The sequence below is a fragment of the Pongo abelii genome, chromosome 10, assembly GCF_028885655.2.
Source record: "Pongo abelii isolate AG06213 chromosome 10, NHGRI_mPonAbe1-v2.0_pri, whole genome shotgun sequence".
NCBI classification, from domain to species: Eukaryota; Metazoa; Chordata; class Mammalia; order Primates; family Hominidae; genus Pongo; species Pongo abelii.
Genome location: NC_071995.2, coordinates 5,132,038 through 5,253,933, shown reverse-complemented (window position 1 = coordinate 5,253,933; position 121,896 = coordinate 5,132,038). Strand labels below are relative to the sequence as shown.

General features: G+C 42.5%; 1 long non-coding RNA gene across 2 annotated transcripts; it reads right to left on the bottom strand.

Moving 5' to 3' along the window:
* Nucleotides 1–17,820: 17,820 nt before the first annotated feature.
* LOC129049033 (uncharacterized) lies at nt 17,821–80,053 on the bottom strand. 2 transcript variants are annotated; one of them, XR_008511790.2, is made up of 3 exons: nt 79,934–80,053; nt 40,614–40,694; nt 17,821–20,734 (listed from the first exon to the last, which is right to left on the bottom strand). It is a non-coding gene; the product is annotated as an uncharacterized LOC129049033 (long non-coding RNA). The 2 variants fall into 2 exon arrangements; XR_010135701.1 differs by lacking the exon at nt 79,934–80,053 and adding an exon at nt 75,574–75,781.
* Nucleotides 80,054–121,896: the final 41,843 nt, after the last annotated feature.

Genomic DNA, 121,896 nt, shown 5'->3' with positions numbered 1-121,896 from the left:
TGGTCTGGACAGCTGGCATAGTACTTATTGTAATGAATTGGCTATTGATCCACCTCCCCTTCTAGATTGGGAATCCTCCAAGGGCATGTTTTATCCACTTTTGTGTTTCCAGTTCTAATGCAGTGTCTAAAACATGATTGATGTTCAATAGGGTCTGGTGTAATTTATTATGTCCAACATTTACTTCCTTCCCCAAAAGACCTCATGGTATTGTTAGGGAAGACAGAATGGTGTTAATTCCCAAAGAACTAAGACCTTGATGAGAAAAAAGGGTAAAAAGCTGTGGGGTTTCCAAATAGAAAATCCTATCAGTTGCTCTACATTTATCAACTTAGCCCATTCATTCATTCATTCATTTTTGAACAAAATCTATTGAATACTCTAGCAGTCAGGATCATTTAAATCATCCTGCAGTAACAAGTAACTCCAAAGTGGCAAACATTCAGAACAACAAATGCTTCTTTGTCACTTAGGCTACATTTCCAGCATGAGTTAGTGGGAGGGCAACACTCCATACCCCATCTCACAACTTCACAGGCCTGGAGCACACAACCTTCTGGTGTGCAAGTGAATGCTGGTGGTGGAGGGTCTCTCATCAGCTCTGCTAGGCTTCAACCTAGAAGTGACACTCATCCCTTCTGCTCCCCAGCTGGTTGATCGGATTAGTCACATGGCGCCACCTAACAACATGGAGGCTGGGAAACGTGGGCAGCTAAGAGCAAATGTTTGGTAAGTAGCACTCGCCCTGCCTTGAGCTTCTACCATGTTCAAGATGTTGAGCTAAGCACTGAGGACAAAATAAACAGACATGTCCTCCATTTTCTCCCTCAAGGAGTTCATAGTCAACTGGGTGATCAAAAGTTTAAGCATGGACTTAAAAATTATCAGGCAGATGTTCTGCCAGGCTTCTCAACACCTTCTCAGTAATAAGCCGACCCCAGTGAGCCAAGTTTCAGAACCAAGCCCATGAGAGTCCCATGCATTCAATTCAGCCTCTTCAGTACAACACCCAGATTTTCACATTAGCCCTTAAGGTGCATTATGACTGTGAATTGTCAGCCTAGATCCTGAGAAGTATCAGGCTCTTTATTTTTTCTTTTTCTTTCTTTTTTTTTTGTCAGACTCTTCGCCCCCCCTCCCCCCGCCCACTTTAGATGCAGGATTCTGCTGTGATTCCTCATCTTCTCATCTCTTCCCTTCTTCTCTGAGCAAGCTATAATCTTTTTTTTTTTTAAACAGGAATGTATTTCTTGCCTATTTCTCTGCGCGAGGCAGGTGACAGCCTAATATAAAATCAAAGTTTTGTATTATCTTGAGAGGCTGAGAATAAAACCAAATCCTCCTCTCATGTCAGGAAACTTCCAGCTTTGAGGACTCAAGAATATCATGACAGAAAGTCAAAAGTGCCCTAAAAATGTATAAATAGACATTTCTAAGTTTGAATCCTAGTATCCATATTGAGGCACATCCCAATGAATTGCTTACCATCTTTCTCCTCTTGTATTTTCCCTGCAGCCTCCCACCCTCACCCTCTGTCAATTGCCAGGTGACCTTCTGCTATCGCAAGTGATTCAGGTCGTCCATCAATGCCTGACCTTCCAGACAGTCTCTTGTTTCATATCCAGTCTAACCCCCCCTTTCCTCCCCCTGAAAAAACTACCTGTCCTGAGTCCCCTTTCTCCTCAGATGACCTGTGCATAAAAGGAACGAGGAGCACCGGCCTGGCCAACTGGTCGAACACCGAGAGGTAAAAGATTATGTGTGGGGATCCAGGGCCCAGAGCATCTCTAGGTAAGGAAAGGGAGGTCTGGCCAAGCCAAGCAGCCAGCTGGCTCTCTTGGCCACACATTCCCATCAGCTCTTCATCATGTACTGGTCTGGGAGATGAATGTGCTTGGAAGTCATGGGGTAAAGAAAATAAAGACCACAGAGGGGCTGCCTTGTGTTTCTCATATATCAGCAGCAGACACAAAGATGGCTGTGGGATGAAGAGCCACAGATAGAGATTTTTTTCTCCACTGTCAACCTCCTCTTTAAACATTCCCACTTTCCTATATATGCACTGAATGTATGCCCTGTCAATGGGCAATTATGTTTTCAGAAAGAGCTGCTCAGAAAGGACCTTGGGTAATACAAAGGAACTAATGCTGGTGGCTGAATTTCGGGTATCTGTGATTTTGTTGGTGAGAAATATATTTTCATGAGTGGGGACCTCCCAGCAAGTCTAAAAGCATACTGCATAGGCTTAGACAGCTGGCCTTACCCTGTCAGGTAGCATATCTGAGGTTGCCACTGAATGCAAAACCATGAAACTAGTATTTTGATACAGTATATAGGGAAAAGACAGCTCATGATGAGCTTATGATTTACATGGGGAAAAAAGGAAGTTGCAGCCAGTTATTGGGGATGTTTAAAGAGCAAGCGTAAGAGCTGATAAGTGTGTAAAGCTCACTGCTCAAGTGAATAGTGATGTGAAATGAAAATAATTCACATAGCCTTTAAGAAGTTACTCAACTTTCTGGCTCACGCCTGTAATCCCAGCACTTTGGGAGGCCGAGACGGGCAGACCACGAGGTCAGGAGATCGAGACCATCCTGGCTAACATGGTGAAACCCCGTCTCCACTAAAAATACAAAAAATTAGCCGGGTGTGGTGGTGGGCGCCTGTAGTCCCAGCTACTCAAGAGGCTGAGGCAGGAGAATGGCGTGAACCCGGGAGGCGCAGCTTGCAGTGAGCTGAGATCGCGCCACTGCACTCCAGCCTGGGTGACAGAGCAAGACTCCGTCTCAAAAAAAAAAAAAAAAAAAAAAAAAAGAAGTTACTCAACTTTTCTGACTCAAATGTTCTGGAGATTATTCAAGTTGATACGACTTTAGAAATTATTCTTTTTATTTTTTAAGATGGAGTCTCACTCTGTTGCCAGGCTGGAGTGCAGTGGCATGATTTCGGCTCACTGCAACCTCTGCCTGCCCAGTCAACATAGGGATCATCCACAAGAAGTGGTCGTGCAACCTCTCTTGAGCACACTCAGAGATGGGCGTTCGTTGCGTTGTAAGCCACCTGTTCCACTGGAGAATTATTACAATCGATTATCACACTGTTACTTTACCAACACCTATGCCTCTAACTTGGTCATCTTCATCCTTTTGAGACATTCAGGTAAACACGGAAGATCTAATAACCTAAAAGCATTGTAGGAGACGGCATGGTCGTCAGGTAAGGCCTGGCAGAAGTGGGCAGCAGTCTCAATATTTCCCCAGCACCCTCCAGCAGCTGCCGTCTCATCAATTGTCCTCCATGTTACCAGCTCATTTTCTCTTATTCTCTCTGTTTTTTAGTGTCATCCACAGACACTAAACTATGTGTCACTACATTAAAATTCCTTTTCGTAAGTGCTCAGTTTTTCCTCTTCCTCTTCTCTTCTTTACAGATCATAGCCCTCTGTGCTACAATAAAGAGATACTAAAATACAATTAACTTAAATATGATGGTTTCTTTCTCATGGAGCAGTCTAGTGCCAGTCTTGGCTAGCAGAGCAGCTCTTTTGCTCCACAAGCTCACTCAGGGACCCAGGTTTCTTTCCTTTCATACTTCTTGGTGGCCCAAGCTGAGCTAACACAGTCAGCATTCCAGAAAACAAGGAGCCCGAGGAGAGACTCCAAAGGCACTGGTTTTGATTTGGGCAGGCAAAGCTGGAACTGCACATGTCAATTCCACTCACCTCCATTGGTGAGAGTTGAGTCACAAGGCCCTGCCTCACCACCAGAAAGGCTCGGAAATGTAGTTTCCAGTGGGATGGATGCGTGTCCAGGAAGAAAGGGCAAAGAGATGTTGGAGCTTTGGAGGAACAGTTACCAGTATGCCACACCACAACTTCTATATACTTTTTCCTTCTTTTTCTTTCCTTTCTCACTTCTTTATTTTCCTTATCCCTTTCTCTTCTTTCTCTCTGGACTAGCCATAATATGGAAAGTGTATGTATGTGTATATATCTACATAAACACACACAGTATGTATAGAGAGAGCATATATATATATTTATGTATATATACAGTCATATAGATATATGTATATGGTTTTCTGTATACACATGCACATACATACACACACACACACACACACACACACACACACGCTGAATTGGAAGAGCCTGAGAGGCACCTGCAGCCTGCGGAGAGGAAATGCCACCCACACAGTACTTCCCTGAGTCCATCCTTTCTCTGCTCCTCGGCCTGTGGTTTTGTCTTTCAGGCAGGCCTCCCTTCCCCACAGATCCCAGGTGCAAAGAAGGTGGGGCTTCTGTCAGCTCTAAGCTGTGTGCTCAGCTTGTGAGTGAATGGGCTCAAGACTCACACTGTGACAGGAGGGAAGGAGCACAAAGGGAAGAATCGTCCCTCCCTCTGCACTCACTCTCTGCATTGTCACTGGCGGGCTTGATCCCCTGCCATTCATCCCAACAGCAGCCAGACTCAACCATCTGACAGAATCTGCTCATGCTCTTATGAGCCTAATCCCTTGGGTCAAAGAGGCAGTTCCTATCACTGAAATATCAGAAAAGAAATAGACCAGGAATTGCCAAAGAGAGGGATTATAGAATCCAACTTGGAAATTCAGGCGGTGGGAAAGAAGTTAGTCACGTTCCAGCTATTATGCATGCAACAAATGTCTGATATTTTTTAAAATTTGTTTTGGAGGGTGGTGGGGAATGGAGTACAAAGATGACTTCTTTTTAAATTCTTCAAAATGTTACCTTCATAAAGAATGAACAAATGTCAGGGACAGGCACATCTTGGACTGAACTTCAAGTGAACTGATGGCAGGCCTCACCGTTCTGAAAATATAAAAATTGAAAGCTGCCAGGGCTCAGAGCAGACCATGCATTTGCATCCTATTTAAATAATGTGCAAGAATCTTTGGTTGAATGAGGAGTTTTTAGCCTTGTCAGAGAACTTTGGAAGTACTTAGAATGGAACTGCCAAGGATACCCATGGGCCATGTCACGCGACAGCTTGAAACCAGCCCAAATGCCCTCAAGGAGACATTCCCAAACCTGCGAGAGAAGAGCCTTCTGCATTTCCACAGCAAGCAAGGTACACCTGTCAGAAACTTTCTCTAGGTGCATCTGGTCTAAAGAGTAGTACTTTCTGGTGCCTGAATTATGAGACAGAATCTCCTCTTGCCATCTGCCAGGGTAGTTCAGCTGCTGAGATTCACATTTTTGTCAAACACCTCCTACAGTCTAGGGCCCAGGGTTCTGCCCTGGTGTGTTCTCTACCTGCACTGATATCCTGGGTTCACCTGCAGTGAACCAAGGGTCACTCAAAGCCCTGAAAGATAACAGAATAAGTGTGTGTAAAGAAAATCACACACCATAACCATCATGTAATGTATGCTCAGTCAACATTCACGGAGAGAGTTAAAAGGAAAACCAGAGAATCCTGTCTTTGAAAAAGACTGATCCTCTTGGGTCAGTGGCCAGGCCATATGGAACTCTCCAAAGGGGAATTAATTCTACATACTAGATATAAAAAGCAAACACTTATTATTACCAAATGCAATTTGTAACCTGAGATAAGGTCATCTGGATGACCCAGGTAGGGGAAAAACATAGAAGAATTACTGTTAATTCTGATGTGTATTAAAGGCAGTATTGTTTTGTTTTGTGTATACCCTGATCACTGCATAACCCACACCTCCTCAAACAGTTTGGAAAACTTCCTGATGAATTGGCCCCCATGCATCAGGAATGAAGAAAGAAGGTTTCTGTTAAGAGTGTTAGGAGTGTGCCTGGAAGAAAAAGAACACCCGTTGTCTATAGAGATAAATCATTTCCATCCATAAGTGGACTTTGGTGGCAGATTAAAGATGGCTTCAAATTATGTGACTCTCCCGCTATTGAGCAATGGCCTCTATTTCCTCTCCTCTGAGTTGAGGTGGCCTGTGGCTACTTTGACCAACAGAGTGTGGTGGAATGATGCTATGCTACTTTGGGGACTGGCAGGTCCTGCCGTGGTCTCTAGGCCCTGAGCTGCCTTGTGAAAGATCTAACTACATTGCTAGAGAGACATTTTGGGGCTCAAAGAGAGGCAAAAGGACCAGGTGAGCCCAGCAGTCCAGCTGTCCCACCAAGGCACCAGGTGAATGAGTGAAGTCGTCAGATGCTCCAGGCCAGTCCAGCTGCCAGCTGAATGCCACTGAATGACCCCAGCCAATGCCACATGGAGCAGAATAATTGACCAGCCAAATCCTGCTCAATCTCTTCACCCACAAAGGACTCATAGAGACTGGCTATAGTTTTAAATCCATTAAGTTTTAAAGTAGTTTTTCACACAGCCATAGATAACCTGAAAACCATATGTATGATTATAAAATTGAATTAGCATGAAGTGATAAATTATGAATCTCCTACAGCCATAGGGACCATCTTTTTTCTATTTTCAGAGCAGGGGATGATCTGGTGAGTTTGAGAGAGGCAGAGACAAACTGTTCTAGAAAGTTGGAGATACTGGATCACCAAAACTAAAATAAATAGCATTGAGTTCAGGTGCCCAGTGAGGAAGTACTGCTCCAGGAGCAGATCTAGGTCCTGCTGTGTCCCTCTGTGACTGCAGCAGGCTCCGCCTCCCTCCACACTCCCTCGGGCTTGCAGTTTCTCCTGGCTCCCTGGAATATCAGCATCTGCAGTCCTTCTTTAAGAGGCAGCTAGCAGGAACGCCTCGCTTGCTTCTGCACCTCCCTTGATGGGGAGGAGCCATCAGGGCTACCCGCTGCTGGCCTCCTGAGTGACAAAACCAGCAGCCATATTAGAGTGAAGAGGCCTGGTTGTGGAGGGCTGTGTGCTCAGAGTGGGATTATAGCAGTTCATTTTCTAAAGTGCCACGAGACCTGGGGATGAACCTTCCGAGAGAAGTGAAAACCACAATAGCAGTCCACTCGTAGAGATGCAATTCATCATGGGCATGACGGCTGGGTCTGTCAACAGGAAGGGCTGTTTTCCCTGTGACGCACAAAAGCAATCCCATGGGCTCTGTGTTGCAGCAAGAGGACCCTGAACTCCCTCAGACACCCTGGCTGTGTGCAGGGAGCCTCCGAATTCCAGAGATGGGTGCATTGCCATGTGGGCACCGAGCGGAGGCATAACCGGGACTCCAGTTCCTATGCCCCCACCATATTTCCTCTCTCTAATTAAAAGTGGGGATAGTTTGTGGTGAGGGTAGTTTGCAGTGGGAGTGAGACCCATTTATTTTGTTTCTTGTTATTTTATCATTGAGATGTAACTTAGAAGTAGTCTCAGGAATAAGAGGGACACTTTTGCTTCCTGGTAAACAGAGGCTAGCAGTCTGCTAATAACCTGGGTAAGAGACCAGGCAAGGTAGCAGCTGCCATCCTGAACACCACAGCATCAGCTCAGCCACCTCCCAGGAGTGAGTCTAGCCAGGAGTGAGTCCTTGTGACCCCACAGAGCCCACAATACCCCACAATGGAGCAGGGAGCACCAGCCAAAACTCACCCCTGCTGCCATTCCTCCTCCTACCAGCAAGCCTCTAGCGACATCTCTGAACATAGTCTGTCCCTGCTCACACTCAGCTATGCCGAGTGGGAAAAGGTACAACCTTCAGAACGCTCTGCTTAGCTACTACGCTCTAACCCGGTGGATAAAGGATAACCAGCATCCCCTGTCAGGACACAGGGAGCTGTCCTGCAGAGCTGGCTCTGCATCAGATCTGATCTGAATGCACTTGTTCTAAAACACTTCATCAAAAGATTAACTGCATGCTCTTCCTTCAGCGTTTCCTGTCCAAAACATGCACTGAGGATTCTGGGAAACCTCTGAGGAGCACCCTGCCTTTACTTGCAGTTCTTCCAGAGGTATCTGAGTTTCCATATTGTCTTTCTTTCCCACGTTCCCTTCCCATCCCTGGGCATAAACACAGAGTTTAAGGTTTGTTATATCTTGTGTTCAGAAAGCCTTTGATAGAGCAACACTTCAGTGCAGCCCAGTGCGACCCTTCCTGTCACCTAGCGGCTGTCCTCCTCCCCGCCCCCAACCCCGCGGTCTGTGACAGGTGGAGGCAGCGCCCCCTCTAGTGGTCAGTGCCTTCCGCCTCCCTCCTCTTGCTGAACAAGGCTTGTGGGAAGAACAAAGTAAATTGTTCTGGGGTTTAACGCAGACCGCAGAATCTAAAGAAAAAAAAAAACAGTTTTTTTTTTTTGGAACAGGAATTATATTTCTGTCCAATGCAAAGGATGCCGTGGGGTCACTCTAGCCAATGAGCTTCTGTCTCCCTTGCTCCACACCCTCACTCCCACATACTGGGCCAACACAAGGAGTGAAAGCCTGGCTAGTCATTGCCTTCTCTGAGCTTCAGTGTCTTCATTTTTCATATCAGAAAAAAATAATTCTTTCTGCTGCCGTGATCCGGAATCTCTCACCCACAGGGAACGATGTTCTATGTCCTTCTAATTCCTCGTTTGTTTCCGACAGTTCCCTTTGGCCCCTTTCGGTACTGACATCAGAATGGTCTTTAGAATGTAAATCTCATTCTCTACTTACAACTCTTCTGTGACAGGGACAAAATTATGACATAGCAGATACCCAGCCCTTCAGAATGAGTTGAATTTGGGGAGAAAAAGTCTTCAGAGGATTGTAAGAGAGTTTTCTGGGTGCTGTACGGCAAAAATCAGACCTTGCATCCTCCCCCAGCCACCCACCCAGCTCCTAGGTTCTAACCAGGTGGGGAGAGTGACCAGAATTCCCTGCTGGGTGTGGGAGGTCATGCGCAGGCCCAGGTTTATTTGAGTTTGCTCTTGGGGGTTTCCCACAGTCCCTAGAGTAGAGCTAGTGGCTTCAGCGTGGGCTCCAGTCCTGCGCCGCCGGCACCAGCTCACTGTCCAGCCTCCTGTCTCTCCACCTGCCTTCATTTCCCCAGGCCCTGCCACGTGGAGCTGCAAGAATATTGCTGAGGAAGGGAGATGCTCTCTTGTCCCCTTGATTGCACATCTGTGACTTCCCCTGCTCTTCCCCATGCTCTCTGCTACATCTTACTGAGTACTCCAAGGGAGCCATTCACCTCCAAATCTCCCATACCCTCAGGCTGGCTGAGGGCCTCTCACAGTCATGGGCAGGAGCTACCATTACTCCCCACCACTGTTGTAATGGCCTGATTACCTGTCTGTCCATCGAGGCACATATGGAAAATATCACAGGGCAGATAGGAGCCGTGCAGCTCACTTGGTCCCAACCCAGTCATTTCCACTGTAGAGATTCATTCATTTTCTTTCATGAACTTAACAGAGAAACCAAATCTACGACTTCCTACCAAAATACTGTATGCCTTCTAATGTTCCAGCCCCCAGCCTCTTGAATGTTCAGCCTTCATTGCCAAAGAAGACCATTATTTGGGAACAAAGGTATTTTGTAGTGTTGAAGATCATGTTTCAGTTCTAATCTTTCTACCCCCAGGCCTTCTGTTATCCAGACAAAATAATCTAAATTCTTTGAAATTTTCTTTTTGGAGATATGAAAGTTGGAGACATCTTATGTGGAGTTTTAAAATTTGGGATTCTTGCCTAAGAAATTCTCCTTCCCCCATTTCTTTTCTTTTGGCATTTTCCCCCAAGAATCATCTGGAGAATATAATTGTTTTGTAACTGTGAGCAATAAGGCTAGTCCTCAGGCCTGGTGCTCTGGTGTGAACAGTGAGACCCACACCAGTTAGGGTGTGGATGGGGGTAAAGTGAGATCCTCTTTTCTTGGTGAGCACAGGAAAGAAATGTCCGTTAGATAAAGGAAATGGTTGACACATTCCTGGAAGCAGTCTACACCTCTTTGCGCTGGCTTTTTTGATCCAACTTACTCCAATCTTCAATTGTTAAAGGAAGGAATGAATTTTTCACTGGATCATGATAACCAGAAAATGAGTCCATCGTAGCCAGTGTTTACCCCAAACTTGGGAGTTGAACCATAGGAGGTTACTAGCAAGCTCCTGAATGTTCTATCTTTGTAGTTTCTTTGAGCTAATATGACCTCCACCTAGGTGGAGGGACCCCTGCTTGGATAGCATTCAGTTCTCCTCCACACAGTGATACAACTAGCAAGCCAAGGGTCCCATTGAAAGCAGCAATGTTAAGTCACTCACTAGAATCATCAATAGCTGCTTCCTGATTGAAAAAGTCACAAACCTGGGTCATGGTCCTGGCGAAGTCCTTCCCACAACAGGCAGTCTCAGGGAGGACTCTGAGTGCAGATCTTACAACAGGTCTCTCTTCAGCAGCTTTGAGATGCTGTGAGGAGATGATAGATATTAATGGAAGCCACTTGATCTCCATCTCTGGAAAAAACCTCCTTGAATGCTCTCGTCACAGCGCCTAGTAAATATATTCAGACTTCAGGGTTTGTGGTTGAGAAAGTTAAGAAGTCAAGATTCCCCCTTCTGGCCCATTGAAGAATAAGTAATGTATGAAATAGAGGGGAGCCTTACCACGTGTGCTTTTCATAACAGAGATGTTGGAGCTGACAACCGGAGACAATATGGCTTGGTGTCAACATCATAAAAGGTATGCCAATGAAATGTATCTATGTCTCCTCAGCTTATGCGTGCATGTGCACACACACAAGGCTAGAATGAGTCAAAGCCTCTGTTGTCAAAATCAAGGAAGTGCATTGTGCATGGTAGAACCAGGCAAATACAAATCAGAGGGGACGCTATCCTGAGGGTAACCCTGGCAGTGAAGGATGGCAGGAGTGGGGTCTGGAGATGGGGAGCCTGCCCCTTAGGAAGCAGAAGACAAGCCTCAGAGCCTGCTGTTTGGGGGTTCCCATGCTATTTGCCTGCAGTAAGACTCACATTCCTGTGGCATGTGCTTTCTTGCATCTTCCCTTGCTCAGGCAGTCCCTTCTGCCTAGAGGGAGGGATAAGACTACGCTGGAGGAGACTCTGACAATTCCAAGGGGTCCTGCAAGCAGATTCCTTGCATGGGGCAGTAGGGAGTCGGAATCTCCCAGCTAACGGGAGTATTTTTGTCTGACTCTTTGTCTTTATTCAGGCAGATGTTTAAACCAGTCATTACAGATAGCAAATATTTTTCTAGACTTTTGTTTCTTAGTACAATGACACAGTCTCCTTTGTTAGTTATTCTAAGATTTTACACAGTGTTTTCCCCACTAGAGAAAAATCAATTTCACATACGCAAATGAAAAACTCATTTTCTCTCTCTCTCTCCTTCTCTCTCTCTCTCTCTCTCACACACACACAGACACACACACACTCAGACACACAGCAAATGGGGGTGCTGGGTTTTGATTCATTTTGGCCAACCAAGTAAACTGCAGTGTGCATTCTTCTGTGGACATCCCAACTGACCTACAATGGAGTGGATTGCTTACTCGGCAATATTTCATTAGGGTTGATTTGGCCATTAATTGCTTTGTGGTTTCTGACTAATTCCTTCTTTCCCTTTGGTGCAGCACATCCTTTCAAGGAGAGAGAGCTTTGAGGGTTACTTGGCAGCTTCACAACTTCCATTTGCTTAAAAATGTGGAGATACCACCTAGATTTCTTATATTCAGAAAGAGAGAGAGAGAGATACAAATTCTGTCACTCCAGGGAAGTACAATCATGCAAGCTCACACATTCCATCCAGGAGTGCCCCTGGCTGAGCCAATCCTCCAAGTCAGATCCAGGAACAAAGCCCCTCATTTGGGCACCCAGGTGCTTCATTTAAAGGACCTCTGAGTTCTCCCCAGAGTGAGAACAAAGGAGGACTACAGAAATGATGATGACTGAGTACCTAATCTTGAGCTTTACTTTTAATTGTGTTGGGATATCCTATGGAAGTATGGGTTCTGAATAAATTCAGAGTCAAACCTAAGATAGATGTTCAGCTGTGGTTATGGCAGCCATATTCCTGCTAATTTCCAGCATGGGACAGATGATCACACCTGTATTTGGTTGGCTAATAGCAACATTAGCTGCTATTAGGTTGGTGCAACAGTAATTGCCATTAAAACGAACGACAAGAACCACAATTACTTTTGCACCAAACTAATAATAGCTGACTCTATAGATTTACAAGTCCTAATCAGTCATTTGGATTACCATGAAAATTCATTTACTACTAATAATATTTATTGAGTATACGTAGCATTGTAAGACTATGTATTTTGCTTGCATTGTCTCATTTAGTTCTCACAATATCTTTATAAGGTAGGCACTAATATCATGTCTGTTTCCTAACTGAGGCTCTAAAGGGTTAAGTAATTTGCCAGGGACAGACACAGTTGGTTTCAAAGCCAGGCAGTCTGATTCCAGAGCAGAGCCTGATTCCTAAACTTTAAGCTACAATGAATTTTGTCATTAGAAAATATATCAACAATTCTTTTTTTTTTCTTTTTCCTTTTTTTTTTTTTTTTTTTTTTTTTTTGAGATGGAGTTTCGCTCTGTCGCTCAGGCTGGAAGGCAGTGGTGCAATCTCGGCTCACTGCAAGCTCTGCCTCCCGGGTTTGCACCATTCTCCTGCCTCAGCCTCCCAAGTAGCTGGGACTACAGGCGCCCACCACCACGCCTGGCTAATTTTTTTGTATTTTTAGTAGAGACAGGGTTTCACTGTGTTAGCCAGGATGGTCTCGATCTCCTGACCTCATGATCCACCAGCCTCGGCCTCCCAAAGTGCTAGGATTACAGCCATGAGCCACCGCGCCCGGCCCCGATATCAACAATTTTTGAAGTAATTATGCTGCTTCTTCTACGGCTCTGGTTAGGCTGTTAAGTTTCCTAAGGGTAGAAGTCAGCTTCTCATTTTCTTTCATTTCCCTGAAAATGCTCGATACAGAATTGTGCACAGAATGAGCTCAATAATGTTGACTCGTTCATTCAGTTGGGGAATTTGGCCAACAGTTAACTCTTATCTCCTGCCATCTTGCTAACTGTTGGCAGTTCTGCTTCACCCTCAATTGCTGCTTATGTCTGTGAAAATGTTAAAGAGAGATTGGAAGCAGGATTGTGTGTTGATAATTATTTTTCCAGGATTGATGATAATATTGAAGAGGAAGGAGCTAGGAGTGAGTTGCTAAGTGACAGAAAAAGAGCAAGTGGAAGTTTCTTAGAAGTAGAGAAGGAAACGAGAAAGCAGAAAGTGAGAAGGTAGGAGAATTGAAGCAAAGCATTGCTAGAGAAGGATGGTTCAGAGAGAACTGTCTAATTATAGTATGTTTATATTGATGACAATTTAAGCATTTGAAGCACAGCCTTATGACATTTTATTTGGATAAGTTGAGCTTACAACAACTTGGCTCTGAATCTAGGCAAAGGAATAATAACTTAGCAAACAAATTTAACTGTAATAAATCTGGGAGAAGAATGATGGCGTCAGTGAGTGGTTCACATATGCTTATAGTAGAGACTAGTGAGATGCATTTAACACCCAGCCTATTTCCTTTCTTATATAAGGAACTCCTTTACTCCATGGGGACAGAATAGTTTGGCAAAGCACTGTGCTGTCACTCTGCTGGGCCATATTCTCTTGAAGACATTAAATGACAGTGCTCACCAACATCTAAATGTCAAGTAGACAGTCAATACATATTTACTGAGTACCTGCTTGTACTTAACATACAAAGATCCAAAAGATACGTGTTATGTACTATCCATGTAATTTTATTGTAAAGACCAAAACACAAAGATGGCAAATACATGGTACATGTATGCCCTTGCCCCTACCTGTCCTTGAAGCAGATACAGTAAATCAGTCATGACGGACATTCTCACTGAGCTAGGATGCTGCCTCAGAAAACTTCTCATCACAGCATTGCATGCAATCCCTGCTGATCGTTCAGAATTGCCCCAAGAAGAGAAGCCTATTTACTGTCCTTGCCCCCACCATCATGAGTACAACGCCAGTCTAATATAGTGAATTATTCCATGGAAGACTATAGGGTATAATAAGGAATTCAGAGGACATGGAGATTACTCAGGGCCACAGTTACATGGTCTTGAGCTACATGTCAGATGGGTGTGATTGAGGTTGGCATAGGAAAAGGAGGACTTATCCAGTGACGACAACAAGGGCAAAGGCATGGTGGTACCTGACCAGGCCCAACAGCCACAAAAAGCAGCTAAATCTTGAGGCATAACTTCCTAATTCACAACCATCTGACAAGGGACTAAGGGGTCCAGCCTTGGTGGGTGCTGAAAAGGGAGATTGCCGACTGCCTAGCAACCATTGCTAAATTCTGTAAACCAAGGATGAGCTGGAGAAGAGGCCAGGGGCCAGGAAATGCAGTCAGATTTCAAAGCAGAGCTCATGTCACAAACCCAGAGGAGTGTTAGGAGCACTGAATAGAAATGTGAGCTTCCAAAAAGAGTATATGGAAAACTTCAAAGTGCTGAATCTTCCATAGAAAACATGCTGAGAAGTGTAAGAGATAACAAGAAAATTAAAATGCCATGTGGCTTTCCATCGCAGGGTAGATAAAGCAGCTGAAGGTTGAGTGAAAAGTATTTCCTGCTGTCTTCAGAAGGTAGATTGTTTTCATTTCCACTGAAGGCAAAATAGAAGGGGATATCTTGTAGCAAGAGATATTTAGGAAAGACATCAGAAGCACCTTCTTTTTTTAAGAGATGGTATCTTGCTGTGCCACCCAGGTTGGAGTACAGTGGCGTGATCATAGCTCACCACAGCCTCAAACTCTTAGGCTCAAGGATCTCCCCATCTCAGCCTCCCAAGCAGCTGGGATTACAGGTATGCACCAAGGTGCCTGGCTCAAAAGTACTTTATAATAGAGTTGTTGGAAACTGCTCAGGATCAGCAAGTGTGATATGGCATCTCCTTCACAGGGTGTCTTTAAAAAAGAGAAATGTCCACGAATTTGGGCTGTATTACATGCATTTCCACCTGGAGCCAGAGACTAAACTAAAGAGCCCCTAAATGTCCATTTCAAGCAGGAGGCTAAGGCTGTAAACAGCATGCAGTCCTAGACTAGCTAAGCAGGCAGCATGCAGAGAAACTCTTTCTGTCCACTCTCAGATGCCTTACACTCTGTCCCTCCTGCCTCTCTCGCCCCAGCTGTAACCCCACTACTACTCATATAACCCAATAAGAACAGAATGTAATCAATTCACTGGTGTTGGGTACCTCCTAAACAACTTCATATTATAGGCATTGCCATTCCCTGGTGTGAGTCAAGTTCTTTGGCTGGTGTCAGATCTAAATATTTTAGGCAGAATTATATTTAACAAAGACTTTTTACCCTAGTGTTCCTAGCAGAAGATATCAATGAGGAGTGTAACAGCTAGAGCTCAAATTCCTGAAATTCTATCCCTGATTTTCATTAAATGATCTTAAACAAGTAATTTTTGCTTCCTTGGGCTTTCATTTCCATTCTTTAAAGTGGATATGAGGCCAAATATCTACTTAATTACCAAAACAGAATATTTTGGGAAGAAAGAGACAGTAGCCTTAATGATGCAAGAAGCAAACCAGATACATCTCTTGCTGGCCTAGCATTACGCACTAGAAAAAAAAAAAGCAAAAAGCAAAAGACAAAATAGTAGAGGTCAGGCTACTCAAAGTCTGTGCATATTGTCTAAGTGTGGAGAGCAGGCACCCCCAGCAAATTTAAGGCAGAGACAGAAACCAGGAGCAGCAGGAGAACCACAAAACATACAGACAAAAATATTTCAGCATTAAACAATTGCACTCGAGAAAGAAACAATTGTAAGATGATAAGGAGACTCATTCTCTAGGAAGACACTCAAGGGCCTAGGGTGCTATATTTCTCCACAAATTCTGATTGCTTTCTTTCCTGGACAAGGGACATGAAAGACTGCCATTTACAGGATGGAAAGACCAAGGGGTATATATGTATAGATATGACGCAATCCAGTTGACCTGGCAAGATTCCTGGATAGTTTTTGAGGAAAGAGAGAGAAAAGTCTTGGAATTAGCTGAGGAATCCTTTCCACTGTTGAGATATAGAAAAGGACGTGTTTTCAAAAAGAATATAATAAAGAAGCAGGAGATACAACAATGTATTTAAAATGTTGATCTTGAAGATTCAAGAAATTCATAGACAGACATCCAGTGTATTGTGCTTAAAAACTTACAGTGACTACATAGCATGCTTCAGATGAATGAATGAGCAAATGGTCAGCCCAAAAGATCAACCTGTTTATCTTCCACCTTGAGTTGGCAGTTTGGTCTTCGTACTGCCCCCAAGGACCCCCAGACTTATTTCCTTTGAGGTGGGAAGTAGAATTCCTTCTTCCATGTCCACCTTTCCTTCCACCCTGGCCTCTTACCAACCCCCTGCTATAGGAGCCGTCCAAAGTTCCAATAACGCCATCTGTGATTCCCTCTTTAATCCATTCATGCTAGACTTCAGGAGATTCCATTCATTCTTCTGATAGCTACACACAGTTTATGGTGGGTGTTTCCCTCAGCCTCTTCCTCTGTGGAGGGACCATGTATATCTGACTAACCCTGTTTATCCTGTTGCTGGTGTTTGGTCCTGGGAACAAATTCTCTCAGGGCTAGGTAGGAGTATGCTTGGCATCTGGGGCAGTCCTCGTATTCAAGCTTCCTCTGATGTTCATTTTTCTCTTCTAACCTTCTCTCTTTAAAGGCATGAGGCCCCTTGCAGTCCACTAACTGTGTTTGGAAGTTAATCTCTGAGTTTACAGCAGCCATGACATTCTGGGGGTAAAATATAAAAGAAAGGGAAGACAGTAGTGAGGATTAAGGGGCTTCAAAGCCTCTTCCTTATTTCTGGGAAGTTTTCCTATCGCTCTGTTTTTATTAGGTGCCTTTGTTTCTTGAGGCTGCTGTAAAATTGCCACAAACTTGGTGACTTAAAACAACAGAAACTTGTTCTCTCTGTTTGGGAGGTGAGACGTCTGAAATCTGGCAGGGTTGAGCTCCCTCCAGGTGCTCTAGGGAGAATCTTTCTTTGCCTCTTCTGGCTTTGGTGGCTTCCCCAGCCTTCCTGGCTTGTGACGGCATCATCCAGTCTGTGTTCCAGTCTTCACATCGCCTCCTCCTCCATGTGTTTGTCTTCACTGAGTATGTATCTTGCAAGAATACATGTGATTGCACTGAGGGCCTACCCAGGTAATCCAGGCTAGCCTCTTTCTTTCAAGATCTGTAACTTTTTGGGGGAAAATAAAGATCCTTAACTTAAATCACATCTGCAAAAACCCTTTTTCCAAATAGGTAACATTCACAGCTTCTAGGAATTGGATGCATATATCTTCTGGGGGTGGAAAGGGGCATTTTTTTTCAGCCCACACAGTGGGGACAAAAAACTAATATTAATTTTGTAAGGCACACAGTATCTCATATTAATTCTACGGCAGTCTGTCAGCAAAGTATTCTTATTCACCTTCTGCAGATAAAGAACTTTAAACCCAGGGAGGCTTGCTTAGGATCACCAAACTGATAAGCAGGGGACTTGGGTTCTGTCTGGCTCCACAATCACTGTGTTCTACAGGCCATGGCAAGTTAGGGAACTCCATGCTGTTTCTGACTGCCTGCCAGTGGGCAAACCACCTCACTTCCAGGGCTCGGTTTACCCACAGGATGATGAGGTGGCCATCTCAGTGTCCTTTTCATCCCTATGAGTCTGGTACCAAGGGACGCCTAATGATCAAATGAAATTACAGTATAATTTGCATAGTGTTATTGTTGGATAGAAAAATTGTTTTTGACCTTGCCACCAAGAAATACTTCATAGAAAAGACGAAGCTTCTTGGCCATAGGTTCTATCTTGTTCATGCCCTACTTAGATCCTCTAGCAAGCTCCAAAGTTATTCATTCAGTCAGTAATTTTTTCATCACATGTTTATTAAGTATATTTGATTTTCTCAGAAAATTTAATGGACATTAAGAAAACAGTGAAGTTTGGAAAACCCAGACATGGTTCCTGATGGAATTTAGAATAATCAGACTGAAGAAATCAGCCTGATGTCTCTGCAGCAACATGAATCAGTTAATTCTAGAAACCTTTAGAGTGGCAGTTCTCAAGCTTTGTCTTGCATCAATATTATCTGGAGAAGCCAGGTGCGGTGGCTTATGCCTGTAGTCCCAGCACTTTGGGAGGCTGAGGCAGTAGATCACTTGAGGTCAGGAGTTTGAGACCAGCCTGGTCTCGAACCAGTAGTGAAACCTCATCTCTACGAAAAATACAAAGTTAGCTGAGCATGGTAGTGCATGTCTGTAATCCCAGCTACTGGGGAGACTGAGGCAGAATAATCATTAGAACCTGGCAGGTTGCAGTGAGCCAAGATCACGCCTCTGCACTCCAGCCTGGGCAACAGAACGAGACTCTGTCTCAAAAAAACAAACAAAAAAAATATGTGGAGGGCTTGTTATAACACAGTTTCTTATTCAGTGGGTCTGGGATGGGGCCTGAGAATTTGCATTGCTAACTAGTTCCCAGGTGATTCTAATGCTGCTGCTCCAGGGACCACACTTTGAGAATCGAAGCACTAGAACAATTCCCAGCTGGAGGTCCTTGGACCACTAGGCAACTATGGCATTTTATGAGAAATAAATATAGTCTATTGGCTGAATAAATAAAAGTAAAACTACCATTATGTGGGCTTGTTTAAATATTTTGATGTTAAAAAGAAATCTTCACTCTTAAAAAATTTCTATAACCCTTGAACAAAAGCCAGAAAGTCAATCAGGTTTTATCTCTTTTTGCCAAAGCTGATTCTATTGGCAGAGGTTCCTGTAGTGTTGTGCTGAGAATGATTCAAATCCTGCATGTTGGCCCAGTAGGAAAGAGAGCTATAATGCATTAGAAATATTTGTCTAGATGAAGGAGAGAGAGTGAAAGTAACTGTACCATGTATTTGCCATTTTAATTTAAATATTGAAGTTATTACAATTTAGACTTATATCTTCTTCTCTTCTAAGTCCACACTCTTTGGGAGCCATCTCATCCAACCCATGGCTTTAAGTATCATCTGTATGCTGATAATGCCTTTCACACCTCCTGCCCAGTTCCCCCCTCTGACTTCCAGAGCTATTTTTTCCAACTGTCTTCTTGACATCTCCACTTAGATACTGCATATGCATCTCATAGTCAACTTTCACATGTTCAACAGTGAATTGTTGATTTTCCTCCTCAAACTGCTCTATTCTCATCTTAATAAATGATATCATCAACTATCCATTTAGTTTGGGAAAAGCTCTTGATGTCTCTTTCTTGCTCCCCTATCATATCCAATTCTTGCCCAAATTCTATTGATTCTACATCCAGAGAATGGCTTCAGTGCCTTTACTTCTTCCCATACTCAGGCTCCCTCACAAGTCGCCATCATCTCTCACCTATATTGTGCCAACAGCTCCACTTCCCTTTGTCCTTCCCTGTAATGCAAAGTGGGAGTGATTTCTCAGCACCTTACAACCTCCAACTGCTCCCTATTTTGCTCAGGGTAAAATCCTAACGTTAATGCCTCATCCCACAAGGTATTGCATAATCCAACGCCAGACTGCCCCTCCAACCTCAGTACCATTGTGCTCCAGCCACACTGGTCTTTCTTCACTTTCTCAAATACCTCAAGCACTTCCCCACCTCAGGGCCTTCCATGTTCCCTGCCTCTGCCTGGAATGTGCCATCCCCACTCTGCAAAGATGCACCTACCTCCCGGTCGCAATTTAGAAGACCACTTCCTCAAGGAGGCCTTCCTTGATCCTCTCAAGCTAAATCAGGTCTTGCAAATACTCTCATGTGGGATTTTTCACTCCACTTTACCCAGCTTGTAAAACTTCTTTATTTTTTATTTATTTTTTTTTAAGTATCTGTGTTTCCACTAGACTGAGAGCTTCCTGAGGGCAAGGAATGTGTCCCTATGGACTCACCACTGTTCCCCAGCATCTGGTTCAATGCTCGTAGGTGCTCAATTAATACATGTTACATGAAGAAATGAGTAAAACCATAAAGGGTAGAAAAGGTAGAAACATTTTGCTCTTCATTTCAGGCCCCTCTCTCTTCTGTCTATCTGTCCAATTTCTCCAGTTCTCTGCCTCCTCTCTTATGGAGCCTTGGTTTTCCACAGACGATGGAATGTTTGTCTGATGCTGGGCAAAGAAGATTAATGACAAGGTAGTGAGAGTTTCTATTTATGCCATCTCCTTTGTCTGAGTTCCCAGCCTGGGAACTCTAAACCATCCAGCCACCCGCCAGGCCTCAGGAGACAGTTCTTCAGGCAGTGTTGGTGAGCTCTGTGGTGTCATAGCAAGATCGCTTTGTCTTTCACTCCTGACCACAATGTGCATTTTGTAAGAAGGAAGCTTGCTTGAGGCACAAGATTCGGGACTGGCTCCACTCGCTAAGTTGGTTTTGGTTTTGCACAGAGAAAGTTTTTTAACTTGCTAGGCATTTTCAACATCATCCACAGTTTGACTCCAGATTCCACAGCTAAGCCTTGAGAGTCTAAAGCGCCTCTTATTTTGAAGACCAGCATTGAAGAAAGAGCAGATGGGATGTGGTAAGGGGCACAGTCATGATGGCAGAGCTGGAGGAGAAGAAGGTGTGACCAGGACCTTCCCTGTACCGGATGGAGAGCTGAGCTGCGGCTGAGTATCCCATGGTGAAGCTGGCTTCATGTTCTTCCCCTGCCCAGGTCTCTCAGCAAGGAAGCCCTCTAGGCCTCACTGCTTGCAGCAATACCATCTGGAGTCAATGCTCCAGTTCTGGAAATTCTCTTCATTCACAGGGCATGTAGAGGAGCTAGGACACACAGGCAAGAAAATCAGGCATTAGGCCTAAAATCTTACATATCAAATGTTCCTTGTTTTCTCATTTTTTGTTTGATTTCCAAGGGCATCAGTGACTGAAGAAGTTAAACTTCCTAGACAAAATTGAAAATTTAAAAATGTCTACACTCCTGCTGTCTCTCCCTTTGTGAGAAATGCTTTATGCTGGTCATCAAAATGCCTAGAGTCCGGGGTGCTTTGGGCTGAACATTTGCATCCCCCCAAAATCTATATGCTGAAGCCTCAACCCCACGTGTAGCTATACTTGGAAACGAGGCATCTAAGAAAGTAATTAAGGTTAAATGAGGTCCTAAGGGTGGGGTCCTGACCCCATAGGATTAATGTCTTTATAAGAGACACCAGAGACGGTTGTCTCTCTCCCCAGGTACGCACCATGGAAAGGCACAATGAGAAGGCAGCCATCTGTAAAGAAGAGTGCCTATACTGGGATCTGATCCTGCTGACTCCCTAATCTTGGACTTCCAGCCTCCAGAACTACTGTTTAAGCCACCTAGTCTCTGATATTGTGTTATGAAAGCTCAAGTAGACAAATGCAAAGAGCCCATATATCATCCTCTAGCCTTCCTTCCCAAACTCACCTGTCTTAGATTCTATTCCATTAGTTCCAGTGTAACAAACTGATTTATACTGATCTAATAATCAGGAACAAATTTCATCACCCCCTCAGAGACATGGTGGGAAATGAGGCTTTTGATGCCCAGCCAATAAAACAACCTAGCAGCCACTTACTTGTCCCTGCATTTCTTTGCGGCATTGGCTGATGTTCAGGCTGGCTTGAATTACCAAATAAGGAGAGGAAATGGAAGAGGAGACAATGGGAAATGAAGGGCAGTAGACAGATTTTGAAAATGTTCACTTCTATGCAGGTATTTTGAGCCTATACTTTGCCGCTAGTAGGGAAATAAAAATGAGTAAGATATTTCTTCTACCCCTAAGCCCAACGTTTAAAGCAATCAAACCTAGTGAAAGTGAAAAAGGCTAAGTCATTGTCATATTTTATTTTTTTCTAGTATCTAAAAAACTGGGCTTGCAACAATCTGGTTTTATAATTTTCTTATTTAAAAATTATTTTGTTCAATTTTTTTAAGTGTTCAGGGACAAAGTGGGGTGGATTTCCTTAAAAAATACTACTTGGCTAAAAGCCAGAATTAGCTAACAAGAAATCTTCAGAATTCTGAATAGCATACACTACATATAGGCAATAATAGACATAAGCTGAGAGAATAGTTTTAAGAGCTCAGCCACCAGGGAAATGGATTTCTGATTGGCGGGACATTGTTCTAGGATTTAGACTCTGGAAGTTGGTCTATTGTGGAGATTTTATTTCTTCCTTTTTCCCCTTTTTCTTTCTTTCTCTCCTTCTTTCCTATTATCCTCTCTTTTTTCTCCCTTCTTATTTTTTGGACATTTAAAATAGCAAATCCTAGAATGATTTTCTTTTATTAATGACTTGGCCCCGTTCTGCAAAAAGAAGAAAGTGCAGATACGTTAGCTTCCTGGAAGCAGCAAGAGAAATAAAATAGTAGTGTTAACTAGTGTAATCAGAGCAAGGATGTTTGACACCTAGAGGAGAGGGAAGAAGGCTGGAAAAGAGCTTCTCTCTCCATAACCTTCTGCTCCAAGGCACTCTCAAGGCCTGGGGAGAGACTGAAGCTTGTTCCAGAGCTCCAGGGAAGCTGGTTCCTGACTCAGGTTCAGTGTTCCACGAGGGTTACTTTGTTTCTGATCCCTTGTTAGGAAGCCACCAGTCAGAAGGATACTTGGATGTAACTGGATGTTTGTATTTCTTTATATATTGTGATTTATTGCAAGTTGATGTAAATATTTTATGCAATTATTAGTAACCAAAGACGAATTGCTATTTATGCTTTATGTTAACAAAAACATTATTGTTTCTAGGAATAGTATGAGGGGCTGGATCTTGTATGTGTGAATCTGGGAAAACCTTAAGAATTGAGACATCTTAGTCTTATCCCTAAGCATCACCACAAAATGAGATTGAGCTTGGTAGGAAATCACCGTCCTTAATAAGGAAGGCAAGATCTGTCCCTTGAGCTCAAATTGGTGACTATGAAATGATAACTGCATAACTGCCAGGCAGGGAGGGGACGGCCTCCGCATGCAGGGCCCGAAAGAGTTAACTGCATCCCCACATGCCCCTCCATTGCTTCCCCAGCTCAGGGATCTTACTGGATAGGGCTGGACTTGTCAGGAGAACAAGAACTTGCGTTCAACTAGGAACTTGGACTTCCTGCACAGAAAAAATTAAAAAGACTTGCAGGAACGGGGAAACCTGAAAATAAAAAGAACAAAACAAAACAAAACAAAACAAAGCAGGGTTTGTACTAGTTCATTAGATGCCTACGTACGTGTTTGCCTGGAGATAAAGGGGATTTGAAGACATAGGGAAAGGCAAACAGAAAATGAAAATAAAGCCAATGGGCTGGGCTTATTGTCATACGTTTCCAGGGCACCTGAAGAGGGGAACGTCTGCGGACAAACTTTTGTTTGGGGGGCCTGGGAGGCACTGAGGGCAGCAGCCTCCACCAGACCCCTATAGGTGTTCTGTGTCCAAGGAGATGCTTCCTCTGGGGCCCTCAGGAGAAACTCCTTTGGGTTTTTTTTTTTTTTTTTTTTTTACAAAACCTCAGGCACGACCCTGCAAAGGGAAGGAATGATGGAGGTGGCAGAACATGATTGCTTTCTGTTGAGAAGCGTGTGTGCCCCCAGGCACAGGTGGATCTACTTTAGCCTCCTTAGACCACAAAATAATATTTCTCCAGACTGGATGAATGCAGGGGCTATCCAAAAGATTGAACACTCAGCATTCACATGTTGCTCATTCATTCAATACCCGTGAGCCACAGCTCCAAGTCCGTGGCACCTGATCCCTTGACTCATGGGACGTCCCTTGCAACACACAAATTAAAAGATAAAATGAAGAATTTCAAGCTGGTGGCTGCAGAGTATTAAACCCAAAGCCACTGAGCAAGGGGCTTTGTGTGATGTTCTGGTGTTCTGCAACAAGTCTTTCTAAAAACGTTATAATATTTAAGTACACTTAGTTTTTGCTATTTGTAAACAAAACTCTAAGTAATACAGAAATTAGTACCAGTCAGTGCTACCCAGAGCATAGGCAAACTGGGGAATTAGGCCCAGTTGGGACAAAAAGCAATAAAAATATTAAATAGTGATAATTTACCAATTCATGGCTTGTAGCACAGAAACAACGAATTGAAATATTGCCTGTGGTTACTTAGAACGCGGTGCTCATTGCAGCAAGGTTTTGGGAAACTGAGTGGACACTGTTTTGCTAAAGAATAAATGACGGGAGGAAATCAAGGAAGACACAGGGTAGTGGCTGCTTCTGGATAGCATAAGGAAAGATGATGGTCAGATCCAATTCCTACATTCTTTGCTCAAGGCACATAAGGAAGCTCAAGCACTTTCTGTGACCTTGTTAAAAGAATCTCTCATGTCTTGCAGGCACAGGGCTCCGATAAAAACAATTTCACAGTTTGATCCTATGGGCTGCCAATTTACAACAGTTGAATTCACAACCTCGTGAGGTGTCGTATGTGAGAGTGAGGGCATGGTTAGGAGTGGCTGGGAAGCTGAGAATTGGATGAGGCTGTATAGGAGCGCTAACAACATTTGGAGTCATTCCTGTTACCGTCAGCAGAGGCAGACTCTCCTTCTCCCTTACTTGATAAGTCTGTTAAGCTTTGCCTGAAAGCCCTATAACTCCTTTGATGAGTCAATTCTTTTCATGTCTCATCCCAATTACCCACAAGTATCTCCTGACCTATAGCTATAAACAGATCCCAGCATACTCCAAAGAGTGAATAACAAATCAAAGCCAGAAGTCTTACACACCCTTCCTAATTTGCATTAGGTGCGTCTGAATGCCAGGCAAAAGAATAGCTTCTGAGTGTCTTAGATTAAGAAGAAAAGAATAAATTTTTAAGATTAGGATAAATATATGAATATAGGCTCACTTACCATTTATTCTGAATTCAATATGCAGGACTTAATACCTGAGCTTGATTTCAATTATGTTTTGGGTTGATATATTGAGATCTGGACTAAATGGTGCCTCAAGTAAAATAAAGTTCATATGCCAACAATTCTTTGGTCTACTGCAGAAGTAAAGAATCTGAATAATTTGAGAGATGAAAATGGTGGAGTAGATTTATTACTGTGTGATGCCTATGAATTTCTTAATTCTGTAATCTAAAACCGTTCCATTTACCGAGACATTAATCAGTCCATTAGTGAAGAAAAGGCCAGAATCTTTAATCAAAGCTTTAGAGGTTGTTTTCTTTAGGCAGGGTACTGATGAGACACACTGCTATGGAAGTGTGCTTCCCAATTTCAATGGATTTGGGAAGATCCTGGCATGGAAAAGGTCAAATAGTAGCTCTTACTCATCACACGGATAATGTTGATCACCAAGGAAGATGTGGTTATCACAATAGACAGCATGGGCTGCATAGTTATTAGAATGGTCTCAAGTACAGCTTTTTTTTTTTTTTTTTTTTTTTTTTTTTTTTTTTTTTCTGAGAAGGAGTCTCCCTCTGTCGCCCAGGCTGGAGTGCAGTGGTGCGATCTCGGCTCACTGCAAGCTCTGCCTCCCGGGTTCACGCCATTCTCCTGCCTCAGCCTCCCGAGTAGCTGGAACTACAGGCACCCATCACCACACCTGGCTAATTTTTTGTATTTTTAGTAGAGATGGGGTTTCACTGTGTTAGCCAGGATGGTCTCGATCTCCTGACCTCATGATCCACCCGCCTCGGCCTCCCAAAGTGCTGGGATTACAGGCGTGAGCCACCGTGCCCGGCCAACTACAGGGATTTTAAGTGATGGCTAACTCATCATGATGTAACCAGTGCCAAAAGAGCTAGGTAGCCCATCTAAGTACAACTGGGCTTCAGTAACTTACAAACAGCAGCTCTGCAGACAGAGGCTGGGCTTGGACTCCACAATGAAAGTCATGATCCCTTACTCAAGTTCCAGACATGAAACAGTTGACCAGCACAGAGCCTCTTGAATGAAGAAGTTGATTGCCCTGAAAGAAGGACCTTATGATAATACGATACAATATATACTCTGAGTCTTCTTAGCCTTCACCAAAGAAGATTGCATCCATGAAGCAGGGTAAAAGTGTCCAGGGAAATGCAAATACCCAGATGTGTGGGTAATTTGTCTCCATGCCTAAATCAAACTGCTTCCTGCAAGCCTGCTGCTGGAGCTGCTCGGGCCATAGGAATGGTCCATGGGGTTCCTCTGTGCTCTCCCTCCGTCTCTACCATGGTCTAACAGACCCAACCCACACAGGTTTACTCTCACTCTCCCCTAGTAATGGCCCCCTATGAGATGACATCCCCATTACAAGGCAAGGGAACAAGTCAGCCTCTCTCTCTCTCTAATCCTTGAATTGGCAGCAAAGCCTCCTCAAAGTAACTACAGAAAGCAAAACAGAGGGAGATTGTTGCCCATGGCACCTCCCAGATCCCTTCCTTGCATCTCTAGAGAACCTTAAAGCTATCTTCTTTCAGATGACCAAATTAGATTTCATGGAATTGTGTCATAGGAGCCACTGGTCCCAAAATCCCTTGGAATATTAGAAATTGTGTTATGGCTACGAGTTATGGTCACCACTGATATTTTCAATGTGGTCACCTGTCAGTAGACAGAGACAGCTAATAGTGAATCTACTGATTGGACCCAGTTCATAGTTCTGAAATAAAAGATGACTGATGATTAAAACAAATATTTAACATAATAATACTTATGTTAAAACATAGTAGCAGGCCTGGTGTGGTGGCTCACACCTATAATCCCAGCACTTTGGAAGGCCAAGGTGGGTGGATCACCTGAGGTCAGGAGTTCTAGTCCAGCCTGGCCAACATGGCGAAACCCCAGCTCTACTAAAAATACAAAATTAGCCGAGCATGGTGGCGCACACCTGTAATGCCAGCAACTCAGGAGGCTGAGGCAGGAGAATCGCTTGAATCCAGGAGGTGGAGGTTGCAGTGAGCTGAGATGGCACCACTGCACGCCAGCCTGGGCAACAAAGCAAGACACCATCTCAAAAACAACAACAACAACAACAACAACAAACAACAAAAACTAGCAGACTGGGCCCCTGCTGGAATATACAGGCTTGCATATGGTTTTCTCCTTCATAACTGTAAAGATCAAAACAATAGCAATCATAATAAACTAAGGAGACCTTGGGTTAAACAAATCATTACAGTTGACAATAGAGGTGTAAACATGATCCTAATTAATGGATCTATAATCTGTCTTCCAAGTTTCTGGCCATTAGCCATGCTTCTAATTAAACTGAGTGTGGGAGCAGCATTCCATCTCCTGAGGGGCTGGCGCAGCAATATTCTGAATTCCTGACCACCCCAGGCTTGACTTTGCAGCCTCTGTTTTGTTACCTGTTGAAATTCAAATAAGGCTTCACTTGTTAACAAGACTCTCCTTTAAAACATCTCTAGCCTTTGGTCAATCTTTCTTTTTATTCTGCAGGAATCTAAAGAAGTTGGAATGGAAAGCAAAAGAACGTTGCCATATTTTTACCAGGGGGCCCCACCATGGGCTACACAGACCGAGAGAGTGAACATGTCCTTGTTCTTAAAGAGCTCACAAATGAATATCTTTTTTTTTCCCTGAGACTGAGTCTTGCTCTGTCACCCAAGCTAGAGTGCAGTGGCGCGATCTCGGCTCACTGCAATCTCCACCTCCCGGGTTCAAGCAATTCTCCTGCCTTGGCCTCCCAAGTAGCTGGGATGACAGTTGTGAGCCACCATGCCCGGCTATTTTTGTTTTTGTTGTTGTTTTGTATTTTTAGTAGAGATGGGATTTCACCATGTTGTCCTGGCTGGTCTTGAACTCCTGACCTCGTGATCTCCCCACCGCAACCTCCCAAGGTGCTGGGATTACAGGCGTGAGCCGCCATGCCCGGCCTGAATATTCTTAAAATAGGAGTGAAACAGAAATAGTATGTTCCTGTATTTCAGAATGACAAAGGAAACCAGGAACACTTGCAGGTTAATAAGTCCATCCCCCTGTCTCAGAGCAGAATTCTCTGCTGAAAGGGCTACAGACTGACACCTTTGTTTGAGGTCCACCCTAATCGAAGTCCATCTCTGGACTTTCAACCTGAAGTTCCTGTGCTGTTTCAGGCTCCATGAACAATGTGTGATCAAAACACTCTAAGGAATTAGTGGTTTTCTCACATGTACTCCTTGACGTCTGTTCTTTAGCCTGCCAGCCGTATTTGATGCTAAGGGAGAAAGAGAGAGCTGTCTCCCAAACAGAATCCTTTGCCATACATCTATCGTGTAGTGTTGACAGTCCTTCTTGCAGTGTGGTGCGGGGCAATGATATCTCTGGAAAAATTCTCACTAGGATCCAATGATTTATTTAGCTAACAGCTAAGTTAATTATGTCAGTTTGACAATTTCAAGAGGGAAGGAAAAACACACATGGGCTGGATGAGGAGATTGTCTCAGTAATATTTTAAACCAGGACATGGTTAGGAAACCCAATGATTTCTTGGTACAAATCTCTAAGCGATCAAGCATTCCCCTATAATCAAGACCATCACTAAGTTTTAAAAGAAATATATTTTCCCCCACAACTGAAAAGAGTGAAGTAAGGCAAAAACACCAAGCAAAAAATAAGCATTCAGTTTTCAAGTAATGGAATGTTTCCTCTGGAAGGAGAAGGGAATCTGGATGTCTGGATCCCGGTTGCTGCTCTACTTCTTAGTGGCCCTCTGTTCACCTTAGCTTTCTCATCTGTACAGCAAAGGATTGGCAAAGCAGGCATCTGAGCCCTTACAGTTATTGCCTGCCAGGATGCCATATGATCATGGATGTTCGGTTTTCAGGACTCTGGGACAAGGAGTGGAGTCAGGTGAACACTGGGACTAAGCAGACATCACAGGTTCTCTGCCTCAGAGCCAAAGCCAGATTCCCCGCCCTGGTCAGAGAAGGCCTTCCTTGTTTCTTATAGCATTAATCTCAACACCTCTATGCTACTCAAAGGCTCAACTATTGCATTTTCTTTACACAAAATTCTTACTGATCTCTTTCTCCCATAGGCCTTGAAGCTAAGTACAGATTTATTCATCCTTTCTATGCATATTTTTGAGCACCTGCTATAGGAAAGATGCTGTTTCCAGTACTAGGGATATAGGGCAAAAAAACCAATCTCTGCTGTCATAGAGATACCTGCTGGAGCTTTGATAGCTTTCTGCATGAGAAACGGGCTAGGTATGATTCTCACATTAGGGATGAGAAAAGGAGGAACCGTGGGCTGACAATTTCAGCACTCTGGAGATGCAAGACAAAAACAAAGTCTGCAAACAGACTAGAATAGAATAGCTTATAAAAGGACATTGTGAGCTGGGAGTGGTGGCTCACACCTGTAATCCCAGCACTTTGGGAGGCTGAAGTGGGCAGATTACTCAAGGCCAGGAGTTTGAGACCAGCCTGGCCAACATGACAAAACCCTATCTCTACTAAAAAAAAAATACAAAAATTAGCCAGGTGGCACACGCCTGTAATCCCAGCCACTGGGTAGGCTGAGAGACAAGAATCGCTTGAACCCAGGAGGTGGAGGTTGTAGTGAGCTGAGATCACAGCAATCACTGCAGCCTAAGGGAAAGAGTGAAACTCTGTGTCAAAAAAAAAAAAAAGAAGAAAGAAAAAAGAAAAAAAGGACACTGTGACAGAACAGTGTTTGCATAACACCTTATTTTCTTCTGCAACTAACAACACTGAAAATAACTAAGAAGTAACATTTACAAGACACTCTAGGATGGAGAAATCCCTTCTACAAATTTTCTATCATTTTCTTTAACAAAAACCTGTCAAGGTATTATTATTGCCTTTTTAATCAATGAAGTTGATGAATACTCTGAAAGTTTTACGTGATCAGCCTGAGATAACTATTAAATGGCAGTGCTGAGACTGACTCTGGTGTTTACTTCAAATCTCACTCTTTCCATCATGATAAAACTGCTCTGAACATTTCTTATTCCATTTTTGTTTCTGAAAGATGGTTTTAGTGAACTGAAGCTTGCCAAAACCTCATTCTGACTACAAATCATGGAGCCTCCCCCATGAACTTACCAACTGCTTCCAGAGTTACTTCTTAAATCTTGTTTTAGCCATTAAATTTTGGTCTGATAAATAAGGCAGTCATTTTAACTATGTAAGAAGAACGAAAATAGGGGGAAAATGACTAACCCCTCCTACATTTTGCTTGTCAACGGGGAAAGAACAATTCAGGACTGAATTTAAACATACATCCATGGTTTAAGGATGAGGAGTTTGGGGAATCGTCTATATGTTCATAAAAGATGCCTCATTTCACTTTCACTAAGAGAATGAAAGAAGATGGGAGTGTTGAGCTTGTAACACAAGGAATTTAAATTAAAGGCATAACAGAAGTTCAAAACAGTAAGAGACATCATTCACTGGAATGGAAGGATGCTTCAGAAACATGTGGATTCCGCTTCTCTTGCCATGTGATTCTCCTAGGAGGCTTTGAGTGGAGGATAGGGGTGATGACTGAAATGATTTCGGAAGGTTCCATCCAGTCTTCACTGTGTAGTTTCAGCTGGTACAGCAGAAAGAGTAATGGACAAGGATGCAGGTGATCTGGGTTCTCCAGGGCTCTGCCACTATCTAGCTGGGCACCCTCCGACAGAACATTTAACTCCTCTGAGCCTTAGTTTTGTTACCTTAATCATAAAATGGGACTAATGGATCTTGGTCTAACTTCCCTGACAGATGATAATGAAAAGCCTTTGAGATAACCTTTACTATAGGTAAGTTCATGAAGGCAGACTTCTTTATTTTTATTACTATGATATTCCAAGAGTGTGCTTGGGAATATGTACTCTACCTGGTACATGGCAAGCATTCAATAAGTGTTTGGTGAATAGATGTATAAACAACCGATGTAAAAATACTTTGCAATGTGGAAAGAATGGAAATGGAAAGTATCACAGGTATATCAACTGCCTGTGGTGACTATTCCAGTGTGTGACCCCATTACCTCTTTCACCTTCATACCATCCCGTGCCTATCCCCTATGAGTCAGGGTGAGCTCAGAAGGGACAAACCAATAATGTTGATCTCTATCAAATAAAATCAAGCTGGTGGCTACAGGAAGCATATCATGATACTTGGCGGAAATTGTGGTTACAGATGCTATTAGTGGCTTCTTTTTTGGAACTTTCTATTTTCCTTGGGCCTTTTTGAAGGGAGTATAGAGAACCTACCTGTTGTTTTATCTGAACTCAACAGGGATGTGGGCATACTGACCAGGAGGAAGGCTCTCCAAGTCCATCTTCTTTGATGAAAGCCTTTCTGACAGATTATCTGTAATTCCTTGACAGGGCAGTGAGTTGCTGTCCCAACTGACTGCAGGCAGTTATGATCAGATAATTGAATTGGCGCATGCCCTTGTGTAATTGAAAAAACTGGTACCCACCTCTCAACTTGATATTAACTTAGCATTTTTCCAGACAACCACCCTGCCCCATCACAGAGTTGCCTCTCAAATATAAATGTCAAGTAAGGCAGCAGAAATTAATTTTATATGCCTTATGGGCACTAGGTAATACTCAGAAGGCTAACAATGGAAGAATAGAATTATAAAAGAATTGGGAATGAATATGCTTTATAGACCCTGGCACATTGCCCAGGGTAGTAGAGTAAGTGGGAGAAGAAAACACTGGTGATTGAGGTCAGTAGTCAGCTTTCTTTTCAGCATGAGTGGTTTTTAGAACAACCAGAACGTTCCCTTTTAAAGAGAGCATACAGGCTTCTTGTTCCTAGGCCTACCTCCAAGACACCAGGACGCTCAAATCTTCTGATGTCCGGGTACCCAGTTGATGGTGGTAGCAATAGATTTTGTTCTGGCAATTGTAGAGTTCTCTATATGAGGAATAAAGATGGGAGCACCTAATTGGTATTCTACCTGCATTGAACATTTTAGCATGTAGTTCAGTGGGTTGCTCTGAAATTACATTGCCTATCTCTGAGTTCCACATTTGCCATTTACCGGCCGTGCAACCTTAGGCAGCTTATTTAACTTCCATGTGCCTTAGTGTTCATATCTATAAACTACAGATAATACTAGTACCTATTTCATAGAGTGGTTGAAAGGGTTCAGCCAGCTGACTCATGAAAAGCACGTAGAAAATTGTCTGGCACATGATAAGTACTCAGCTAACATTGGTTGTACAAATTATATTGTCAATTAAAAATGTATGCAATTTGAACTTTCCAACTTCAGATTAGGGATAGCTATCTTTCCCAACTTTTTTCTTTCTCCATTAGTGTTGAGAGATTTTAATGCTTCTGTGATTCTATAACCCTATCCCTACGTTTAGATCTCAACTTCCATCAATAAGAGGTAGAGTTAGAAAAGTACCTGGGACTGAAAGTTCTGAGTTTGTGTGCCAGCTCAGCCAGTAACTAGCTGGATGACTCTAGGGTAAGGTCACTTTCCCTCCTGCAGTCTCACTTGTTTATTTTCAAATGAGGGGATTGGACCACTTGACCCCTAGAGATGCTTCTAGTCCCAACATTCAAGAAAACTGCTACTCCCATGGAAGCTCAGGGACCCTCATACCTAAATCCTTAGGTGACCTAGTTTGGCTTCTACTCTGTGTTGAATACCGGCGGTACATCACCAATCCTCCTTTCCCAAGTACATTTTCACCATACTTTCTGCCTCCCACTCCTCCTACCTCTCCTCTGTCACTTAGCAACTTGGGGTCCCAGCATGAGTAAGTGGGAGGAACTGGAATTTCCAGAGTCCACCTAGCCTGCAAACTTCCCCTTTTACTTCCCCAGGCCACCCTCACATTTCTTGCAGCTTCTCAAGGTCCCTGGTCTTTTTACTTCCAGAAAATCTTGTCAACGGAAGACGCTCTACAGAATGAGCAGTCACATGTGAATGGGTCTGTCTCATGTAGTCATGGAGCTATCATTTTCACCTTAGTTTATCATCAAGTCAGCTGGAAGTTGAAGTACCAATATTATGGGCAACCAGCATGTGCTTCTACCCTGTACATGATCTTAAAAGTCAGGATTTATATGAAATTGTGATATGATATAATTCCTAACTTAAGACCCTGATGTAGAGGAATAATACATGGCCATGATGATTCCTCAAGGATCTAGAACCAGAAATACCATTTGACCCAGCAATCCCATTACTGGGTACACGCTCAAAGGATTATAAATCATTCTACTATAAATACACATGCCCAGGTATGTTTATTGCAGCACTATTCACAATAGCAAAGTCTCGGAACCAACCCAAATGCCCATCAATGATAGACTGGATAAAGAAAATGTGGCACATATACACCATGGAATACTATGCAGCCATTAAAAAGGATGAGTTCATGTCCTTTGCAGGGACATGGATGAAGCTGGAAACCATCATCCTCAGCAAACTAATACAAGAACAGAAAACCAAACACCACATCTTCTCACTCATAAGTGGGAGTTGAACAATGAGAACACATGGACACAGGGAGGGGACCATCACACACTGGGGCCTGTCAGGCAGTGGGGGGCTAGGGGAGGGATAGCATTAGGAGAAATATCTAATGTAGATGACAGGTTGATGGGTGCAGCAAACCACCACAGCACATGTATACCTACGTAACGAACCTGCACGTTCTGCACATGTATCCCAGAACTTAAAGTATAATTAAAAAAAAAAGAATGAATTATAGGAGGTCCTCAAATAATGTCATTTCATTTAAAATTGTTTAGCTATAAAATTGTTAAGCAAAAAAATCTGGTTTCATTATACATCATTTTTCTTATTGTTGTTGTTTCCAAGAACCTATTGAAGACATTAAATGAGAATTTACTGCACTTCACATTTATATTGCTTTTCACTGTTCATTTGTAATTTATTTACACACTGTATGTATGAAATCCATTTAGGCAGATTATATGTGAAGATCCATGTCACTGGTCCTCAAGTTTGAGTTAGATTGAAATCGCCCAGGGAGTTTACAAGTGCTAATGCCTGGGTCTCATTACCAGAGATTCTGATTTACTTAGACCTGTGTGGGCATGAGAATATTAAAAAGCATCAGAGAGAGTTCAGATGGTGAAGTTCCCAAAGGGATTAAGCTAAAAAATGTAAGTTACAAAAGAGTTTATTGTACCACCAGGCAATGTGATTTCTTCAAATATCTTCTTCAAATGCATTGCTTTCAACACTGTACCTATTGTCATTATGCTGGGTTATTTTCACCACTTAGAATTTTCATTTTATCTTACTGCAACTGTAGATTTATATGCGTATAAATTTTTTCATATTTCCTTCTTGTGCATACATAAAAAGAGAAATAGGAAAGAACAACATCCCTAAACTGCCCATTCAGAGACTGGTTCTTTAAAAACGGTGTTATTTTACTTTCTAATAAAGGAAATGTGGTGTATGCATATACAATGAGATTTGATTCAGCTGTAAAACAAATGGCATCTTGTCATTTGCAACAACTTCAATGGGACTGTAGGTCATTACGTTAAGTGAAATAGGGAAGGCACAAAAATACAAATATTGCTTGCTTTCATTCATACATAGGAGCTGAAAAGTTAATCTCATGAAGGCATAGAGTAGAATGGTGGCTACCAGAACTGGGAAAAATGGGTAGGGGGATGAAGAGAAGTTGGTATATGGGTCCAAAAGTCCAAGCTGACAAATTAAGTTAGAGTATTTAATAGTAAAGTAAAGAAATTTTTGTTAACAATAATATGGAATATTTCAAAATAGCAAGGAGATAAGATTTGTATTGTTCTCATTATGCTCATTCTTAACCTATAGTATTTCTGTTTCAATCTCATTATTTTATACTCATCTTTTGCCAGGTTGGGACTCTCAAAACCATGTTCTATTTCCCATGTAGGTTTTTTGATGTTGTTGCTGTTGTTGTCATTGTTTGCTTGTGTTTGAGATGGAGTCTCACTCTGTTGCCCAGGCTGGAGTGCAGTGGCATGATCTCAGCTCACTGCAACCTCTGCCACCCAAGTTTAAGCAATTCTCCTGTCTCAGCCTCCCAAGGAGCTAGGATAACAGGCACAGGCCACCATGCTCAGCTAATTTTTTTTTTTTTTTTTTTTTTTTGTAGAAATGGGATTTAATCATGTTGGTCGGACTGGTCTCAAACTCTTGACCTCCAGTCATCCACCCACCTTGGGCTCCCAAAGTGTTGGGATTGCAGGCGTAAGCCATCACACCTGGCCCATGTAGTTTTCCTATTACGTAATTTCACTCCTTGTTACTAAGATTCATCATACTGAAAGTTCAATGTACTTCACTAACACCTTCATTGCCCAAAGCCTCAGAGTTTAGAGGCTGTTTTCAGTTACTGTTTCTGTTACTACATTCCTTCCTTTTGCCTATGTCCTGCAGTAACAATTGAACCAACTCCCTGTATTCAATTCTCTTCATTAAAATAACTAGATTGACTTTTATTCCTGAACTTTGATTTGAGAACAAAGGTATGTTGTAGTTGTCTACAATTGGAATAATTTTAAACGTGCTCAAGAAATAAAGCTGGTTTTAAAACATAAAAAAATATATATATGGCCAGGAAATGGTCCACCAGTGCTCTTTCCTATCGGCATTTGTGTGTCTATTTGATTGTGTCTGGTTCCCCTGCCAAACTATAAGTTCCATGAAGGTGGGAACTATACCTTTACTTACATAGCATTGAACAGAATGTCTGATACATAAGTGGTTGTCAATAAGTATTTGTTGAATAAATGATTGAATGAGTATAGGTTAGTCTATTAGGTTCCTTATTTAGAACTTAAAATCATATGAAGTCCCTGTCTTGGGAATGAGATGCAGGGAAGAAATTCCACCAGGAGGGAATGGGAATACTGTGGTACAGGAGTCATAAAATGGCCAAGATCTTCTGGTCTTTCATTGAGAAGAGTCCTGTTATGCTACAGGAAGCTCTTGACTTGGCCATATGCACATCGCACTGTCTATACCCTCTAAAAAGGGACCTCAGAGAACTCTCAGTTCAGTCGTCTCTGGGACTCATGCCTAGGAAGGCCATTGATACTTTTAAGAGCCAAACTTTGGGTAGATCACAGAAAGTATAGCTGCCAAAATAAGATGTAAAAAGAGCACAGGTATGAAAAGAACAATTCGCTATGACAAAATGGGGCTTATCCCAGGAATGAAATATTCAAAATCAATTAGTATAATTCATTACATTAAAAATCTAAAGAATAAAAACACAAGATAGTGTCAAGTGATGCAGAAAAAGCATTTGTAGAAATCCAACATCCATTCATAATATAAACTCTCGGCAAGTTAAGAATAGAAGGGAACTTCTTCACCTGATAAAAGATGTCTACAAAAAGCCTACAGCTACCATTATGGACAATGTTGAAAGATGAAATTCTTCCCCCGTAAGATCAGGAACAAGACAAGGGTGTCCATTCTCATCACTCCTATTCAACATTGTACTAGAATTCTTAGTCAGCGCAATGAAGTAAGAAAAAGAAATAAAAGTTATCCAGATTAGAAAGTTATTCCTCTTTACAGACAACATGATTGTCTGCATAGAAAATGCTAAGGAATCTACAAGAAATTCCTAGAACTGACAATTGAACTTAACAAAGCCAAAAGACATTAGGTTAAGACACAAAAATCATTCATATTTCAGCAGTGAACAATTGAAAGCTGAAATTTTAAAGAAATAATATTACTTGTGACAGCTCTGAAAGAAATATGAAAAGTTACATTCACACAAAAAAATCACACATGAATATTTATAGCAGCTCAATTTATAATAACCCCAAATTAGAAAAAACCCAACAAGTCTTTCAACAGATGAATGGATACATACATTGTGGTAAATCCATACAATGGAATACTACTTAATAATAGCACAACCATTATGGAAAACAGTGTGGAAATTCCTTAAAGAACTAAAAGAAGATCTACCATTCGATCCAGCAATCCCACTACTGGGTATTTACCTGTGATGGTTAATATTGAGCGTCAACTTGATTGGATTGAAGGATACAAAGTATTGTTCCTGGGTGTGTCTGTGAGGGTGTTACCAAAGGAGATTAACATTTGAGTCAGTGGACTGGGAGAGGCAGACCCATCCTCAATCTGGGTGGGCACCATCTAATCAGCAGCCAGTGCAGCTAGGATAAGGAGGCAGGAGAAGGCGGAATAGCAGACTTGCTGGGTCTTCTAGGCTCCATCTTTCTCCCGTGCTGGATGCCTCCTGCCCTCAAACATCAGACTCCAGGTTTTTCAGCTTTTGGATTCTTGGACTTACACCAGTGATTTGCCAGGGGCTCTTGGGCCTTTGGCCAAAGACTGAAGGCTGCACTGTCAGCTTCCCTACTTTTGAGGGTTTGGGACTTGGACTGATTTCCTTGCTCCTCAGCTTGTAGATGGCCTATGTTGGGACTTCACGTTGTGATCATGTGAGTCAATTCTTCTAATAAACTCTCCTTCCTATATACATATATCCTATTAATTCTGTTCCTTCAGAGAGCCCTGACTAATACACTACCCAAAGGAAAAGAAGTCATTTTATGAAAAAGGCACCTGCACACACGTTTATGGCAGCCCAATTCACAATTGCAAAGATACAGAAGTAACCTAAGTCCGCATCGATCAGTGAGTGGATAAAGAAAATGTGGTATATATCCACCATGGAACACTACTCAGCCATAAAAAAGAAGAAAGTAATGTCTTTTGCAGCAACTTGGATGGAGCTGGAGGCCAATATTCTAAGTAAAGTAACCAAGGAATGGAAACCCAAATACTGTATGTTCTTACTTATAAGTGGGAACTAAGCTATAGGGATGCAAAAACATATAGAGTGATATAAAGGACTGTGGGAACTTGGCGGGGAGGTTGGGAGGACAGTGAGAGATAAAAGACTACATATTAGGTACAGCGTACACTGCTTGGGTGATGGGTGCACTAAAATCTCAGAATTCGCCAGTAAAGAACTCATCCACCCCAAAAACTATTGAAATAAAAAATAATAATATAAAGAAAAATAAAATAAATAATAATAAACTATTGCTACAACAGCTCGAGTGAATCTCAAATGCATAATGCTGAGTGAAAGAAGCTAGTTTCAGAAAATTACATGCTGTATAAATTCATTCATATGACATCCTCAAAAAGATAAAAATATAATAGTAGAGAAAAGATCATTGGTTGCCAGGGTTAGAAACATGGAGAGAGTATGACTACAAAGGGGGTAGTAGCATGAAGCAGTTATTTGGGGTCATGGAAATGTACCGTATTCTGATAATAGTAGTGGTTACATGATCCTACATGTAAGTTAAAGCTCATAGAGCTATAAAACCCCCGAAAGTCAATTTTGCTATATTTTAATTTTTAAAGAAAGGAACATAGAGCTATGTTGACAGAAATGAAGACATGAAAGGATAGCCCAAGAGAATCCAGTAGAAGAAGCAAAGGCAAAGTTTTCCTTGGCTCTTGGTTATGGGCTGTCTGCTGAATATGAGTCTTGGATCTTTTTCAGCATCAACTTGCAGAAGCTATGCCTTTCCACCCTTGCCCTTGTTGCTTCTCTGAGTCCAGGTCTCCCCACTCCCATGCCAATGGACCCTTCATAATGGGGAAGGCATCACAGCAAGACGCAGTCTTGGGGCTTTCCCAATGACCAGGTTCTCATTAAGTGCCATCTCACCATCAACCAGTGACAGCAATGTCCCTCTTGCCCAAGCTCCTCCCTCCCCTGCACTCTGGTTGCCCTCTAAATGGCACCAGCCCAAACCAGGGACAGTCACTCATCCATTCACTTCCCAAATATTTACAGAGTGCCTGTTGGGTACCAGGTTCCTCCAGGGGCCCTGGTGCCAGGCCAAAGCCCACGGCGGCATATTCTGGAGAGCCCGGCTGTTGGAGCAGCTGTCCTCTCGAGAGCCAGCACTGGCATGTCCTGTCCCAGAGGACCCAGGTCATTATCTCATTTCCCATCTTTGCAGACTTTAAATGCTTTCCAACACTTCACCCCTTTCTCAGATGAAGATTTAAACATAGGCAGGTGGACATCCAATATGGTAATATTTTTCTGTTGATTCACCAACCTCCACAGGCACTTGCTTCCTTGATTCTCTGACCTTATTCAGTTGGTACTTTCAGTGTGACAACTTTTCTCAACTTACTGGCAGAAAAAATCATTCTCGTCCTGTTTCCAGAGGTGCAACAGGAGGTTGGCAAGAGTTAAGTCTTAAAGAACAGCAGTGACGCCTGCTAGGGCCCTGACAGATTGGCAATAGAACTGGGGCTAGAGTTTATACCACAAGAGCTGCAGTGTGTTTCCATAGTCAAACAACCCGGAATGCTGAAAATCTTACAATCCGAAGAATTTGTCCAAAAACCAGACAGAAATGGAGGAAGCTCTCTCCCAAGTATCTGCATAAGCAACGTAGGGCAGAAACACTTTCAAAAGTCTGTCGTGTCCTGGGGGCAAGAGATGTTTTTGATAGAAGTTGCGATGACAGCAGTTCACAACAGCCCCACATTCAGGGAACTGCTCCAGCACGCCAGAGGTTGGGAGGCTTTTAACTCTCTTCATTCATCCTCACACACACCAGCTAAGCGAAAGCAAGGTGAAGGAGCTGACAAACCACAACGAGCAGGAAATGCAGAGTAAATGCTGATCGGAAGAGCAGTGGAAGGTAAATGGGTATCAAAATATAATCTGGGAGTGCGGGCTGGCCTTAGAATGCTTGAAAGCTGTTCTGATGACTTCCCAGCACACGCGGAGGAGACCAGCCCGCAGGTGCCAGGAACGGGAAGGGAAGCAAATGCACACCCTTGTGCACTCGCCCAGTGCACACCGCGAATGTGCCGTTCCTGGTGCGGTGTGCAGCGAGGCTGGCCTAATGCTAAACTTAGGTCAGAGCTTTGCTGAGTGAGAACGCCAGTTCCAACCCTCAATGTGACACTTTATTAATTAAGTGAGGGATTTACAACAATAACTGATAATCAAATAGAACAACTATAACAATATACTGTAACACAAGTTTTGTGATTGTGGTCTCTATCTTGTTGTACTGTGCTCACCTATTTTTGAAATTCAGCTGACCTCATGTAACTGAAACTGCAGAAAGTAAAAATCATGGAAAACGGGTATTATTGCATGTCTCTTGACCTTGGCAGTCTCAGGTGGTTGGGAGAGCACTTGACAGATCCTAGCAGGCTGACCTCAGTGCTAGTCCCAGCTGTAACTAGCTGAGTCACTGAATAAGCCATTTGCCCTCTAAGGCTCTGCCACAGATGCAGCTGTGTGCCCTCCAGGTGCCCAAATAGATGAGAGAAGAGCACAGCAAAATTTCCCATCCAGACAGCCCCCTCTCTGCAACCCTTGACTCTCAAATCTTGCACCTCTCAGGCATCGGGGCACAAAAACTCTGGTAGGTTCACAAACACTGAGGACCTGAGCCCTCTGATGCCTTTGGCAGGTCCATGTTCTTGGTGGGACCGTGTTCTTGGACCACCGTGGGCACACGTCATTCTGAAGACACTTGTTCTCCAGTGTAGAGGCCACCCTTTGCCCATTCCCACTCCTCTAGTGAATCTGAATGGCAGAGACTAAGGCAATTCTCTGGATTTCTGAATCTGCCCTTCCTTAAAGGCTGCTGGAAAGGATTATACGGCCAAAGGGAAGAAATCTCAGGGAGATGCTGCCCCCTTCTGGGAAGCATGCAAAAGTAAAACCCCAAAGACAAGGAATTTCCTACCTGTTCTGGAATTCTCGCTGTGGAGATGCACTGCTCCGTGTTCTGGGGATAACCAATACATTATATGCTAGACGCAATTGCCTGAAAGAAGAGGAAATGTGGATTAGACTCATCATCGACTCACCATTGAGACCTTCCTTCAAAGACAGGAAAAATCCCTGAGAGGGAGGGACCGGATTTAAGAGGTTATTGCTGCCATCCCCAGCCTCTGAGCAAGAGCTGAAGCATGGCTCAGTCTCCTAGCACCCTCATCATCAAAAAGAAAATCTCCTTCTGTCTAATAAATCCCTTTCCTGTTACAAGTTCAAGTTCACACTTCGCTTGGGTCAGGCATTAATTGGGTGAACAAACCAAATTTGAGCACCTATTATTGCTTAACTCAGAGACATAAGCCATAGCCTTGTCTTCGGGGAGCTCTCAGTATAGTCAGAGGGACAGAAAGGTAGTCCAAGAGAAAATATATGTAACATGCGTGAATGTGCCTGGGTGTTACAGGGGTGTCCGGGAACACAGACTAGATGGGGGCGCATCAGGGTCCTGAAGGTGTCCTCATGCAGAAGACACCTTAACTCAGCTTTAGAGAATGCATAGGACTTAAGGAGTGATGATCAAGAAGGAAAGCGATAAAAGTGTGAGACTGTGCATAGCTAGACGTGCATGGCGAAAGGAAAAACATTCCTTGTTCTTTCTTTCTGTCTTGTTTTCTTCCCTGTGGGGATGAGAAAGCAATAGGCCACTTCAGCTTGAGTTGAATGGCACGCCACTGAAAGCAGCCATTGGACTGTCAGAGTTTACATACAACCTTCTGGCCATAAATAGCACCCTGCACGCACTTACACACCCCCTCTGAAAATAGCATTGGCTGTTCTCAAAGTGATTTGAACTGGGAGTTTATATTTAGTTTACTCTCTCCCATCTATTTATATTTCTTTTGTTTACATAAATATCCCTCTTGATTTATTGCTGTCACGTCTGGGCACCTGACATCAATAGAAGAACACACAGCCAACTTCATTCCATATGAACTGGGCAGTTAAATCCATCTCCCCCTTATCTTTGATCTGTTCTCAAATGCACATCTTAGAATTCCACAAACCCAGGCTTGAAAAGAGACTTGAGAGGCTTTTTTTTTCCTCCTCCCCTCCCTCCAGCTAGATTCCCTGGCACTGGACTGTTTAAATTTCACAGACCTCCCAAGCGCCCTTGGTCCAAAATTGGCATTTTTCAGCCATAGATTCATTCTACTGGAGCGCCCGTGAATAGTTCACTCTGCTCGAAGGGCGTTTCACGAACTCACAGGCTGTATCCCTGCAGTCAGTTCCTTTTCCCAACCAACATGCCCACTTTATTTCCCTGCAGCCCTCAGCTCTTATTTATTTTTTATTTTTTATTTATTTATTTATTTTTTGAGACGTAGTCTCGCTCTTTCACCCAGGCTGGAGTGCAGTGGCGCAATCTCGGCTCACTGCAAGCTCCGCCTGCCAGGTTCGTGCCATTCTCCTGCCTCAGCCTCCTGAGTAGCTGGGACTACAGGCGCCCGCCACTACGCCTGGCTAATTATTTTGTATTTTTAGTAGAGACAGGGTTTCACCGTGTTAGCCAGGATGGTCTCCATCTCCTGAACTCGTGATCCGCCCGCCTCGGCCTCCCAAAGTGCTGGGATTACAGGTGTGAGCCACCGTGCCCGGCCTTTTATTTTTATCAATCGTTTTGCCATTTTCATGAACTCTCCTCGGAACCACCCCCACCCCACCCCCCGCCCGCCCCTCCTTCAGATTCTGCATTTTCCTCAAGGCTGAGGGTTCAGAATCCGAGTGAGGCTCTGGGTTTGGTGGGAGGCCATCGGAAACGGTGCTTGAGTCCCTGGGGCAACACCCAGACCCAGTCACGATGTTCTAGTGCCACCTTAGGGTATCATAAACAGCACACGAAACTCTGTGGACTCCAGACCTTTCTCTACCCTACTCCTGGAAAAGTAGAAAGAACAGAGGCTTTGGAGTCAGACAGCTCTAGAGGCACCTGTTAAGTTGTGGAGTTGTAGAGTCTTGGGCAAATGCATAAGCCTCTCTGAGCCTCAGTCTCCTCATCTGTAAGATGGAGACAATAACACTTTTCAAAGCTGCAAGAAAATATGAAGAATAGGAAGAGTAGGTGTCCAAATGTTATGAAATGTCTAATATTGCCTCTGGTCTCTTCCCTTGAGAAGCCCACATGCCCCTCTCTTGACATTTTTTAAATCCCCCTTCCAATTAAGACTTCCTAGAGCTTCTGTAGAGTCTAAGGAAGTCTGAGTCGGCCCTCTGAAGTGAGAGTCAGTGTTCCTAGACAGGAACAAGCCATTTTTACCTTAAACCACAGGCCTAGACTTCCTGGAAAGAGATTAAATTGCTGCATAGTCTTGGTGGCTATTTGGACAGCCTGCCTGGGCAACCAAAAAGCAGAATCCTGTTCTGCAGTGAACAGCATCCTAAGTGGGAGGGACACATTCCCCATCTCTGTTGAGGATTGAGCAGGAGGCGTAGGAGAAGACGGGGCAGGGAGGTGGAGACTGAGGCACCGAGAGAACAGCCAGATGGGGAAGGGGACAGACAGCCTGGAAGAGGCAGGACCGGCAGACACCTCATTCTCATGCACGCTGTCTCTCTTGCATTGTTGGCTCCAATCTCATCGGCTTCAGTCTCTCACCAAACATACAGCCAGTCTGGTATTTATTCCAGGTAATCTTGCCTTTTATTGCAATCTCAAGCCAAAGGAGGAAAGAACAGAATCAAAAACTCGGAGAAAAATAAAATTCTAAATAGTATCCAAGTTAAATGCTCTCCTTCAGCATGCACACTGGATCATATAAATCACCTGAGAAAAGGAGGCCACTTTAGGAGCCTACTCTTTAAAATTCTCCTCCCGGTCAGGGTCAGCACTCTGGCTTCCGGCAGGTAGCGGGGGATGAAAGCCCTGGGTCCCCCAGAAAGGCAGTGGCTGAGGCAGGCAGTCACCAAGGGAAGCAAAGGACTCCTGGCTGGACTGAGGCCATGCATCCAGGGAGATGGTCCCTGAAGAATCTAGTTTTGTCTAGGAAAGCAGGCTGGCCACGAGCTCCTGCATCCCCATCTTGCCCAGGATGAGAAGCTGGTCAAGTCCTCCCTTTCTCTTTCATTCAATAACAGTTTGTAAAGTTTCCACTGTGAGCCAGGCGCTGTCCTAAGCACTTGCCATCCATCAATGAACTCAGCAAGGAAAAGTCCTATGATCATAAGGTTTGCATTAGCTTTCCTGATCCACGGCTAATGATTGTCCCTGATATTAACATGGTACTTAGTTCCCGATGAATGTCTTTAGATACACTCTTTTGTTTGAATTTCATGGCAGCCTTTGAGGTTAGCTCAGCAGATCCCACAGCTGCCATTGGTGAATATAAGAGGAGAGGTACACACAGACAGCGGATGCAGAATGATTCAGAGGTGGAGTCAGAACAGGAATTCAGAGCTCCTGATTCTCCCCATAGTGGTCTGTTCTCTCGCTCTCTACTCCTGCCTTGATGCTGATGAAATCCAAGTCAACCACTTCTGTTCTGGGGCCATTCCTCCAGGAAGCCTGCCCAGACTGCTTCACCACACTGATCTCCCCATCCTTGAATTACTGTAACCCTAATGCAAGTGCCATGTTAGTTGTTCAACACTGTTTTGAGCGTCATACTTCCCTGACTAGACTGTAAACTCCTGGGTGACAGAGGCAGCACAGAGAAACTCTGAATCCTTTAGCCGCACTTCCTGACCAGGGTGCTGCAGTCCTTTTTATGATGTCCCAAGACCCTGATGTCCTCGGTTCTCAGGACCACTGAGTAGGGTCTGGAGTATCAGGACATGACCTCTGGCTGCAGGTGGCCTCATTAATTTATTCTGGTGAACTTTGCAGATCACTTTGCATGTGTCCCATTATATGAAAAAAAAAAAAAAGCTGGGGAGCTCTGCTTATATCCACTAGCAGAGTACTGGACACCTGGTTGGTGGTTAATAGATATCTGGCGATGTGTTGAATGCTGAAAAGACAAATGTCACATTATTGCAAGCTGGGAAGGATGGGTGAAGTATCTCGTTATTGCAAATGAGGACTGAGACCTACAGAAGTGGATGATTTATTGAGGGCCCCACAGTGCATAGGTGTCAGAGCCAGGCCAGGGCCTTGGCTTCTTAGTCTGTATCCATGCCAGGAGCTCACTTTATTATTTAAATGGGCAGGCTATAAGAATCCAGTGGGCCACGATTCCAAAACAGGGCTAAGTGTGAGGAAAGAGGTCTTTTTACATCCTTGCTTCAGCCCTTGGGAAAATTGAAGACTATGTGTTAGGGACAGGCTGTAACCTTGACTTAGATTCCAGGGAAAATGGCTTCAGGTTTGCCAGCAAGTCAGCAGACCAGAAAGAGTGATGGGGCAGGGAGAGATAGCCCATGGGCAGCTGAGGTCAGAGACCAGGCCTTTGTCACCAGTCCTAGATGGCCAGAGTCTCAGAGGACTGCTAAGGCCAGAGGACAAAAGTCTCCATTCCCATGCAAGGCCGCATCTCTGAGGGTGTGGGGAACACCTGCAAGCCAGATGTGCTAGTTGGAGTTTGACTTTTGTCGGTTCTAGGTTCAGTGCACCTCCCATCCCCCACCCTTGCCCACAGTATAAGTGAGTACAATTTTGCAGATGGGAAGAGAAGGGAAGCTGAGCAGAAACATTTGGCATGCAATGCACCACACAAGATGCTGAGACAATATGTGGCCTATCAGTGACTCACTCCCTAAGCACTCTGTCCAGGCTGTTGGGTAGAAAAAATAGGAGCATTTATGGAAAGAGATTGTGAGACACCCAGAAACCACAGGTTTGAGTCTTGGCTCCCTGGTTAACTGTCTATAGGACATTTTGAAGTTATATATCACCTCAGAGCTCAGTTTTCTCATCTATGAAGACACCAGAAGCTTCACTAGCTAGTACCTATACTTTTTTTTATATTTCTAACTTTCCAGTTAATGCTTCTCTCTTGATGTCTTCAGATACTAGCAAAAGAGCTGCTAACAGTTCACGCTGGTACACTAGCCCTCTCTGTCTCTAGCAGGAAAGAATAGATAGCTACCAGGGTTAGAATATTTTTAAAAAATCAAAGCACATATTTCGATGGCTAGCATAATTCCTGGCATGTAGTGGAATTTCAATAAATGTTTAGTGAGGGACAAAAGGAAAGAAGGAAGGAAGACAGGGGAGGAAAGAAAGATGGAAGGAAGGTAGAAAGGCAATACCAATTGAAGCATACTGTTTTTTTCCTCTATGTAAAAATTTTGATTTCTACCTAAGTAATAAAAACTAACATTTTGGAATGCATTATTCCAGATATTATTTTAAGTGCTTTAACCTATTAATTAATCTTTATAACCAAACTGTGAGAAACATGCCATATTTTTTGTCCCCATCTTACAGAAGAAGAAATGGAGCCACAGAGATAAATTTACTAATGCGCTGAAAGTCACCTAGAAAAGAGAATGGTTAGGGCTGAGAAACGAAAAGACAAGGAGACCAGAAAAAAGTCCAGCCCCAGGAAACCCATGCAAAGTTTGCTCCACCTGAATCAGTCAAATGGACTTAAGACTCCAGGAAGACGGAGATGTTCAAGACAATTGTTGGGTGGTTGTCCGTTGTCCATAGTTTATACTCCTGAATACCCTCCCCTCTGGCAGTGAAGGTTCTTCCACAGTAATATGGTTCTGTGGAGAGGAACGCTGGAGCCAAAACATGTCTGGGTGTGGACAGCAACAGTATAACTTAATGTGTGATCTTGGGCCAGTCATACTTCTTTGTGCCTCAGTTTCCTTGTCTGCCGTTATAAACATTTTAGATAGTCTTTAAAGCACCTAGCCCAGAGCCTGACAAATAATTAGCCTTGAGATGTAACTTCACTTCTCCTTTGCTGTTTGTTTTCTAGAAACCTAATCTCAGATTACATTGTTTATGCTAAGATGGGGTGGAGAGACCCAAAGTGTGCTGTATCTCTAAAGTCATGGTCCCAAGAAAGATCCTCAAGCTGCCAGGTGGTAGTAGGCATGCAGGAAGCTGGGTGCTCATGAGCTAAGCCACAGCTTATCACCTTAGGCCCAGGCCAAGGCTCATCCTCTACCCCCAGGCAGGGATCCAATTAAACCACAGAGAGCTCACCTTCATCAAAGATTTCCATAGGTGCAGCACTCCCCAAGCTTCCTTGGCAATAAGTTCTTTCTGTTGTCTAACTGGCATCCCTTCTGTTATAATTTGATCTCGCTTCCTTTGCCCTGCTTCCAAGGGGAAAGAAGAACAGCTGGTCATCCCCACCCACATACTGGCCCTTCCGATAAAGGAGCCTAGTGCCAAAACATGGGCTCCAAAGCCCTCACTTTCACCCTGTCGTAAAACTCGATCCAACAGAATTGGGACCTTTGCGGTTTAGATGTCAGTTGAGTCAACCTCAGTGGGTACCAGGCAGTCTGTGGGCAGCAGAAGATATTTCCTATGCCCTGGGAGTGGGCCTCATGGTCTTACTGTAGTGGCAGGTGGAGCAGCATCCACCTGTCATTCCACAAGCCCTCTACCCGAGGTGCTAGTGAAGGAAAGGGGTTTCTAGTTTTGCCTGCTGGGCAGAGCAGCAGGTGGGGGAGTAATGGGAGGGAAGATCCTAACGCTTCCCTAGAATAGTGTGGGTGTGGGTGCTCAAAAAAGGAAATCTAAGTAGTTCTTGATTATGTGAAAAGTTATCAGCATCTGCTGATATCAGAATTATTATCAAAGAATATAGCTTAATTCCAAAAGATGCCATTTCCTGCCTATGGGTACATTTTGGTTTTTATTTGTTTCTTTTTATGATAAGACCCAGTTTTATTGGAAATGTGGGGGCTAATTGCTCACATACACAACTGGCAGAAGTATATTCTATGTTAAACTTTCAAAGAGCAATTGTCATTATCAACCAAAGCACTCAAAACATCTTTTGAAAAAATATTTTCACATATTCTCTGAAAATTCTGACTATTATGGGTAAAATTAATTTAGCCATGCTCACTGCACATTTTTAAACAAATGCGAAAATATTTGGGAACAAATAAATATGTCCAATGATAATAATTTAAATAAATTAAAACTCATCATCACTGTTGAAGAATGTACAACCATTAGATATAAAGAATATAAAAACAGAAAAATTATCAGAATATACTAAGTGAAAAAATAGGTATTAAAATAGCATATACAACGTCTCTTATCTGAAGAGAAGTATGGAAAAAGGGAGGTACAATCTCATGGCTTTGCCTCCATTAGGAAAGGGCCAGGGACAGCCACAACATGTGTGTCTTATTATGAACCTTAGATATATTTTAGTTTCATCTAGCCAAGAAAAGTCTTCCTTCCGTAAATGTCTCCTTAAGTCTTTGATCAAAAAGTATTCCTATATGACCCAGCAATTCCAAGAGAAATGAAAACATATGTCCGCACAAAGATCTGTACACGAATGTTCATAGCAGCATTATTTAGATTAGCCAAAAACTGAAAACTACCCAATTATCCATCAACAAATGAACAAAATGTGGTCTAGTTACACAACAGGATGTTATTCACAATTAAAAGGAATAAAATACTAATACACGCTATAGCATGAAGAACTTCAAAAATATTATGATCAGGGGAAATGCCAGGCACAAAACACTACCTATTGTAGAGTTCCACTTACATGAAATATTCAGAGTAGGCAAATCTATAGAGATAGAAACTAGATTAGTGATAGCCCAAGACTGGGGGCAGTGGGGGATGGGAGTAACTGCAAATGGGAAGGAGGTTTCTTTTGAGGGTTATGGAAAGTCCTAAGAGTAAATTGCAGTGATAGCTTCACTGCTCTGTAAATATACTAAAAACCATTTAATTATACACTTAATACATTTTATAATACATAAATTATACCTTGAAATAAAGCTTTTGTGAAGTTCCCCTAGATGATTGTACTTAACGAACACATCCCAATGAATGCATGATTCAGTCATCGAACATTTTTCAACTGCCCACAACTTGCCAGGTATTACTCCAAGAATTTGTGTGAAAGAAACAGAAATTACCAACTATATTTTAGTGATCTGCAAATCAACTAACATGTTGATATTTATCAATAGACTCTTAATTATTTCTTATTAATCTTTCTAACCCTTAGGTTTTGCACAGTACCTGGTATAAAACAGACCCTGTCCAATATATGTTGTTGGATAAATGAATTAAATAGATACAAAGAGAGCCTGAAATTTGAGAGAGAGGAATAGAGAGAGCGATGCCTTCCCTGAGCTGATCCTTAGAGTGGCATCCACGGAGGGAGAGTGACCAGGGAAAAGTAAGCCAAGGCAATGCAGAGAAGACTCTGATGTTCCTCTGGCTTCTCAGGACCAGGGAAGAGTCTCCCCGAACCTCTGGTTGTTGGGATTTAACAGGTGGTAATGTGTGCAGCAGCCCCCTCAGGCCACGTTTTTCAAGATCTTGCCCAGTGTCTTGGTGGTGGTTCAAGCACAGGGATTGGGAGTTTCTAATGCTCAGAATGTCTGAGCTCCAAGCCTCATGCCATAACCAGAGCCCTGTCTTTCTTGAGGGATTTAGTGGGCAGCTCGGCTAGTTTCTTCCCTGCTTCCACCTTCCATTGAGCTCAAGTGCCCTATTTGACACTGGCCATCTGGTAGGAAAGGGTGGTCAATATCAGTGTCTCTCCACCCCAACTTCCTCCTGGAGTGCTCCAGAGCTGACTGTATCTCATTCCCTCCCTGCTGCCACACACACAGTAAACAAGGGCCTCTTGGAACTTCACAAGATGTGTGCAAAGCTGTACAGATGTCTATTCCCTTTGACCCAGTCATTTTACTTCTAGGAACGAATTTGAAGGAAACAATCAAAGCTGTTCAGAAAGATCTGTTCTTAAGGTTGTAGTGGTCATATTTATAACATTGGCAATATTGAAACTTTGGAAGCCACCCTAAGTCAACAACAATAGGGGAATGGTTAATTCGGTTATGGTATAACCACATGGCGGGTTACTATGCCGTTCTAACCATCCTGTTGCAAGTGAATTTAACTATGAAGGGAGGGATTTGACCTTGACCTACCATTAATTAACATGTCTGCACGTGTGTAGAGGAAAGAGTTGCTGTGCTTGTGCATAAACACAACAAGCATTATCTCAGGTGGGGGATTGTGGCAAATGTTTTGGCATATATGCTTTGTGGAATTCTCCAGTGTCTTTACAATGAACCAAAGAAATATTTTATAAACCAAAAAGGTAAAACAGAGGCCTGCTTATTCATTGCAAAAAGAACAGCAGCTTCTAAAAATTGTACTCTAAGATGTCAGATAGACATTTGTTCTACAAATCACCCTGTGAGATATGGATTGCCCCTACTCTGACTTGAACTGAGGGCCCTAAACCACCACGTGACCAGACAATATAAGATTTTCACTCTTCTGTCACTGACCACAGACAGACCTCAGCTTCAAGGAAAATGGAGATGAGGGTTGCTTCTCTTTCACAAAATAATAATACTTTAAATGTATTGAGATTTTCCTCTTGAAATTTGGAACTGATGTGTCATATCCCGATAAATGTCATTCTCGTTGTGATTTGTAATTGCTGCGAGAACAGTCCAATATGAAGGAGATAGCTATAGTGCCAGTCTCTCCCTCTGAGCCCCCACTTAGCCTGCAGAGGCAGAAGGTGGCTCAGAAAGTGAACCTCAATAAGTGAAGTCAGAGTATAGCTTCTTCTGGAATATTAGTCCCAGAGTGCTCCTCAGAGGAGGAGGAATTTCTGAAATGAACTGAAAGTTGTTGGGGAGAAATTTGAGTGATCTGGCAGAAAGCAAGGATGAGATCAAGCATCTATCCAGGGAATAATACAAGTATCCCCTTAAAACTTCAACCCAACTCATCTTCTCTGACCTGAGGACTTCATAAAAGATCCACTTAGGTCAGCCCACAAGAAAAGGATAATTTTGGCATTATGTATGTAGCTATGGGTAGCTGCCCACTTTGGGAGAGGAATCTTGGCTAAATGTCCCAGAATTTCTTCATATATTCTGCAGGGCACTAGGACAGTGGAGGAGAGGCAAGGAGTGTGATGAAGATAGAAAAAAGGTCCCCTATCCATCACCATACCTTACTTCCCCCAGCAAGGGTGGTGGTGACTGAGAGAACCTGGTGACCTTGAACTAACAGGGTTCTTGGGGAACAAGCATTACTCATGTGTCCTCCAATCCATACAGAGCAAATGGGGAACCTTGGGACAGAGAACAGAGTCTTTACTATGTTGTTTTCTGCTGTTTCTCCAGGGCCAAGTACAGTACCTGGGGTGGAACAGAGACTCAACAACTATTTTGTGAATTAATGCACATGTGCTGATGGGCTGGAGGGACCACCATGATTTGAAGGCTCCCTGGGTGACTGAGAAAGCCCTGAGCACAGCCAGACTCGGATTATTTCTCCTATCCCCACCAACAGCACTGTCAAAGGCAGAAGAAACCCTACTGGCTTCCAGCAACTGGGAAACCCACAGAGTTGAACACATCCTGGTCAACACATCGGGCAGACCTGTGAGGAGAGCCTCAGCCCAAGTCCTGGGTGCTCACTGTGGGAGAACACAGCCTGGTACAAGAAGGGCTGGGGAAGGACTCCAGATGGAGACACCTTCCATTTTTCCTTTCTGGAGAGAGCCTGCCAGAAACCATAGACACCTGGGGAAGGGGAAGGGTGGGCTTCCCATTGCGTGTCATAGCCCTGTCCTCTGAACTGGACTTGCCCTCCAGGAGTGGATCTTCTGGATGTGGGAAGGGATTGTTGTGTATGTGTGTTGGGGGGAGTGGGCTTCAAGACATTCTTAGAAAGTGAACACTGAATGGCTTCCCTGGGCTGGCAAAGGCGCTCAAGAAGGGGTTTGAGTTTAGGGTCAGGATGATGGGAGGGGAAGTGGAAGTCATTTATTTGCATTTTCCTCTTTTTCATTTTGGCATCTCAAATCTAGCAGCACCTCCTTTCATAGGATTTCACGTAGGACGTCAGGAGAGCGAGGGTGACTCTGCTCTTCATCCTATCGCCAAAGACCCTCAGAGTGGGCAGAGAGAAAGGCAACTACTTTCACGTGGAGGAATGTGCCCCATCGAATCCTGATGGGATCTTTTTGACTCCCCTCCTAAGACTCTGTGGCTTGTAAAATGGACTGAGACACTGAATCAAAATGGAAGCTGCAGACAATTCAGCAGGATTCATTGATGTGAGGGGCAGAGCTAAACTAGGTGTCAGGACTGAATGCAGAATATCTACTTACACAGCCCACAGATGAATATATGCTCCCCACAAACACATTCTCTCCCACTCTCTTTGTCTCTCTCCCCCTCTCATACACACATTCACTTTTCAGCCTGCTTCTTATTTTTGAGTCACTCTTCCTTGGCCTTCAATTTCCAGAATTCTTTTATCAACTTGCACCTGTCTAAGTAAGGAAAGAGAGAAGCTACTTGAGTTTTTAAAAATACTATACACTTAAAAAATTCTATCTATAGTTTTATTATTACAATATAATAGGAACATAGTCATTAGGCTGGATGCAGTAGCTCACATCTGTAATCTCAACTGTGGGATGCCAAGGCAGGAAGATCTCTTGAGTCCAGGAGTTCAAGATCAGCCTGGAAAACATAGAGAGACCCCATCCCTACAAAATTTGTTTTAATTGTCCTGGGCATAGTGATGCACACCTGTAGTCTCAAGCTACTCAGGAGGCTGAAGTGGGCAGATCATTTGAGACTGGGAGATCAAGGCTGCAGCAAGTTGTGATTGAGCCACTGCACTCTAGCCTAGACAACAGACTCTTAAAAAGAGAAACAACGATGTAATCATTACAGAAAAATAAAATAATAAGCAAGAAAATTTCACTATTATCTTTCCAGAGCAACCACTCTTACTCATATCAAGATCTAGAACCTTCCAGACATTTTTCTATTCTTAATTTTTCCTACAGCAATTTAGATATAGATATAGACAGAGGCATAGATAGATCAATACACATATGTATTTTTAAATTTAAAGATGAAATTATGGCTTTACAATATGTTTTATTAAAATTTATTTAACTTATAAGGGAAAGCTTTTCAGGCCAACAATACATGTCCACAAAAATTACACTAAATAACTGAAAAATATGCTAGTGGAATATTGGCATAATTAACCAATTCTTTATTGTTGGACATTTAGGATATATTCAAATCTATAAAATAAATGTAATTAAAGCCAAATTTTTAGTTTATCAATTTACAATACACTTTTAGCAGTGAATTTGCCCATATAGTCACTTCATGTACCTGTTTTCTCAGTAAAGTTCATGTAAATGACCATCACAAACCAGGCTTCTCGAAGAGTAGAGCCTTGTCCAATGGAATGAGTTCAAGTTCGATGGGAGGGATGAAGCTGGAGTGTTGTACATGCACTATTGATTGTTGTTAGGAGCAGAATGAGTGACTAAGGATGACTGCAGAACGTGAGGACAGAGAACAAGTCTCATAGGTCTCTCCAAACCCCAGAGGCAGGTCTTTCAAGAAGCTAATGAAGCCTCAAGTTCAAGGACCCTTATTTCACTGGCCCCTTCCAAGACCCTTCCAGGGAGAGGTCCTAAAAATGTTCTTACATGGTGGCATGGTTTTGAAAATTTTGCAGGAGTAAAATATTTTCACTGCAATTTGTTAAGATATTGCATCTCTCTAACCCGAACTTTCCCTCCTTCGCACTCCCCTTCGTATGGGTGGGCACTGGAGTAGCCCTAGACATTTTTAGGATAGAGCTAAGGGTGCTTTTAGTCAGTTACAGGGTTCCTAGCTACTCCAGTGGAGGAATGGCTTCCAGGAAGATGTGCCCTACCCACTGTGTGATTCTCCTCCTGCTGAGGCCAAAATTGTAGGACCAGAGGTGAGATTGTGATATGCACACATCCTGTGGCTTCTTCGCCTGAAGACTGTGGGGAGTGGGTGAGAGCAAAATTAGAATTGAAGGAACAAAAGCTAGTCTGTGGAAAAGACTACTCTGATGCTCAGATGTGTGCAGTTGCATTCCACGAGGTCTTTTCTCATTGATTCCTCATCAAAATGGAAATTCTTTCCCATAAGAAATACATTTGACAATGCAAATGTATCATTATAAGTACAACATATATTTATCCTTTATGACAGGAGTCAGACAAAACCAAAATGTATTAAAATTCCTCTATTTGTAGGGCCTAAACTTAACAGTACTGCAAACAGTGAGTCCTTTTGTTGTGTGAAATCAAATGTTTTGTGCATCCTGATTATTGCTCTTAAAAAAACAAATTTCAGTTGAGGAAAGACTGAATTATCTTTCCTCTCTCTATATAGAAAATGGTTTTATAAAGTTGTTGTCATAGGAGGAGGTGATTGAAGAGAATGTAGAGAAAAAAGCACTGTGTTGGAAGTTAATTAGTGAAAATGTCATTATTTTCCTGAATTTGGGATTGTTTGTTGTAGATGTCAGCTTTTTAAAATGTTTACTTTGTTGTGATTTCTTTCATCATGTGAAATAAATATGTTTTTTACTTAATTCTGCATGTACAGTTTTTACATTCTTTTTCTGCAGTCATGTGAGCTTATGCTTATCAAAACCTAGATGAACTCCTGGGAACCCCTATATTTCCCAAATACTGTGCTGAACACAGAGGAATTTCCTCAGTTAATGTTTATCTATCATACTGACAACCATCAAACTTGCATAGGGCAGATGCAGCTGCACTGAACGATAGAGAAACAAAAGAGACAGGCTTGTGTGTTCCATTGATAGTCAATGTGCTGTGATTCCTTCACAGACATAGCTGACTACCCTTTTCTTGAGTTTTTTCACTTTTCCTGTCTCTTCAACACTGTATCTACTTTTGTATTTTCACCATTTTCCCTCTTTAACTTTTCCCTCTGCTCCACCCACCTTACTTCATTCTCTCATTTTCCCTTATCTGGAATAGAGATTTTCATATAAAACTGGTAAATGCAGCAGCTGAGAAAACTGAGGTTCAGTGGCCAACAGTGCCCACTTCTGATACCAGCAAGCTCCAGCAGCGTATGATCAATGGAGTCTCCTGAATTAGTGGCATGTGAGATGTTTTCACCAAAACTGGGAGAGACTATGGATTCTATCCAGTCCCATCCTTTAATTATACATGAAATAAAGATACCCAGAGAGAGCAAGTGACTTGTCCAAGGTCACTGTTCGTAAAAAAGCTGCTGGCAGAGCTGGGACAGAGGTCCAGGTCTCCTGCCTACCCTGCCGGTGATCTTTCTATTAAACTACCTCATGTAGTGCTAAACCACACTCAGATCATCAGTGCCAATGAGTCTGCTACCTACTGTTTACAGGTCAGTAGGGGATTCAAGGTGTGGGGAGTTCCAGATGCCTAGCCGTGGGTTCCACTCACGCCAACAAGCAAACTACATCCACTTTATCACCCAGCTTGGTGATTTCTCCCTGAGTCCTGCTGAGTATCAGATGTCATCTTGTGACTGTTCCCCCAGCCCATCCTCTGAGTGTCCACATTCCAGCTCAGAGCTGGGCTCGCTGGTAAATACAGGGAAGATCCCAGTGGGATGGCCTTCAGATGGCCCACCAGGGACCACGGGCAGTAGGGCAAGGAGCCCCCAGCTTTGCAGGCAGTGTTCACAGTGGTGGAACAAGGATCCCACCTTCGGGGCGCATGGGACGGAGGTCACAACAGCCAGGCCTTGTGTGTAACCCATGACCCAAACAACCACAGAACCGCCAGAGGTGGCTCAGTCCGGTCCAGGCCATTCCATATCACTTGGAAATATTTCACTGTTATTTCAGTCTGAACAGTCTCCCCACCACTCCACCCCTTACCCCAAATTACCAAAGGCATTTGGGCAAACTGGATGTAGAAGGGGGAGATCTAGTTTCAACTTTTGATTTTTACCATTCATGTTTTGTGTCACACTGGGCTAAGTCCCCTTGGCTTACTACTCCATTTCCTCATTTGTACAGTGAGATCACACCCCAGTGGCTTGCGAGCCAACAAGTAGGTTCTGGGAGGCAGGGACAATCTCAGGCATTTTCAGTGCCCTGGCCTCATTCACTTTACTTGTTGTGTAGTTGGCAGTGGGTGACCCTGACCCCTGAGGTCTCGGCTCACAGAGCCCATGCTGGCCATGGGTTGAGGCAGCCCCACCTGCCTGCACCCAACAGTTTTCTTTGTTGTCTTTTAGCCTTTTTGAAAGGTACCTGCTTCCTTGGCCCCATTGCCTGGGCTGTCCCTACAGGCTTCCTGTGATGCTCCCTAACCCTCCAAGACAAGGATGTAGAGCAAGGAGGAGCCACAGAGGAGTGAAAACTGCAGATCTGCCAGTCTGTGTTCTCCCTCTGGCCCGAGGGGGGTTGTAGAGGCAGAGGTGGAATCTGCTGGAGATGGTCCTGCAGAGTCTGTAGTCTGTGTGTGATTCTGTTTCACCCGCCTTTTCTGAGCCCTCTCCTCCCCTCACCAGGCCTCAGGAATTGCTGTGTGGGGCCTCAGGGAGGAGAGTGGGCTACAAGGAGAATTTGGCAACTGGTAAATCTGTCTTCGAGGATCTCACGAGCAGCAGCGTGGGCACAGTCCACCTGGCCAGCCTCCCACTACCACAGGCTTCCGGGATGCTTGTTCAGCCCACATCCAGGAGTGAGAGCCAACCCTTCCCCCGGCCGCTGTCAGTGCAAACTGGACAAGGGCAAGAGGGGAAGGAGGAAGACCAGGGGAAGTAGGGAGAAGGAAGTTCTGCAAAAATCCTACCTCCTCCACAAAGCTTCCCTGCTGCGTTGAGCTTCTGGCCTCACTCCCTCCTCCAGGCTCCCAGAATCTTCCTGGGACCCCCATCATCTTGTATGTGGCATGTACATCTTTGCTGTCCTTTAATATAAAGGAACCCTGTCTCAACCACACAAAGCCGCTCTAAGTGCAGGTGCAAACACCTAGCACAGTGCCAGGTGGTTAGCAACCATTTGCTGACTGGTTCTTTCTTTGTGGTGATAATACAGAAGAGGGGAGGTGGTGAAAGATGGACAACTCAGGACTGGGCAGACTTGATTTCACCTGGATTCCTGAGCCTCAGAGCACATGCAGAGCGATTGTTTGCTATTCCCATGAGCAGGGAATCCTGTTCATTTCCATCATCACTGAGAATGATGTGTGTCACTGTGGCATACGGGGGTGTGGATAAAGGGGAGGTGGAGGATATCTAGTGTACAGAAAATCACTTAGCTATCTCTTGACCCCAAAATGTCCTTAATCACTCTCCCTTACCCTGCTTCCCTCTCAAAGATGTTCTCAACCAGAGTGAGAAATTTCACCATCTGACAGAAAAATTTGTTCCTCTGTAGGAAACATTGTCCATATTTTTTGAAATGTGCAAGGACTATTGTGTCTATCTTCAGCATCTGTGCAGCCTAACCCTTGAGAAGGGAGAACAGCACGGCAAAGAGCCTACCATCCTTCTGAAGACACCATGATCCAAGGCAGAGACCCCAAAGTGAGGAACATGTACCATGGGTATCCAGAGAAAACCGTGCTGGTGCGTGGAGGAGCACTGGTGGTTTTTAGCAGGGATGTTCCATTTCAATTCTCCTTCTTCCCTTCAAGGAGAATGTATCAGATCTTGCTAACACTTTTCAAACTCTTAGCTCCTACTGTAATCCCCCAAATAGGTCTTGAAGCAAGAACCCTCAACAGACTACAGTATCCAGCTCATTCCACAATGTCATTTTCCATTAATCACATTTGCCTTTTGGTCTCCAATATTCAAGGCAAGTAATGCTGCTTTTCCATAGGCATTAGTGACATCGTTTCCTTTTAAAATAACTGCATTTAAGTAAAAAATGGATCTGGCTAAAGAAAAAGTATTAAGTAATAGCACAGGTGTTTACAGATATGCCAAAAATAATGAAAATTTTGTGCTCATGACCAGATGTTGGGAATCACTGGGATGGTTCTCAGGGGTAAGAAGTAAGAAAGCTTTTTATCCCCATCCTGACACTCTTCAATGTGTGGCCTGTGGCAAGCCACTCTCCCTCTTTTCGTGACTGTTTCCCTATGTGTAAAATGAGGAGAACTGTACTCCAAAGACTTTTAAAGTATATTAGTGTATTGCAATTCTCAAATTCTAGGATTTTGTGTGTGGAAAGAAGAAGAGAGCATGGAAAAAATTTCAGAATACTAAAAAGAGGTGGAATTCTTCTGCTTGTCACCTTTGAAGATAGCACAGAAGAGCTTTCTCTTCAGTTTCACTACAGACTGAGACTGAGAAGCAATGCCAATCTGCTAACAGTTCTGCCTGTTACCCTCTGTCACTCCCTCGCTGACCCTCAGAGACAGAGAAAGCTGCAGCTCCCAGCAGCCGCAGACAGGGCAGCTCTTTAGTTCTACAGATGCACACCAGGAGAGGGCTCTGCCGGGTCTGAAACCCCCTCACTAATCACCTCATCCTGAAATCCAAGGCCCTGGGAATGGCCTGTTCATGAAGGGCTTGGGCCTGGCCTAACAGCCAGAAAACTCCCTGGAGGATCCCTATTAGCCACTGTGTGTCTCCCTACCGTTACAGGTGAAATGGGAAGCCTGGGGAAGGAGCAGCTCCCTTTTCAGAGGCCTCATTCGAGTTGGGGGTAAATCGGGGAGGCAGAGGCAAGCCCCTTATTCCGAAGCCCAGGGAAGGAGGACACTTGGCTTTGTTCCCCCTTCAACATTACAGATTTTTTTTTTTTTTTTTTAAAGAAAGAGAAGATATTTGATCTTGGATGAACTTTTCGAATCATCCTTGAAAATGATTGAGCAAAATGCCTGATTCTGAGCACTCAGAGGTGGGAAAACCTCTAATGTGACACTGGGGAAAATCAAGTGAGGGGAGACAAGAAAGGGGCTTTGAAGGGAACACAGGCTGGGCACCGGAGATGAAGCAGGGAGAACACTGCTGATGTGCTAGTGCCGAGCTGCAGCTTAGAGCCTGGGGACTCTTCCTCGGACAACATCATATGCATGTGATGCTTTTTGCAGGGAGAAGTTCTAAAATAAAGAGACTGAATGACTTAAGGCAAAAAGGGCTCTTCCAATACACTCCTCCAACAAGGCTTTTGCCTCTGTCTCTAACCAATCACTATGCAATCTCTGGCATCCCCTCAGAATGTTTACCTGTGGACCCTAAGCTGGAATTTGTAACTGTTTCTGTCCATCCTCTGCAGCCCAGCAGCAAATCAAAATGCACACATGGGAGGCCACTGTGTCTGTCTATGAGGAAGAGCGGTGGGAACTGCAGCGAAACAGAGTTCGTGCCGTATCTCCAGATGGCTCTGAGACAGGCAGGGAGGCCAGGCAGATGCCCCAGTCAATATGGTTTTCCAACAGTATCAGGAATTCCAGATTTTTCTTTGAAAATTCCCAAATTAAAAAAATATATTTTATGTTGGGGGAAATAAACATGTTTGCAAATTTACAATTTGCAGTTCATTTCATCCATCTTTCTCCCCAGTTTTTGCATCATAAGCGCCATCTAGAAAGAGCTGTGCACCTCCCCTGAGTCCCTGTCCACACCCCAATCTTTGCCTCTTCACTCTAAAAACAAAACTTTGTACTATTGAAGTTGAAGAAAAAACTAGTGCTAAGAAAGGGCTTCACACTCTCCACTTAGCATCATCCTGTCCTGGTTTCCCGCTTTCTAAGCAGAGAAATGTTCTATCGCTTTCTGTATAGCTCAAGGGCTCAGGAATTGTGTTCAATCAACCATCTCTCCAGCAATATTCCTTGAAATCCTAGCACCATGACTAGGACTTTGAAGTACAAAAATAATGCATTTATAATGGAAAGAAAAATGGATCTGGCATTAGATCTGGATTTCAGTTGGGCAAAGACAGGGAAATTTAAAGGCATTCTGGTTATAAAAAAAAACAAATGTCTAAGGGGGGAGCGTGTTGGAGAATGATGAATTGCCCCATTTATCTAGAGAATAAGGTACATGTTGGTGACAGATTGCACAGGGTTTGGGGGAAGAAATGCACTGGGCCTTGAAAAACAAATTGAGGGCTTGGGCTACTCTACACTAGGCTTTCTCAAACTTTTACCCACATACACTAATGGTGGCAGGCAATAAATATATCACTCTTGGAGACCTAGGGATTTAGTCCAAAGTAGTGTCAAGCTTAAAATTTCCCTGAAGACACGTGTTTTATTTCCAGAATATATAATTTTGTAGTCAACTCCATATTTCCGTAGGTCTTTGAAAGATAACAGCACTTTCCTCGATTTTTGAGTAGGCTTGATGTTTTTAGGGAAATGTTCCATGTTTGTCTCTGACTTTGCTCAGTCCCTGGGACTCGACCATGTATTCCTCAATCATAGATGCACGCCTGTTTAAGAAGTGCCACGTGGGGCACGTGAAGGAGAGTGGCATGGTCAGAGCAAGGGCATAGGAAGCTTACTCTGCAGCATGAGGATTTGTGGTCCGGAAGCCAGTGAATTCTACAGGAGAGGAACAACGTGGGTCAGGAATCCATTGAGTTCCACAGGGAGGAAGGACCCTGGCCTGGTCTAGGATAGCATCAGCAAAAGTAAGCAGAAACAAGAGTCTAGGTAACCCTTGCAGGAAGAGCTCATGGATTCACAGTCGCTGACTGGACCAGAATGATGCCTTGAAAACAACTTAGAGAATACTTTTCACCAACTAGGGCATGTGCCAGAGCTGACTGGATTCCAGAATTAAAGAACCAATCCAACAAGTAAGTAACAAATACAGCTTTTCCAGACTGCTTTGGGTTAGGGCTGGCTTGGAACTAGCAGCTTCTCAGTTCAAAGAAAAGAAAAAAAAAAAAAAAACTCCCCAATTACAATAGACTTAAGCCAGGCTTATCCCGTCAGCTCATAAAAGACTCCTTGGACAGAGAGAGATTTTGACTAAACAATATTTTGATGAGTTAAATGCAAATGAATGAGAACCATGTGTGGCCAGTTCTCTCCACATGGAGATTACAGTCGGGTGGGGGTGGGATGGTGGTGGCGGGATGAAGAGGGCCATTTGAGATTCTGTCTAAAAAACCAAATCGTGTGAAAAAAAAAAAGTAGCAGCAGTTGTACCAAACCTACTTTCTCCAACCTTCAAATTGTCTGGGGGCTTCCCTGGCCCGACTTTGATAGATGTAGTGGAGCCAGACTTTCCAAGTGTTCTGTTTGGCAAATCTAAAGCCAGTACATGCCAGGCTAGAGATGCTCATGGTTCATTATTGAATCCTTTGCCTTCTCTGTTTGCCTGTTTCTATGAGAACACAGCCAAGCCTGGGGCACTCTCTGTGTGAAGGAGGGCAAGAGGAACCTGAATAATCCAATTCCTCTGGAACCCCATATCATCTATATTTGGCAAAAGCATTACGAACTTATTTCAAAAATGATTTCCTCCCTTAACGATGGGTAGCTCTGCACTCAGTGTAATGGGTTTGCACTCTGGATGAGTGGGGTGGGTCTTGAGTGGGGCGTTGGGTGTCAGGGAAGTCTGGAGGTGGGAACAGCTGCAGAGGGAAGGTAGGGGAGAATCTATAATGTAACTGACTTTGTCTGTGCTTTTGGTTTTTGGAGGAGGAGGAGTTGAATGGAAGACTAGCATAAGGCATGGATAGCCTTCCCACTCCTAAGAAGAAGGATTACACACTGATAATTAAGGAACCCACTTAAGTAAAAAGCAATATCAAAAGAGTTCCTTCTTCTACTGGCACAAGTCCTTTCTAGGTCTCTTGTACCACGTCGTTCAGAGGCATCATCTCAGCTTTTCAGTAAAGTACATAGAAGAGAGCCTGGGTGCAAGCAGAGAGCCAAACCGTAAATCAATTCCCATTCACAATTTCTACAAAGAGAATAAAACACCTAGGAACACAGCTAACAAGGAAAGCGAAGGACCTCTTCAAGGAGAAATACAAACCTTGATTAAAGAAATCAGAGAGGACAAAAACAAATGGGAAAACATTCCGTGCTCATGGATAGGAAGAATCAATATAGTAAAAACAGCCATACTGCCCAAAGTAATTTATAGATTCCCATTAAACTGTCATTGATATTGTTTACAGGATTAGAAGAAACTATTTTAAACACATGGACACATGGGGGGAACAGCACACACAGCCTGTTGGCGGGCTGGGGGTAGTGTGGAGGGCGAAGGGAGGGAGAGCACCAGGAAGAATAGCTAATGGATGCTGGGCTTAATTCCTGGATGATGGGTTAATCTGTGTAGCAAACCACCATGGCAGATGTTTAACAAATCTGCACATTCTGCACATGTACCACGGGTCTTAAAACAAAAGTTTAAAAAAAAAAAAAGAAGAAGAGAGCCCAGGTGGAATAGCACTGTGTACATGTTTGCTACTGTTACTATTAATTATTGCCTCTTAAAAAGAATTTCAACATACCTGTGTCAAGCAACCTGTTTTGTACTAGGCATTATGCAAGGTACTTAGAATGCAGAGAGAAATGACAGAGTGTTGGTCCTTAAGAAGTTTACATTTCTAAGTCTCAGTAAGGTATCTTCTTCCCTATGTATTGTGGTTCTGTTGCCTCCATTCTGCAGCCTCTTCCCAGCTGTCCTCACGTACCCAAGTGAGGGCTCAGGGAATCCGTAAGGGAAGCATCGCAGAGGGGTTCAGTAGGGGAATGACAGTGAACTTCCCACTGGCGTGGGGTTGACAGATAAAAAACAGGTCCCCCATTAAGTTTCAATTTCAGATAAATTGAACTGAGCATCCTGGTGTTTGTTTGGCCAAATCTGGCAGCCTTAACTGTCATGACATCAGGCTGGCCACTGAGAACCCTGGAATCTGCCTCCCAGATCCCCATCCCCTTTTTCTGTGCATTTTTCCCTCTTCCATCAGAATCGTATAACTGTGCTTTCCTCCAACACTACTCTTAAGAAAACATCCAGTGAACTCAGCTCTCCTAGGGATACTTTGATTATAATCCTTAGTTCTAATTATGAAGTGAAGTCTGTGCCCCACTTTAAAGGAATATTAGGCTGTAGTTGAGGGGCGGAAAATACTATTTCAGGCAGGAGGTCTTCCCGGGCCCTTTTAATCACCCCACCTTGGCTATAAGCCATGGAGCCCACAGGTGAGGCCACCCTACTCCCACTTGTCCCACTCCTTCCTATTGGCCTTCCAGCAGCACTTGTTTCCCTTTGGGACCTAGGCAACTCCCAAATCTCCACTGCAGTTAGGTTAGTCCCCCACTCCCCTTGCTCTGTGCCTTGGACAGCTTCTCCCAGCTGCGGCTAAATTTCCAGGTCTCCATCGTTATGGAAGCCTGATGCCATCTCCTAACTCCTCAGCATCCCCAACCAGAGTGTGTTCGGGAGGCTCTTCCATTGTCCTGGAGCATAGCACACCGCACCTTCCCCTTTCCATTCCAGGACCAGAGACTTCCTCTTTCAATCTCCAGTCTACCCTCATGATGCACCTTGGCTGGGCAATGGCTTTTAAAGAACTGCTTTATTTGGCAGGGACCTTGTGTCTCTACCTTTTGTGAAATATTCTTAATGAGGTGTGCAAAACCTACATTTATCACAGAAGACAGGCAACTGCACAATGATTCATTTCGTTCTTTTGGGACATGTCTGGACTCTCCCTGCCTCAGTGAGCCCTCCCAGTGGGAAAGGAATACCAACTGAACTTTTAACCTTGAGGCTCAAATTCAGTTTCATCCACTCTCTCCTGCACATACACCTTCCCCAGTCAAGAGGTAAAGACAAGTCTTCATCCATTTACTCCCTATTCTGTCTCTGTTCTTTTCTGATAAATGTTCACTGACCTTGTGCCACTCCTTCAAGGGCTTGGCCTTTGCTTCCAGCATCTGGTCCTGTCTGGGTGCTTTATTCTTTTTCTGAGCTGTCTTTGTCAACCAAATCCTACTATTCTTGAATTAGAATGCCTGACTTGACACAGAAAATGCCTCCTACTCCTTCCCAGTGATGGCAACAATCTTACCTGAGGAGAAATTATAGATCTGGGCTCTGAAATCTAGATTATATTGATCCATAGCTAGAATCTTTAACTGGCCTTGGGCCATGAAGGTGTGGAATATATTAGATTTGAAGCATCTTGAGAACAGGGACTACGTTGTATCAATTTCTTCATTCTCATAGCACAGGCTTAATGCATGGCATACAGCAGGTGCTCAAACATCATTAATAAATGACTAATTGATGTTCCAGTCTTAGATGCTGTGCTCTTAAGTGAGCGTATGAGATGCTAGTGTGGTTCCCCCAGGAACTACAATGTCTAAGGACTGTTGAAACTTTATCACTTTGCGGAACATCTACAACAAAAGTTACTGATCCTCAATAACTGATTAGACATTCTAACATCATCTTGCGTTCAGATTTGGGAGTGACATATGGGCATCCCTGGAACTTTAAGAATGAAATTAAGAAGAAACATCAAAATGAATGACCATTATCCCTAAGCTAAGGAAACCCAAAGACAATCTAGAAATATGCGCAGATATTTGGGGATACTCAAGGCTACCAGGAAGATTCAGGAAGGCAGCCTGGAAACCCGTTGCAACTAGATGGCTGAAGTGTAATTAGGAATGTGTTGACTGAAGGGTGGCAGTCAGCTCCTCAGAGAGAGCAAGGATTTGGAACTGGTTGTTCAATGCTAGCCAAAGAGGAGATTGGTCAGCAAAAAGATTCCAGGCTGCCCTCATGGTCGTTGACTGTTGCTTCTATTTCAGCTGACCTGCCCCTCTATCTTCATTTACCCTTGTGTATCATAAGAAAATGTCATATTTATACTATGGGAGTTATTCTGAGATCTCAAATCTATGTGAAGCCATGGGAAGCATCTTCTCACACTACCTGATTTCAAGGCTTATTTCCTATTAAGCAGCTATAATCAAGAGACTGTCGTAATGGTGTAAAGATAAGCAAATAGATCAGTGGAACAGAACAGAAAGTCTAGAGATAGAACCACACATATGCAGGCAACTGATTTTCAACAAAGGTGCAAAGACAATTCAGTGTAGAAACGATTGTCTCTTCAACAAATGGTGCAGAAACAATTGGATATCCAAAGCAAAAATAAAATTAATGTCAATCCATACCATACATCATAAACAAAAATTAATTCAGGAAGCATCCCATAACTAAGTGTAAAATTTAAAACTATAAAAATTCTGGAAGAAAACATAAGAGAAAACCTTTGTGATCTTAAGCTGGGCAAAGATTCCTTAGATATGATATCAAAAGCAGGATTCATAAAAGAACAAATTGAGGAATTAAACTTCTTCAAAAGACAATATTAAGAAAATGAAAAGACAGTTACAGATTGGGAGAAAATATTTGTGAAACACATATCTTATAAAGGACTTAAATTAAGAATATTATGAAGTGCTCTCAAAACTCAATGATAAGAAAACAAACAACCTAATAATAGATGGAAAAAATATTTGAACAGATACTTCACCAGATGAGATCTATGGATGGAGTACAAAACACATGAAAAGATGCTCAATATCATTAGCCATCAGGTAAACGCAAATCAAATGAAAACCGCAATGATATGCCACTACAAAACCCCTAGCACAGCAAAATTAAAAAAGAATGACCACAGCTAATATTGGTGAGACTATGGGAATATAGCACTCTCATACCATACACAGGAGATGGGAATGCAAAATGGTACAGTCACTTTGGAGAACCTTTTAGCACTTTAAAAAAAAAAAACTTAAACATACACTACCATATGATATAGCCATTTCACTCCAAAATATTTACTCAAGAAAAAGGAATGTACATAGATACATGTGTCTACGTGTGTGCCTTTGTGTGTATATATATATATGAATAGGTAGGTAGGTAGACAGATAGAAAGATCAATCTCCATACTGAGACTGTACATGAATATTTTTAGCAGCTTTATTTTTAATACTCCAAAACTGGAGACATCCTGAATGACCAGCAACAGACAAATTGATAAACTATAGAATATCCATATAATGGAATACTACTCAACAATGAAAAGGAATGAACTAGTGATACACTTAAAGACACAGATGAATTACAAAGTAATTTTGCTGAGTGAAAGAAACAAGACAAAAAGAGTACGTACTGTGTAATTCTACATTCAATAAAATAAAAACAAATTGATAGTGGCTGGAAGCAGATCTGTGATTGCCTGGAGAAGGGAGTGAGAAAATTTTAAGCATAGTCATAGCTCACTGCAGCCTTGAACTCCTGGGCTCAAGTGATCCTCCTGCCTCAGCCTCCCAAAGTGCTGAGATTACAGGTGTAAGCCACTGCACCTGGCCAGGTTCATTATCTTGATTGTGATGATAGTTTCATCAGTGTATATATATGTCAAAAATTCTCAAATTGTTTTCTTGGGTTTGAAACATATCGTATGTCAGTTATGTCCCAATAAAACTATTAAGAATCCATATGTCTGAGTTCTGGCAATTTCTCCCTATTTGTTACTACAGAGGTCAAGGAAAGGGTTAGAACTTTGGGGAGGACAGGCAGCTTCAGGACCTGTTTTGAAATGCCTTTCTGTTTTCTTTCATGTTGGACAGGGAGAAGAAGATGGAGTAGTATAATTGGCTACCATGGCTTTGGGAGAAATTAAAACAATTTTTGGGCTGAATAAAATTTGTATAAATTTCCCACAATTATAAGGAGTTCCTACAGATTACACAAATGTTCAGACACACTCACATATATATACTCACAACAAAACAATCCCATAGAAAAAACAATAGGCAAGAGATATGAACAAGGAATCCAAAGAAGCAGCTTGAATCTCTGCCATCAATTATAAAGAATAAATTTAAAACACATGATAAAACCGTGTTACGCCCATCACATTGAAGGAAAAAGCTTAAATATGTCACCACCAAGTGCTGACTAAGATGTGGAACAATACAAAGTCAGATACTCTGCAGGGTGCACACTGGACAATGAATTTAGGAAGCAATTTGGCAAAGTTGAAGATTGTCACCCCTACGACACAGAAAGTGTACTTCTAGGTATACACCCTACAGAAGTGTTGGCACACATGCACAGAAAACATGTATAGCATCACAATAGCAGGAAATGGAATGATATAAATGCACTTTAGATCATTCTAAAGTTTATGCACTAAACTTTAGATCATTCTAAAGTTTATCATTACCTGTTTATGCACAGGTAAATGCATAAACTGTGGTGTATTCACATAAAATTCTAGACAGCAGCAAAAATGAGCTAGAATTACATATATAAAATATGATTCTGAAAAATACATTGTTCAAGGAAAAACAATATATTGTTCAAGGAAAAAACAATTGTAGAATGATTCACACCATAGAAGGTAATTTTACAGCATGCAAATCCCTGTCTTGTGTGCAGTCGGGGCACAAACCTATCAATGGAAGTCAAATGACTTGCATGGGCATTATAAACCTCAAGTTCAAGATAAGAGCATCATGGGTGTTTTCAACCATAATCTTAATTCTTTGTTTCTTAATTTCAGTTGTAGGTACTTGTATTATTCTTAATACTGCTTGTACATCTAAAATAATAGAAATTAATAATAATTTCTTGCAAAATAATTACTCTTCACTGTTCATTGCTTCTGTTGATCTATAAAGGGAGTCTACCATTCCAAAGTCAGAGTAGCATGGGTTTGGCTATTCATCATGCCCATGAATGTATTTGTTACATTTGCATTTGCTTCTCACCCAGCCTTTCACTCAACCAAACTCCACAACTATGAGAGACCCGTAGAGAATTTACAAGCTGAGGAGCTTTGCTCTCGCTCTTGACACACAGTATTAATTCCATCTGGTCTTTCCTGACCTCTAGTCTTCCTTTGTAAATTACCAGTGCTCTTTCCTTAGGGGTGGTTTAAATCTTGATTGCTGCCTGGTTTCAGTATGTTCAGTGTAGGCTAAGAAACGGGAAAGGTGCTAGGATTAGAATGACTCTGCAGCACATTCATGCCATGACCCAGGGAATTTGGAATATGTGTAGGCTTTGATTGTGTATTTGTTTTATTTTATTATGTATTGCTTATGTATTATCATGTATTGTTTATGTATTATTTATTTTATTATGTATTGCTCTTTCACTCTTCAACATGCTTTCTTTTGGGTAACTGCATTTAAAAGCCTGAGTCTCTATATGAGAAAATCTCCAAGTAACCGTGATTAAAAGTCACTCTATTAATACTTGATAACTCCAAGTGTTGGCAAACATGGGAAGATTCATATAATCTCACAAGATGTGTTGGGTGTAGACATTCTTACAATACCTCAGGAGGATAATTTTTTATTTCTGGTAAAAGTATACTTACCTTTTAACTCAACAAATCTACTTCTAGGAGGAGTCTAGCAAATGTAGAATGCTTATTGCAGCATTGCTAGTAAAAGTGTTAACTTAAAAATAGCCACGATATCAGTTAACAGCTGAATCAATAAAGAAATTGGGAAACATAGCAGAAAGTAGTGAAATAAATGGTTAGATCTATATAGCAGAATGAATAAATCTCATAAAGGTAATCTTTTTTTTTTTTTTTTGAGAGGGAGTCTCGCTCTGCCGCCCAGGCTGGAGGTGCAGTGGCGTGATCTCAGCTCACTGCAAGCTCCGCTTCCCAGGTTCACGCCATTCTCCTGCCTCAGCCTCCCGAGTAGCTGAGACTGCAGGCACCCGCGACCACACCCAGCTAATTTTTGTATTTTTAGTAGAGATGGGGTTTCACCGTCTTAGCCAGGATGGTCTCGATCTCCTGACCTCGTTATCCACCCGCTTCAGCCTCCCAAAGTGGGTAATCTTATATTTTAAATATTTATTATGCAATCATACATGTTATAGGTGATACTGTTTGGGGAAGGTGATATAATTTGCATATCTGTCTCTGCCCAAATGCAAGTTAAATTGCAATCCCCAGTGTTGCAGCTGGGGCCTGATGGGAGGTGACCGGATTATGGACGGTGTGGAGGTGATTGGATTATGGATGGTGTGGAGGTGATCAGATCATGGACGGTGTGGAGGTGATTGGATTATGGATGATGTGGATTTCTCATGAATGGTTTAGCACCATCCCCTTGGTGCTGTTCTTGTGATAATCAGTGAATTTTCATGAGATTCGGTAACTTAAAAGTGTGTGGTGGGTGGGAGCGGTGGCTCATGCCTGTAATCCCAACACCTTGGGAGGCTGAGGCAGGTGGATCACAAGGTCAAGAGATCGAGACCATCCTGGTCAACATAGTGAAACCCCATCTCTACTAGAAATACAAAAATTAACTGGGCATGGTGGCACGTGCATGTAGTCCCAGCTACTCTAGAGGCTGAGGCAGGAGAATCGCTTGAACCCAGGAGGCAGAGGTTGCGTGAGCCGAGATGGTGCCACTGCACTCCAGCCTGGCAACAGAGTGAGACTCGGTCTCAAAAAAAAAAAAAAAAAAAGTGTGTGGGACTTCCTTTTTATGCCCTGTCTTTCCTGCTTCTGCTTTTGCCATGTGATGTGCCTGCTCCCCCTTTACCTTCTTCCATGATTGGAAGCTTCCTGTGGCCTCCCCAGAAGCAGATGCACTGTGCTTCCTGTACAGCCTGCAGGACCGTGAACCAATTAAACCTCTTTTTAAATAAATTACTCACTCTCAGATATTTCCTTATAGCAGTGCAAGAACAGCCTAATACAGAAGGTTTAAAGACATGAAAACTAATACTATACATCACGTGAGGATACATACACATAACGTAATAGAAACAAATGTGGGTGGAAGTAGTAAACTTGAAGTTCAGACAGTAAACATTTTTGGTGGGGGAAGTAGAAAAATAAGATCAGAAAAGCATTTACTCAGGGAACTCAAATGTATCTGTGACATTTTATTGCAAATATTTTAAAGTAAATGCTTTAATTCAGTAGTCATCTCTAAAAATGGACATTTTCTTATACAACCATAATGTTATCCAATCTAACAGAATTATTTATAACTTTTGTTCTCACCTAAAGTATATAATTCATATTAAATTTCCACAATTGCCTCAAAAATATCTTTTGACACTAGCTTGTACAAATCAGGATCCAAGCAAGGGACACAGGTTAAGTTTTGTTTTAATGTCTCTTAAGTTGCTTCAAACGGAGAGCAGGACTTCCTTTTCCCTATCCCACCCTGGAACTCCCTAACACACACCTTTTCCATATTTTCCTTGTTATGGAAGCTGGATCAAGTTGTCCTCTGGACTGCCTCCCATTCTGGATTTCTCTGTTTGCTTTCTCCTGCTGCCATTTAACTAGTTTCTTCTTCTATGTTCCCCACAGAAACAATGTGTGAGATTTGGTTAAATTCAGAATTAATTTTTTTTTTTTTTGCAAGAACACTTCCTAAGTTATGCTGTATACTTCCATTATGCCATATTGGCAGGCACACTATATTTTAGTGATGACAAAATTGGTGAAGATGGATAAAGATGGGGGCAACCTAATTCCTCCACTGCAATGGTCCCTGACAACCTTTCATTTAATAGCTTCATCCATTGATGATCGTTGCCTGCAGTGATGACTTCATTTGTGCATATAAAATGGTACTTGTCAAGTTAGATTGCCTTACACTGAATTCTTCCCTTAAAAAATTTTCCTTCGTCTACAAGGGCTATTTAGTTATCCTGAAATATAGTTCACAACAGGAAGTTGGGTAGCACACTTGATTATGCCCTTTTAAAGACCAATTTTCAGAATTAGGAGTTAATGCTTTCTTTCTTTAAAACAAAAAACTCAAAAAAATATGGCTAAGTTTTAAGATTTTGTAAAGCTGGGTGGTAAAAAGTATAAAACTGTAAAAATATTAAAAGGTATTTATAACTATTCTCTAAACCTTTCTAAACTTCAAAACATTTTATGCTGAAATATTTAATTAAACAAGAAAAAAAGTCCTATTTTGTAAAGTTCAAATGACATTTAAAAAGAAGCTTGACCTAAGCTTTAGGAGTAAAAGTTATATAAAAGTTTTAGTTGGATGATTGGAATTTGTTATAAAAGTTTAAAAAATGGAAAACAGAAATAAGCTAATAATATATACCAGAAGAGTGAGGAGACAAGAAAATGCAACCACTCAACCCTGCGGGAAATGGAGGAAGTGTGTGGGATCCACCGCCCAGCCCAGGGAGTCTCCCTGTGGTCCAACTGCTTTTCTCAGATCAGAAGGCAAAAGAGCAGTCAAGCAAGCAAACAAACAGCAACAACAACAAAAGTACTGAAAGTTTTCTAGAAAGGCCAGACTTAGGAGCAGAGAAGAGGCACAGTGGGCAGTGCCAGTGAGAGGCATGAGTCCTGAGTCAGCTGGGATGCCCAGGGAGCTGGCCAAGGGCTTCAAGAGGAGGGTAGAAGGGAAATGGTATCCTGACACCTGCTGGAAACAGCACTGGCAGAAAAGGCTCCAGGAATGCATTCAAGGGACTTCCATTTAGGGACCTAAGAAAGAAATGCAAGCATAAACTTAGTTAAGCAGAGCTAGATTCAGATGAAACTTGGGGAAAAGCAATGAGACTAGAATAGGGTTGAAGAAATAGGGCTGAGGAGTCCAGAAAACCAGAGTTTGAATCCCGATTCTATACTTCCCAGTTGGGTAGCCCTAAGCCTGTTACTTAACCGTGGTAAGTTTCAGTTTCCTTATTTACAAAATAGGATAAAAATAATACCTCTTCATAGAGTGTTGTAAGGATTAAGTGGGATGACTGTGTCATAACATAACAAAGTAGTGTTTGAACAAGCATAGTTTGTATTCTCACTAGTATTACTCATAGAGGCAGGAGGCAGAGAAAGGCCAAGGCAGATAGGGAAGGGTCCTCAAAGAATCTCCATCCCACCCCCAAAAGTGTTTACACTAGATGTTTTGTGCACATAGGGAACCTGCAGAGATTCTTGCCTGGGCATGCCCACAGTGGATTGGAAGCCCACATGCACTGAGGGAATGGGGTGGAGCCACCAGAAATCCATGCCTTATGCAGGGGAAGAGCCTGGCCTCTTCAGCTCGTGTGTGGTGGCCCTGGTATTCATTTTGGGGAGGGGGGTGGAAACTTGCTTGTAGGACCCCCTCTCTTTATTGAGAACTTTCTTTTCACTTAATAAATTCTATCCTCCTCACCCTTCATTGTGTCCGCATGCCTCGTTCTTCCTGGTCATGAGACAAAAACCTAGATTAGCTGAGCTAAGGAGCAAAAAATCCTGCATCTTTACCATTCTTATAATATTAATTTCAATGTATAAATCTAAATCTGTATCAGTTGACACAAATGTCATACTATATTATAAAAGCAATTCAAGTAGGACAGGCCATTGTTTGGATCATTACTGTATCATATCATGTTCTAAAATAATCTTCACTAAAATTATATTTGTAAGAATAAGGATGAGAAAGTCTGTGTGTGTGTATGTATGTTTATGGACATGGCAAGATTCACAGGGTGGCTCAAGATGGTTCCAGAGAGCTCTTTCTGTGAAAGAGGGAGGGAGGGAGGGAGGGAGGAAGGGATCTGTGGTCAAGAGACTTTACCTCTTTGTTCCCTGGTTTCCTTATCGGTAGAAATACATAGACATGGGGTAGGTACCTGTTAAATAAATGTTATTTCCACAGCATTTTACTCTCTGCATGCATCTGGCAGAATAAGGACCTCCAGTACAAATCACATTTGACTACACTCCCAGTGAAAATGCTACTTAATTATCCTGCAAAAATTCAGGAATTGAGTCAGCAAGTACATACTTATGCCTCTTTACATCACAAACACATTCTGATGTATGAGCCGGATCATTGGGAAGGTGGTATTTCAAAGTGGCAGGGAAATAACTGGAAAGCTCTGAAATCCATTGTGAATGTGAGCCAGGCACCCTCACCAAGGCCCTGGGCCTCCATTCAGGGAGGCCTCCCCAAGACAAGTGTCAGGCCTCTGAGCCCAGGCCAGGCCATCGCATCCCCTGTGACTTGCACGTATACATCCAGATGGCCTAAAGTAACTGAAGATCCACAAAAGAAGTAAAAACAGCCTTAACTGATGACATTCCACCATTGTAATTTGTTCCTGTCCCACCCTAACTGATCAATGTACTTTGTAATCTTCCCCACCCTTAAGAAGTTACTTTGTAGTCTCCCCCACCCTTAAGAAGGTTCTTTGTAATTCTCCCCACCCTTGAGAATGTACTTTGTGAGGTCCACCCCTGCCCACCAGAGAACAACCCCCTTTGACTGTAATTTTCCATTACCTTCCCAAATCCTATAAAACGGCCCCACCCCTATCTCCCTTCGCTGACTCTCTTTTCGGACTCAGCCCACCTGCACCCAGGTGAAATAAACAGCTTTATTGCTCACACAAAGCCTGTTTGGTGGTCTCTTCTCACAGACGCGCATGAAATTTGGTGCCGTGACTCAGATTCGAACCGAGGCTGCTGCGGCCACAACGCAGAGTACCAACCACTATACGATCACGGCGAGCCACAGGCCAAGCCGCCCCTTCTCCTTCACCCTTAGCGGCAAGTCCCGCTTTCCTGGGGCAGGGGCAAGTACCCCTCAACCCCTTCTCCTTCACCCTTAGCAGCAAGTCCCGCTATCCTGGGGCAGGGGCAAGTACCCCTCAACCCCTTCTCCTTCACCCTTAGTGGCAAGTCCCACTTTCTTAGGGGGCAAGAACCCCCCGATCGCTTATTTCCGCACCCCAACCTCTTATCTCTGTGCCCCAATCCCTTATTTCCATGCTCCAACCCCTTCTCTGCTTTTCTGGAGGGCAAGAACCCCCCACCCCTTCTCCGTGCCTCTACTCTTTTCTCTGGGCTTGCCTCCTTCACTATGGGCAAGCTTCCACCTTCCATTCCTCCTTCTCCCTTAGCCTGTGTTCTCAAAAACTTAAAACCTCTTCAACTCACACCTGACCTAAAACCTAAATGCCTTATTTTCTTCTGCAATGCCGCTTGACCCCAGTACAAACTCGACAGTAGTTCCAAATAGGCGGAAAAACGGCACTTTCAATTTTTCCATCCTACAAGATCTAAATAATTCTTGTCATAAAATGGGCAAACGGTCTGAGGTACCTGACGTCCAGGCATTCTTTTACACATCAGTCCCTTCCTAGTCTCTGTGCCCAGTGCAACTCATCCCAAATCTTCCTTCTTTCCCTCCCGCCTGTCCCCTCAGTCCCAACCCCAAGCATCGCTGAGTCTTTCTAATCTTCCTTTTCTACACACCCATCTGACCTCTCCCTCCTTCGCCAGGCCGAGCTAGGTCCCAATTCTTCCTCAGCCTCCACTCCTCCACCCTATAATCCTTTTATCACCTCCCCTCCTCACACCTGGTCCAGCTTACAGTTTAGTTCCGCAACTAGCTCTTTCCCACCTGCCCAGCAATTTATTCTTAAAAAGGCAGCTGGAGCTAAAGGCGTAGTCAAGGTTAATGCTCCTTTTTCTTTATCCCAAATCAGATAGCGTTTAGGCTTTTTTTCATCAAATATAAAAATCCAGCCCAGTTCATGGATCGTTTGGCAGCAACCCTGAGACGCTTTATAGCCCTAGACCCTAAAAGGTCAAAAGCCCACCTTATTCTCAATATACATTTTATTACCCAATCTGCTCCCGACATTAAATAAAACTCCAAAAATTAGAATCTGGCCCTCAAACCCCACAACAGGACTTAACCTCACCTTCAAGGTGTACAACAATAGAAAAAAGTTGCAATTCCTTGCCTCCACTGTGAGACAAACCCCAGCCACATCTTCAGCACACAAGAACTTCCAAAAGCCTGAACTGCAGCAGCCAGGCGTTCCTCCAGAACCTCCTCCCGCAGGAGCTTGCTACAAGTGCCAGAAATCTGGCCAGCAGGCCAAAGAATGCCCACAGCCTGGGATTCCTCCTAAGCCGCGTCCCATCTGTGTGGACCCCACTGAAAATCGGACTATTCAACTCACCTGGCAGCCACTCCCAGAGTCCCTGGAACTCTGGCCCAAGGCTCTCTGACTGACTCCTTCCCAGATCTTCTCGGCTTAGCGGCTGAAGACTGACACTGCCCAATCGCTTTAGAAGCCCCCTAAACCATCACGGACGCCGAGCTTCGGGTAACTCTCACAGTGGAAGGTAAGCCTGTCCCCTTCTTAATCAATACAGAGGCTACCCACTCCACATTACCTTCTTTTCAAGGGCCTGTTTCCCTTGCCTCCATAACTGTTGTGGGTATTGACGGCCAGGCTTCTAAACCTCTTAAAACTCCCCAACTCTGGTGCCAACTTAGAAAATACTCTTTTAAGCACTCCTTTTTAATTATCCCCACCTGCCCAGTTCCTTTATTAGGCCGAGATATTTTAACCAAATTATATGCTTCCCTGACTATTCCTGGACTACAGCCTCATCTCATTGCCACCCTTCTCCCCAACCCAAAGCCTCCTTCACGTCTTCCTCTCATATCCCCCAGCCTTAACCCACAAGTATGGGATATCTCTACTCCTTCCCTGGCAACTGATCACATGCCCGTCACCATCCCATTAAAACCTAATCACCCTTACCCCGCTCAATGCCAATATCCCATCCCACAGCATGCTTTAAAAGGATTAAAGCCTGTTATCACTCACCTGCTACAGCATGGGCTTTTAAAGCCTATAAACTCTCCTTACCATTCCCCCATTTTACCTGTCCTAAAACCAGACAAGGCTTACAAGTTAGTTCAGAATCTGCGCCTTATCAACCAGATTGTTTTGCCTATCCACCCCGTGGTGCCAAACCCATGTACTCTCCTATCCTCAATACCTCCCTCCACAACCCATTATTCTGTTCTGGATCTCAAACATGCTTTCTTTACTATTCCTTTGCACCCTTCCTCCCAGCCTCTCTTTGCTTTCACTTAGACTGACCCTGACACCCATTAGGCTCAGCAAATTACCTGGGCTGTACTGCCGCAAGGCTTCACAGACAGCCCCCATTACTTCAGTCAAGCCCAAATTTCATCCTCATCTGTTTCCTATCTCAGCATAATTCTCATAAAAACACACGTGCTTTCCCTGATGATCGTGTCTGATTAATCTCCCAAACCTCAATCCCTTACAAAACAACAACTCTTTTCCTTCCTAGGCATGGTTAGTGTGGTCAGAATTCTTACACAAGAGCCAGGACCACACCCTGTAGCCTTTCTGTCCAAACAACTTGACCTTACTGTTTTAGCCTAGCCCTCATGTCTGCATGCAGTGGCTGCTGCTGCTTTCATACTTTTAGAGGCCCTAAAAATCACAAACTATGCTCAACTCACTCTCTACATTTCTCATAACTTCCAAAATCTATTTTCTTCCTCATACCTGACACATATACTTTCTGCTCCCTGGCTCCTTCAGCTGTACTCACTTTTTTTTAAGTCCCACAATTACCATTGTTTCTGGCCCGGACTTCAATCTGGCCTCCCACATTATTCCTGATACCACACCTGACCCCCATGACTGTATCTCTATGATCCAACTGATTGATATTCACCCCATTTCCCCATATTTCCTTCTTTCCTGTTCCTCACCCTGATCACACTTGATTTATTGATGGCAGTTCCACCAGGCCTAATCGCCACATACCAGCAAAGGCAGGCTATGCTATAGTACAAGCCACTAGCCCACCTCTCAGAACCTCTCATTTCCTTTCCATCGTGGAAATCTATCCTCAAGGAAATAACTTCTCAGTGTTCCATCTGCTATTCTACTACTCCTCAGGGATTATTCAGGCCCCCTCCCTTCCCTACACATCAAGCTCAAGGATTTGCCCCCACCCAGGACTGGCAAATTAGCTTTACTCAACATGCCCGAGTCAGGAAACTAAAATACCTCTTAGTCTAAATAGACATTTTCACTGAATAAGTAAAGGCCTTTCCTACAGGGTCTGAGAAGGCCACTACAGTCATTTCTTCCCTTCTGTCAGACATAATTCCTCAGTTTAGCCTTCCCACCTCTATACAGTCTGATAACAGACCAGCCTTTATTAGTCATATCAGCCAAGCAGTTTTTCAGGCTCTTAGTATTCAGTGAAACCTTTATATCCCTTATGGTCCTCCATCTTCAGGAAAGGTAGAACGGACTAATGGTCTTTTAAAGGCACACCTCACCAAGCTCAGCCTCCAACTTAAAAAGGATTGGACAGTACTTTTACCTCTTGCTCTTCTCAGAATCAGAGCCTGTCCTCAAGATGCTACAGGGTACAGTCCATTTGAACTTTTATATGGACGCACTTTCTTGCTTGGCCCCAAACTCATCCCAGACACCAGCCCTCTAGGAGACTATCTTCCAGTCCTCCAGCAGGCTAGACAGGAAATTCACCAGGCTGCTAATCTTCTCTTGCCTACTCCAGATCCCCAGCCATATGAAGACACCCTAGCTGGACGATCAGTTCTTATTAAGAATCTGACCCCTCAAACTCTACAACCTCGATGGACCGGACCCTACTTAGTCATCTATAGTACCCCGACTGCTGTCCGCCTGCAGGATCCTCCCCACTGGGTTCACCATTCCAGAATAAAGCTGTGTCCATTGGACAGCAAGCCTAATCCCTCCTCTTCCTCCTGGAAGTCGCAAGTACTCTCCCCTACTTCCCTTAAACTCACTCGTATTTCTGAAGAACAGTAATAACCCTTATGAGCCTAATACATCCCTTCATTCTATTAGGTCTTTTCATCCTTACCCTACTTTTTGCAACAGGGCTTTACGAAGTCACCCCCACCACTTAGGCCGAGCCCCAAAAAACTAGTCAGCCCTACTATCTTCTGTCCGGTCATACTCCTATTCTCCATTCTTAACTACTTATAAATGCCCTACTCTTGTTTACACCACCCATTTACACTGTTTCTTCAAGCCATCACAGCTGATATCTCTTGGTGCTATCCCCAAACCCCCACTCAAGGATCATCAACTCCCTCTTAGAGTGGGTAGATGATCTTTGCTGGCAGGGCACCCTCCAATACTTCCACCCTGATGAAGTTCTATTCTTTGCTTTTATGCTCACTCTTATTCTCATTCCCATTCTCATGCCACCCTCTACCTCTCCCCATCTATCACCACCACACTATCAACCTTACCCATTCTCTCTTAGCCGCTTCTAATCCCTCCTTAGTGAACAACTGCTGGCTTTGCATTTCCCTTTCTTCCAGTGCCTACACAGCTGTCCCCGCCTTACAGACAGACTAGGCAACATCTCCCATCTCCCTACAGCTCTGAACTTCAACAGCCCTCACTTTTACCCTCCTGAAGAACTCATTTACTTTCTAGACAGGTCCAGCAAGACCTCCCCAGACATTTCACATCAGCAAGCTGCCGCCCTCCTCCGCACTTATTTAAAAAACCTTTCTCTATATTAACTCTACCCCCCCATTTTGGACCTCTCACAACACAAACTACTATTCCTGTGGCTGCTCCTTTATGTATCTCTCGGCAAAGACCCACTGGAATTCCCCTAGGTAACTTTCACCTTCTCAATGTTCCTTTACTCTTCATCTCCGAAGCCCAACTACACACATCACTGAAACAATTGGAGCCTTCCAGCTCCATATTACCGACAAGCTCTCTATCAATACTGACAAACTTAAAAACATTAGCAGTAATTATTGCTTAGGAAGACACTTGCCCTGTATTTCACTCCATCCTTGGCTACCTTCCCCTTGCTCATCAGACTCTCCTCCCAGGCCCTCTTCTTGTTTACTTATACCCAGCCCCGAAAATAACAGTGAAAGTTTGCTCGTAGATACTCAATGTTTTCTCACACACCATGAAAATCGAAACTCACCCTCTACGCAGTTACTCCATCAGTCCCCATTACAACCTCTGACAGCTGCTGCCCTAGCTGGATCCCTAGGATTCTGGGTACGAGACACCCCTTTCAGCACTCCTTCTCATCTTTTTACTTTACATCTCCAGTTTTGCCTTGCACAAGGTCTCTTCTTCCTCTTTGGATCTTCTACCTACATGTGTCTACCTGCTAATTGGACAGGCACATGCACACTAGTCTTCCTTACCCCCAAAATTCAATTTGCAAATGGGACTGAAGAGCTCCCTGTTCCCCTCATGACACCAAAACGACAAAAAAAGAGTTATTCCACTAATTCCCTTGATGGTCGGTTTAGGACTTTCTGCCTCCACTATTGCTCTCGGTACTTGAATAGCAGGCATTTCAACCTCTGTCACGACCTTCTGTAGCCTGTCTAATGACTTCTCTGCTAGCATCACAGACATATCACAAACTTTATCAGTCCTCCAGGCCCAAATTGACTCTTTAGCTGCAGTTATCCTCCAAAACCGCCGAGGCCTTGACTTACTCACTGCTGAAACAGGAGGACTCTGCATATTCTTAAATGAGGAGTGTTGTTTTTACCTAAATCAATCTGGCCTGGTGTATGACAACATAAAAAAGCTCAAGGATGGAGCCCAAAAACTTGCCAACCAAGCAAGTAATTACACTGAACCCCCTTGGGCACTCTCTAATTGGATGTCCTGGGTCCTCCCTATTCTTTGTCCTTTAATACCCATTTTTCTCCTCCTTTTATTCGGACCTTGTATCTTCCATTTAGCTTCTCAATTCATTCAAAACCATATCCAGGCCATCACCAATCATTCTATACGACAAATGTTTCTTCTAACATCCCCACAATATCACCCCTTACCACAAGACCTCCCTTCAGCTTAATCTCTCCTACTCTAGGTTCCCACGCCACCCCTAATCCCACTTGAAGCAGCCCTGAGAAACATTGCCCATTCTCTCTCCATACCACCCCCCAAAAATTTTCGCCACCACAACACTTCAACACTATTTTGTTTTATTTGTATTATTAATATAAGAAGGCAGGAATGTCAGGCCTCTGAGCCCAGGCCAGGCCATCGCATCCCCTGTGACTTGCACGTATACATCCAGATGGCCTAAAGTAACTGAAGAGCCACAAAAGAAGTAAAAAAAGCCTTAACTGATGACATTCCACCATTGTGATTTGTTCCTGCCTCACCCTAACTGATCAATGTACTTTGTAATCTTCCCCACCCTTAAGAAGGTACTTTTAGTCTCCCCCCACCCTTAAGAAGGTTCTTTGTAATTCTCCCCACCCTTGAGAATGTACTTTGTGAGATCCACCCCTGCCCACCAGAGAACAACCCCCTTTGACTGTAATTTTCCATTACCTTCCCAAATCCTATAAAATGGCCCCACCCCATCTCCCTTCGCTGACTCTCTTTTCGGACTCAGCCCACCTGCACCCAGGTGAAATAAACAGCTCTATTGCTCACACAAACCTGTTTGGTGGTCTCTTCACACGGATGCGCATGAAAACAAGTGCCTGCTGCCCTGTTCTCTGCCTGCTCCCTCCTGCTCTCCAGGGCTGCTGTGTCTGTCTCTTTTCCTTGGCCTCCTTTGTCTTGCTTCCTCTGAATTCTCCCCTTTTCACCTTTCTCAGCTTGATGTAATCTGCTGTAATCAATCAGCAGTAGCTCAGAAGTCTTTGCTCCCTGGTAGTCATAGCTGCTTATAGGGCTTATTGGCTATGGAGGCCTGAGCCCACCACTGAGCAGCTGATTTACAAGTGGGCCCTTTCTGCATCTCTCTTCTTTGTCTTTTCCCCTGCAGTGTTGCAGTTTAAAAGATCCTAGAAATGTCCAACTACAGCAGGAAACTCATCCTCTTTTCTCTGATGGCCTGAGCAAGGGACAGATGGGGTCTGGCACCCACTCAGGAGGGTACTGTTTCCAAAGTAGGACCCCCCACCCCCAGCATGCCTTTGTTTTTCCTTAAGAAATGAGAACTGTCAGAGAAATGGCAAACAGCCATGTCTTGGAGTGATTAAGTACAGCCTAAGTTTAGAGGGGTTGGCACACAATAACACATCAAGTCCTTCATTCCCAGGTTCCCCCTGGCCGCCACATGAAAGACGAGTGTGAACCTTGCCCTGGGGACAGACCCGTGCATGGACAGGACAGCACAGCCCCAGGAATACGCATCAGAAATGCATAATCCAGAGAAGACTCACCTGGAACAGACCAGATAAATAGTGTGATAATCCTGGTTTTAGGCCCATGAAAAATATTTTTGACATGACAGTTGAAAAAAATTCCTGAAGACTTTGCTCATTGATGGTTCCGGCCTCAGTGCCCATTTGGGCCACTTTCAGCAATCCAGTGGCACACATGCCTCTGCTGAATAAGACCATAAAAGGTAAAGCTAACATGAAGTGTCTGGATCTGGTGGATTTGAGGTGCAGACACGAGCCCCATCTCCAGAATCAGGACTCTGTATTTCTGAAGAAGGGTAGAAAGTAATCTTTGAAGAAATTCCAGAGAATTTCAATTACGGTTAAGAGGAGAGTGTGGGGAAAATGTTGCTGCCTTTTCTTTTCTTTTCTTTTTTTTTTTTTAGGCAAGTTCTTCCTTTGTCACCCAGACTGGAGTGCAGTAGCAAAATCAGGGCTCACTGCAGCCTCAGCCTCCTTGACTCCAGAAATCCTCCTGCTTCAGACTCCTGAGTAGCTGGGATTACAGACATAAGCCACTGCACCTGGCTGTTCCTGCCTTTTAAAAAACAGGAGCTATGAAGTATGTATTGCACTCCTCTGGCCTTCAGGGTAGTATCTGAGGCACAAAGTGGATATAAGGATGAAAAAGACAGAGGACCTGGTCCTGAGATAGGACATACACATAAATTACTCAGAATGTAAAAAAAAAAACAAAAAACAAAAAAAAAACCAGATTGGTTTCTATGAAATCTTCAGAAGGAATTTAGTGCCTGCCCGTGACCAACAATGTGGTGATACAACAACCATTCTGTTCTCAAGGAACTTCAAGTTTAGTAGCTCAATACCATCAGCAAGTTAGTTGAGTGCAAGTTCCTGGGAAAAATAGTTTGGTGCTATCAGGAGGAGTTAGGAAAAGAACAATTGATGTTGTAAGGACTTGGCTGGCATCTAGAGGTGCATGGGGAAATGACTTCTAACCAAGGGAATTGGATACAATTTATATGTGTGATTTACCCCTCCTTTTAAAGTGTTTTTCATCCTCAACCAACATGTGGATAAAGAAAATGTGTCATATATACATAAACACATATACATGGAATATTACTTAGCCTTAAAAAAAGAATGAAATAATGTCTTTTGCAGCAACTTGGATGGAACTGGAGATCACTGTCCTAAGTAAAGTAACTCACGAATGGAAAACCAAATACCACATGTTCTCACTTATAAGTGGGAGCTAAGCTATGAGTATGCAAAGAAAGACAGAGTTGTATCATGGACATTGGAGACTCAGACAGGGTGAGACACAGGCACATACACATGTGCATACACACAAATTCAGCATGACAAAATGAGATAGGTTTCAACTATGGTGCAGTGAAATAAGAATGGGCTCTTAAGCCAGGTAGATTTGGATTAAAATCTTGGTCCATCACTCAATAATTGTGTAACTTGGGCAAACTATTTAACTTTTCTGAGTTTCAATTTCCTGACCTATATAAAAAATAATAATCCCTACTCCATAGTGTTGTTATGAATTTTAATAATAACATCAGTTACCATCTATTGAGTACAAACTCTGAGCCAGGCTGTGCACAGGGCACTACATCTGTATTATCTCAATTGATTCTTACAACAACCCTGTGATGTAGATATTATTATCCCCATTTTAGAGATAGGGCAACTGAACCTCAGAGAGGCTAAGTAGCTGGCCCATAGTCCTGCAATTAGAAAATGCTGGAGGGAAGATAAAAAACTTGTGTTTGTAAAAACTGCACTATGATCCCCTGCAAGGAGCTCAAGGCAGTGTGTGAAGAGTGGAAGGCACTGAACGAATGGGTGCTGCCACACACCCTTCTCTTGTTTCTTTCTAGCATCCAAAGAACCCTTAGTTCTCTCCATCTTTCTCACTGTGTAGGTCTCTAAAATGTGTGTGCTTCTAATTTAGTTTAGCCAGGTCTCTGTATGCTTTGTGCATATGTTTATTTCTCCTGGAGGGTGTGTGTGTGTGTGTGTGTGTGTTTCTACTACATGAAAGAGTTTCTGTCTGTGTCTCTGCCTGACCTTGTCTGTCTCTGGTTCTGTCTATATCTCTTTCTCCATGTCTTCACCTGTAACTGGATTAGGGGCCTGGTTTTTGTTTTCTTTCTTCCCTCCACACATCTCTTTCTGCATTCCTCCCTCCCCTTTTTGTCCCTCTAGTATAAGAGAGTGGTAATTCAGTTGTTTTCTGGATAATAAAAATTGTCAATTTAAACAGGATATGTAACGGGCATTTTATTTTTCTTTGATTCTTTGTAGTTTTTGCACTCTCAATTATTTCCCTGACCTTAGGAATTGGTGACTACAATCTTTAGAAACGGAAAGATCTATCTCTGTCAAGTGTCTGCCGAAGGATGAATTCATTGGGCTGTTGTTCATGGTTTCAAAACAACGGGCCTGATAAGCAGTGGTTCCAGGTCCGTTCCTGGCCACAGGCACATGCTTTAATAGAAAGTAGTTTAATTGATATTTCTCGTTAGAACACACTTGTGCACATGCTCTACTTGGAAGAGGAGAAAACTTCATTTTTCCTTGTTTTTGAGGAAGGAAGAACATCCTCCAGTCCCACTTGCTTATGTCAACTTCACTGAGGGAGGTGGGGGATGCTTGATTCCACAGAAAAACAAAAATTCGAAAACATTTCCCCAGAAAACTTGAAAACCGTGCTTGTAAACAAAAGAAACCTAATGTAGTCAGAAATTGGAGATAAAACAAAGCAAAACAAAAAAACAAAATGCCTTCTCAGCCTGCTGCTAGAATGTCATGTGTGGTTAGTGAAGACATTCGGACAACAGAAAACATCCCATTGCTGGAAGAGGAACAAGGGTCAAAAAGATAAAAGTCATCCATGTTTCAACCTGCCCCAGTCCCTTTCTGGAAACTTTTCATTCTCTGTCAACAATTGGAAAACTCACAGAAAAACAAAGCCTCTTTGCAGTTCAGCAGAGAGGACAAGGTAAGGATGGGCTGAGAGGATTTATCTATTTGATTTATGTAAAGAAAAAAGTCAGAGTAAGTGGATAGAGGATATCAGTACTCAAATGTATTTCATTTGTGATATTCTCTGTATTATGTTTCGAATACAGTATGTTGTCAGGGCCTAAGGGAGTAAAAGCATCTCTATTAGTCATTTCGTTGACACATATTTTCTAGAAATCTCCAAATCAGGGAGTTGCCATCTAGTGTAGAAGCAGAGAATCGTAGACTTTTAGATTCTATTAGACAGCAACCTTTAATCTTCTATATGAAACTCTAATTTCTTATGCAACATCTGCACCATTTAGAGCTCTAACTTTGATAAATGAATTACTGAAATCCAAACACTCCATATATATTGCATTTACTTGACTTCGCGGCAGGAAATGTCTTTCACTGGGTATGTTCTATGATTTGTCTTTAATGCATCCAGATGACTCCCCAAGATCAGATTACCCTCTTCCAAAATTCATACCCTTTCTTTCCAGCCATCCTTCTGGAATCCTGCCCTGACTCCCAGGCCTCCACATTCCTTCACTTTTGACAATCAAGTCAATGTGTACTTGAAGGTAGAGGTCTGCCACCTCTCCCGTCCTTCTCTGGTTCCTCCTAATTTAACAAAAATGCTTTAGCAAGCTCATCTGCAAGTTTTCTCAGCTCCCTGGGCTGGGATCCCTTTAAGCCAGGAAGCTGAACCACCTGTAGAGAAGACAGGAGCTCCCTTACATCTCTTCACCCATCGGCAGCTTCGATTCTCTCCGTTCCATCCATTCTAATCAGAAGGTCATTTGTTTTTAGAGGAAGAACACCAGAGCTGAAGAGGAGCAAAGGAGCTGCATACTCTCTCTGTTGCCTGTTGACATGCTAGCCTTAGCACTGAGCCTTGTACTTGACCCAGCTGCAAATGTGAGTTAAAAGCCCTTTGGGTTGCTTTGCATTTGTTCTGATCCTTAACCTCTCCATGTTTTGACAAGACTAGGAGTAAACAGGAAGCTCACCTCGATGACCTCATGTTCCAGGTTCTCTAGATCTCTGGAAAAGAAACTCCTCTTTTACTGTGGACATTGGTACATTTCTCCTTGTCCCTGTTTTCTCAACTTTCATCTATTCCCTTGACCTTACATCAACAATAGACTTCAAGACACCCAGGACAGAGGCCCCATTTATTCTTCACAGTCCTGAGGAAAGAGCCTCATACAGAATGGGCACTGTCCTACTGACCGACCAAACAATGGTCTTGGCTACTCTGAACCACTAAGTTGTTAAGAACATGAACTTTGGACCTAAGGTGAAATCCCAACATATGACCTGGTGTATAGTTCTCAATGTTCCTATGATTTAGATCTCACTTATACAACCAACCCAACAGATGTGAGGATTACATCAGATAAAATATGAGTGGTCAATAAATGGATTTATACTATTACTATCACCAACAGGACAATGAAAACATGGAGGTTATTTCTCAAGGCTATTTTGAAGATTAAATTATAAAACTTCGATAAAAATATCTTCCACATTGCACGTATTTAATAAATATTAGTTAGCTTCTTTTCTTCTTTCAGAAAATGATACTATTATTAATTACTCTGACAATTGTTTTATAGATCAATTGAGTAATGTGATTAAAAAGAGAACCTACAAACCACAACTGAATATCAATTTGCAAATTATTGGCATATTCATATAAAGTATCCTTAATGCTGAAATTGTCTCAAACTTAATTGAATTAACTTTGATTTTTCAAGAGGCACTTTGAAGTATGGACTGGTGGAGGTGTATGTGGTGTGGTGGTGTGGTGTATAGTGGAAAGAACAAGGAATTTGTCTCAGAAGACATGAGCCTTTATTTATGTGATGTCAGGCCTCCCTACTTTCTCATCTATAAGTGGGAGTTATCATAGTGCTTTTTCAGCTTATTACATAGGTCACCGATGTGCAAATCAAATAGCAGAAAACATTTCAAACTGTAAAGCATTATTTAGAAATTAGTTGTTATTAGGCAGTAGTCACTATAAGTGCAATTAAGTTACAAATAGAAAGTTTAGGGAATAAGAGTAGAGCTACACATAAATCTCTAATGTTATTTTGTTGATACCACAGTCCTCATCTACTCTTTCCTGGTGGAAAGAAGCTGTTTTAGGGCATGAATCAACTACCAAGTTGTTGAAGGATGATTTTAAAAATAGGATGGAGTCATGACTCTCATACAAATATGAAATTAAATGTCTTCAAAGATTTTTATTTAACTCAATTAATGAGAAAAGCAGTAAGATGTCACAACTGATCAAAGAAGAACTCAAAGAAACATGTTTATAGAGGTAAAGGGAGGCTGAAATTAGTTTACAAATAGATGCAAAAACTCATTTAACCACAGGGCAACAATGCTTTGTACTCCACCAGATAAAACAGACTTGTAATATGGCAAGAATTATTTGTATTACTACAAGTTTTATACAACATAAAGAGTTGTTGAAAAAGAAAAAAAGACAGAATTGTTAGGTAACCCCAAAAGAATGAGTGAAGGAGCCAATCAGGACACACACAAATCTATCAATCAATAAGTCTATTGATTTGCTTAAAAGTTTTTCACAAGTTTTCCTGGCAAAGCCCAGCAGTAGGTTAAGCCAATAACTAACTAATTATTTTATCACTGCGGAGTACTTTCTTTGCGTTTGGGGACAGGTTGGTATGGAGAAAGAGGAGTGTGTTACTTATGTGTCTGAACATCAAGGCACTTAAATTTGGTTAGGGAACCATGACAAGTGAAGAAATAATAGACAATCCCACTTTCTTTTTCCTTGGCCTTCAATCACCCCTCCCTCTACCCTAAGACTGTGCTGCCCCAGTTTTGCAGAGCTGCTTATTGACCTTACCTGCAGAAGGCTGGCAGAAGCAACCAAGCCTAGGCACCAGCCAGCAAGGGTCCTGGCAATTTCCAAAGAGACTTTCTGAACTCCTCTTCAAGAGTCTATGTGAATTACCTTGTAATTGTTGGCAAGGCATTTCAATGCCAGAGAAAGTCACACAGAAAAGGAGCACACCGTCCTCTTAAGCAGCTCAAGGGCAGCAGTCTTACATGAATAGGAGAGGCAGGAGAAAGAGGTAAGTAGGAAATTGGTTAGCCCTTAGTTTTGGAAGTCATTTTCAGTGCCAAATAAATCATCTTTATCATCACCACCTTCATCTTTATTACCAGCAGACCCAGCAGCAGCAAATTCACACAATGAAAACCTTTATCCAGTTTGAAGCATCTGTAAAATCAGTGAAATAGTTTTGAATGTGTCTCTTTACTTCAGACAAAATTACAATGGGGAGAAAAAGGCATCAGACAAAACATTTTAAACGTATTTATCTGGACCATATCCAGTGGTCTTCAAATAGGTTTTCTAAGTCCTAATAAAGTAGATAAAGTGACTATACACTTTATAAAAATGTGAATCTCTGTGGCATATTTTAAATCCATTTAATAAGATTGAAAACATTCCTTTATTGTTTCCAATGATCATACTCACTTTTTGCTGTTGTAGGATGTCTTATACGACATGTGGCCAATCACTGGTTCTTATCTAAAGCCCAATATTTAGTCGGGAAGGTAATCTCTTACATTATAACATTGTTCAGAAGGGAAAATATGGGCATGCTTTACATTCGTTCATGCTGTTACAAGATTTCCCAGAATGACCTGTGTAAACAGTGGAGGGTATGTACGGCAAAAGAGATCACTGACTCTTAGAACTGGAAAATAATTAAGTGACTTTTGAAGTCAAAACGTGACTTCTTTAGGATTCTAAAGTACTCTTCAGGTTATTCTACCAACACTGAGTAGGTTTACACAGGTTATTGTCTGACTGATTAACTCACTGATACTTATTTGTTCAAGAAATTTTTTTTTTTTTTTTTTTTTTTTTTTAGCATGAATGATGTTCCAGACACTCTAATGAAAGTGGGGATATGTAGCTGGATGACAGAGTCAACTGTTTCAAGAAGATAGAATCTCTTTAGAGAGACAGACCAACCATGGCACAAGCAAGGAGAGTCTACATCAGCTTTGAGCTTGGGAAAATGATAACTCAGACATAGACCTAGAAGAAGTCAGGAGACAAACCAGAGAAATATGTAGGAACATGTAGACTGCAGCCAGGGCTTTATCCAAAATTTCCAAGTATTTGATATGATTAGATTAGTAACATTTGGAAATAATTTGGGAAGTCACAATAGCAGCCCCTTGAGCAGCTCACACACAGCAGTTTTATATGTACAGGAGAGGTAGGAAGCAGTGGCAGGGAGAGAATTTGGTTAGCAAGGAAAAAGGAGGTTCATGTGTGCTGTGCATTTTTTCCTAAGAAAATGGTAAGCTTGGCCTTTTGCCCCAAATTGAAATCTTTCATAGGTCAGACTTCATGTTTTTCATTTATCATCACATCTACGTCCTGCTCACATACACACTTGAAAAAATCATCCTCACTACTTTGAATGGGCAATGAAAAAAACGATTGTGGAGCCCAAGAGATGGCTGGTTGAACTGGAGGCTGAAGAATCATACCTAACCCATAATCCAATAAAAGAGAAGAAGTAAACCAAAACTGGGGTTATTTATCTTCCTCCTAAACATCTGTGTCAAAATATTTCCCAAATGCAAAATAGGGGTCACCCAGGACCATAAGAACATTGTCAATATTCTAGACATTCCAGATGCCTAACATCAACATGTGAGACATCAGATTTCAGACCAGGAAAAGCAAGGAAATGGCAAAATGTGTCTGTGGTACTCCTATCCACCATTTACCTAAAATTTCTTCCCCTCTTGAGATCTCCTTGTCCCTACCCAAATCTCATCTCTTGAAAGTTTCTGCTATGATCACAAATATTTAAACCACTAAGTTTTCTGTGCCAGGAGTATTTGCAACTTAAGCCCTGATCTTACAGTGGAGACAGATATCCTCTCCCTTGCATGATGGATTCTTTGTTACTTCCTCTATTTCCTTCCCGCTAGGATTTCAGAGAAGGATAATGATTAGTATATCTAAGCCAGTGGTTCTCCCTACTGGCTGCTCATAAGACTCACCTGGAAGTTTTGCTATGCCTGGAATTCATTTCCCAGAGATGCTGATTTCATTGTTCTTGGCAGTGGCTTGGGCATTAGTCACATTTTAAAAGATGGTAGGTGATTTTAATGTGTAATCAAGTTTGAGAATGATTAGGATAAGCTAATCTGCATAGAATATTTTCCAGTGCACACAGCAAGGATTGACAAAGGGAATCCACCTTAGATGAAACTGACAATATAGTCAATTTCCACAGTAGTCAATACTACTGGAACCTTAAAATCATTGCTGATGCCACCTCTGGACTTTTGATTGTTTTTTCTTTTTTTAATTTTTGTAAACTGTAAGGGTATCTGCTACTTGCAACCAAAAGCATCTATGTTGGCCAGTATAGGATAAGTTGTGCTATACTAACAAACCTCAACATTTCAGTGGTTAAACACACCAAAGGTTTATTTTTCACTACAAATCAAATGCAGGCTAAATGATCTGCCTCTGTTTTGTAGTTATACCAACTGGGAAATATCCCTTCCAAGGTAGAAGTATGTGATAAGAAAAAGTATAATGATAGTAATTTTATGTGGCTAGGCTATGGTGCCTAGTTGTTTGGTCAAACAATACATGTAGCTGTGAAGGTATTTTGTTGATGTGATTAACACAGTGAGTTGATTTTAAGCAAAGGAGATTACCCTAGATAATGTGGGTAGTCCTCATCCTATCAGTTGAAGGCTTTAAGAGAAAAAAATGGAGATTTTTTTGGAGAAGAATTATACCTCAAGATTGTAACATAGAAATTCTGCCTGAGTTTCCAGCCTAATCTCCTGCCCTACAAATTTCAGACTGAAGACTTTAACATCAACTCTTGCTTGAGTTTCCAGTCTACCAGGCTCCAATATGTATTTCAGTCTTGTCAGCCCCCCAATGTTGTGAATCATGTGGGCCAGTTCAGTTCCTGTAAATCTCTCCCTCTCTTTCTTTCTTTCTTTCTATCTCTCTCAGAAAGTATATTCTGTTGGTTCTCTCTGGAGAACTCTGACTGTACTAATAGTGGTCTAGAAAAACAATCTTATGGATGACTTTTCTGAATTGGTCTGGGATCCCTGGAATTTCTTCTCGAATCTGATAAGATGTTAAAATTTTGAATGACTATTCTTAGTAGTAAAGAAGGCACTAATAGATTGTGGAATAATGTGGCAATAGAGATACAAAAAAAAAAAAAAAACACCATTGGATATCCCTAATCAAATGCTTATAAGAAGAAAGAAGCAAGGTTTTGAGTGACCATGTATTTGATACTTTAGAACATTTTTGTTAAACTAACAAGTATGGTGAGATTGACTGTTTATTCCTAATTGCACTGGACAATGTGGTGAAAGAAAAGGGTGAGCTCAGGAATTTAAATCTCCAGTCCAAGCACTGCATAAATGACCTAGAGGTTTCTATGTCTGTATTCAAAAAACTCTCATGTCTAATAATCACAGAGATGAGATTTCTGAAAACCAAACGCAGAGTCTCTTTTCACAAGTGACTGAATTACAATGCAAATCGAATTCTCAACTTCATAGGTTAACTGCTGTTAAAGTGAGGGCACTTAATGGGAAGGAATGGATCCTGAAAATTGGAAAGAGGATATATGGGCAGATCCTGATGAAGCTGAGGGCACCAAGCCCCTAAATTCTGCTGAGTCTTTTATTGCCAGCAGAAGTAGCCCCCATTTGAAGTAGAGTTCCCCATTAGGAAACTCTAATGGTCTTCCCTGAGGTAATTGCCTTGCAAGAAAATGCTGAGTCTTCTCAGGATCCAACTCCACCAACCTTCTTTGCTTCTAGGCCTATAACTAGACTCTACTCCCAAAAAAGGTGAAGTACAAACTGTGAGCCATGATGAGGTATGCTACATCTCAAAAGAATAGTGTGATTTTTGTATTTATAAAGACATAAATTGGGGAGTATCTGTAGAAATGAATATGAAGAGTGTGGCATCATGGTGGAAGGAATATAAAGTTGTATCAGGATGAATTTATTAATATGGGCCACCTAAGCAGAGATTCTGCATTCAATGTTGTAGCCTCAGGAGTTATAAAAAGCTTTAACAGCTTGGTTAGTTGGTTAACTGAAACCTGTACAAAAGGTGGCCTACCCTAAGTGAAGCTGAAATACCAGAGCAACCTTGGTATATATCTTAGTCAGGGTTCTCCAAAGAAACAGAAACAATAGAATATATGAGAGGAAATTTATTATTGGAATTGACTCACATGATCACACAGGCAGAAAAGTCTCATGATAGGCTGTGTCAAGTTGGAGAACCATGGAAGCTGGTAGTGTGTCTCAGTCTGGAAACCTCAGAGCCAGGGAGGACAATATCACAGCCTGCAGTCTGAGACTAAAAGCCTCAGATACCAGAGGGAAATGGTGCTACTCCCAGAGTTCAAAAGCTGAAGAACCTGATGTCCAAAGGCAGAAGAAAAGGTGTCCCACTCAGGAAGGAAGAAAGAGAAAGAGAGGGAGAATCTTTCCATATTCTGCATGTTTGTCCCAGCAAGGCCCCAGGTGATCAGATGGTGCCCACCCACGTTAAGGACAGATCTTCCTGTCTCAGTTCACTAACGCTCTCTGGTCAGTCTCTCTGGAAACACCCTCAGGGACACACCCAGAAACAATGCTTCACCAGCCCCAGTCATCTAAGCATCCTTCAATCCAGTCAAGTTGACACCTAAAATTAACTATCACAGCATAGTATAGAAGATGAGCTCAAGAGGCTGAGGGAGATTGCAGTGCTAGAGTGGATTTATAATGTGAGACCTGCTCACGCACCCAAGAAGTATCCAAAGGACACATCTTTCACTAAAGAAATAAATTTGTTAGGGGAGCCCCAGCATCCATGAAGAGCTCTGTAGTTCCTCTTCTCTACAGGTGAGAAATCATGGTGGTAACTGATGCTACTGAACTGGAATCCTTAGATGCCAGAGGTATAATTGGATCCCAGAGTGGCAGGGGACAAGTGACAGCACTTAAACACCAAAGAATTGTGTGTGGTTACTGTAATGGACAACAAAGTCAAAGCAGAAATCAGAATAGCCTCACACCACAGACCTATGGCATTAGCAAGTTGATCTCAGTGTTCTAGAAGTGAAATAGGCAGACTGTATACTAAATTCTGACTTGATCTGCATAAGTGGAAGAGTTTAAGGTCAAAGGAACAGAAGGATAACTTCTGTAGTCATAGCCTTTCAATCAATTCTAGACTTGAACCAGTTTACGGACCCAGAATCCCTTGAATTAAAGGGAGGCTAGGTCCCCTTCAGGAAGGGCCCAGCCGCAATGACGAAAATTTCTACGGTTGATCTTTCTCCTGTGTTACCTCAAAGGGACCCATGGCCTTTTACCAGGGTGACTGTGCATTAGGGAAAAGAGGATAATCAGACTTTTGGGGGATTATGGCTTTGAACTGACATCAGTTCCAGGAGATCCAAAACATCACTGTGGTCTACCAGTCAGAGTTGGGGCTTATGGATGTCAGGTGTTCAATGGACTTTTAGCTCATTTCCATCTCAACTGGTCTCTGAACCCATCCTGTGGTTATTTACATAGTTCTGAAATGCATACTTAGCATAGACATATTTAGCAACTGGCAGAATCCCTACATTGGTTCTTCGGCCTGTGGAATGAAGCCAATTATGTTACGAAAGAGCAAGTAAAATCCACCGAAACAGCTTCTACCTAGAAAAATAGTACACCCAAAGGCATTACCGAGTCCCTGTAGGGAATACAGAGATTACTGCCAACATCGAGAACTTGAAGGATGTAGGGGAGGTGATTCCCACTGCATTACTATTCAATTCATCTATTTGGCCTATGCAGAAAACAGATGGATCCTGGATGACGGTGGACTTTCATAGACTTAACTATGTGGTGACCTCAATTGCAGCTGCTGTTCAGAATGCGGTTTCATTTCTAGAGCAAATTTACACATCCCCTAGTACCTGCTGTACAGCTATTAATCTGGAAAATGCTTTTTTTTTTTTTTCTCAATACATGATAATAAAGACAATCAGAAGCAAAACTTGCTTTCATCTGGCCAGGCCAGCACAACACTACCACTTTCCTACTCAGGGGTATATCAACTCTCCAGCCCTATGTCATAATTTAGTTGTGGAAATCTTGACTGTTTCCCTTGCACAAGACATGACACTGGCCCATTACATTGATAATATTATACGGATTGGACCTAATGAGTGAGAACTAGTAACTTCTCTAGACCTATTGATAAGACATTTGCATGTAGAAGGATGGGAAATTAATCCAACAAAAATTCAGGGGCCTTCTACTTCAGTGAAATTTCTGATCGTGTGGTACAGTATATGTCAAGATATCTTCTCTAAGTTGAAAAATTAAGTTGTTGCATCTGACCCCTTCTGTAATCAAGAAAGAGGAACAATGCTAAGTAGACCTCTTTGGATTTGCAGGCAACACATTGCTTATTTGAGTATACTGCTCCAGGCCATTTACTGAGCTGCCTGAAAAGCTTTTAGTTTTGAATGGGACCCAGAGAGAGGCTCTCCAGCAGGTCCAGATTACCAAGGAAATATCCCTGCTATTTGGGCCATATAATCCAGCAGATCCCACGATGTTTGCAGTGGCAGTGGTAGAAAGAGATCTCTTTGGAGCCTTTAGAAAGCTTCTGTAGGTGAATCATAGTCTAGAACATTAGGATTCTGGCACAAAGCCCTGCCTTTTTTTGCAGATAGCCACTCTCCTTTTGAGAAAGCTTTTTTGGCTTGCTATTGGGCCTTAGTAGAGACTGAGTGTTTAACCATGGACCGCCAAGTTACCTTGAGACCTGAGCCGCTCATCACGAACTAGGTGTTATCTGACCCACCAAGCCACAAAGCTGGGTGCTCACAGCAACATTTCATCATTAAATGGAAGTGGTATGTATGCGATTGGGCCCACATAGGCCCTTGAAGGCATAAGTAAATTACATGAAGAAAGGGTCAAATGCCCATGGTTCCCTCTCCTGCTACGTTGCCTTCTCTTTTCCAGTACACATACATTGCCTCATGGGAGGTCCCTACAGTCAGTTTACTGAGGAAGAGAGAATTTCAACCTGGTTTCTAAATGGTTTCATGTGATATGCAGACACTACCTGAGAGGGGACCGCTGCAGCACTACAGCCCCTTAACTGCAATCCTGAAGTATGGTTGTGAAGGAGAACCCTCTCAGTGGGCAGAACTTCACAGTGCATCAGGTGATTTGGTTTGCTTCAAAAGAGAAGTGGCCAGAGATGTGAGTGTATAGCAATGCATGAGCTATGACCAATGGTTTGGCTGGATGGTCAGGGACTTGGAAGGAATGTGATTGGAAAATTGGGGACTAAAATTGGGGAAGAGATACACAGATAGACTTCTCCAAATGGGCAAAAAGTATGAAGATATTTGTGTACCATATCACCAATCATTTGTGATTGTTCACCAAAGGATGACCTCTGCAGAGGATAATTTTAATAATCAAATGGATAGGATGAATTATTCTATGGATAGCAGTGAACTTGTTTTCCCAGCTACTTCTATTATTGCCTAACAGGCTCATAGGCAACACAGCAGCAGAGATGGAGGTTACACACAGGCTCAGTAACATAGGTTTCTACTTACCAAGGCCAGCCTGGCTATAGTCACTACTAAGTGCCCAATCTGCCAGCAGCAGAGAACAACGCTGAGTCCCATCAGGGGCTCATTACCTGGAGTGAGAAGCCAGCTACCTGGTGACAGTTTGATTACATTGGACCACTTCCGTCATGGAAGGGGCAGTGTTATGTTCTTACTAAAATAGAAACTTACTCTCGATACAGATTTGCGTGCATGTAATGCTTCTGCCAAAACTACCATCTGTGGACTTTCAGAATGCCTTATCCACCATCATGGTATTCCAGGTAGCATTGCTTCTGATCAAGAAACTCACTTCACAGCAAAAGAAATGTGGCAATGGGCCCGTGCTCGTAGAATTCATTGGCCTTATTATGTTCCCCATTATCCTAAAGCAATTGGCTTGATACAATGGTGGAGTGCCTCTTTGAAGATGCAGTTATAGCACCAGCTAGGTGACAACACCTGCAGGGATAGGGGCAGTGTTCTCCAGTAGGCTGTATATCCTGTGAATAAGCATCCAGTATATGGTACTGTTTCCCGTAGCCAAGATTCATGGATCTAGGAATCAAGGAGTAGAAAAAGAGGTGGACTCACTGTTACCCATAATGACTCGCTAGCAGAATGTTTGCTTCCTGTTCCAAGAATCTTATACCCTGCTGGTCTAGACATCTTAGTTCCAAAAGGAGGAATGCTTCCACCAGGGATACATATAATTTTGTGAAAGTTAAGACTGCTACCTGGCCACTTGGAGGACTTTATACCTCGAGAATAAATAGGCAAAGAAGGGAGTTACAGTTGTGATTAGGGTTATTGATCCTGATTGCTAACAGGAAATTTGAGGGTTATTGATCCTGATTGCTAAGGGAAAATTGGAGGGTATTGATCCTGATTACTAGGGGTAATTGGATGGCTATTACACAACAGATGTAAGAAAGAATATATCTGGAATTCCAGAAGTCCTTTAGGTGCCTCTTAGTACTGCCATGTCCTGCGATTAAAGTCAATGGAAAACTACTACAATCCAATTTAGGCAAAACTACTGGTGGCCCAGGCCTTTCAAGCATGATGGTTTGGGTCATTCTATTGGGCAAAAGCACAACTAACTGAGGTGTTTGTGGAGGTCACAGGGAATATGGAATGGGTAGTGGAAGAAGGCAGTTATAAATACCAGCTCTGACTATGAAAGCAGTAGCAAAAACAAGGACTGTAATTATTTTTAAAATTTTATTATGAATATGTTTGTAGGTGTATATGTATAAACATATCTGTATACATAAAATATCTTTAATATAACTTTGTTTTCTTCTTTGTTATCCCCTTATCCTATAACATAAGATGCATTAGCTTTATATCATAGTATTTAAGCTACAGGATGTCAAGGAAGAGAACGAACGTTACCCAAGGACTTTGGATCTTCTTCTGGAGAAAGGTTTAGTACACTTTCAGTTGTATGCAGAATAGTTGTATCGTTAGGTGGGAGTATGATGTTGTAGTTATCTTTATTTGGATATTAAGTATGGTTTAAAAAGACATGCATGGATGGCAAGTTGACAAGGGGTGGACTGTGAGGGTTAATTTTATGTGTCACTTTGGCTGGGCTTGGTGTCCACTTGTTTGGTCAAACGCTGCATGTTGCTAGAAGGTATTTTGTAGATGTGACTATCATTTACATCAGTTGACTGTAAGTAAAGAAGATCATTCTAGAAAATGTGGATGGGCTTCCTCCAGTCAGTTGAAGGCCTTAAGGGCAAAAAGGGCGATTTCCTGGAGAAGAAATTCTACCTCAAGTCTGTAGCATGGAAATTAAACCTGAATTGCTAGCCTGCCAGGCTGCCCTACAGATTTCAAACTTGTCAGCCCTACAGTTGTGTGAGCCACTTCCTTTAAATAAATCTCTCTTTCTGTGTCTCTCTCACATATATGTATATATACATATATACAAACACATATATGTGTATATATGTATATATATAATCATGCTTCACTCTTTATTGTGCTTCACTTTATTGTGTTTTGCAGATAATGCATTTTTTTTTTTTTACAAATTGAAGGTTTGTGGGAACTCTGCACTGAGTAAGTCTATCAGCATGTGCTCACTTTGTTAGCAGTTCTTAGCAATAAAGTATTGTTTTACTTAAGGTATGTACATTTTTTACACATAACGCTATTGCACACATAGATTATAGAAGTGTAAACTTATATGTACTGAGAAACCAAAACATTCATGTAACTCATTGTATTGCAATATTTACTTTACTGTGGTGATCTGGAACTGAACTGTTAATACCTCTGAGGCAGCCTTTGTATGTGTGTGTATACATTTTACATATGTATATACACATACGTATCTCCTATTGGTTCTCTGGAGAACCCTGACTGATACAAAGTAGATGGAAGAGACACATTGACTCTTCTAAGTGCCTTGGCGTGGGAGTGGACATGTGTTACTTATCAGTCTTCTGGCCAGAACTAGGTCTCACTTTCCTGCCAAGACGAGGGTAGAAATTGAGGGCAGCCCATGGATCCTTAGGGAGCACTATCTGTCTCCACTACATCTTCACTAGTAGAGTAATTTTAACCATCTTTTGGTCTGTTGAGGTAGTATGTGATGTAGAAAGGAGACTTGATGGGAGCAGGGCTCTTCCTACTTCAGAACTCGTGCCACAGAGGCAGCTGCCTGCCTTATGGCTATAAGGCAATATAATTTAGTGGAATAAACCTGTTTTCAAATGCTGGCTCTGCAACTTACTAGATCTATGGATGAATCGAGTAAAATAACTTCTTTAAGCCTCAGTCTACATTCTGATAATATAAGAATGATGTTATCTCACCTATCAGATGCTTAAGAGGCTTAAATGAGATAATTTGTATGAAATTTAGTAGGCTAAACTGATAGTTATTAAGCAAGCTTTGGTCTAGAACTCATGATTTTAACAGAAGGCAATGTTAGCCAAAACTGAGTCTTCATGGTCTAGTGGGATGGGAGATCACGTGCCTTGGGGATGGCCTTTTCGGTGGTGTGTGGCATCTCCATGGGTCACTAGTGTCTTGCGTCAGATGAGGTCTCCTGGCATTTTCTAGTTTTACTTTTTGTTTCCAACAGGCATGCACCCTTTTCCATACACACCCACATTATGGTCAGCTCTCTATATCTACAGATACAGAAGGACTTGAGCATCCTTGGATTTTGTTATCCACGGGGCATCCTGGAACCAATCTACTGACCCTACCAAGGAGCAACTGTATAGTCTAGCTTATACCTGCATCTCCACGGTCTCCAGGAGTGTGGACACCAAGCCATTCATAAAGGTCCATTCCAAGTGACAACAGTTCTCATGGGGCCTTGAGCCAACTGTGGAGAGGATAACATAGGACTGGATAGCAGGAGGACTGGGCATGTTGGTCAAGGGAGTTCTGACCATACTTATCCTAGGCCTAAGGCCTTGGTATTCTCTGAAAATAGGAAGAAAGAAAGCAGGGGGAAAGAGTTGAAAATGTTTAGGAAGACTAGCTAGGTTTGGAAACATCAGAGAGGGGAAGGGGAAGCAACAAAAGAAGTTGGAACCAGGGAGCTGTCCCTAGTTCTTGGCCCAAGTTGACATTCTTTCAAATTCTTTTTAAAAATAAAAGAGAAAGGAGAAAGGGTAATGTTATTGTACAAAAGCTACTGCTTTTAATTCTCCCACGGCAAGAGAGACAAAAGCAGAAAATTCATCCCTGGGTTTGGCCAAATCTCAGAAAAGCACATAAGAAGGATAGCCTAATTCCCAAGCGGCATTATAGAAAACATCAGAATGAATGAAATTTAAGCCTGAATGCAAACATCTGTGGAATTTTTACTTGGGGGAAGGAGAAAGTGAGATTAAGACCTACAGCATCTGAGAGAACAGCTTAATAAAAATAATAAGTATTTACCACAGTTTTGTAACTCTAATGGCACGCCCACAAGGCAAAGATTTTCTGAAACATCAACATCCTTGAGAAACCACAATGTTTACTCCATGTTTAACCTGCACTTAATGTACCCACGAGTGTTGTTTTTGCTTTCCCGACCTCTTTTCTCCCTCTTCTGCTAAAGAAACCTTCCTTCCTGTGAGAATCCATTCCAAGTGGTACAGGCAGAGGTGCCCTGCCACCATTCTGCCAAAACGGTGCATTTGTGACCAAACCTGGCTTCTGGTGGTGCTTCAGTCCTCAGACCAGGGTGGATTGCTCAGAAATGGGCACATCACCCAAGTAGGGCCAAGCAGAGCCTGTGGTTTGACATATAGACTTTGGGAAGGGGCAGGGGGCTTTCTTCTTCTCTGAGATCATGAAAGTTGAGGACCAAAAACCTTGGAGAAGCTGAGAGCTATCTTTGTCATTGCCTGGAGGGTGTCTGCTGAGAACAAAGACGATGAAGAGGAAAGAAACAGACTCAGGAGATGGAGTGAGACTCAGCTCTGGCTGACAGATTTCCAAACAGGAGACTGTGGTTTCTCAGTGTCTAAGGAAGTCCCTGAGTGACCAGCACCAATAAGAAAGGGGTGCTGAAGTGGTGCATGCCTCAGAGGGAATGGCTTCTCCATCAACCTCCTGAGATACGTCCTGAAAGACAAGAGCATGGACCAAGAGCAGAACCCACAATGGAGCTCGCTGCTATGATAGACAGGGAGCCCTGTGTCTGTCAGGAATCAGATCGTGTCTGCACTACCCTACAGACTTGACCTCCTCTCCCTGGTTTTCAAATGAGAGTTCTTCATGAAAGGTCTCTTCTGATAAAATCTCACCTAATTGAAACCACACAAAATGTTGCTAAATTCTCCCAGCATCTTCTAAGTCTCTTAGTCATGAACATCGGCACACTTTCTAAAAAAGCTACCATAGATAGAGTTACACGGATTAGAGGAGGTGACAAGTGTGCACTTAACCTTAAAATAGAGCTTTCATGTTAGGGGCTCATGGTGATTGTCTTAAAGAAGGTTTAAACTGGTGTCCGTGTGTGTGTGTGTGTGTGTGTGTGTGTGTGTGTGTGTAGAAAGAAAAGAGAGACAGAGATGAGTCAAGATCAACCAGATTTGGCACAAGCTGAAGAATATCTAAACCTGTTACCCCTGAAAACAGAAGGTGAAGGCACAGGAGGCTAGGGGTGGAGGTGATTGAAGGTTACCTGTGACAGTTTCCATCTCAAAAGTCAGGATCTGTACTGACTCCAGGGCATAAACACGGCAACCAACATACCCAGGCCCCAAGGGCACTCACTGAGTCCCAGTTGTGGGACAGGAAAAGAAAAGAAAGGAGACAAAAGGCAAAAGTAAGGATGCATTCAGACAAATCTCTAAAATAAAAAGGAAATAAAACAGATTAAGTGGGTGGAAGGTAGGAGGGAGATTTTTAACTCTTTATCAAAATCTGAAACTGAAAACGGAAATGTCTCCTCCGGCCTGCAGTTGAACACTTTAATCATTCTTAGGGAATGATTCGATCATTAGGGAAAAAAGGATCAAAGAAGAATTGGATAGCAGATCTGGGATCGAATTTGATTGTTCCCACGTGCTGATTGTCACACACTGCTTAAAGGCCTGGGCTTCATTTTTGTAAAGTGGGGGTGATAATGCCCCTCTGGCAGGGCTGTTGAGAGGAGACAATGCCCACATGCATGGAAATTGCCCAGCACAGTGTCTGGGATGCAGTAAGCTCAGCCAGCATGAGCTCATATCTATTTTCCCTTCTGCGTGTCCTGGCTGTCTTCCCACAGGGCCCAGGCCAGTTCCCAATGGTGCCAGTCTTACTTATTGTTTGATACCAATGGACATGCAGTACCACCTCAGGAAAGGAAGGGCTGGGCCAGCTCAAGCTCAAGTGGAAGTCCCCCTCTTCCATGTTTCAGCCAGTTTTCAATCTAGTCCAGAATAAAGTCCCGCCTCCTACCTCAGTGGTATTCTATGAAGCTTTCTTTATAAACTCAAAACTTCTTAAGAATTTTCCCTACCTATCCAACCAAGGAGCTACCAGGGTTCTCATCTCCTTCAGAGCCCAACAAATGCACTTACTCTCTGCTTCCACATTTCTCAGTCTTAGCTATTCTGAGCCCATCAATTCCTCAGGCTAACCTGACTCCTCTCCCAAACATATCTCCCTGAATGAGTATCACCAAACCTAACATTCTCTGTAAGCCTTCTATGGGAATGAGTATAGCTCCCATAGGGACAGCAAAAAGACAAGTCTTGCAAGAGTAGAGGATAGATGCTGGATAACAGAGCAAGTAAGGTCCTGTAGGTAGGGAGAGGCCAGATTCTGAGGCGCTAGGAAAGCCAGGTCAGTTCAGATCAGTTATGGTGGAAGCAGGAAGCCACTGAAAGTCTTTGGGCATAGATGTGTTCAGTGACACCATCCATGCAGGCATTGAGATTTCTAGACAATGTGTTGTCTCTGGCCATCCTAGTACCAGCTTCCCACCCTTTCCACCCATAGGAATATAGCTAATTTCCTCAGTGATTTGGGAATGACCCAGGTAAAGAGAAGACACATATGAACAAGGTTATGGATTCCTGTATGATCATTTTGATGATGAATACAGAGAAATCCATGTGCTCTACTTTTGTTCACAGTGGAAAATTCAAGCTGAACATTAACACTATTTTTCTTAGAATTTTTGGGCAAAAGCTAAACGGTCTGAGGCGAAGGACAAACAGCTTTCCCAGCAACTGGGTTTCAGATGTAACCAGCTGCACATCAGCTCTCCTCTTTAGGCCCCACGTAAAAAATGCCACCAGTCTGGGGGAGAGGGGGGCAATCTTTTTTTCCCAGTGGAAAAGTGAATCAGAGCAAGATCAACAGACGCCTGCCTGAATGCCTGAAAACAAACCCTTCGTGGGGCAGTTTCCAGGGTGACATTGGAGCCGGAAAGGGATCAATGGTCACCAGGAGAATGTGTGAAATTCTTTCATGGATGGAATCAGAGCCTCTTGCCAGGTGAAGGGCAAGCCCAGAATGGGTAGGGAGCTGGCACTTCTACGTGGCACTTGGGGATTATTCCTGAACATATTGAAAAGGAGAAAGAAGCCTCCACAAAAAGCAGAGTTCACAGAAAAAAAGAACAAAGTCGTCTGGTTTGTCTCATTGATGTTTTTAACTAAAATTCCAGGAAGCAAATATTTCAAAGGAACAAGAGGCCAGTATACAGAGACAGGTTCAGATTGCACTAACATTGAGAGCTTCCCATATGCTAAGTGCTGTGCCAGCATTTCATAGGTGTCATCTCATTTCATCTTAGCAACAACAAAAGCTACGTTATCATCATCCTCCTGTTCAGCTGAAATGCTGGGATGTAAGTGAATTTAAATTTTTTCCCATATAAAATTAATGTATAATTCACAGATAACAGAATGCACCTATGTTAAGAATACAGCTTAAAAAATAAATTGACAATTATACATCCAGATAACCACCTGCCTAACCAAGATACAGAGTATTTTCGTCAACCCAGAGAGTTTCTTGATGCCCCTTTTAAATGAAAAACCTTCCCCCAAGAGGCGGCCACTCTTCAGTTTTCTATTATCATTTATTAGTTTTGCCCATTGTATTAATTTTCTAGGGCTGCCATCCATAACAAAGTACCACAGACTGGGTGGCTTAAACAACAGAAATTTATTTTCTCACAATCTGGAGGATAGGAGTCCAAGACTGAAGTGTTTGTAGGGGGTTGGTTTTTTCTGAGACCAACCACTCTCCTTGGCTTGTAGATGACTGTCTTCTCCCTTTGTTGCACATGGACTGGCCTCCATGTGTCTGTGTCCTAATCTCCTTGTCTTATAAAGGCACCATATTGGATTAGGGCCCCTGGTAATGGCCTCATTTTTATTTAATTACCTCTTTAAAGGCTCTATCTCCAAATATACTCACATTCCGAGTAGTGGGGATTAGGATGTGAACATACGAATTTTGGAGGGGACATGATTCAGTCCCTAACACCTGTTCTTGAACTTCATATAAAGATAATCATATTAATGTAATTTTTACATCTGGCTTTTTTCACTCAACATAGTATTTTTGAGATTCATTCATATGATTGTGTGTGTTGGTAGTCTGTTCCTTTTATTCATCACATGAATATATCTTAGTGTGCTCATCCATTCTTGCTAATGCACATCCAGATTGTTTTCAGTTTTGGCTGCAAAGTCTGCTATGAATATTCTCATTCAAGACATTTTGTGCATATGTGTTCATTTCTCTTGGGTAAATACCTGGGAGTGAAATTGCAGGATCATGGGGAAGATAAAGGGCTAATTTCATAAGAACCTGTCAAACAGAGTCCCAAGGTGGCTGTATCATTTTATAAGCCCACAGCAGTATGAAAGATCACTGGTGCCTACACATCCCTGTCAGCACTTGGTTTCATCAGTCTTAAATTTAATCATTCTAGTGTGTGTGAAATGGAATCTCATTGTGATTTTAGTTTAATTTCTCTAAATACTGGTGATATCAAGCACTTTTTCATTACTTATGGGCTTTTATATATCTTTGTGACATACATAGCCAAGGTTTTTTTTGTCCTTTCTAAAAAATTGAATCATTCATCTTTCTCATTTATTTATAAGTAGTAAAACTTCTTATTTTTCTGTATAAAGTCATTTGTGGCTGGGCACAGCAGTTCACTCCTGTAATCCCAACACTTTGGGAGGCCAAGATGGAAGGATCGTTTGAGTTCAGGAATTCGAGACCAGCCTGGGCAACACAGTGAGACCTCGTCTCTACAAAAATACAAAAAATAGCTAGGTGTAGTAGTACGTGATATAGTCCCAGCTTCCTGGAAGGCTGAGGTGAGAGGATTGCTTGGGTCAGGGAGGTTGAGGCTGCAGTGAGCCAAGATTGCACCACCATACTCCAGCCTGGGCAACAGAGTGAGACTCTCTCTCTCTCAAAAAAAAAAAAAAGTCATTTGTCAGATTTATGTATTAAGAATATTTTCTTCCAGTCTGTGATTTGCTTTCCAATTTTATTCACTATCGTTTGTGATGAGAAGAATTTTTTAATTTTGTGAATTCCAATTTATTAATATTTTTATCATATATTTAGTGTTTTTGATGTCCTATCTGATAAATTTTTGCCTACCTATAATCATAAGTATATTCCCCTTTGTTTTCTTCCGGAAACTTTATAATTTTACCTTTTACATTTTGTTCTATGAGCTATGTCAAACTAATTCCTGTGTATGGTATAAGGTAGTGGTTAGGGTAGTGTCTGCAGTTCATTTTTTTATCCCCCATATGGAATCTGCTTTTTCCTGAATCATTTGTTTAAAGACTTTCCTTTCTCCATTGAGTTGCCATGGTGACTTGGTCAAAAAATTGACCGTATATGTGTGAGTCTATTTCTGAATTCTCTATTTTGTTCCATTGACCCATTTATCAATTCTTATGTCAGTATCACCCTGTCTTGACTATCGTGGCCTCATAACAAGCCTTGAAATCAAGTGGCATATGTCCTCTAACTCTAATCTTCTTTTTTATGATTGTGTTAGAAAATTTGGTTTCATTGTATTTCCATATAAGCTTTAGAATAAGCTTCTCAATTACTACCAAACAAATCTTGGATTTTCACTAAAATTTCACTGCTTGTTTTCAGCAATTTAGGAAGTTTCCACCATAATGATATTCAGTGTTCTAATCCATGAATATGCCACATCTCTCTATTTATTTAGATATTCTTCCATTTCTTTTTAAATATAGAGTTAGAGCGCACAAAAACAGCTTTGTTACATGGATATATTTCATAGCAGTGAAGTCTGGGCTTTTAGTGTAACTGTCACCTGTACAGTGTATCTCGTAACCTCCCAGGTAATTTATCATCCCTTACCCTCCTACAACCCTCCCACCTATGCAAGTCTCCAGTGTCTATTATTCCACTGTCTATGTCCACCTGTACGCATTATTCAGCTCCCACTTCTAAGTGAGAACATGCAGTATTTGACTTTCTGAGTTATTTCAACCTAAGATAATAGCCTCCAGATCCATCCATGTTGCTGCAAAAGATGTGATTTGATATTTTTACGGATAAGTATATTCCATGGTAGATAAATACCACATTTTCTTTATTCAGTCGTCTGTTGATGGACATTTAGGTTGATTCCATAACTTTGCTATCGTGAATAGTGCTACAATAAACATATAAGTGCAGGTCTTTTTGAGATAATAATTATTTTTCCTTTGGGTAGACTATTAGTAGTGGAATTTCTGGAATACTAAGACCTGAAACTATACAAATTCTAAAAGAAAACCTAGAAAAAACTCTCCTGTACATTCGCCTAGGCAAAGAATTTATGACTGAGACCTCAAAAGCAAATGCAACAAAAATAAAAATAAACAAATGGGACTTAATTAAATGAAAAGCTTCTGCATAGCAAAATGAATAATTAACAACAAAAACAGACAACCTACAGAATGGGAGAAAATATTTGCAAACTGTGCATCCAACAGAGAACTAATATCCAGAATCTACAAGGAACTCAAACAACTCAATAAGAAAAAAACATAAATAACCTGACTAAAAAGTGGACAAAGGACAAGAGCAGACATTTTTCAAAAGAAGACATATAAATAAAAAATGATCAACACCCCTAACCATCAGAAAAATGCAAATTAAAACCACAATGAGATACCATCTCACACCAGTCAGAATGACTATTATTAAAGAGTCAAAAAACCACAGATGTTGGCAAGGATATAGAGAAAAAGGAATGCTTATACACTCCTGGTGGGGATGTAAATTAGTACGACCCCTACAGAAAACAATATGAAGATATCTCAAAGAACTAAAAACAGAGATTCTTTAATTTCTTTCAGCAATATTTTCTAGTTTTCAGTACAGAGGTTTTGCACATTTTCCATAAAATTTATTCCTATTTTATATATTTGATGTTTTGTAAATCGTATTTTAATATTTTCATTTGTCAGGGTTTTTGCTAGTATATAGAAATACAACTTTTATATATTGATGTCGTTTCCTGCATCTTTACCAAACTAGCATTATTTCTACAAGGTTTTTTGTTGATTCCTTAAGTTTATCTCTCTATATATAATGATGCCGTGTGTAGATTAAGAGTTTGACTTTTTTCCCCCAATATTTATGGCTTTCTTTCCTTTATCTTGGCTTGTTACATTGGCTAGGACTTCTATTACAATGTTGAATGGAAGTGGTGAGAGCAAACATTCTTGTTTTGATTCTTAGGGGGAAAAGCATTTAGTATTTCATGTATGCTGCTAGCTCTAGTTTTTTTCACAGATATTATTAATATTTATCAGATTGTAGATGTTTCCTTTTATTCCTAGATTGTTAAAAGCTATGCTTCTTTTATTTATTTATTTTTCATGAATGGGTTACATTTTGTGAAATGCTTTTTCTGCGTTTATGGAGATGATCCTAGGTTAGTGTGTTAAATTATGTTAATTAAATTTTTAATGTTAAACAAACTGCTTTTCTGAATAAATTCTTGGTCATAAGTATTGTATATACATTATGTAGAGCTAGACAGAATTGCTAACATTTTATTAAGAATTTTTGTGTGTTGATTTATTAACTCTTTCACAGTGACAGAGTTAATAAGTGGGCAACACAACATTTGAGCCCCTGTCTTTCTGATTTTGCATCCAGTATTCTATCTAGTATTATACACAATTATATTCAACTGGGGTGTGTCAGGAAGCCTATACTTTTTTAAACATCTAGGGAGATCCTAGGAAATCTGCCAGTAGTGGGTACCATTCCGGTGTTCATGCCTGCTGTGACAAGATGCTACATGGAATTAGCCAGGTGGACTACAGAGATTAGATCCAAGGAAGGTGTCAGGTTATGTGTGTATGGACAGACTTCTATATTGGGAAAAATCAGAATCTTTATTATCAATCAAAACCCACTTTAATACCTGGAGAAATGGTTCTGCTTAAACTGAAGTGTGTTGTAAAGATAATTAAACATAAGCAGAGCGCCTCAGCTTCTTTATTATATTTTATTTCATTGTATTTTTAGTTCCAGGATACATGTGCCGGATGTGCAGGTTTGTTACATACATAAATGTGTGCATGGTGGTTTGCTGCACCTATCAACCCATCACCTAGGTACTAAGCCCCACATGCATTAGCTATTTACCCTGATGCTCCCCCTCCCCCGACAGGCCCCAGTGTGTGTTTTTCCCCTCTCTGTGTCCATGTGTTCTGATTGTTCAGCTTCCACTTATAAGTGAGAACATGTGATGTTTGGTTTTCTGTTCCTGCATTAGTTTGCTGAGGATAATGGCTTCTAGCTCCATCCACATTCCTGCAAAGGACATGATCTTGTTCCTTTTTATGGCTGCATAGTATTCCATGGTGTATATGTACCATATTTCCTTTATCCATTCTATCATTGGTGGGCATTTTGGGTTGATTTCATGTCTTTGCTATTGTGAATAGTGCTGCAATGAACACACATGTGCATGTATCTTTATAATAGAATGAGATCCTCAGGTTCTACCCCCAGCTCGGCCACCAGTTAGATGTACATCTGTGCATAACATTTTAATCTCTCTGTGTTACAAAAAACTTACTTAAGATTACATAAAGTGCTAGACAAGTGCAATCTACTAACAATTAAAATCCAAAACTGACCTTAATAATGGATCATCAGTATTGACTTTCACCTTTGTCTATGGGGATGTTGGTAATATCCTTCTAGAAAATCAAATGTCCCAAATATCCTCCCTTCTTAGAGCAGGCGCATTTCAAAATACTTTGTGAAAATGTAGCAAAAACAGACAGAATAAAGCAATCCAATAATGATGATAAACCTGGGCCCTGTTCTTTCAGTTCACTTACACATCACATCTAGTACTCAGCCTTTAAGGTCATAAAAGGGAGAAAGTCCACTTGAAGTAGAAGCAGAATTCTCCAAAAGCAGTTTTAAACTCACAGCAGGCATAGCACCCAAGGCTTAAAACCTAATGTTTGATCTATATAACAGGTATTTTAAATCAGCAATATTTGAAGAAATGGATAAGACAGTGCTTTGAAACATCATGTTACTAGCATAAAAGTAATCTACCAATTCAAAAGGGAATTACATTTATAAGAAACTATAATAATAGATATGATGAAATATCATTTTTGCCAGAACTCAATTTTAGATACTGAGTTCATCTGACCTTTAAAGTTCAAGAAAAGTCAGTATTCCAGTGTGTCTAAATAAATCCATGCAGCTTCTGAATGGAGCTGAAGGCCATGTGTTTCTCAGTCTCCCAAGACTTAGACTCCTCAAACCCTACTCAGAACAGCAACCAGATGTCAATCTGACAACCTATCCTCTCCTCCCTCACACTAAATTAGGACCCTATAGAACCTCAAGAGAGTTTATTCAGATTACCCAGACCAGACCGTGGTTCAGGGAGCTGGGAGAAGAAAGTTATCAAATCCCTGCCACAGGCTGACGTTGAAGAATGCCTGTTTCTTCTCATCTGCTGGGATCTGGGTCACCAGCACTTCTTTAGCCTGAGAGGCTATTTTTCTTTCTCTCTTTCTTTCTTTTTTTTTTTTTAAATAAGTACCCAACGGCTGGGAATGGCTTCCTGGAACCCCTTCTTTGTTTCTCCCGGAAATGATGATAAATTCATGGGTTTGCCTAAGAAAAATAAACCTAAGACTTCTGGCTGCTGGATTCTTTCTGTACTTTGTTCCCTAGATTAGACAAAAGGCTTATTCCTCTTTCAAACATACCAAATTATCCCCAGATCAAAGTTTAAGCCCTTGAAACAAGTGATAAATGATAAGACCTGCTGGCCCGCGGCTGTTCCTAAAAGGGCTTCTGTGGTGAGAGAGCAAATCTGGTTCCAATAGTAGGAACAGAAGTTAAGTACTTTCCAATCCTATTATAGTGGGTAAAGGATCAGACCCACAGTCCTCAAGCTTTTACTTAACTGGTCATGATGCCTGGGGAACACGTTTGGTCTGAGGTGTGTCTGAACATGTGTAGTCAGTAAATAATGTGCTACAGCTAATTTTTAGCTTTACTGTTAGTATCTAGAATAAAAAATGTTAAAACAGTATACTTTTGAATAGCTTAAATAATTGAAGGAATGACACATTCTGGTGAGTTTTAATAGCCAGAAAATTTTTTTGCTCCTAACTCAGGTTGAATTTTTTTTTTATATATTTATGAGCTGATCTCATTGTGTAACAGAAAGAGATTCAACACTGACTCTTCCACCATCCATCAGGGGCTCCTGGGACAATTTGATTTCCTTCTCAGAGCCTCAGTTTTCAAATCTGTCGGACTATGTGATCTTTAAAGCACCACTCTGCTCTAATATTCCATGGCCTTGCCTTAAGGACAGTAGACTCCACCGACTCTTCCCTTGATTCTGAAGGATCTCAAAGGAGGATCATTCTCCTAAGCATCCTCTGATACTGCTGGCCTTGGAGAAGGAACAAGAGATTGGGTTCCATGTGCCTTTCTCATGGAAGATGAGTGCTGCTTTATTTTAAGCCAAAATTTAATATTAATTCCACAATTTATTTCAACATGCATTTGTTTCCAAGTGCTCACTAGATGCAAGCAGCTGTTCTAGGTGTTTTGGGTGCTATAAGGAAAAACAAAACATAAACGTAGCCTTCAGGAACTCAATAGGAGAAACATGACCTGTATTGGAAGGATAGCAATATTAGGAGGTAGGCTGGATTAGTGCTGAACTCCAAATAAAAGGAACTGAGGGATTATTTGGAAAGGAAAGACATATATCAAAGAAATCTGGCTGAAAACATTGAGCAGATAGCTGAAGAAAGCTTACTTTCTAGTGTTCTGATATTTTTCCCTCTAAACTACTCTTTTAAAGGCCACTAGAAAAACTTATTTTAAAGGCCACTAGAAAAACTTATTTCTAGAAGGCAAGAGTCTTCATGCTATTTATGGTAGAGAAAACTGAAGGTTATATATAAGTTAGTTAATTTTATTGGCGGTTTATAAGATGTCCTAATAACATAACATTGAGAAGGTTCAGAGGGCAAACACTAGTAAAACATTAGGAATTTTTTTGCTGAAATTTTAAAATTTATTTAACTAGCAGTATATGACACATGGAGCTCTGTGTGTTGATGGTGACCTGCGATTTCCATCACCAGTATGGGGCATCTCATCCTCTTCTCCATCAGACCAGCCTTAGGAACAGGAACTCAGACTTTCACGTCTTTGTGTGTGGTAGGTGTTCTTCCCTACTTTTAATAGGAGAATGTCTTGTTTATCCAGTCAACATGGAGATAGTAATGTTCTTTCTGATCTCTCAAATTATTAATGTATCTTTTGAAGAATTAATTTCCAAGTTAACTGAGGTAGAGCAACTAGAGAATTTCCCTACCCCAGAGAGTAACTGCCATTCCCCTTGCTTCATGCTTTCCTGCTGAGATGTCCACTGAGTAATACATCCAGCCTTTCTCCCTGGCTTGGTCCTGGCCCTTCATGGGCCTTTATTTAGACAGACTTGGTGTATTAACAACTAAGCATATTGTGGTCCCTCTTCTTTTCCCTTTCTTTGGCACCACTTTCCTGACAGTGAGATTGGGCATGTCTACACTCCAAACCATAGTTCTTCCAAGATAATGGAAGGGCTAATTGTGGCTATCTGTCTCAATCACTTAGTTGAATTCAGCTTCATTCATAGTAAAAATGGCATTTTGGTATTCATCTGTCTGACTCTTGTATATTCTCAGCTTATTTAGAACTCAGAAATATTTAAAGAGTGAGATCAGTTATCATCCACAAAACTCAGCATCTTAGAGCAGGGTTATTAAGCAAAGATAACTACTGAGCGGGCTTACAAAATCCTTAATAATTTCTCTTTGCCTGTAAAAGATCCTATCCTTTTAGGAGGGAGAAAGAAAACACACTGGATAAACTTGCAAACAGGAACCCTGTCATTAAAATTCTTCATCTATTTTACCCACAATACACAGCCCTGTGCTGGGCACTGATGAGTTGATACAAATGGTACAATCCCTTGCACTTGGTGGAGGAGAAAGAGAGGGAGGAGGAAGGGAGCATCTCAACCACAGATTTTGTCTGTGTAGAAGCTAATCCCCACTTGGAGCTGGAGTTAACTAGCTTCTGCCACACTCTTCTCCACTCTGGCATGACACAGGTCCCTCCATAGTCCCTGCGCTAAGAGAACATCGTTGGAAGGGCCAGCTTCTCCTGAGGCACAACCTCCTGGGTTGGAGAAGCTCCTCCTCTGAGGATGGAACTCTCCCGGAGTGGAGTCCCTGAGCTTCCCTAGCTCCTCAGCCTTCTCCAATTAAAGAGGCAAAACAGAAGGTCAGGAAGCTGAAATGGACGCCAGGAAGAGGGAGTCATCCATGCTAAGAGCAAATGCCTGATGGTATTATTGATCTCCTAATTGAAGCCTAAGTTTTTGCCTGAAATTTTGCCCCAAAGACAGGGGCTGAAAAAAAAAATCCCTATTGGTTCAGACACAACCTTTACCTACTTCAGGTGACCTAAGAGAAATCACAGGAGCCGATCTAATTGAATATCCTCCCCAGGCTGATAGACAAGGCCACACAACAAGGATATACTCACACCAGGTGGCTTTGGGCTCTGATTCGGACACTTACTAGCTATAAGAATTTGGGAAAATTATTTGACTTATCTGATTCTTAATCAGATTCTTCCTCATTATAAATGGAGATTAAAAATACCTACTTTCTTGTGTTGCTCTACAAAAATGTATGTACAGAAAGCACCTAAAATAATTCCTGATATGTAATAAGAACTAACTAAATGGTATCCAGCATTCTTCATTTTCAGGATAAATCCAAGAACTGTCTGTAAGTAGTTTTGACATCCAGGCATGCACCAAGACCTCTAGACATATACAGATGTACCTCATACATACACATGTACATGTTCTTGAACACTTTTGATTCACCTGAGCATGATTCCCAGTTTAACACTTCTGGAAGACTCTTGACACACACAAAATCCTTAGAACACTGCAAATAAGATACAATGAGTGAGAGATGACAGTGACTCTTAACCATGCTTCAGAAATCACCTACAATCTTGCAGGTGATGCCTCAGAAATGAAAATGATAGAAAACTCCCCAAATATCTTAAGAAAGGAAACAAAAATTTCCTGGAACCAATCTATTCAAGACTGAGACTGAAAATAGGCCAAAGTGAAGCAGAAAGGAAAGGGAAAAGGAGATCAAACAGCAGCAGAGGTGATCTTACCTTGGGTTAAGTCCATAGAAAAGACTGTGAACATTAGAAGTCAAACCCTGCTGATGTTTGCAGTTGTCTGCTGACAGGAGCTCACCGTGGGGCAAGTCACAGAAGGAAAGGGTTGTGAAAAAGTAGGTTTAGAAACCAAGACCCATAACGTTTCCATTCTGAATTGTGCTCAACTGGATTCAGAATTTACAGCAAAATTGGAGTTCGAGGGTAGGAAATTTAGAGATGATCTAGTCCTAATACTTACTTCCAAGTTCTAAGAGGCAGAGGTAAAACTTTTATGCATAGAGAAGTGTGCATAAATAAAGGTATTTAAGTGTTAAAAATAATAGGGGCAGCTGAACTACAGAATGCAATTAAGTATGATAGGGTTACAGTAAAAAGCATGTAAAAATTTAATTTCCAAACTTCCCAATTGTTCTGCTGTAACTCTTTGGGTCGATAACTCCTCAAGGAAATCTGATCCTCAAAACCCTACTTGGAACTGTATGGACTCCCCAGTGACCTCAGGAAAAAGGTCAAAACCATATCCCTTGCTTCACAGCTGAGGAATAAGCAGGTCAGAGGGAGAAGTGATCATTCCTAGGCCATCAGCAGGTGAGTGACAGGTGGGATGGAAACCCCCATCTTCTGTCCTTGGTCCTGTGCTCTTCCCAGTATGCCATACTACTTCACAAAGGTGTCCCAAGTCCTTGTTCCTGAAGAGGTGGCTGAAGGTAACTAGAGGCAGCATCTCCTCTGCAGTGATTTGAATGCCATCCTCCCTGAAGGCAGAGGGATAACCAGCCACAGCCCTGTCAGCTGAGCAGGCCATGGGTCAGTCCAGACCATAAAGGAAGTGATGAGTGTAGATCAAGGCCCAGCATAATGGACACTGTACCAGTCAGGGAAAAAAAAATCCTGCAAAGTTCTGGGCCAGAAATTCCTACCCAGAGTTAGAAAATTAACTGATAGCCCTTCTGCTCTAATTCAGAGGCATTTGAGCAATGCAGAGCAGTGAATTTTCCATGTTTAAGTCCAAAATCATAAGGCATTTCAATTCCCCAAATCCCTTCTCTCTTTTCAGCCAGCTGTCTCCTTTCTTCATAGTGCTCTTTGTGTAGAGGCCTCTCCGGACCAGTCGGCTTCTATCATGGAAATCATTCTGTTTCCCACTAAAAGGGAAAATAAAATTCACCCATTGAACCACAGCAAATTGCAGTGACAGTGTGGAGACCCCAGAGAGGTGCCACATTGATTAAAATGTTCAAGTTAGTAACAAAAGAAGAGAGGAGAAAGGAACCGTGTAGACTCTTTAAAGATAGGGATGGAGAGAAGGAGAAATAGGGGTGGAGGAAAAAAGGGAAAAGAGCATCCAGCTCTTGTAGCCTGTCCCGCTGGAGACCTTCCAACATGATTTACTGGGCACGCCGCGAGAAAAAGCATCTAGGGGTGCAGAGGGCCAGGCTGGAACTGTTGCTCATCCCTGCACTCGCACGTTGCAGATGCAACCCTCCACTGTCTCCCCCTTGTGGGGAGCAACACTGAGAGGGGCAGCCAGGAATCTGCAGAGCGGACCCTACCAGTGTAGTGGACAGCGGACAGTTGGATGCCATCTGGAGGTGTAGGTACAGCCCTAGCCCAAAGGGGGTTTGCGGGAAGCACTGAATTTTTCCGAATGACCCTGGGAATAAGGATCCATCACAAGTGTCACCTTAAATGGTTCCCTGCATTAACAGTCATCAGTAAACAGAGTAGTAATGGCTCACATTGTGTCACAGTGCTTGACAAAGTGCATTATTTCATCTAGTCCTTGCTGCCTCCCAATAAGGAAGAGATTTTTGTCACTGTTTTATGGATGAAGAAACTGAGGCTCAATGAGATTCAGTGACTTACCCAGGAGACAGGAAAGCACAGTGCCTTGTCTTGAATGAGGTCCTAGCACTCCAGGCTCATAAAGCACCCTCTGAAACCCCAAGGAAAAGTGGTCTAACTCCTCCGCCTCCCTTCTCCTACTCCTCTATGTGGCAATGACACTGACTCTCCCCCCTTGTAGACCAAAGTGGAGCTGGTCTGACTGTAATGCTCCTCACCTGCTCTCCTGGTTGTATGTGAACTCGATCAGAACATGCTCCAGCATCAGGATTCACTCAACAAATATTTTCTTTTTGAATTCCAACTAAAAACTGGGAGATTCTGTGATTTAAAAAAATCCCAGGTCTAATGGGCCAGGAGTTTTATTATTTTCCCCACTGAACAGATAAAGCAACAGAAGCTCAGAATGAGACAGCTGCCTCAGTCACAACACAAATCAGTTGGTCTAAAGTCAAGACTTTTTGCACCCAACATGTCACCTGCGTTCAGGGACCAAGCTCCTTTGCAGAGAAGCGGGAGATTGGACTGCATGACCTTGAGAACTCCCCTTGACCGTGGGGCTCTCATGGAGGACTGTGGCAGACTTGGAGGTGTTAGGGCTGTGATTCCTCCAAGCTTAGTCTGACGGGTGAGTAGTTGAATGGGATCTCAGAGACTTTGGCTCTAGGCCTGATTTTTACCACAGGCTGGTTGTGTGACTTCAGGCAAGTCCCTTCACCTCTCTGGGAGTTGTTTTCCTGAGAGTGATCTGAGGGGTGGGATGAGAGGGTCTCTCCTTCCTGTGTCATGGGCTGGCCCCAGAGCCAGGTGGCCTCATGGGTTTGCTCTTCTGTGCTGGTTGCTGTCGAGGGTGTTGACTGAGTTCATCTGTTTACTGAGACGCATGCAGCTGTCCCCCCTCCAATTACTTCATCACAGGCGCTGACAGACCCTCCGGGGCAGGGCTTTTGGCATTGCCTCGCTAGGGAGCATCTCCGATCATTGCCCGTCCTCATCAAATTCAGATTTATGGAGTGTGAGGGCAGAAGAGGCCCAGGAAGGCCATGGAACACCTGGTCTCTGGGCCCCTCAGGAGCTTGTGCTCTTCTCTAGGGCCATTTCCCAAGACACTCTGTTCAGTGGGTCAATATCAGGGTTCTCACCTCTCCTAGGGCAGACACACTCACCATTTTAAAAAGGCCACTCAGCAGCTTTACCCCAGCAGCAGTACCAAGCCGGACGTGAAGCTCATGTACTATTTCTATTTTATCTATATTGTTTGGACCACCAATTATGCTAGGGTGTGATGAAGACCAATATGCAGGAGAATCTTGAATCTAAACAAATAACATCAGCTTTATCCTCGAGTAATGGTAATACCAAGAGAACAGTGTTTTCAACTCGTTATTGTGTGCCAACCATTATTCTAAGTCCTGTACATACTTTTACTCATTTACTCCTCCCAATCATCCCTGGAGGGTGGATTGATTCACTCTGTTTGACTTACAATACAGCCATGCCTCGGAGTGCAAGCTGCTTGCCTGGGATTTGGACTGGAAAGGCTGTACGCCTCACTCTTGCCCATGTACCCCAGTATAGTTGGGGTAACACAAAACAGTAGCAAACAGAAGAGTCCACCAACAAAAGCTAAAATCGAGTGGCACAGAGTACAAATGTGCGGGTGTTGGAAGGAAGGAGAGAGCACCAGAGGCTGGGGCATTTGAGAAGGTTGGTTGGGGGCTGGCCTTTCCAGCATGAGTAGGATTTATCCAGCATAGTAGAGGAAGCAGATTCATAGCAGGGAAGAGCCTGAGTGTAGTGAGGTTGGAGTAGGATCCGTGTGGTGAGTGGAAAAGAAAGTGGGGCATGTTTCATTCTCATCCCTTCTGTCCCCTCCCTCGTGGCTTGATGTCCAGGGACTTCTGTGTCTCTGTGGATGGGTGTGCAGTGGGGATTTCAGACAAAGGCCTGCTTTCTTATGGGAGACAAGAAAGATAAAGAGAATATGACCCCAAATATTTTCTGAGCCTCTGTGCAAGGTTGGTGGACACTAGTTTCCAGGTATTTTTGTTCTTGGGGCAGAATTTCATCCACTACCTTTGAGAGCTAGAAAGTAGAAGGAGTTAAATTGCACCCTGCATTACTGCACTAATTACACAGTGAATTTTCAGTCCTGATTTGCTCTTTGACACACCCTAAGCAGAATTCTTGCATATTCGGATGACAGTTTGTCCTCAGGCAATGCCTCGCACCCTGCTCTGTACCGCCGTTCAGATGGACAACAGAACATTATGTATCCTCGGTGAACCCAAAGGCAGTGCTAGACATTGGTCAAAATTTGGCAGCATGTCTAAGAAGGGGCTGAGGTGCACGTGTGCTCTGTGACTAAGGGATGGGGGCCAAGCCCCATGGCTGAGTGAATGGAATCAATGCCAATGAGGGCCAAGATGGGCAGCAGAGTGGACTAGGGGGCAGAAGATGCCGGGTCATTAGCAAACCAGAGACTGCAAGGACTGGAATTCCGGCTTGTGGTTTTAGGTATTACCACTAACCTATGCTGCCACCAAGTGCTCATTTTACCAGCAAAGGCTTCTTAGAGCCAGGGCTGGAGATGCCTCTCTCCTCCAGGCTCGCCTGGCTTCCACCACCCTTGCAAAACACACACAGCACACACATTCAGAAATAGGAAAGGTCAAACCACAAACCCCCCTGACTGCTCTGTCCCCATGGCTTTATTTTTAGGTTAGAAAAGACCCTTTCCTCTTCTGACTCATGATCCCACTGACAAATATTCCCTTAGTGGAGAAAGCTAAATAGAATCATTCCTCATGTCACATTCTCTTGAATCAAAGAAGCTCTTGTGACTGGAGCCTGTTTTGTCATTCTGCACGCTGCATGCACCCAATGTCCATGCTCTGTGGACACTTCTTAAGGCCAGGACACTAAGGCCAAAGAAGCCCCTCCCTCCCTCCAACTATACTGACCTTCCCTCTTGCCCCCCAGCCCCCACCAAACTAAGGCAGTTTCTTGTAACATCTTGGGTGATGTTACTGGACATTTTGTTCAGGAGTCACTCCTTTGATAGCAGAGCACCCCCATGTCAGAGATGACCAGAGATATAAAGGGGACTGGGGAAACTGAGGTAAACTATTGACTTAGTCAGGACACTCTCAAGTACTGTCTTAGCCCAGGAAATTGCAGAGTGTGTTGGAACCAAAAATCCCTTGCTGATGAGACCTGGATAGCAGACTCAACCCTGAATTGTGATTTTGGCTGGTCCTGATGGCTTTTCTGAACCTCAGTTTCACTATCTTCCAATCTAATCTTTAGCCCTGTGAAGTCCACATGTTTCTCCTGTCACCTTCTAGGCAGTTTATTGCTCATAGATCCTCCCATAGGGAGTAAAAATTAAGGTATGGATATCCAGCATGTCATTTCCCTATATCCTCTTCATATAGAAAACTGACTAAATTATTTTTAAAAGCTTGAGACTAGAGGCTAAAATGAAGACACCTGAATCTCCTGTGAGTTTCAGGTCTCATGTCATCTGTCACTAGAGAAAAGACACTTGGTTGAGAGCATCACAAACTGTTGATTTGATCTGATCCACCACCAAAATGGCTCACATTCTTCCAGCAAACTTCTTCACATTCATGATTTTATATAATGTTCATGACAATCCTGGGAGATAGGTATTTCTGTCCTCATTTTACAGATGAGAAAATTGAGTTTCAGGAGAGACTAAGTCTTTTGCTCAAGACCACTGAGCACTTGTATGACTTAGGACTGTCTTCATCCCAAGTCTTCTGACCTCTAAAATCCTTCACTGAGTCACTATGGAACAAACATCTGCCACACCGGGCACTAGGAATTCCTATGACGATGACTTTCTAGAGGTCCTGGCCTTTCATGTGCTCCAAAACTATGACAGGCAATCCCTCACCTTTCCTGGGAAGTTGTCCCCCGTGGTTGCAGGGACCCGGAATTGCAGGTGGCAAAAGCCAGGCTCACAGCTGGCTCTCCCACCAGTCTCCTTCCTCTGCTCCCACGGAAAAGAAACCCAATCTCTCCAGCCCAGTGTTTGGGCTCCTGAGAGCCTCAGCGTACAGTGGCTGATTGAATTATCTTTATTGGCCTTATTACCATTGCCAAACCTCTGGGGAGGTGAACCAGATGTCCCCATTTGACCAGCCATTGCAGTTGTGTCCAGCAATGTCCAGCTGTTCCAGGCTTCATTCACACAGCATCCCATTTATCTTGGATTTCTTAGCACCATAATCAAGCTGCCAGGGGAGAAAAGGATGCTCCGTTCCTGACATCAGGGGGAAAATATGAATCAGGAATCTAGAAAATGTTGCTAAGCATTGTTTTCTTCCCAACATGCACCGAGCCCTCCCTTTGCTCCCCACTGAATCAAGGAGGTATGCTTTGCTTTCCTTCCTTCAAGAACCTGATCCAGGCATCTCTCCTTTCAGAAAAGATTTTCTAATCATTCCTGAAAATCTGCTGCATTTTAAGGTCAATCCCACTAAGTGATTAGCTCTTGGGTTTTAGTTCCGTGTCTTTGGAGAATTAGGATAACACAGCTGGATGAATAACTCAGCTCCAAAGATCACCAAAAAGAGCTTTAAGCCCAGGGAACTCTTGGGGACCTTCAGCCCTTCACCTTTCCTTCCTACTCAAGTGTGATTTCATATTTATTTCTGGGACTGGGATAAAGTGCCACTCCAGCTTGACTGTGATCAAGGTAGAGAAGTCAAGTTGTCACAGATTCAGTGCCTAACGTGTGCTGAGGCATTGACAAGAAACTCACACTGTTTAAAAAGTGGAGGGACCTGTGTTTTGGTTCTGACTGTGCCTCAGATGTGCTGTGTGGTTGGATACACACTGGGGGTGTGCTCATCTCGCAAAGATTTGGGGGAATATTTTCCACCCATCCTAATTCTAAGGGGAGTCCCAAGCTGACTTACATAAGCAATCCAATCTTGCACCTCTGGAGCCAACTTAACGTATCAGGACTTGGGTACTGACCCAGACTGGACCAGTCAGAGTCCTTTCCCCAAGAACTTGGGCTTGGAACTAGGATAGCCCGCCTCCCTTGGGCTGGTCTCTTGCACTGGTGAGGGGTGCCGATGGCAGCCTTTTTGTCTATCACACGAGCTGGAGAGCAGAGATGGTTCTGCAGAGAGAGGGGAATGAAGGGGGCCTAGAGAGAAATAGCTGCCCCCAGAAGCGACACAGAAAGGAAAACAGATGACCACAGGAAGCCAGGCTGTCAGCTCTCTGCACTTGTGTATTTTTCTCCAGAAATTCATTTGACTCAGCTTAAACAAAAAAGGTGATTTATGAAGGATGTTGAAACTAGAGGGTGAAAATTTATAGCGAAAAAGTATATGTGCATGATCTCAGAGCAAAATTTGTTAATGACAAATGGAAAATAGTAACTGCACAGTGAAGAAGCTGGCAAACACCATCTTAAGAAAGTAATTGAGGTTAACTTCACCAGTCATGAGATCCCTCAGCATCGTGTACCACCTGATGTGCTGCACTGAGAGGGAGAGGGGAGCGCTCAGTGGTAATGTTCGCAATGGTCCATAACCTCAGTCCCATCATGAGAAACATACAGAGACCCAAACTGAGGGACCTTTTACAAAATATCTGGCCAATACTCTTTCATGATCTCTGTGAAGATGATGACAGATAAAGCTCAAAAACTGTCTCGGATTGATGAGACATGAAAATTAAATGCAACATGGGATGCTAGATTAGATCCTGGTAAAGAAAAAGACATTAAGAGGAAACGGTGAAATCTAAATAAAATCTGCACTTCAGCTGATAATATTGCACGAATGTTCGTTTCTTGGTTTTGCTCACTGTGTGATGATTATGTCAGAAGTGAACATTAGACAAAGTTGGGTAAACGAGAATTCTCTGTGCAACTCTTCTGTAAGTCTAAGAGTATCTCAAGATAGAAAGTTTTACAATGAGAACACAGTGCTACAAAGAAGGGAACAACAGAAACAGGGGGCCTACTTGAGAGTGGAGGGTGGGAGGAGGGAGAGGATAAAAAATTTACCCATCAGGTAGTAGGCTTATTACCTGGGTGATGAAGCAATCTGTATCCCAAACCCCCGTGGCACACAATTAACAAATATAACAACACTGCACATGTACCCCTGAACCTGAAACAAACATTACACATTTTATTATATTATAGCATATAATAATATGATATATTATAATATTATTATATTACATTATATATTCTCTCTATATTTATGTAATTTTTAAGTGGTAATATGTTATCAAGATAGAGGGGTCCCTCATAGAATTCAAGAACATGGATGTATTTGAGCCTCAGGCTTATGTTAGTGCCAGTGGCTTTTGTTTCTTACAACCAAAACATTCTGACTGGTGCACCCTGGATAAGTCATTTAAATTCTCAAAACTTCAGATGGAATCTACCCTCAATCACCACAGAACATTGAACTTCAGGCCCAGCATCTGACAAGTTACAAAGCATCATCACTGTCCTCTCTTCTAACCTTGCAAAGCCAATTTTGAACATTTATCATGAGATCTTCTCTTTCCGCAAATTTTTAAGTGCACAACACTCTATTAACTATCGGCAACCAGACACCAATAAAGCTGTTTAAAAAAGGCAAGTTTGAGGACCAGATGGAAATCCTGCTTCTATAAGGACCCAGAAGAGAGAAATGTAAACATTATTTACTCACTTTGGCAATAGTGCTGATCATTTTCTAGGCTGAGTTATGGACTTTCAGAACTAGACTGCCATCAAATGATCATCCAGCCACTTGGACATCATCTGGTGTAGCCTCCCTCCCAATGCAGGAAACTTTTGCACAATCCTGCCTAACACTGTAACACATCTCAAATAACAGAAAGATCAGCACTGTACATCAGCTTTTTCATTTTTCAGTCAAGTCTCTACTCATTAAAAAGAGTTTCTTGTGCCTGGGGTGATGATGAATGGCCTGGTTTGCCCAGGGCAGTCCCAGTTCATGGGTGTCATCTGGGTGTAGTTATGTCTAGTACCCCTCTTATTCATCACCTTCCTTACACTATTATAGATTCAAAACAAAACAGAACAAACAAAAAACCTGCCTCTTCTTAGCTAAACATGGGGGCTAAAACTTCATAAAACAGAATAATCATATCCCTCTTTCAAATAGTGCTTCAAATATTTGAAAACAGCTATCTTGTCTACCCCCATGCCTAATCGTCCAGTTCCCCAAGCTGAACTTCCTAAGCCACAGCTTCCAGAATCCTCAGCACCCTCTTAGGCCCCCTCTGGATGTGCTCTGAGGACTAAGGCTGGAATAGAATACAAACCTCCAGATGTGATGAGACTAACTCTGAGGCATTAGGATTATTACATCAATCTTCTTAAGGTAACATTGACCAGTATTATCATAATGCAGGAATTAGAGGCCCATCAAATGACAGACAAGAGGGGATAAGTAAATAGTTTATGGTATTATCAAACTGTGGAATATTATAGAGCCATTAAAATCGCATTGTGGAAAAATACTTAAGCTGTGGAAAAGAGCTCTTGATACAATCTTAAGAAAGCAGGACCCATGGGAATGAATAAGCTATAACTACCTGCAACAACAGGGGTGGACCTCAAAGCATTATGCCAAGCAAAAGAAGCAGTCACAATTCAGTCTGGTTCCTTTCCATGAAGTTCAAAAACAGCCAAAACTCACTAATAGCGTTAGAAGTCAAATTAGGGCTTTCTGTGTATAGGGGAGACATGACTGCCAAGAGCCACGGGGGCTTCTGGAATTTTGGTAACATTTTGTTTCTTGATCTTCTGGGTGCAGGTTAACAGAATGTGCTCACTTTTTGAAAATACAAGCCTTACACTTTTGAGTTGTACACTTTTATGAATGTATTTTATGCGTCTAGAAAGTTAACATTAAAAACAAGAAGAAAGAAAAAAAATCAGTATACAAAACTCAGTTCTGAAACTGCTACATATATTTTAGGACTGAATAAGTAAGTAAATGAGTCGTCAGTAGTGAGAGCCAAGATTTTCACTGTCAGAGAAAGAAATTACAAATTAGTAAAGGAGGAAGACTAGAATGAACCCTATAATCGTGGATCAGAGATTAGTGTAACCATGTGAACTCTTGTTTATTTTAAGAACTCATGTTTACTTATACTGATAAGTAGAAATACAGAAGTGATTATAGCTATGCGTCTATGCACATGTACATACATATATTTCCTAGCTCTGTCTGCTGAGAAGGTCTGGAAGCAGTGACACCCCAGTAGCAGTGAGCATCCCCAAGGCCCAGTGATTGGTTTTGAAATACAGTTCTCCAAGGAAAGAAATCAGGACTCCTAGGAGAAAAGGCTGATTGTAGGGCAGAGCAGGAGAAATACAACAGGAACCTTGTAGGGCCAGAACATAAGAAAGTGCTCACCAAAAACAAAAAGGAGGTGGGATGGG